This window comes from Nyctibius grandis, chromosome 7, assembly GCF_013368605.1.
Source record: "Nyctibius grandis isolate bNycGra1 chromosome 7, bNycGra1.pri, whole genome shotgun sequence".
Taxonomy (NCBI): domain Eukaryota; kingdom Metazoa; phylum Chordata; class Aves; order Nyctibiiformes; family Nyctibiidae; genus Nyctibius; species Nyctibius grandis.
Genome location: NC_090664.1, coordinates 8,611,125 through 8,742,270, shown reverse-complemented (window position 1 = coordinate 8,742,270; position 131,146 = coordinate 8,611,125). Strand labels below are relative to the sequence as shown.

Below are 131,146 nucleotides of genomic sequence, written 5' to 3'. Positions count from 1 at the left end.
CCTACACCAAAAATGGTATTTTCTTTGCTTTTTTACAAAAACAGTTTCAAAAGTCTAAACCAATTTGTGCTTCTGCTCAGGTGCCTGTAGGATTCACATTTTACTAATATCTTGCGGTTTTGGTTCGAGTAAGAGTAAGGATTCAATGAAGAAATAATTATGTGGTCATCCAGCTGTTTACTAATGCTTTTCACTTCAACTGTTAGAGATGGTTGGTTATTTAATAAGGATTAAAAAAGGGGTAAAGAAAACAGATTGTTTCCAGCAGGCGGTTTCTCTGAAATGCAAAGAATGAGAAAGAATTCCTAACGAATGCCTAGATTTTTTTTTCTATTTTTTCTCAGTCTGAATTTAACAGCCATGTTGAAATGATGGTGGGTACAGCTCTTGATTTCTAGTAGGACTTACATTTCAGTTGTCTAGCTGCCTTTGAAAGCCACCTCTTGAAATCAAGGGAAATAATAGGTCTCATTTTTAAGTGCTGTAGTTAGCATGCCCCGCGGTTTCTGTGCCTTTTAAAACTTGAGGGTCAGACATTCATGCAGAGGACTATGGGTATATGAATAAAGTCGCCTTTTATATACAAACATCTGGCTTGTCCAGGTGTGCAGTTGCGGAGGATGTTTGCAATTTTGCATGCAACACTAGACCTGACGACTTGAGAATTTCTCTCCAAATGTCTTATCGTGACTGTTTCTTGCCTAAGGATACACTGAGGTGCCATAAAACTTTTAGAGAGTGTTGCATGCAATAATGTTAAACATATAATAATGTCAAACACATAATAATGTCTAAAATGAAAATGTCTTTACTAGAAACCTTACTGTTTACATCAAAAAATAATGTGGGTTTCTTCCTGTGTTAACTCTGCTGGCATTGCAAACTGACTATTTATAGTGGGTGTATTAGCAGTGTATAGCATTATACTGCTTGGACTACTATAAGATTCAGTATAATGTCATATCTGACTCTGTTTTCTGTAGCATATAGCAAAATACGTGCCAGCTAAAAGTGCCTTTTAATTGTTTCACGTATTTTCCTGCTTAAGTTTATCACTTTTAATATAGAAATGTGTATTCCTAGATCTCTGGCTAGTGACTGGGATCACATATTTCAAAGTGGACTGGGTCATTTTAATGTCATTTGAGAACTTAAAAAGATTTCTGCAATGCTTATAACTATTTTTCTCAGGTAACTGAATTGTCACGATACATTTTTATCATAGTAGTCCAGTTGTGCATTTTTCTGGTCCATGTTTCTCACTTCTCTTTTATTAAAAAGGAATGAGAAGTCTGTAAGAGAAATTCAAGTCTGTCTCTAGCTCGGTTTCTGCAGTTGCTTAGATGAAATTTTTTAGTTCACGTTCTTTCTAACCAAGTGGAGAAAACGTAATAGAGGTCAGGCTTTTGTTCACAACCTCTTGATCTTTGAAAGAAGAATATGATGCTTGTTGACTGATTTGTTTTTCATTTGGTCTGTTTTAACTCAGCTTTTGGTATGGTGATATAAACCTTAGTTTACAGTTGTCTCCAGTCTAAGGTTGACTTTCACTATGCTTACTTTGGTATGTTTAGAGTTCAGGCACAAATTCCAGTTCACTTTTCATTAAGAGAAAGTTGTGACTTAATTTTTTAAAAAAATAAATATAACGATATTACCAGCTGGAGTAACTAGTGTATGTCTTTCTTGTGTGTGTAAACTCAGCCTTGAGTATTTTGATGTCTGACTGTTCGAAGCTACGCCATCGCCCTAGATGATAGAAATGGGTTTCTAGAGCACCTAGTTTGCTGACATAATATACTGCTGACTGTGCGTGTCCTTTTTCTCAAAAGCCAGTGATATGCTATTAATTGCTGGGTTTAAAGGCATGTGTTTAGATCATTGGGGAGAAGGGCTGTAAGATATTTGAAGCTTTCAGTATAAATATAAATGATTCAGCGGTTTCTTGGTAGGGACGTGATGCCTGTAATTTGTTCACGCCCAACTGACATATGCAATTGAATTCCAAATTAATTTCTTTTCAGGGATAATAGCGTAGAAGTACGTTTTATGAATAGTCCTTTAGCCCAGAAGAGATCCTTACAAAAATGTGTGAAACCCTTTTGTGTTCTAAATTAAAGTGCATGGAGTCAGTACATACTGACTGCTTTCTTGGTTTATTTTTTTATTTATTTTGAGGCAAGTTTAATGCACATAGAAAATGATATTTGAAATCCTCACTACTGAGGATCCCAGTAATTGCTGGGAATGGATCCTAGGCTGAATTAGTCAGATCTACTCTTGGCAGGCATAGGAAACTCAGCAAGGATTGGCCAGTTCCTAGGCCCTCTCCAAAATTGCCACTTAATATGAATGTAAATGAAAGTATTTATCATTTGGATCTTCACTGAGATTGTGCCATCCTGGAGTAGTCCCCGTACAGTGGTCTTTATCTAAAAATGAAAATTTCTAAGTCTGTTTAACCATTAATTGAAAGGTGGGGGTCCATAGGAGGACAGCAGTTCAGAAACTCCCAGCCAGAATGTAATTTGCTTTTGAAGAGCAAAGAGAAGTGTAGTTGCCCAAAGCAGCTAAGCTGAAAAGATATTTCTTGCTTCTTGGGCTTGAACCTGTGAGGTTTGGACCATCTCGATCTGTCAAAACACTCAGTAATTGCTTTATTCTAAGCATATATGTGAAGAGTGTAGCGCAATTTCCAGATAAATCAATAGCCAAGTTACTAGTCTTTGGATTAGAGCAAAAGTTGTAGAGCACCCGTAAGAAATGAAAAAGTAGTTTCACCAGACTAATATTGAGACTTCAACACCTTGACCCTAGGGAAAAAAAATCATGTTACTCTGAAGAAACTATTATGGGATACCTGTGAGTGTGACAGAGAATAAATTTAAGTATGTGAATGTTGTTAGAGGGCAGGGAGGAAGCAAAATGCTGAATAACCCTCATCCATGTGCACATCTTCACCAGTCAGTATTTAATTGCGGGCTGCAGTGTACACAAAGATAGAAGTAAATCTATCTCCCCAAAAACTTCGAAGCTAGGAACTAAAAAAAAATATTATAGGATCCTTTCCTTTAGTATAAATGGCTTTCTACATCCAGCTTAGTGATTGGTTTATTTTTGGTAAAGTATAGCTTCCCAGCAATTGATTAAGCATGGGTTACCTGATTTTCTTTGAAACTGAGGAATTCTGGTGTGGAAAACTGATCCAGCCTGGAGGAAGGTACAGTCCTTTTACAGGAACTTAGAAACTTCTGGCTTGTTGTTTCAGCAACATAAATGAAGCATGGGAAATTACTTCAATTAGCAACACTCCTAAAACATAAAAGGGGCTTTTTGTGGTTTGGGCCACATCCATCTCGTGTATTAAAGAATTGCTACACTGCTGCATACAAGTCAGGCTTTATGCTTCTGGGCAAGATGAATCTTCAAAAACTGAAGGAACTGCTTTGTTTCTTGCTACATTTGTGTGTGTGCATGTACTTTATATACAGATATGTGTTTTTATCCTGATACAACTGCTACAGTCACTCATAGCTGTAGAAGGAGTGCCATGATGCATCCTGCCAAAGATGCTCTAACAGAGCAATACGCTGTCAGCACACAGCACCTTTGTAGACATGAAACTACAAAAATGGCCTCACTTTCTGAAAGGTGTTTTCTCAGAAGAAAATGAGGGGAAAAGATCTGGTGATGTCCTGTCATCTTTACAACAAAACTATTTTTTTTTCCTAACTGGAAATTATTTGATTTCAGAAAGTACTATTTAGAAGAAATGCAATGTTCTGTCATTGGTAAAGTATGGTACTACCCTTTTTATTTTTTTTTTAATTTGATTGTCAGCATAAAGCTGAACTTTGATGTTGCTCACCAAGGAGAATGTCTGTCCTACACACACAGTTGCAAATCTGTGCTGAGGGGAATGGTGGTCTACTGGAGGGGTGCAGGAGAATGCCACATGCTTCTCCTCCCATCAGGGCAGAGAAACAGTGAAAGGGAGCGCAAGAGGGACAAACTTTGCTGTATGTGACTGATTTCAAGGGAGCTGAGCCCTAGCAAGCAAAAGGCATTTACAGGCCTCCTGGATGTATTTAATGTCTTCTGGAGGCTTTTTGTTCTGGGGTTTTTGGTGTGGGTTTTTTTTTTTTCTGCCAAGTGTAGGAAATGAGGGCAAGTTCGTGGAAGGTGCAAAAAGACCTTCAGGGTACATGAAGGTCTCTGCAACAACTTCAATCTACCTGTTGTTTTTCCCAGTGAGGGTTAAATGAGTTTTTACCACAGTACATGCACAGCCACAACCCCTCCATGAAAAAAGAAGCAAGCCATGCCTGGCTGAATTACACCTAGTTGCTTGACTTTGATTTATCCCTGAGGCATGCTGGGTGACACATCTCCATCAGCCAGCTAGAGCATCGCCTCCACTGTTGCATGTGACTTTTTCCTTCAGAAATGCAGAAGTTCTGAGTGGCCTTAAGGCCTCCTGGTAGCAGGGGGTGTTGCAGCTCTCCCAGAGGCTTTTTCTGCTCAGATTGACCTTTTCCCAAGTATTTATCAAAGGCCTTTGGAGCGATGGGTGCTCGTTTCTGAACATTACTTGAGACCATCACTGGTACCTGCTGAGGCCAGAAAGGCTGTGTCCTCCAGTGGGGTGGTTTGGGTAAATACTGGGAGAGGTGAGGGGATGTTTCCATTTCAGGGGGTACCTCCTCACATGAAACAGGGACAGGTTTGGGTGTTCCTCTTTCTCAGGAGCCCTGGGCATGGTTTTGCCTGAAGGTGTTGTTAGGATATCCTGAACCTTTGCCCCTTGCCACTGCAGTAAAAGTATCCCTGCCTTTGATATTTATTTTAAGGGGTGAAAAATGACAGACAGAGCCCACGCAGACAGCTTTCTCCCTACATGAGATTAGTCATGGCAAAGCATCTGTTAAGTACATGTGTATAAATCTAGTTTTCCACACAGAAGAACCTGGCCTTGGTCTCAGGATTCACCACTTGGTCTCAGAGGAGTATGAGCTGCAGGCTCCTAAGCCTAATTGTTTTAGCATCTGCTTCAAATTCATCATCACAAATGCTTTTTATTTAAAAGGGTTTTTCTAAATTAAAAGAGAAGCAAATTAATTGTGCGTTTCTCCTCTCAAAGTGCTACTTTTATTTAACTTCTGGATTCTGGAAAAAGTAACCTGGAAACAAATATGCATAAATGTTGTTTTGTAACATACAGTGAACTATGAAGCCAAATAATCATTTGTAACGAGGTAAAAATGACTGCTCTACAGTTTAAGCTGCTAAGCAGAGTTCTGTTCATACTAAACTGCATGTTTGCACTTGGGGGCATGAGTTCATGAGACTTCCAACTTGAGAGACCTGCACATCCACCAGTGCCTTCTCACGCTATAGAAACTGTCAGAATTATACTACTTAGAGAAGTAATGCAGCTTCTCATCTCTTCAAAAGAGAGGAATTTAAAGATAAATGTTGGGATGTTTTTTGTATAAGAATAATCTTCATAGTAAGATGCAAACCCAAAAGCTTGAATCTTTATAGATTTCACGTTTCCACAGTAAATTAAAACTGTTCTACTTTCTGCCAAATCAAATCTGGTTAGATGCTTGGTAATTACTTCCACAGCTTAATTCAAAAGCTTGAAAGGCTTCATATAATTTCCCTTCATTTGTTTCCTTAAGTTAATGAGAGCACGTTTGGCTTTTTATTTAGTAAGTGGTAAACCTAAAAAGTAAGCAAAGAAATAATGAAATCTTCTAGTGTGACTGCTCTGTGAACATTTTATAGCTTAGTCTTTCAGAGCAACTTAAAAAAAGAAAGGCAGCAAACCCTTACATCTTCCTCTCCGATATCTTTTCTTTGGGTTAACAGAGGCCAAGTTTCTAAATGTCTTAAATCGGCCTAGCAAAGCATATGGGTTCATACATATGTCTAATATCCTAGAAGACAATTTAATGTTTTTCCTTTCTAGTCAAACATCCAAGGAAAATGGGCAATTTACTCATGTACTCTGATAGTTGATTTTTGGCTGATCAGTTCTGCAGGTCAAACTCCTACATGTTCTCCTTAGGTTGTGGCCACCCATCTGGGTCAAAGGATGACATATAGCTTCAGCTGAAAGGAGATGCTGGATTTCTGTGACAATGCTTCCCGATACTACTCATGGGATGTGAGTCTTATAGAATCTGTGCCCAGGTTATAGCTGGAAATGTAGCACTGCTGGAAGTAAGGCAACTCAACCTGGAGAGGTTGAACCATGTGTCAATTAAGTTGCTCCAAGCACTGACTGAAAGGTGAACTTTTGTCATCACCCCCTTTTTCTTTTCCGACTGCTGTATTTTCACGTCTTTTCTTCCTCTCTCCCCACACTCCCAGTCAGCCAAAGTCAAGACAGAATTCTCCAGAAACCACTTTTTTTGGTGAATGTTCTCTATGACATTTACGCTAAGCATCCAGTGCTGGGGTGAAAAACTTTTAACCTCTGTCTACAACATATTTCTTACGCTAGCCACACCTGAACCGGCTTGGTTTACTTGAGTTAAAAATACCTCTGCTGTCTCGGCTTCCTTTCCCTCTGGCTGGAGAGGTTACAGCAAAGCTGCTGGGTGTAGTTTGCTACAGCAATGTCCCCACGTTTTGCTGTCACAAAGCTGATTCAGAGTTGAATGGAGTGGCAGTACTTGAAGTAATCGTTTACATCTCAGATAGCTGAAGAAGTACTTGGGAAAACATTAATAGAGGTAGGAAAAACTCAAATTATTCTGGAAACTCTTCTCTTAACATGAATGACCTCTCATATAAGCAATACCCAATTAGACACCAAAGTGTGCAGAATGATAAGACAGGTCCATGAATGGTGCAACGAATCATGTCTCTACCAGTAACCAAGATACACTTTACAAAATCTGTAGTTGCTTCACTAACATTTGACATAGTGAAAATGTCTCCACCAATTCACACTTTGCTTTAGGTGATGCAACAGTGGTGACTCTGTGGCTTTCTGTCACCAAGGAACAACACAGAGGAGCCGTTCCCCTTCCTGCTACCTCAAAGTAGAAAAAAATGATGGGAATAATGCATCCCTTTGCTTCAGAAGTAGTATGAATTGAGGCTCAGATACCAATTTGAACTTTAATAATTAAAGTGAAACTTATTCCTTATTCTGAGGGTGGATATTTTCCTGTATCCTACTGAGATTTAAGCCTTTTCTTGAGGGTCAGTGTGAGGCTAGGCTTTAGGCTTGTCCTCACCCTGGTCCCACCAAAGCCAGGGGAAAGAAAACCACCACCCATAAAGGGAGCCCCTCAGCTTCCTTTCCTAGATAGAGAGGCAGTTTTTAGTAGTTTATTTCCTTGATTTATTTCTAACAAATAGAAATAAAATTGGGTGTGAATGCCCATCAGGTGGATGCCATCTGACTAATGTGGGAGGAGGGAAAGGATTTCAGATTTAAAACTCCACATGGGATGGGGCAGGGGGATATTAAAAATTTGCTTCCCTGAAAGCCAAACTCATGGAAGGGCTGAATGACTGAACAGTTTGCACTGTGCCATCAGCAGTTTCTGATCAGGATGCTCGGATCACTGGGTTTCAAAGCGGTGCTGCAAAAACAAAAGGCGCATGGAGTCGAGTTATTGAATGTGGCAAGGGGTAGCTGCTAGTGAGTTTGGGGGATGCATTTGTTCTCCTGACACTTGTTAACAATGGCTTAGGTCAAATGCAGACTTTTGGAGTATTTCTTATTGTTGACAATTAATAATCTATGCCAAACTTTGCATTGTCTCATGGGATTGTTGTGAGGACAGGGATGCAAGAGGAGGATCCTGTTTGCTGTGGCAGGAGCTGTGCATGAAGCTTTCTCTGTTCCTGGAAAATCACAACCACCTTTCTTTCCTGCCAACGTCCTGGAGATGCAGCGGGCAGACAGGCTGTGCTGGGCTTTTGGGGATGACAAGGACCGAGTGTGCCAAGTCAGTGTCGCTTTTGATGGCGTTAGTTGAACTAAGTCTGTGCTCCTAGACATGATATTTAGTTAAATCACTTTCTGCACTAACCTTTGCCAGCAGAATATCTTTAGATAACTTTATACCACAGTAGGAACGTGAGATATTTCCTTTGTCAGCATTGATAGTGAACTGTAACTAGGGAACCTGGTCCATCCTTTGGGTTTTTGTCTAAGAAACTGGTCACATCTAGGTTGCAGCTGGGGAAACCGAGGGAGGGAGGAGGAGCTCTCCTGCACAGCTGGAGGGCGCGTTTCTGCCTGGGTGCTTAAATTTCATTCTCTTCCTCAAAGCTTCTGCTGTAATAGCATTTGATGTGGTTACTGCTGCTGTTACGCTTGCAGTAAATGTACTGACCCTGCTATGAAATTACTGGTACAGCTAATGCGTGACGATACAATGGAAGAAGGGTGTTGAATCAAGGTTTCCAGGAGACCTTAGTTTTCACATTTTACTGATTTTTTTTTTTAAGGACTGGGGCTTTACAGCTTTATTATCTCTTACTTTGTATGTGCATGCATTGTCTTTCATTGTGCGGGATTCAAACCTGAAGTCCCATAACTGCAATGTCCGTAATACTCAGGTACCCTCTGCATCACGATCACAGCCCTAAGGCAGACATCTCTGGGCCCACATGGTGCCTGGGTGCTGGGTGTCCAGGAGCCCTGCCTCATCCCAGCCTGTGCCTCTAAACTGGCTGCCCACAGTGATGCTGGCACAGCCTGGGCACCTTTCCAGATGAATAAAAAAGCATTAGTGTCTCTGGGATGTGACCATGGCAAAGGGCTGGAACATAGGTGTTATGACCTGGTAGTCTTTTAAAATTTCCCTCTCCTTTGACAAAGCTGGATTTTCTCTGCAGCTCTGTTAAGAGCATCTGGGGAGCAAGATGATGAGAACTTGTACATGAGACGGGCAGGAGGTGAGAGGGGCTGGCTGCTGTGGTCCCTGCCTGTTTTATCTGCCTGGGAAGGCTTGAATTTAACTGAGAACTGGATTCCTGGAGCAAGTATGACTTAAGATTCCAGGCATGTGTAATTTCTTGTTACTCCTGTTAGCTGAAGCCCCAGTGCTGCACTTGTGCACCGCAACACTACACTAAATATCCTGGCTTGCTCTGTGCCGTGGGGACACAGATGAGGAAGTGGTGGGATTGCTGCAAAACATGACACGTGCAGATAAACTCTGACATTCTGCACGCCCTGTGGATGGAGAGCTGATACACAGGCTGGGAAACTGTCAGATTATGTGTGGGGCTTTTTTTTCGTAGACAACTTTTATGCAACTTCAAGTCCCTGTGCCCGGAACAACCAACTCTAACCACCGAGGAGTGTGGATTCAGGGCATTGGGAAAGGGGAAGGAGAGCAGGAAAGGAGTGGTGTCCTTGGCCCTGTGGCTGGCAGACACTGCTTCTCCACAGGGAGAGGTGAGAGGATGGGTGATCACAAGGCAATATCTTGGCACCTTGAGCTCTGCCTCAGACCTTTGTATGAGCTAAAGCAACATAGCTGCCACCTCTGTGTCCTTTTCCCTCAAGCCCGAGGGAAGGAGGTGGGTTGGCTTCTCAGTTTTCCTGTGCCTAGGGGCAACCCATCTGCTCCAGGGATTTTGGCAATGGCCAGCTTGCTCCATCATCCAGCAGCTTATGGAGACCTCTCTTGTTCATCCCAAAGTAGGAGGGGAGCAAGAAAACTATCTTGCCCTGCTACAGCCAGTTCCTGAGACTCAAGACTGTGATTTTTCTATGGACCTCCAGGTGACTCAAAGGCTGAATCTCTGCTCACTGCAGTTTGGCCCCCAGAGCTGCCTGCTCTCTTTTTGATCACTTGATAACAGCCATGAGGTGGTTTTATACTTGGCTGTGGACACTACCTACATCTGCAGTTCCAGAAGGCTTAAAAATAGGCTACTTATACAGGCTGGCATAACAATTCCTGTGAATGTTTAACAGAAGGAAAAATTCTCAATAATGATTGGTTTTGTTTGTTTTCAAGCTTTCCATATTTATATGTAAGGTGTTATTTTTTTCCCCAGTACCATGCTTTCAGGTTTGTTTATCTTTCTCCAGCGATATGCAACAATTACTCACTGTGTTTGCATCCCTTTTGGGTGCATACATTTTAATTCGGGAATAAAAAGCACTGATTGCTGTTCCGCTTCATTTTTCAAAGCAAGTTCGGTTTCTAGGCTGTGTAGAAAACTGTCAGTCACTCACTGTAGGTACACAGCACCCCACCCACACAGCGCCTTCCAAGTCCTCGCTCTTCAATGGAGTCAATTGTTTAACCATGTTTATAACCAGTGCTATTTCTGGAGCACTTCCTACAAGTTGACTGGTTTAAGGTCTATGCTCTTGAGGGTTTGGCTTTCTGCTCTGATGTATTATAGAACAAAGTGCAAGAGCCAACATCCATGGATGTGTGTGCAGCACCTCTGTGCTGGTGCATGGGGAGGTGAGACCTGTGGCATCTCCCATCTCCCGGGGTTTGGATCTCCCACGTCAGTGTGGGTCGGTGCTCGGGGATATTGGATTTGTATCCAAGCCTTCTTGGTGATGGAGCAGTGTCCATGTTGCACATGAATCTGGATGAAATTCGAGATGCCTGTGGACCATCCTGCTCTAACAGTAAAGCAAATATGGTTGAGCTGATTCACAACTGCATCTATTCGCTCATGAATTGTGTGTTTGGACTGATCATTTAATATAAAAATACATCTCATTTGCTTTGAGGTGCTTTGGTGGAGTTTTTCAGTTTTCTCTGAATAGCTATATGAAGTTTCAGCTCTTGTCTTGGCAAGCACACTTGGCAGAGCAGCAAGGCCTATAATCTAGAGCTCTGGCAACATTACAGTGTAGAAATCACATCCCACAAGAGATTATTTTATCGGCTTTCTTGATAACCTTTCTCTGTAGGAAGGCTTTTACATGACAGCTCATCCATCAGGTGGCTGAGGTCATCAGTCACCCCTGAAATGCTCATTTCTCCCCTGTGACTGTAGAAGAGGACCCAGTTACGTAGGTAGGATCCCTTGCTCAGTCTCCATGTCTGCACAGACTACTTGAGGTTGGCAGGGACCTCTGGAAATCGCCTGGTCCCACCTCCTGCTCAGAGCAAGGTCTCCTGGCGCAGGTTGTGCAGGGCCATGTCCAGTCAGGATTTGAGTATCCCCAAGGATGGACACTCCGCATGTTCCTTGGGCAACCTGTGCCAGGGTCTGACCACTGTCAGAGAAAAAGGTTTCTCTTCTGTCTAAGCAGGATTTCCTGTATTTCAGTTTGTGCCCATGGCTCTGTCTTCTCTGCCCATCTTCATCAGGCATTTAAACATATGTATAAGACCTCTTGAGCCTTCTCTTCTCCAGGCTGAGCAGTCCCTGCTCTCACACAACAGCTGCCTGAATCCCTTCATCATCTTTGTGGCCCTTCACTGCTCTTGCTCCAGTAAGTCTATGTCCTCCCCTCTACTGGGGAGCCCCAAACTGGACCTGGCACTCCAAATGTGGCCTCACCGGTCCTGAGAAACACAGAAACGGGGTACAATATTGAATGCCAGAGACCTTGCTTTTGGGATCCCTGTTGGTGTATGTGATACAAATAAGAAGCATTCCTGTTGCTGCAGTGGGAAACGAAGCTGGCTCTGGGGCACTTCTGCTAAGCAGTAGATGGTGTAGGCTCTATTTCCCCTCTTGCATTTTCTTTTGTAAGATGTAGTGCTTCCCAAACAGTGTTTTCTAAACATAGCTTCTTGAGCTGTGTTCTTCATTGTTGTCCTGCAAAGTTCGCAAGCAGCTTGTGTGTTTTGTTCTCTCCAACAGGCTCAGGGTTAGCTTTCTAACAGGGCTGAAGCGAAAGCAAATATTTTCCATGATTAGCAGTTGGCCTCACCTCTTGGCAGCACAGTCATCTGTGGGGTTTTGTCTCCTCCCTGGGGCGAGGCTGGATGTTGCGGATATAGCGCTGGTTAGCAAGCACCCTGGCTGCAGGCGCTGGGTGCCTTACGGTCACCACCAGCACCAATGGCCCGAGCCTCGAGCACGAGCGTGCATGCGGGAGGTTGCAGGGAGGTGAGGCAGCCACCGACCTTTTCGCACAGAGCAGGACAGAGTGGTGAGGCTGCTGGGTGCGAGTCACGGCTAAGATGTTTGTAATGTTGTTTTTAGCTGTATTTACAACAGTCCCCAGCTATTACCTTTGGACTCCCTTTGAGTACTCCTATAACAGAGATAAAGGGGATAAAGCATTATTTTTTTCACTCTGTGCACCACAGTCTGATATTCTCTCACCCACTGCTTTATCTTCTACCCCCAAGGAGTTTATTTTTATGTTCTCCATCAGTGTAGTGACCCCCAACTGTTTTATATTTACTCTCCCAGCGGTCGTTTGGCTTACCTTTGTTTGCAGATCCTCACAGATCTGTGTTTCTTCCCCGCCTATGGTGGCTTCTGAGCTGGAGAAATGCAACTTTAATTTAGTTTATTTTATTTGCAAAAGGAGAGACTGAGAGGTCAGGTACTGAAGTGGGGTTCAGTGCTTATGGAGGAGCGGGAACAAACAGTAAATTCTATAGGAATAACAAGGCTCAGTGGTGCAGGGGTGGAGGTTCTCCTTCCATTTGAGGTGCATCCTACTGATGGTCTCATCCCACAGCCAGAGGTGGGAAGCACCTTCCTCTTGGGGCAGGCAGGAGCAGAAGTGTTTGGGAGCTGTTCCTTGCAAAAGATGATGGGGACAGACTACATCTGACAAGGTGAGAGACTACGGTCTGAGTAACCCCCAGGCCGAGCGGACAGGCGCAAGGAACAGAGGTGTGGGGTTAGGTTGCTTGTTCTGAGTGTGAAATTTCTCCCTCTCTCAGCTTGGGGTCCTTTTCCCATGTCACCAAACTCTCTTGATCTGAATTTACCCAGGACTGCTAAGGATCGAGTCCCACAAAAGTGTTCAAGGCTCAAAACAAGCTTTTGGCTTGTGATTCCCAAATTCTTACCCACCTTTGCCTACCTGCCCCTTTTACTAACTGAAGCCAAAAGCAAGCTGGCTGCTGGCTGGGGCACTGACGTGTGTTAATAGTTTGCTGTTCTGGCCCTTGCTCGGAGGGCTGCTTCAGAAAGGCATTAACCATTTTACGGTTAACCATTTGGTCCTTTGCCTGTACTTCAGGACTTTGGTGAAGTGGGATCAGGGCAATCAGATGGGTAGATTACTGTAGCTCTGCTGAAGTCAGCTGTGGGTGGCGTAGTGCTGGGGTAACTCTTTCTGTGGGCTCGCCCAGTAACTTTTCTTCTTTTGTTTACATAAATAAATGCGCATTTCATGTTTCATCCTTCCTCTGCTGTGTTACAGAGCCACAGGCAGCTGAATGGCACGATCCGTGGCATATGATCTTACACAACATCTCCTATTTTAATAACATGAGGTTCATCTGAGATTGCAGGAGTTGCAATACATTGGTTCAGAGGTGATCACTTCCACATTTCTTATTTTCAGTGAAGAGCTGAGGTTTCTTTCCATTAGTCTGCATGCCTTTGGGTGAGACTGCACTTTGTAGACAGCAGATGTTCCTCTCTGGCTTGAGTGCCAAAAAGATTTAACGGAAGATCAAAAAAGTGATGCTTGTCCCAGCCCCCAGCACATGGACCCCATCTGCTCTGGGCAGTTCCCATCGGGCCATGCTGGAGTGGAGGCAGACAGTGTCCGCCGTTCAACCCCTCCACTCCAGCATTCACTGTGAGCACGAAACATGGGGCTGGCCACAAACAAACAAAAAAACAGTGCTGTGGTAAGCAAGAATGAAGGCTCTTCCAGAATTGCTTTTCCTTTGGCTTTTAAAAGAAAATTTGTAGTTCATAATGTCCAGTAAGAAGAAACATGTAGAAAAATATTTAAGTCATAAATGCAACCCTGAAGTTGCAAGGTCAGTTTTGGCATCCTGGGTCCAACAAATAGGGCAGGAGCAAAGCCACCCCTTCACTGCACTCCTCCCAGCTTCAGAAGAGTAAAACATCTATGAAGAATGGTGTTGGCAGGAGTGTAGCTATGTGAAAATAGAGCGCGAGAGACATGAGCAAGAAATCTGCTGAGAGCAACTTGTTATTCTCTAGATTTTGACAGATTGACTCCTTAACATCCTCTCGGGGAATATGCTTTGGCATCGATCTCCACGTCTGTTTTCCAGATTTGCACTCCATGCAGAGAGATGGTCCAGGTGTGGCATCTGCATCTTCCCCAAAGCTCAGCATCGCCAGGGTCTGTGGCTTTCACAGTGCCCCTCTTTAGTTCCTGGCCTCCCGTGAAAGCCCTCTGTTTACTTCTCTGACCACACACTTGTGTTTTAAGACTTTGTGGTTTATGACCAGTCAGGATCAAACCCAGCAGCGCTGCTGGCTTTGCTGCTTTGCATTCATGTGTATCTCAAAACATGGAGGGATCGTCTGCCAAGGGAACTAGAGGGTTTATATTGAGACAAGCTGGCTTGTAGGGTGTAACCGTGACCTACAGCAAAGAAAGAGCCTTGGAAACATTCAGGATCGGGGCCCAGAGTCTGCGAAGGGCTGTCCTCTTGTGCAAAAGATACCTAATTTCACGTGCAGTTCTGCAGCAGCTGAAACCTCCCAGACTGGTGTGGAGCACTGGCTTCTTCACGTATGGTCTTCTCTCCTTTGTGGGATGCTGAGGAGGAGGATGAGGAGGGAGAAGTCATCACCACCTCAGTGAGGGAAGGAGAAGGATGCTTGGTGCTGCTGCAGCTCTGCTAGTTGCAGAGGAGGTGGGAGGCAGCCTGGGAAGAGCTGGCTTCACGCTGGGACCTGAGGTGTCACCTCCCCCGGCACCACTACCACTGCCAAATGGGGGTGAGGGAGAGACCTTTCTTTTGGGTTGGCTCATATTTTGGAGTGACATTTCCCAGCAGCCAGAGGAGGGAAGGAAGGAAACCTTATTTGCCTATAAAAGGATCCCCTGCCTGTATCCCGCATGTGGCATGTGACTGGGATGATAAGCTGGGGGTGGAAATCCTATAAACCATATCCCAGGGTGGGAGGCTCTCGCTTTCTGCTTTTTCCCTCTGCCTTTGATATTGCTGACCCTCTGACAGGTCCCTGGAGCTGCTCTGAAGAAAAATACAAGGATAAGAAAGCACTCCAATCACACTGACGCAACTCAATTCCTTCAGCAAGCTATATATATTTTTATTTTATAGTCATTTGAACAGTGGAGAGTTTGGCAATAGTGACGGCCTCGGAAGTGTGCACTCTGCATTCGTCTGTGTGTGTATGTTTCAATCCCTCCTGCTTGGGTCTCCCACTCCACGTCTTGGAAGACCCACCATCATGTTTTAAACAAAGCAGCAAATTGAAATACCTCTCCCGTGGGCTCCCCAAGGGCATCATGTCTTGACAACCCCAACCTGGCAGCGCAGGGGATGTGACCCAAACTGAAGCTCTGAACTGCAAAGCTCTGAACTGCAAAGCTCTGAACTGCAAAGAACCACTGATACCTTTCAGCCAACAGCTAGCAAAGCTTTGTTAAGCTGTGGGGGTGGCCTGCACTTCTTTCTCATCATTGCTGTTTATTTCAATATTTTTTTTCTTTAGCCCTTTTCTCAGCAAAAAATTACTGAGGCCAGACCTTCAGCTGGGCATGACTTTATTGGCATAAACAGTACTCGGAAGATTTATGTTTGCTGAGGACTGTGCCTGGGCCAACAAAGACTGGAGTATTTTTTCAGTTGGGTTTCCCTCACTTAAACAGGTTGTATGATTCCTAAAGCCACTAAAGTGAGTCTTTCTGGGGTTTGTTTTCATTACATTTCTGTTATTCACCTAATATTTTCATCTTCTATGTCCAAGAATACATTTGAGTGACTATTCTGAAAGTCATCACTATTCCCGTACGATACTGGAGCATAAATAAAGCTTCTGATGGGATATTTTTTTAAAACAAAAAAGATCTGGCAGTGGGTCTAGCTCTCCCACTGAAATCAGTGAAACTGGCTTCTGATTGATGAGAAAAGGACCAACAAAACAGAGAATGCTTCTGGAAAGGACACCCTATTCTCAGTAAGTCAACCCATGCCTGTTACTTACTAGTCCATTCATGCACATAGTTGGATGAGTTGGCCAATCCATTGAGCAGCTGGTGCTCAGCCAATAAGCTCAACTGTATCTCTCAACGAAAAGCCCGAGTAACTCCCTCTGCTCATCGAGACAGGACCTCGATCCCCGGGAGCCTGAATCGGGGCGCTGTGAGGGATGAGAAGTTCAGTCCCATGTACCTTGCTGTCAGAGCTTACGGGGAAGAAGAACAGTAGAAGAAAGCAGGAACTAGCTATGCTGGTGTCCCAGCGAAGCTCAGCAAGATGGGAAAGGACATTGCAGAGCGACAGCCCTGGGCAGCTGGGGTGGCTGTTTGCCAGGCTGGACTGCTGCACTGGTTCTTTGCTGAAACAACCGAGCCGTCCTAATAAAATTCCCTGTGTAAAAAAATATATCTATAAACCGTGCCTTAGTAAGAACGATGCAGCTGCTAATGGGGCTGGATGTGGCCGAACGAAATGCTCTAACGCTCTCTAATCCAATACCGAGCCGTGACGACTTCCTCTGGAAAGAGTGACCCTACTTGAACATGTGCGCGCGTGCGTGCATACGTACATGTACACATACACGTACCTATAGCTTTATAATCCTGCTGCCAAAGGGGGAGGGCCCGGGTGGCGGGTGAGCGGGGGGGGGGAGCCCCCGCCGCTACACGATCATGAACTGGCAGACGTAGGGCAGCTGGTCTCTGCACCTCTTGTCAAACCACTTGCCGATGGCTGCCCCGGACAAGGCCGCGCAGTTTTCCAGCTTGCCGCCGTCGGGCTGGGTGGTGATTTCAGTCTCCCAGTTCTTGTAGCGGATGGGGCCGCCCGTCATGTCGACCCACTTGCCCTCTGCCGCCATGTCGTTGAGGCCTAGCCAGATCTCCGCCTCAGAGCCGATGCTCTTGCGCATGTAGTCGTAGAGGGCATCGTTCTCCTCCCCATTCTGGGGGGTGCTGAGCGTGCCGCCCTGCGAGATGCAGTTTTCGCTGGCTTCGTGGTACGTCTTGGTCTCCGAAAATGCAAGAAAGCATTTTAGGTGAATTTTGGTGCCTTTCAGGCAAACTGAGAGGTTACCACAGGAACAGAACAAAGAGACAGAAAGGGAACTGGTTTTAAAAACAGCACCCAGGAAGAGGCAGCAGCAGCAAAAGCAGCGGCCAAACTACAAACTTCATTTCTTAGGCTGTGCAGCAACTCTCAGCAGCATGGGAGAACCAGGGGCCCTCTCTCTCTCCTATGCAGGGCATGGCTGCAGGGACATGCCCTCCCCGGCTGCAAACTGTTGGGAAAAATGGACCTCGAGGTGCCCCTGTCACCCTCCTGGGCTCTGCCGCTGCTGGAGCAGAGGCACAGCGTGGTCCTCCTGCCCCTTCCCCTGGCCTTGCTCTACCCCAGCTTCTGCTATGCTTTCTCTGATGAGTTTGTTGGAGTTTGGGTTTGTGATGGGCACTGCCGCGTGTTGGAGTGTTTTGGAAAAAAGCCTGCAAATTCAATTCAATCATCTTAATTATGCAAGCATGAGAAAAATGTCTTTTTTAATAAGCTTTGATCAGAAGTGTTGTGCTTGCATAGATTGAGGTCTTCAGATGAAATTTCTACTTGCCTCTGATTTGATTGTTAATGGTAATTTTTTTTTTTTAAGCTCTAAACCCTGAGAGTGCAGGCTCCTGCAGCCAAACAATAACTAATCAGAGCCATGCATTAATATCCAAACTAATGAATGTGAGCTTAGAACTAAAGCCTTGATTGCTTGCATTCCTTTTCTTTTAAGGAGAAAATTCTCCTTAACTTGTATTTTCATCTCATTTCTGTTTCGTGTTCTACAAATTGCTTTCCTATCAATGTCGGTAGAGCTTGCATAGAATAACCGTGGAGTGTGGCTGGAAGTGGACATTTTAGGACTGTCCTCTGTATGTGTTCAATGAAGCATGGTGGGACTGACCTCCATGATGTTCCCTGGGCAATACCATGGTATGTATAAGAGACTAGGCCACCATTTCACTGGGGTTCAGACAAAAGAGTAAGCTACATTTGACTGAAGGACAGAATAATCCATTACCCATCTCTGATTCATAAAGGGAAATGAACATCTGGCTTAATGTCATAGAAATATCCACAGCTTTACAAATGGGAAGCTCTAGCACGTAAAGAGGGGGGCCATACGCTCTGCAGCTCATGTCATTAACTGCTTGAGGAGCTTCATCTGCCTGGAGGAATTGCAGCGAGCCCATGCTTTGCTTTGACCCCCCAACCTCTCTCCCTGTGATGGACTCCTTGTTGCAGGGTGCTTGGGCATCTCTTGTTAAAGAGTGTGGAGCAATTGTAGTAGCTTTATAAGCAGCTCCTCTCAGAGCAAAAGCCATGCCTTCTTTAGGGAGTCCTTTACCTGTCTGGAGTGCTTGCTTTTCCTTCAGTAGAGCAACCTCCTGAGAGATGTTGTCAATCATGGCCTTCAGGTCTTCAATCATTTTGAGGCTCACACCATCTGTTGGAAAAAACAAGGGAGGAGCATAAACATCAGCTGCATCCCCTGGGGAGGCAGCCGAAGCTGTTCCTATCATCAAAACTCCCCCTTTCTCTGCCCTTAGAGAAAGACAGATGAAAGGGATCTGCAAAGTCAATGCCTGTTCCCTTGCACATCCATGAGAGTGAGTGTTTCGTTGCTAGCCTGGTTCCACCAGCAACCCATTTTTCCCAGGCTGGGTTTCGGGGCTTTGCACCCCATGGGGCTTCATGAGGTGGTGGTCTCCCCTCGGGCTGCTGCTGCATTGCTGGGGTGGGGGGTCGCACACATGAGCATCGCAAGGTGCAGGCTCGTCCCTGGAGCCCCTGTGTAGGGCACTTGCCTGCGGTGATGCTGCACTGGGGTCAAGGTCCCAAAATGCAGGAGGGCACCATATGATGCTGCCCTTCCTGAGCAGGAGTCTTGCTGCACATGAGTGTTTTGGGGAGGACTTAAAACTGCTGCTGAATAGGATTTATTTGTTTCTTAAACTCCTCAAAAACATGCTCTCTCTCTCTATTCACAGCACACACTCCTGGCTTTCCTTAAACACCCTAACTCATTATTTTCTCTGTATGCACTCATTGCTGTGCCCCTGCGTTAGTCTGCTCTCATGGGTGTGCTGGCAGGACAGCACGTTGCTCACCAGGCTGAAGCTCAGCAGGAAGGGGCTGGAAGGGCTGCAGTACCTCCACTAGATCTGCCCCTGCACCATCAGCCACCCCATCCCTCAGCCCACCAACCAGACATCCCTCAGGCCATCACAGCTGCCTCTGCCTTCAGCATCCCCAGTGTGGGTACCCAAAAACTGGCCAGAGCTGCTCTCCTGCCGCGAGAAGATGCCTTTTTGGCCGGAGAGTTGGTTGCAGACTGCTACTAAAGCCTACACCTTACTAGGTGTGTCGCCTCTGCAACAGCTCCAACCAACTATTAATCAGTACTTGGATTTCTTCTGTCTAGGAGCAAAAGGTCCGTTGTGCCTTGGAGGTGGTGGGAGATCGGACATTGAGGTGTTTGTATTCCTTACACTATCTCTGCTGCTCCTGTTGCTTTGCCTCACCTGGCGTAAGCATCTGGTAGCCCTCATGGCGTGAAAGGAAAGGGGACAATTTGCTCACAAACACAGTAGGATGGGCTTCCTTGAGGGACAAGGAGATGGGGAGCCAAGTCACCAAGCCTGGTAAGTGGGGAAGTAGCTTGGATGCTGACCTAAACCACCAGCCCAAAGATTACATGGTGCCATGAATATCAGAAGCCAGACACATCAGGAGGAGGGCATTAAGCTGCTTTACTCATTACTCATTTAACTTTAATGGGTTCACTTAACTCTGAAGCACTAGTTATTATTTTGGTGCCTTTGATGAAAACACTTTGTGGTGTTTTCACACCACACTAATAATAAACACAAATTAATGCCTTTTTTTTTTTTTCCCACACAAGCCTGTCTTGCAGCAGAACAAATGTCCCTTAGGTTTAAGTAACATCCAAGGGCCATGGCAGGACGCTGCCAACGAGTCTTGCTGGGGCAGCTCCTTATATTGTTCCAGCTGGGTTTGCTGATGGATTCCCATGTAGAGGATCCCCGTCACCTGAGGTGGACACGTCTCCTTTGAAACTACCTAAGCGCCCTGTCCCTTTTTACCACCTAGTTTCCAAGCCCTGGGCCACAAGATGTTCCTGCAGCAGTGTGTTCACCGGGACGTCACAGGGAGAACCGGGAGTGGTTAATTTGCACTTCAGCTACAAAGCAAGTACCTCAGCTATGTCAACAAACATGGGAGTTTTCTATTCTATTGCCAGAGGTTTTTGTCCCTGCGCTGTTATTCCTCAAGGCTCACCTCCTGAAGCCCATGACCAAGGCTATTACAGCTTGGGTTTGCTGCGACCAAAGCCAGCACAGGGGTTGCCAATGCTGCCCAATGGAGCTGGAGCAGGTCCTTGTGCGGCTAACCGTGAGCAGCAGGATTAAGCATGGGCAAAGGCAAGATGAAAAGGAGACTCACAGAATGATGTGGGTCACAATAGTCTGTTGGTTTGAAAGCCTGGCCAGTAATGTGTTTGATGCTGCAAATGGGAGCTCTTGTCTGTTTTCCTTTGTTCTAATTAGATGCTGAATAAGAACTGAATCCCTCTGTACTTCATTTTGATTATTTAACTATCCCTTATATGAAATTTGGATCTATATCTGGGTTGCTTAGCTTTGCCTGGGCACGCATCATCTGGTTTGTTCCTATCTGAATTGGTTTCTGTCCCCCAGTGGGGTGAGCATTGCTCTGGTTTGCCATGTCTGGCACCAAACCTCCATGGTCACTGGTATTTCTTCTGACAGCGGGCATTTCCCTGAATGTCTGTCCTGGTTTTGGCTGGGATAGAGCTAATTTTCTTCTTAGTAGCTAGACTAGCATTGTGGTGTGCAGCATCCCGGTGTGTAGGAAGACAAGCTGTCAGGGAAAAAGACCGGCCTGGTTAAACAGAGAACTTAGGCTAGAACTTAAGGAAAAAAAAGAGAGCCTATTTGCTCTGGAAGAAGGGTCGGGTAACTTGGGAGGTCTATAGGGATGTTGCCAGGTCATGTAGGGAGAAGATTAGAAGGGCCAAAGCTCAATTAGAGCTTGATTTGGCTGCTACGGTCAAAGATAGCAAAAAAAGTTTCTACAAATACATTAACAGCAAAAGGAGGGTCAAGGAGAGCCTCCACCACTTGCTGAATGAGGAGGGTAGTGTAGTGTCAGGGGATGAGGAAAAGGCAGAGGTGCTCAATGCCTTCTTTGCCTTGGTCTTTAATGTCAGGACCAGTTGTCCTCAGGAGACTCAGCCCCCAGAGCCTGAAATTAGGGACGGGGGGCTGTGTGAACCTCCCGTAATCCAGGAGGAGATGGTTAGTGACCTACTGTGCCAATTGGACACCCACAAGGCTATGGGCCCAGATGGGATTCACCCCAGAGTAATGAAGGAACTGGCAAATGAACTTGCCAAACCACTCTCTATTATCTACCAGCAGTCCTGGTTAACTGGAGAAGTTCCAGCTGACTGGAAATTAGCAAATGTAACGCCCATCTACAAGAAGGGCCAGAAGGATGATCCAGGGAACTATAGGCCTGTCAGCCTGACCTCGGTGCCAGGCAAGGTGATGGAACAGATCATCCTGAGTGCCATTGCATGGCACATGCAGGACAATCGGGGCATCGGGGCCAGCCAACACAGATTCGTGAAAGACAGGTCCTGCTTGACCAACCTGATCTCCTTCTATGACCAAGTGACCCGCTTAGTAGATGAGGGCAGGGCTGTGGATGTAGTCTATCTAGACTTCAGTAAGGCATTCGACACTGTCTCCCACAGCATCCTCCTAGACAAACTGGCTGCCCGGGGCCTGGATGGGTGGACTCTTTGATGGGTTAAAAACTGGCTGGATGGCCGAGCCCAGAGAGTGGTGGTGAATGGGGCAAAGTCCAACTGGCAGCCGGTCACTAGCGGTGTTCCCCAGGGCTCAGTTCTGGGGCCGGTGCTGTTCAATATCTTTACAGATGATCTAGATGTAGGGATTGAGTGCACCCTCAGTAAATTTGCAGATGACACCAAGCTGGGTGGGAGTGTTGATCTGCTGGAGGGTAGGAAGGCCCTACAGAGGGATCTGGACAGGTTAGATAGATGGGCCGAGACCAACGGCATGAGGTTCAACAAGAACAAGTGCCAGTTCTTACACTTCGGCCACAAGAACCCCATGCAGCGCTACAGGCTGGGGGAAGAGTGGTTAGAGAGCGGCTCGGTGGAAAGAGACCTGGGGGTGTTGATCGACAGCCGGCTAAACATGAGCCAGCAGTGTGTCCAGGTGGCCAAGGCGGCCATTGGCATCCTGGCCTCTGTTCAGAATAGTGTAGCCAGCCAGTCTAGGGAAGTGATCGTCCCTCTGTACTCGGCACTGGTGAGGCCGCACCTTGAGTACTGTGTCCAGTTCTGGGCCCCGCACTTCAAGAAAGATGTTGAGGTGTCGGAGCGAGTCCAGAGGAGGGCGACCAAGCTGGTGAAGGGTCTGGAGGGTCTGATCTACGAGGAACGGCTGAGGGAGCTGGGGTTGTTTAGCCTGGAGAAGAGGAGGCTCAGAGGTGACCTTATTGCAGTCTACAACTACCTGAAGGGAGGTTGTAGCTGAGTGGGAATCAGCCTCTTCTCCCAGGCAACTAGCGATAGGACAAGAGGACACAGCCTTAAGCTTCGCTAGGGGAGGTTCAGGTTGGACATTAGGAAGAATTTCTTCTCAGAAAGGGTCATTAGACATTGGAACGAGCTGCCCAGGGAGGTGGTAGAGTCACCATCTCTGGATGTGTTTAAGAAAAGACTGGACATGGCACTTAGTGCCATGGTCTAGTTGACATGGTGGTGTCAGGGCAATGGTTGGACTCGATGAACCCACAGGTCTCTTCCAACCTGATTGATTCTGTATGATTCTGTGTGATTCTGTGTTTGGATTTAATATGGGATTTAGTATGAGAAGAATGTTGATAATACACTGATGTTTTTAGTTGTTGCTAGGAAATCAAGGACTTTTCAACTCCCCATGCTTTGCTAGTGCACAGGTGCACAAGAAGCTGGGAGGGAGCACAGCCAGAGCAACGGGTCCAAACTGGCCAATGGGATATTCCATATCATGCAACATCATGCTCAGTATATAGATGAGGGTTGGCCAGGAAGTCGGGCTCTGTCTTCTGGGATTGCTGTTCCAGAGTTTCTCTCCTCCAGGATCGCTAGCCAGGGATGGGATGGGCATTGGTCAGCAGGTGGTGAGCAGTTGCACTGTGCATCACTTGTTTGTATATATTATTATTATTACTATTATTACTATTATTATTATTACTACCATTATTATCATATTTTATTTCAATCATCATTAAATTGTTTTTACCTCAACCCATGAGTCTCTTTACCTTTACTTTTCTGATTCTCTCCCCCATTCCCTGTGGGGTAGGGAGGGGGAGAGTGAGTGAGTGGCTGCATGGTATTTACCTACCTGCTGGGTCAAACCTCGACAATGTCCCAGCTGGAAAAGTTGGGTCCCGTATTGCAGGCTGTCCCTGGATCAGAGGAGGGAACTGAACACACCCGCACTTTGTTTCTGCCAGTGTTCACAGGCATTTTCTGGGAAGAGTCCCAGACTCCAAGATAACATGGGAATTTTGGGCAGCCTTGGGACTGGCACCCACATCAGCCCCCACAAACTCATTTAAGCATCTGGACTCCGATGGCTGGCTCCAATTACCTTAAAAATACACGTGACAGCTACTCAAAGATGCTCCCTCCTGTGCCCCCAGCACCCCACCGTGGCTGTGACCATGGGGAGCCCCTCCAGAGCTGGCGGGTCCCCAGCCTGGACCCCTGAGCCAGAGGATACCATCACCCCAGGGCAGGGGTACCATCGTCCCCTGGGCAGGGATGCCATCGCCCACCACAGCTCCTGCCTCCCCTGGGCACCCTTCTGGTGACCACCATGGCCACTGGAGGAAGGCAAATCCCATCTGCCCCCCAAGGCCTTGGGGTTTGGGGAGAGTGTGCTGAACCCTCGCATCTGGGAAAATCACTGGGGAGTAACTTGAGGGGGGAAAAAACCCGACAGCAGGCAAAGTGAATGTTCTATCTCAGCATTTTCTAAATGCTATGGTTTGGCTTTTTCATGTTGAAACAGCACCATTTTTGTTCTGAAGCAGACCCAAATGTAAGCAATAATTACAAAAAAAAAAAGAAGAAAAAACAAAACGAAAGAAATAACAAATAAAAGGGAAAAAAAAAGAGAAAAAGCTTGCCTCAAATCATCATTTTCTTTTCTAGCATTTGTGGTTTGGCTGGGCAGATCAAAAAAAATAAATCCAGCCAAACACCCCAACCCTCCGGTGGCTTCACCCTGCCTGACCCTCCCTGGTGAAGGGCAGGGGGTGAGCCAGGATGGGGGTGCTGGGGGCCTGGGATAGGGATGGGGAGGGAATGGGATGGGACGGGGCCATCCTGCCCTCAGTCAGGGCAGGAGTGGCTGAGCCCCAGCCTCTGCGGTGGGTAGGCAGGCAGGCTTGGACGTTAGGAGGGACTGGGGACGAAGACGAGCCTCACGGGGGATTTTTAGTGCTTTCCTCCCTCTTTCCCCACCCCCTGGTGTTGGTAAAAATCAGAAAAAAGTTAACCAAGAAATGCTGGAAGTTTCCAGTGAAGGCAGGGCAGCTGACCTGCCGCGGGGCTCGATGCAGCTGGCCAAAAAATGCCAAGTTTGGGGTTTTTTTTTCTTTTCTCCAAAGAAAACTTGACCTCTCCTTTGAAAAGAAACCCCAAAGCTCTCAGGAAAAATTGCCACCAGATGTTTCAGATGGCTGGATTTTCAGAAAAAAAAATGTTGCCTCCTCCCCTCTGAAAAATGTGTTTAAACCAGAGCCCAAATTTCCTGTCAAAAAGGTGATTTTTCTCCCACCACCTGACTTTTCTACCACCACCCGATTTTTCTCTCATCCACTTGTCACCAATGGGTTACAAATAGCAGTTCCAGTGACATGCAGAGAAAAATAAGGTTTCTCTAAGAAACTAATTTCTCTCTCCTGCGACATCCAGTAAGTGCAACGTACGTATGTACCCTATACCAGCCCAAGGAGGTATTTTTTGCTCTAGAAAACGGCCGCAGACATGGAACAAGCAGCTATGCAGGGATTTCATAGAAAGATCTAATGGGAGAAAAAGGAAAAATTTCTCAAGGATGGGATCAGACGAAAATAGTCACCGGGTGAGCATAGAGAGCAGCCTGGCCAAGCAAATTCCTGGGATGCTTCTTCCTTGCTCCTCGCTTCATTCCAAGCAGCCGAGCGCCTGCCAGCAGCGGTCCAAGCCCACGCGACTGCAGTCGGACACAGCAGGCGGGCAGGATCACACGGCGGCGGGATGCAATGCAAGCCGCTTCCTTACCTGCCTTCTCCTATAATTAATGTGCATTGAATCCAAGGGAGAAAGGATGGGACAGGAGCAAAAAAAGAAGAAAAGCGGAAAAAAAACAGACCCCACAGTAGGGAAAAGAAAACTGATTTGCACTTTGTGTGCATTGCCCTCTGGTAAGCCCGAGTAGTTGGAGCTCGTGTATGGTTTGACTCGGGGCATACACTCAAGGCAAGGATTTTAAAATGAAGATCCATGTTGATATTTAATGGATTTATATATTATTTGCCTACTTCTGTCTCCAAATCTACAGCAGCAGCCTGTCATCTGCCGCTTATTTGCTTCTGAAAAATTAATGAGGAGGGGCAGTGGTCATAGAAAGGGAGATTTTAGTAGAGGAAAAGTTTGGGGTGAACCTTAGAGATGACATGGAAAATATGTTGCCCTCTGAAGTTCAGACCAAGCTGTCCCATCAGATTCATTCAAGGTAGGAACCTGCCAAAAACATTTCAGTTTCCTTGCTATTTTATGCAATCACTTCCACAGGGAGGAAAAAAATAGATTTTATGATGTTTTTAGATGCTTTTTAAAAAGTTTCATTAAAGCACTGTTAAATGCCCAAATGACTGCGGTGATGGCATCCCCCCCCAAGCCCCAGCAGGTTCCCTCGCCGTGAAGGTGCCCCCGCTCCTTACCTTTCTTGGAAGCCGCCGGTTTCTGCCGGGCTTTGCCGTTCTGCTGGCCAGAGACCTGGGCAAGGGAGAGGAGGCAGAGGAGGAGGCAGGCTGCCCGGAGCGCCATGCCGCTGCCGTCCGTGCGGCGCCGAGCAGGGACGGGACGGCTTCGCTCTGCCCTCAGACAGCCGGCTGAACACCGGCTTGAAGGAGGAATGGCTGTCCCAGAAAGCCGCCCGCTGAGCCCCGGCCAACGGCAGCCTCCCGGCCCCGGGGGGGGGCTCAGGCAGCTCTGGCCAAGGCTGAAAACATCCCAGCGGGTATGCGTTCCTTAGCACGCTGCTTGTTTTTGTTTAGAAAAAAAATAAATAAGAAGGGAATGAATGTACTGAAAGTCTGCTAAGCTAAACATAAGGCAAGGCTGTGGAACGATTTCCTACGGATTTTAGCAAAATGCCACAGGTTTGATCTCGTGTGTCAGTGATAGCAACGATGATGTGAGGTGTGAAACAGAGTTTGGGTGGCTGAGGGAACAGAGGGGGGCCAGCCTGCCCAGGCACCCCTCTGTGGGGCTGCCCACCAGGGATGCTGTGAGCACCGGCAGCGGTGGAGGCAGCACGCGGGGGCCCTGAGCCCCCTGGCCCCCTCCATGGCGTGATGCAAGGCCCTGCACGGAGATTCCTGGTTTATCCCCCTGCAAGAGGCTGCTGCGATCCCCCAGCCCAGTGCGGCTGCAGCGGGGGCAGAAGGCTTTGTTTTTCTGGAGTAGTCCTGGCTCAAAGCGGAGGACAGCTCTTAACGCCTCAAAGAACCAGCTCTACCGTGGCCTTTGCGGGGTTGTCCTGCTGTCATTGCTTCTCCATGAGAGATGACACTGGCACATCATGCCCACCTCTTCCCAGCTCTGCACAGGGTCCCATCTGGAGGACGACCTTTGCTGCGGGGACACCCATTTCCCTGCTCCCTGCGGGGACGGGAGGCAGGTGCCGGGCAGCCCTGCCTACTGCGGACAGAGCGAACACACAGCCACCCCATGAGAGCCACACGCTTTCTCCTCTCTGCCCCAGTGGTGGTTTCTCATTTGCCCTTAGACAGCCACAGTTTGAGGGCAACTTCCAACATGATACGTTTGGATCTGTGTTCCCCACCCCCCAAAAGGTGGGTGCTGTGTACAGCAGCCCTGTGGTGCACGGGGCTGTTGCTCTCACCCAGCTCCCTAATGCAGGTTGCAGGATCAGACTTTGAGCCGTGCCCATGCAGGGCTGCTTGGTGGCAGCTCCCCCGGCTGTGGGACCTGCCTGAGGCTGGGAGGCAGCAGGTGCTGACCCAGCGTTTGCTGCTGCTTTTCCTTGCACTGATGGCTGGGGACAGAGAACGGCTCTCAGCCCTGGACTTGAATCACCAGTTCTGGGGTAGTTCCAGCACAGATCACTTTCCTCGTGGTGAGTCTTATCCTCGGGGGTGAGGACAGCGGTGTTGGCCTTACTGTCCCCTACCCCTAAAACAATTTTGCAAGGACAAGGATAGTCAGTACCATGGGGCTGCCCAGCAGCAGCATCATACCAAGACCTTGGAGGCACCAAGGGTTGCTCTGTCCAGGGGAGCGAGGCTCCTTCAGCAGCAAACATATCCCCACCACCAGACCATGCGGTAGCTTCACATGCTTTTTGTTTTTCAAAACTACTTTTAGTTCTTTAAGCTAGGAAACCACACATCTCCAGAGGTTTTAACCAAACGAAGGGCTGCTTGTTGTGTTACTCTTTAAGCCTTTCCACTGCCCTGGCTGGGAGCTGGAGGTGTTTCAGCTCTGCCTCACCCCACCGGGCAGCGGGAAGGGGAGATGTCAGCCTCTATGACTGCATCTTTGTCCTGAAAGTGATCTGAAAGTGGGCTGCGTTTCACCTGGCCTGGGCAAAAGCAGGGATGAAGAAAGCTGGAAAGATGTTCAATCTGCTGCTGCAGGTGTCCTGCTAAGAAGAAAGTTGCCCTGTATTGGCCTGGCACTGGACCACCTCCCTTCCTCCTCTGGCACCCTTGCGTGTCAAAATCTACAGGTGCTCTTTGCACTTCAGAAACCTGGCATGTGCCAGGGACAATAATCCAAAGTATCTCATGGCCTCTTCTGTCAAAGCACCTGAACACTTCATCAGGCACGGCAGCTCTGAAAAGCTGGTTGATGCTTCACACCCACCGCCCTGGAGTCAGGCTGAGTATGGGGGGGTCTGCCCCAGGGCCACCTGAGTGGTTAGGTGACCAAAAATGGTTTGAAATTTGGGTCTTCACTCAGTTTTGGGAATGTTCAGGCTTCTAAATACCCCAGAGCTGTAAAAGATGACCAGGATGAGCTGAACTTGGGATGGGGGGGAATGCATCCCACAGAAAGCCGTTTTTCCCTGGGTCTCCCTTGCAGGGTCCCAGTCTGACTTCAGCACAACCCAGCAGCCTTGCCGCCCAAACTGACACCACCGCCTCATTTTCTGGGTGCTGCGGTTGTTCAGCAGCTGCAGAACAAGCGGGCGAGTCTTTCCTGCAGGAGGAACAAGAACCTTTGAACAAGTGGAGGAAATTCATGTAGAGAGAGGATGGAGAGACATTTTGTAGAACAAAATGCTCTGGACATTAGCCATTAACCTTAAATCTTTTCTGAAAAATTAAGGCAAGATGCCACCCACCACAATGTGACCCACTGGAGTCGTAGGAGCATAAAAGGTCTGAGATAAACACGGGTGTGGCTGGAAAAGGAGCTGCCATTGATTTATTTTGGCCACAAATGTGTTATCCTGCCTTGTACTTTTGCTGAATAAGGAAAACCCCGCCCTTATATCCTACCTGAATAGAGCTCCCTTGCAGGCCAAGCTTTTGAAGCCAAGGAGGAATGGGTTTTATTTTCACTGCCCTTTACCACACATACTCAACCCCACTCAAATTTAAGCCAAAGAATATATATTTTGGGGATTTACCGTCCTCCCGCCTGGACTATCCCAAAATGGGATGGAGCCCAAGAGATGCCAGACACCTACATACACATACATGTTCCCTCCTCTTGACACTTGAGTAGCATTGACCTATCCAAAGTACTTTTGGTAACTGAGCACCTCCCAGTTTTCCTTGGCCCCAGACTTGCTTCGCCTGCCTTTGCTTTGATTCATGTCCTGCCACACTGGGGAAAAAACCCGAAATGCTCCCTTTGCTGCTGCACATAAACCAGACGGCTCTGATGTTCAGTCTGACGGTGATCCCTAACCACAGGTTTCTGGGTGGCTGGGACCTGCTGGAGCGTTGCATTTCTCCGATTCCCCAGCTGAAACGAGAAGGGCAGGGCGGCTTTTGGTTAGCCCCTCTCTGAGCATGAAGGTCCCCGTGCTGAAGGTCTGCAACCAAGGGGGCCTCTCCCTGCACCAGCCAGCAGGTCCTGTGTTGGATCCCACCATAATTTTTTCTGAAAAAGAGAAAAATGAAAAGAAGTAGACTTTAAAAGCTTGTCTCTAACACCTATTCACAGGGGGCTTTGCTGCATTTCTGCCTTACATAGGCTGAAAAAATAAATCCCTGACACTGTAGCTCATGAACCCACCCAACAGGAGCAAGCTGAAGGTTTGCTGCAACAGGTCCAGAACGGGGATGCTATGGGGAAGGGCCACGTAAAAGCTGGAGGTCCCTTGCCCATACCCAGCCCACTCCCTGCCTGGGCTCCTCCTGAAGCCTGAGGCTGCGGTTCCAGTTAAATAACGGGGCTATCAATGGCCCTTTGTAAGTGGGGTCTTTGGGCAGATATCATGCTTTTGAGATCCCAATGATTCACGCTTCTTATGTAAGGGAGGTGTGGGAGGTGAGTAGAGGTATTATTTATTAGATGAACTAATAAAACTGGAAGACAGCGGTGAGGTTTTGGCCACGCGAACCCATCTCCTTCAGAGCTGAAAGAGAAGCAGTGAACGTCAGAGCAGAGGAGCAGCATCTGGGAGGCACGTTAGGCACGTATAGACCATCGGAGAGCCAGGGAGCAGGCACTGAGGGAACGAGAGTGACACCAGATTCATGGAAGGGTTAATGAGGAGAAAGGTTATAATTATGCCAAGAAACAAAGTTTTTGTCCATGTTTTTTTAGATCTATACGATTATGGATATAACTGCCCAGTAAAAGCACTTTACTCCCTGGTTTCGAGCCCAGTCTCCTGGTCAGACAGACAGTAGCTCCTGTTAGCTGTAAGGAAACTGGTTCGAGATGAAGAAAAGAGGACAGAAAAACATATGCTTATGGAAACTGTCCCAGGGAAGCAGTCAGAAAAGTTTATGTGGCTTTGGGAAACCCAGTAAGCAGGCTGCAATGCTGAATTTGGAAGGCTTTCAGTTAGCAAAACAGCAGCTGGAACAAGCCCATGAAAGGAAGCTGGATGGTCCTGGCAATGATGCAGACCTGTGATTTCATGCCCAACTAGGCAAGGAAATGGGCAGCAAGATCAGAGGCTATTTTGATTCGGCTCCTAAAATGAGCAGGTATCGCCAAGAAATGAGGCAGTGCCGCCACACAATGTCTGGAAAGTGGAAGGGGGGACTGAATAACAGTATTCACACGGTTATTATCAAGATCAGCAATTACCAGACCTGGCTTTTCGAGGCTAAGTTACCAGTTCAAAAGCAGGCCACCACAATGTCGAATGATGCTTGCTCTTTGCCTGCAGCCCCTCTCCTCTGGGAAGGCTCCCATCTCCCCCGCCGGCGCTGACAGCAGGAGAGCAAAGGGGAGACCCGAAAGCGTCTTTATGTGTGGGGCTGTGCAGTCCGGTGGCTTGACCCACAACTAGGGCAGCTCACTGGGTTTCATACCTCTGCTGCCTTGACCAAATCCACTCTGCAGGTGGACGATCCGTGTCTCAGCAGCACCACAGCAACCTCAAAGAGGAATAGGAGAGAAACAGCGGTGGACAGTAAAAAACATGCTGCGAGGAAGTGGGGCTAACAGAAGAAAATCTCTGATATTAATTAGCCACTGCCCGAACTCGTGCTAGCATTGTTCCTGATTTCCACCAGCATAAACAACATCAGAACAGGTTAAAATGGAAAGAGCCGAATCTATGGATCATTGTTTTTGAGACCAATCGAGAAGAAACACGATAATACTTCAGGAAAGGGCGGTTTTTTGTAAGGACAATGATGGGGAAAACCAAGGAGTCAGCACTTTGCCAAAACCTTACCCCAGCACCAACTTTAGGAAATTGGCTCTGACCCTAAGGAGGGAGCCCTCCCATCACATCCCATGGCACATGCAGCTCACATCCCTACCCCATGTTCACCACGGGTCACAGGACAGAAGGATCTGTGCTAAAGGAGATCCTTGGGCCTTAAACCAGACCCAAATGTGAAGAACTTGAGTTCAAGTGCTACCAGCTGCTCAAAATCCTTCTGTTTTGAAAAGGAGCTGCACCAAAAGACTCACCCCCTCCACCCCCGCTTCTGCCTGGAGCACGCAGCTCCTGTGGGCTAGGGGTAAACCTGGCTGTCTGCGCTTGTCATCCATGTCCCAAAGTCTGACCAGCCAAAGGAAAACTGTAGTCAAGTGTCTAAATCTAACACCAAAACTCCAGAGAAGTTCCTAATTGTGTAGGTTCGCTGAGCAGGCTGCATGAAACTGCTTGTCTCAGCATCAGCTCAAGTGAAGTCACCCTTGAAATTACAGTCAGTATTTTAGGACTGGCAAGCAGATGGTGTTTCTGCCAGCTCATGACCTTCTTGCATGTCGTTCTCATCTTTGAGCGATTGTTTTGCTTTCATATGGCTGTGGATACTGAATTAGGGATTGCAAGAGAATTTCAGCATCAGCCTTATGAATTTCTTGATTTTTTTTTCAGTTTAGAGAAAAGGTTGCATGATCAGACAGCAGGAAGAAAGCAATCCATGTCCTTGAAAAGCCTCATCAGATTAAAGTTGGTCTCTCTCTGGGGGGAAAGGGGAGAAGTAGGACTGAAATAGTGACTTTTCAACCCATAGGTTTCCAACCCTGGAAATAACAAAACTTACCATTTGCCAAAACACAGCGAGAATGTGTAGTGAGAGTGCTCCTCTGGAAGAGAGGGCCTGCAGGCTGGTGGCTCCGTGTACCTCCAACGCCCATGCACAACTGGCTTGGCTGTGGTCCCCACCATGCCAGCTGGGTCGAGGAGGGCCTCTGTACATCTGAAAGCAGCTGAGATTTCATTTCCTTTTTCCCCTCCCAAGGTATTAGCCAAGGGGCTGGAGTAACTATGATCTTATTAGTCTAAGTCAGGGAGATCAAATCTGATCTACAAAGAGTGTGATGTGAAAACTCAGGGGCACCTGTGCTGCTGATCTTACCCTCATCTTGAGAACAGGGTAGCAACAGAGATGTTCATAGAGCTTGTAAGATAACCACAGCCTTATTAAAAAGTGTTCCAGTTGATGAAATTGAGGTTGAAACCATCACCAGGGAGTCATTAACAGCAGCACGTTTGAGATCCTAGCGTTGTTTTGCAGGAACAGCAAAAAGGTCTTTGGTACTAAATGCAGCTGATCCAAGGAAAAAACGAGGCACCGCAGCCTCTCTGTGGGGAGATGGGTACCCCAAGTGCCCCGCTGTGGTGAAGCACTATCACTGGGAGTCCGGGACTTCACCAAAGGAAAGGGAGCAAGGGACCAGGCATTTAAAGAGCCAGCCTGAAACCAGCTCCTGGCAGCTGCCTCCCTGACAGGCAGTGGCAGGCAGGTGGCACCTGCCTCTCCGAGGCACAGAGAACAGGAGCATCCACTTTTTGCCTGAGAGGGAACAGCTGCCTCACACCAGTGGGGACCGCTAACAGGCAGGAGAGTAGCCAGAGACAAGTGGCTGGGGAGCAAGGAGGAACAACAGCATGGAGGCTGATGGCTGAAGAGCTTCAGTCCCAGCTGCAGACCCGCTCTTGAACTTTGCTCAAGCATGTTAAAGGAAAGGAGGGAACAAGCTCTGGGGTAAGGACTGGAGTGCTCTCCTCTCAGGTCTTACCAAGTCATGCTGACTTCTTCCCCCTGCTCTGGGTCTCAGTGGCTGCTTACTATGTCCAAAGTAAACCAGTGCCACAGCAGGGCTGGAGAACATCCCGCTGTTGAGGAGGGCAGTGGCATCTGCTGAAGTTTAAAAGAAAAGCTGGAGGCAGTCCTAGCAGAAGGTGGTAAATTCTAGTTAATTCCTATTTACAGAGAAAATGCAGAAACTCCATGCAGAAACTACCTATGTTAAATCAAGGTGCTGAGTCCCTCAAAAAGAGGCTTGCACGCTCCAGTCTCACGGGAGCCATGAGTGAGCTCTGGCTCCCACTAGCTTGTCTTTACAACAGACCCTGCTGAACAAGTTTTCATAAAGCCCAACTGTGGGTGGCACGGCCCCTCTCCTCCCCATCACCTCAACCTCCCCCAGGGCAGAAAAAGTTCTCCTCTCCTTCCCAAACTACACAATTGCAATGCTGAACCGCTACTGTAGTTGCGAAACATTGGCTGATGTGATTCCTGGGCTTGGTAAATCTGCTGTGCATCACCCTGAGTGTAAACACAGATCTGGAGGAAAACGAGAAGCAAACCAGCCAGGTCCACTGACTTGTAGCGTAGCGCTCTCCTGCTCCAAGGTGACTGTCCCTGTCGAACAGACCTTTAGGCTGAGATACATGGGAGAAGTGAAAAAAAAAAAAAAAGCTGGGTGCTTTTTAGGCAACACAAGTAGAAGCCTAGCCTAGCAGGAGTTGCTAGAGTCCTCATCTCTAGTACACAGCTTTCAGCCTCTTGACACTCCCAGCAGAAGCAATTAATTTCTGGGACAAACAGAGAGCTATCCTGCTCCACAGATGTTTCCTCTTAGTTCTACTGGACTCGAGTCAATGAAAACGTGGCAATATCTGCACAGCAACACATGGAACTTTCCACCAGCCCAGATGGGAACAGGAGCAGTCTCAGTTGAAGTCTCTATTAAAAATCTAACTGCTATTTTTGTTTGGGATGGAAGGGAGGGGTTAAAGAGAGCTAAGAAAATAAAATTGGGCAGCATAGCCCTTAGCATGCCTGAGAACCTCAGTCTCAAAGATTTCTTGGCAGATGTATCAACCGGGAGAGCTGTAGGCCCCTTCACCCCCGTCAGAGCTTTGTTTATCCATTTGGGACATGAGTTGGTAGCAGCAAACCTCCAGGGACAGCTGAGACCAACTAGCAGCTGTGTAATACTTTTGGCCAGGCTCCTTATTTGTATCTCAGTGGTAGAAGCAGCCCCAGTTTGAACTGTGGTCACACTCCACCCCACTGCTTTCCATTGCCAAAAGATGGGAGGTAGTGAGTGTGGAAGGAATAGGACCCCTTGAAGATCCCCGATTTGTTCTGTGCCTGCTTACACAGATACAGATACCCCCAGGGGAAGGACATGCATGGTTAGAGGAGGCACTGCAGATACTTGCAGCACGTTAATTTACAGTGATGCTCTGAGGAAGTGCTTGGTACCAAGTATTTTGTGACTGGGGTAGCCATTTTTGTATACACAGCTGCTTCACAGGTTTCCCTGTACTGGCAGCAGACACAGATGCTCAGGTAGTGACAGTTTACTTTTTCAGTTGTACTGGGTTTGCGAGGCAAAGTTTTGGCTACAGGGGTGGCTTCTATGAGAAGCTGCTAGAAGCTTCCCCTGTATCTGATAGAGCCAATGCCAGCTGGCTCCAAGATGGACCCACCACTGGCTAAGACCGAGCCCAACAGCAAAAGGCCAAGCCCATCAGCAACAGTAGTAGCACCTGTGTGGTAACGGTTAAGAAGGGGGAAAAAATTGCTGCGCGACAGCAGCTGCAGCTAGAGAAGAGTGAGAATGTGAGAGCAACAACTCTGCAGGCACCAAGGTCAGTGAAGAACGAGGGGGAGGAGGTGCTCCAGGTGCCAGAGCAGAGATTCCCCTGCAGCCTGTGGTGAAGACCATGGTCAGGCAGGCTGTCCCCCTGCAGCCCATGGAGGAGCAGATATCCACCTGCAGCCCATGGACGACCCCACGCCAGAGCATGTGAATGCCCAAAGAAGGCTGTGACCCCATGAGAAGCCCATGCTGGAGCAGGCTCCTGGAAGGACCTGTGGCCCCATGAAGAGAGCGGCCCATGCTAGAGCAGGTTTGCTGGCAGGACTTGTAATACTGGAGCAGTCTGCCCCTGAAGGACTGCACCCCGTAGAAGGGACCCACGCTGGAGCAGTTAGTGAAGAACTGCAGCCCATGGGAAGGACCCACGTTGGAGAAGTTCGTGGAGGACCATCTCCCGTGGAAGGGAACCCATGCTGGAGCAGGGGAAGAGTGTGAGGAGCTCGCTCTCTGAGGAGGAAGGAGTGGCAGGACAATGTGTGATGAGCTGACCACAACCCCCATTCCCCGCTCCCCTGTGCTGCGCAGGGGGAGGTGTTTTACAATTTGGCTTTATTTCTCATTACCCTACTCTGATTTGATTGGAAATAAATTAAACTAATTTTCCCCAAGTCAAGTCTGTTTTGCCCGTGATGGTAACTGGTGAATGATCTCTCCCTGTCCTTATCTCAACCCACAAGCCTTTCGTTGTATTTTCTCTCCCCTGTCCAGCTGAGGAGGGGAGTCATAGAGCAGCTTTGGTGGGCACCTGGCATCCAGACAGGGTCAACCCACCACAGAGGTATCTTGAGCACATAGCCTAGATCTCACATGGGCTAAATATTTGCTATCCTTAGTAAGAAGTGTAGAGGGAATGCAAATATATTCACCTCCACAGAGGTGTCAGTTAACACTCCTGAAACACAGTGAGGTTTCTTCCCTGCTCTGGCCCCAGCTCTCATAAAAATCAATTTAAAATTAAAAGGATCTGGAGAGAGGACAAGAAGCATCTCAAATGATGTAATTTGCGAAATGCTTGGAGATCCTTCAGCTGGAAGGCGTTGTAGAAATACACTATTATTACCATGTTACAAAATTCGCCCTGGAAGTAACTCTGGGCAGCCTTTTAGTATCCAACCACAAATCTGTAATAAAACAGGCAGTTTACGACTTGCAATCCTCATTTAGATTAACCATTTTCTGAAACATTAAACAACACACCACCAAACAAAAACTGCCTGTGGTAAGTCTAAGGTACTGTAAATGGTTTTGCTCCCTTCAGTTTTCTTTCTTTCTACATCAGTACAAGTAGCTTTGTGTGGCAAGGAATGGATCACAGCTACTGTAAAGCTGATGTCAGGTTAGTCTTTGCTTCACATAGAATAACTCTACTGGAGAGATTAAAGATCATATATATAATCATTGTCACTTCTTGCCTGTATTACTACATAGCACTATCATAACATACCTAACCCATTACACTTAAAGTACTGAAAAAAATCACACTTCTTCAAAATAAGACATCTTGGGCAGATTTTGTGGGACAATTTCTTTTTTCTTTTAGCCTGCCTGCTCATTATAGTAGTGGGTACACATATCTGAAATACACAGTGGTATTGCAGTCACCTTGAATAATTATGTGAGTGAGCTCTAGGAAAAGGGCTGAAGAGATTTGGGGACCTTAAGTACACTATATATTTTAATGTGATCATGATTACTAATGTGAGCTGTAATACGTTTTGTCCTATATCTACAGCTCTCCTTCAGCAAAAACCTTCCCTTCTCCCCACCAAACACAGTCCAGAGAAGAGAACGTTCTTAAACTGAAATTAGGAAATTAAAACAGGAAATTCAGAAAACGCTGCTTCAGTAAGAGCTAAATAATTCCTGTATTATTGTAGTAACTTTTGCCGTAATGTTTGTTCAAAACGATCCTTATAACACTTGCAGCTGAAATACCAACTTCTTGAAAATCAACTTTTTCCTTCAACTTCTTCCATCTGTTGTCTCTTCCTACCCTGCCAAATAAACAGCTCTTACTCTTTGCTGGGCCAGCCAATTGATGTAGGGAGGGAATTCACTGCTTTGAAGACCTGGTGATACAACTCGATTGCATACCTTATCTGCCATCTTCTGTCTTTCCCTGTAACGGATCATTACTGACAGCCACTATGCTTTTCCAGCTGAATTATCAAACTCCTAAAAAATTAACTTATTTTCCCTTCTACCTCAGCCATGCCCCTTCTCCTTAGCCATCATGAGAGATTTTGGCTAGGTTACTATTGTACCTGCTGGCAAAAGGACAGGCAGAGCTCTAGTAAGCAAAGAAATCTTTGTTTAAAATATGAATTAGAAACTTTGGACTATGTTGTATTTATAGTAAAATCTAACCACATTTTATTCAAAGAAAAGTAAGATAATTTGAAGGAAGACTTCCACAAAGTGCTGTTCTCATCTAGCCGATGAACAAAAAAAAAAAATTCAAGAGGCCCAACACTTGGATTGTGCTGTACTGAGGACACCCTCATATACGCTCTAGAACACAGCAGCCACTCTGCAGAAGTGGAACATGGGCAAACAGAATTAAGTGGAACCTACACTGGTCCCTCTTGAAAACAGACTCAAGCACTTCTCAGGCAACAGCATCCATTGCTGCTGATGCGCTTCCTAGGTGCAGGCAGTTACCCATATGGAAAGCATCTCAAATTTGCTCATTCACATTTAACTGCAGCTTTCTTTATGCTTAGTAACATTTTAAAAGCCTCTTAGCCAGAAGGACAAAGGTACTGGAACAAAAAATATCCTTTTTCTATATACAAACTGACAAGATTGCACAATCAATTAAAAACAGTTTTGAACATTTAATAAAAACTCATCCTAGAAATCCAACTTTCTGCCGTGAGGTCCCCAAACTCTCCTCTTCATCCAAAATCTTCTGAAGGGCTATGTGCAGTGACTTGCCTACTCTTTTTCCTGTCTGCAATGCAAAGAAAGCAAAACAAATCTGAGACATATGCTTATTAACAGGAAGACAACTCTCACAGAACGCTTCCTTTTGACAAATGTTTTCTCTTTAATGATTAACATACACCAGCTGGCATAATAGAAACATTTTAATTAAGAAAAACAATGATAGTGGAAGTTTCATTTTAGTTTGATTAAGTTTTGGAAAAATGTACACATAAAGGCAGTGTTCCCATTCAGAGAAGCATTCCATGATCATTAATCCACCAGATCTGTGCACTGCTGGATCACATCACATCAATGCACACATTTGAATTAGCCAGCACATGCAATACGAAGCAATATGCTAGCTGCCAGAAGACAAGAGATACCTGACCAGCAAAGCAGCCTACCAATACAAAGTTCAGTAAACTCTTCTGAATGTGCTCGGAATCAACAGACTGAATTTAGACCAGCTCAACACCGTGTCATGTGGCCAGAGAAGCCCAAAATGCACACTGGCTGCATCACCAGATCAGTCTGTGGGCAGATCCTTCATTATGATATGCAATTCTGTACTGTTCAAGGACCTTAAAGGAGTTAACAGAAGGTTTTCTTTACAGAAATAAACTCCAGCAGTGGAAAACCACCAGGATTAGCTCCGATACCAGCCTCTACTCTTCCCACATGCACAGTTGTACTGTGGAAGCTGCAGGACAAGGAAACATCGGGTAATGCTGAAATAAAGATCTTAAGGCAGTGGTGCCTATTAGAGCTTTCCCAGGGTTTCTCTAAATGACCTGAAAAACTGGCTCCATACAGATATGAAGAGAGCCCACCTGTCCCTAAAGAGCCAAAGACAGATTATGTTAAACTGAGTTTATTAGCTCCTGATCTATGTAATGAAGCCTATGCCTGCCATACAGCTGACCACAAAGCTCTCTTTCACCTGCTGATGACTATGGCTGACACCATGGGCACACAAACCTTAAAATAAGGTACATTTCTAATCGAAGAACCAGGTGACCGAATACGGCCCATAGTACCAGAGGAAATTTGGGAAGAGCTTTGATGCAGCAGGGTAGCTGTCAATCCTAGACAGCATGAGTCATGCTAAATAAAGGGGGGCGCACGCAAGAATTGTTACAGCTCAGAACTAGGACAAAAATCATAGTGGCAGTCTGAAGGGTGATATACTTTGCGCATCCTTCTCCTCAAACGTAAGACAACATCGCTCATACCAGGTCAAAGTGAATGGGAACTGTGCACAGCTTTGGTATTCACGCAACACACAATGCTACTGCCATCTTATTCCTGCTTGCCTTCTTGTGGATCGGATCATAAGCTCAGTAAAAAAAAAAAAAGCCTAATGCTGGCACCTTCCCAAAACTTTTCCGTGAAGCTGCCTGCCTAAGAGATATGTCCTAGGAACATCTGTTCTCTACCAGGCAGGGAAAGCTGAACACTTTCTGACCTGCAGCCAAATCATTAGGGAAAGGAGGTGTCGAGCAAGGGTTATGCAGCTCCTCCACTGGACATTCCCAGGCCTTTTTGTTTTTCTTGGTATCCTAATTGGGCTGCAGAGTTTGAGGCAGGGCCAAACAGATAATCACTGACTTTCCAGAAAACATCTTGGTTTCTTCTGATCAGCTTTACCCCTCACTCCTTCAAACTGCTCACTACCCATGAGGGAAGACTTCTTCCAAAGCAAGTGAGAGACAACACAACTCACTGGGTGATCAGCTTAAGCTTTTAACTCCTTGCACCAAGTAGGGACAAGTTCACTAAAACTCTTAATCAGAGCAGGATGGTTTGAAGATTTCCCATGGTTACTTTCCATACGCATCTCTGATTAGCATTTAGACAAGCATTATGTAATCCCAAGCAAAGCCTTTCGGAGTAGGCTACACAACGGAACTGCAGAAGTTCATTTCCTATTTAGGGCTCAATGTAGAGTGAAATCGGTGATCAAAATAAAGGCTCCGATGAAAGCTCTGCGCAGATCATTTGCATGGAGGCCAGCTTCTACCACGAACCTGTATCTGACTTAAGCACCCATCCCTTTGTAGCAGCCCTAGATCCAAAACCTCACATCTTCTATGACATTTAGTTAGAATTGGACTCAAAATCCATCAAGTAAGACACACTAATGTCCGTAGAAAGTTTGGTTTCTTTAGGATGCCAGATCAGAGATAACATCCCTCTACCCAGATAAGGGGGATAAGTGACATCTCTGAACGCAAACAGAAAGCCCACTGGTGCCACCAAGATTAGCACTCTGGATTGACATCATGAAACAGTGAAGTGCCATATATACTCAGCATGTAATTTCTACTTGAGACCAACTGCTTTCAAGCTTGGCTCCAGTTTCTGCATTCCTCACTACAGGCATGCTGAAATTAGTTCTGCATCTCTAGGAAACAGAGCCAGTTTGAAGTATTTCATTTTCATTCTGACTCCACATTCAAAACCCATTTCTGTTTCATGCTCAAGGCCAAAGCCAGGCATGAGAATTTATACTGGAGGACAGATTCAAGAAGAGCCTGAAGAAAGGTTTAAAATGGGATTCTTATGTGGATGCGAACAACATCCAGACACCAGTATTTTCATGAACTAGGGGCAGATCAGAAACTCAATAAAGGAGCAAAGAAAAACAACAGTAAAATGAGAACAGTAAGCTTATCGCAAAACAAGTAAGTTGTGCTAGAAGAGAACACCATGTATTACCAATTCAAAGTACCATCTCTACTTCAATAGGGACTTCACCATATTAGAAGTTTTGCTCTTTTAGTTTTTAAGGCAAACAATGAGAAAGGGAACACGTTCTTTAAAAATACTCTCAAAGTTTATCAACATAAGCTTTAGTCTTTCAGCTGTGAAGTACGTGACTGAAACAAATGCAAGTACCATACATTTCAGGCATCTAAAAGTTTTAGGTAACACCCATTCATATTAGATTCTGTTTCAAAGGAACTGTCTGCGACCTTCAGCAAGTTCCTTGTGCACCTAATAAAAGCACCAAGATCTCTGCTCTTAAAGACTTTACTGCAGCTTTTCATATACCCAAGTTACAGTTCATCCAGTATCACCCAAGATAGTAACTGCTCAAAACTCCTTACCTCCATCATTTCAAAAATACTCTCAGGATCCAGGCTACCTCTCCCCATTTTCTTCATAGAAGTGAGGGCGCCTTTACTGGTCACAGAAATAAGCAGGCTGGCCAAAGAACAGGCTTCTTCCTGAGGGGTAGCGTCCACCACGTGCCTATATCCAATCTATAAGTTAGTAACAAAATGACACGTTAGTTTGCAGTTGTCTAAGCTCTTTATCAAGAAGTTAAACTGTGAGTGGTAGCTCTGTTAGTTATCTACAGCCTCCTATCCTAATATCATGTGACCTTTGGTAGTGGTCAGAGACTGACTTGACAGCACAGCATTTAAACAGCCTCCGACCCCAAACTGTGTGTATATACATAACGGAGGCGAGATAAGCACATCACTACTTCATACTGTTTTGCACTCTGATTATCCTTTCATCTATATGAAACTCCATATTCCCCTTTTGCCCCCAACTCCAAGTATGGACTTTCCTTCCCCCTTGGTGAAAATTACACCACCCGAGACTCAGGTGAGCCCTCACTTCCGTGATGGCCTTTCTACTAGTTATGCAACTTGCTTGAAAGAAATGTCAAACTTTCAGGTAACTAAGCAGATCACTAACTCTTCCATGGAAAATGCAGTATCCATCAAGTCAGCTGTGTTAGCAGTGTGCTATAGATGGAAGAGGAAAACAGAAACCTGTTTGAAAGGAAAGAACAGTACTGTACCCATGAAAACGGAGTTCTGTCCCCAACAACAAATACTTGTTGTGCAACTCCAGGCAGATCACACAACCTCTGTGCCTCACAACAATGACCATTTGTTTGAACATACTGAAGTATCTGCCTCTCTGGATGTTGAGCAAGGAGAAGAGGAAAAATAATAAACAACTCTTCTGCATCCAAAAAGATGCATTTTAAGAATGCACCAAGTAGAAACCTGCAAGTCAGAGGTGGGAAAAAACCCTTATTCAGTAGAAGTTCTTCTTAATTAGCCAAAGATGAACATAGTGGACATTGACCACTTCTGTAACACAAGTTTTATCTCCAGGGAAAAAATGAATGGCAGGTGAAGTTAACAGAAACTGAAGTCTCTAGGTAGAAGGTCAGAAATTTGTCAGGCTTACTTTGCTTAGTGTGACGATGCAGGGCACATCATCCACATTAAGTCGAATACAATCATAAGGGTCATCAGACAGCTCAATCTCTTTAGAGCCTTCTTCATCCTCCAGAACACGTACTTTGGGTATTCTGTGGAAACAAAATGTGCGAAATCATTGCCAGAACAGATAACGAATACAGTTGTTGTACAGTCTCAACTCCAGGAAGTGCCCTTTCCTCTAAATGAGGCTAAATGTTTAGAAACAAATCCAGAATGTTATCAAAGTATTAACAACTCACTGAGACTAGTAAGAAAACATTTTAAGTGGAAAGATATTTAGGATAAGATCATCATATTTGCAACATTCGAACCATTAGAATTTGAACTGGTTTTTACACTATTATATGGGGAGCGATTCTTTTGGAATTTGCACAAATCAGTTCTGAGCAACTCTTTGCACATCTGCCTGGATGTACAGGAGAGAAATTACCAAGACTGAATCCTTTTGTACTATGGTTCCCAACCTTGCAGACAATAGTAAAGTAGTCAGAATTACAGCAACTGTATTGCTTGGCAAAGCTGTGACATCAGTAGCAAATACAAGTAGTAAAGCTGTCAGGAAAGAATGACACTAACTAAGGAGACTTGGGGTAAAGGGAAAAGATGACATTAGTAAACTCCTTTCTCTTTAGCAAGATGGGAAGACTGGTAAGATATTCTCATTTTTTAAGAAGCCAGAAGACTCTACTGTTCTAAGGATGGATATACAAAAGCAACGCTCAGGGATAAAAACCCAGGCAGAAATCCAAGAAATGCTTTCTGCTCAATTGTGAGTGATGAGCTCTCTCACAAATGAGCTAGACAGGCTCCTTATCAGTGATACATATATTGTATTTGTTATAGTCATTTAATGGGAGCTTTACAGGATGATTTAATGCAGCATTTTTAGCACTATTAATAAAGTCATTTAAAACAATTCAGTAGAAGACAGTATCTCAAGAAGCCAAGAACCTCAATACTTATATATATCCTCATTTATCTAGGCGCCCACTAGGATGGAGTACTGCCTGAGAGACTTTGCTTTACTGGCCAATAAAACCCACACACAGCTAAACCATACTACTCTCACATTTACACATTTGCACTTGAAAACAAAATATTTCAAGATGACACTAGAAAGCTAACCTCAGTAACCATGTGGAACGTAACCACAATCTGTTTTTATGATAGTACTTTTACAGTAGCATTGTGTTTTATAACTAGACTCTAGAGGTTAAATTCTCTTACGCATTCTGTAACAAATCTCTTTTAAAAGAAGAAACTGATTTAGTGAATGCTTCCCCCACCAATGCAAAGTGATTTTTGTTGTTCCCTGGAAGAGTATTTTAGTTATTTGTGGCTAAGAGTCCTAGAGGCAAGTACTTCACAACAGCTAACCCTGCTTCAGTGAGAACAAATATCCTACAAGAACACTGGCCTGAGCCAAGCTAACACTAAAACTTTCAGTAAGCAGAACAACTGTGATGTTTACTTTTTCCTGAAATGAAGCTCGAAATGCTTTGCAACTCATTGGAAATGCATAAAAGCCTATCTTCAAGTTAAAAATATTCCATTAAAAATTGATGGAATAAAGTCACAAGGTGACTAACCCTCAGGCTTACAGGACAATGGACAACATGGACAACAGCCTAGACAAGAAGTGTATGTGCCAAAGCAATGTTTAAAAAAGGAAGATTTCAAGAAAATCCGTGAGATTAAGCAATTTTTAACTCCATGCTAAAACAGCTACGAAAGCAGAGCAATGTTTTGTCTGAAAGAAAAAGTTGCCAGAATTAACACCTGAAAAATGCCTGCAAGGAGCTGTTTTGGCCCAGAACAGATGAGAGAGAGGTACAAATTAGAACTACTGCAGAGGCAAAAAGATAGTCGATCAGATGCAAGCATCAGAGTTGCACAGAAAGTGGTTATATACTCACAAACACTAGGCAAAGAGAGTGTAGCACAAAGCATTTCCAGAAAACCGATCTCCTCTCCCAGCTTGTGAAGATTTATCTTAAGAACTAGCTGTACATGTTTACTTTGCAACTTTTATTTTTCTATTTTGATTCTTGCAACTAATCAGGGCAGAAATCTGTACAGCAGGACTTAGTCACGTAATGAACAATGCTCTTTTCTGCGTGCTGCAGACCCAGATTCCACAACTGCAAAACCACTGCTACCCTTGCAAGCAGGCATCAGTTCTGCCTCTACCATGCTGCCCAGCAAAAAACCATGACATCTGCAAGGCTATTGTGTTATGAACTCTGTAGCTTTTGTAACTTGGCTAGTTTCTGTTGCCTCGGTTGCAAGCAGGCACATTCCACAGGATCAAGTTTAATGCTAAGTCCTGACACAGTACCTACTTGCACATTTTGCAATATCTACTTCCATCACAGATAAAGCCAGCTCTAAGCACCCTGGAGACAGAGGGAAGAAGAAAGTTTGATATCTGCTATCTTTTGTACATGATCGTGATATAGTTTTTAGAACACAATGAGTAATACAAAACTCCAAGGAGTAAATGTTCCCCCTAAAACGGTCATATTGTCATTGTTTCATGCCTGAAGGGGATACGATGACTCAGGTCAGACACACAAAGGATTTAAATCCTGTAATTCTTGCGCAAAATTCCTTAAGTTACAATTGTGGATTTACTTAGCCCTGAAGAAAAATGTGTCCGCAACTATTCTAAAAATGGTTAGATGAGGATGGTTTGAGGATGAAGTTGAGTTTTTCAAATGCCTAGCTGAATATCTAAAAATTTGTATCTTCAAAAAAAAAAAAAGCAGCAGCTTGAGCTCCCTGCTCTTGGTTCCAAGGCTGCAGTTGTGGCTGACAAAGATCTGAAAACACTTATAACAAAACCTGTTTGTAAACAGATTACAAAAGGCAAGACTCAAAGAGACACACATGTCAAATGAAGTTCAGAACACTTAAACTGAAGTGATCTTCAAATTGATGTCTTGCTTGGACAATAATATTTTATAGAGAGCAGGCAGCTACTCTGAACAACTTTGTGTCAATCCAAAGAAAACTTAGTAGGTACCAAGGGAAAGGGAGAGGAATATTGAATGAGGACCACAGGTTTTCATGTTGAATTTCACTTTTTGACTTTCTGAGCTCATGAGATTAGATGTACTAGCATTCCCCGCTCAAATCAATAGACAGGGTTTTCGCAGGTCAAATATCAACAGGCTCTGCATTATGTCATACTGTACCACATTTTGATTCGATATCCAACTTCCACAAGACTGTAGATACTTGCCCACAGATTAAAGATTATATAAAGGGTACAGTTTTCAGAAGAATAAAAATAAAGCAGAACCATTAAAACAATGACACCCTCCATGTTGCCCATGTTCCAAAGCAACAGATTTTATTTAATTTATTTATTTAAATTACTTTTTATATGATCTTCTCTCTTTATTCAGAACTAGGATTCTGGTTGAAACAAGAAAAACAACCTAGTTATCTTGTAAATAAAGTATGTGCCTTCGATCTGCAAAACAACTCACATGGGAGCAACTGTTTTAACTATATGACTTCTGCATCCTGGCAGCTCACACACAGAGACAAAGGCATTTCTTCCCTTTAGCATACTGTCAACTCCTTTGTGAGCCATTACGTTTATGACAGTATTTCTTAATGCTACAAAAACAATCTACTGCTAAAGTTACTGTTGAGAACTTGATTAACATGGAAATTTCTCAGCAATATGTACAAGTTGTAGTCTCAGATGGATTCTCCTCTTACCCCCTTTTAAAGTGTTTATAACCTGATACACTGCCTGTCTTCAAAAGCATATTTTCCTCTTCTTCTTGCATGTACTTTTCCAGCTCTAGTACTCTGCGCTGATTCCCTAAGCCAGAACTATACCAGTGACTTTAGCAGATCTAATTTACAACTGAAGAACAATTTGAGATCCACTTTTAAAACATATAAACATTAAAACATGTAACAGCTTAACTTCTGCACCCCTTCCAGCTACTTTTGCTACATAAGTTTTTTAGCAAAGCCATTCACTAGTTTCTTTCTCAGGGGTGCTACAAAACTCTGTATTCCCTTTCATCTATAGATAAAGAAGACAGACATGTTCGAAAAAATATTATTGAGTGTTATCACTAAAACACACACAGAGCACTTGCATCATTCATTCTACCAGATTTTGTTCTTCCATTCTTTGAATTAAAATGCATGGGGCAAAGTTCTTTAAAAGACACAACATTTCCCTCTCCCCACAATCTCTCACCATCATTTCTCCCTCTTAGTTTTAAAAAGAACTCTAGACTAACAGTTAATGAGAAAGAACAATAGAAGTGGGAAAAGAGGGCTAGTTACAAATTGGTAGACACTGACAGAGGGCTTCTTATTCAGCAGCATTACGTATCAGTAAATACTTATTTTAAACCCATAAGGTATCAACACAAAGGCCTCCAACTACTTGCAATAAAACCAAGACAATTTTTTCTGGATCTGGCTACAAAACAAAAGTTATATTGCGAGCCTGATTGTGCATATAATGCAATATGACAGTTATTAGAAACTGAGTTAAAGTCATTAGTTCATGTTACTTGCATGCAAATAGACTGCCTTGTATCTGAATGCAAGTTGCCTTGGGTTTTTCTCACTTAAATAATTAAGCATTAGCTCAGCATATTAAGCATAATTAAGCATACGCTTAACTCACATAGAGTACTTCTCTTCCAATTCCCATACCACTTCCACTCACAGGAAATGAGATCTGTGCTTTACCTTGTGTTAAAGAGAGCTGCCTTCACTGCGATAGAGATTGCATCAAAGAGGTTCCCACCACATTCCAGTAACTGGGGAGGAAAAAAAGAATCTCTTTAAAGAAAATCAGGCTAGTGCCTTTAAATCGAGTCTTTCTTTTACTTAAACCTACTTGAAAAGGCACGAAAGTAAGAACCAGAACAAGTTTTTTTAAAAACAAAGTTGTCTTTAAAGCCTACCTACGAAAATAAACAACAGATATGAAATTAAGATTTCAGCTAACTGTATTATACATGGAAAATAGAAGAGTTAATGCACTTCATAATAAAGTTAATGATAATATTTAATAATAGAAGCTGAAATGAAACCACTGCTGTTATCCTCTTGTGCTAAGGCTCTGAACCAGACTACGACCAGAATACTTTTTATAAACTCACCACATTCATTGTTTAATGTTAAATCAAGCCAATCCATTTTCTATATTTTGAAGAGGAGTCTTTTTTGAATGTCAGCTGGATAAACTCGATTGGCAGAATTGTTTTCAAAGCAGCAACACAAATTGTCACCCAGAACAGGGCATGAAAAGGTGGTTATAAAAGGTACAGTTATGAAGGCACATTGTGATTTATTCTCTATTCTTTATGGAAAAGGACTCATCAGCAGGTTTGTCTTGTAGCTGAAAAAGATCTAAGGAAATCCTAATGTCAAAGTCTACTTGTTGATAACACTGTCATTTTAATTAAAGCATGTGGAGGGAGTCTAGCTTAGTTTCTTCCCCTGAAAATCAGAAAAACAGCCGAAGAGAAGAGCAGCACTGCATATTAGATAAAAAGGCAGGGCTCCTGTAACCACTAATACCTTCTGACAGACAACTCAAAAGATGCATTTGACCCTAGTCTAGTGTTAGTTCTCTGACAAGCTCCGCTCTCGGCTGCCAGTACTATTCTGTGAACACACACATCCCCAGCAAGCATTTGAAACTACTTCAGTGAGAACATATGGATGCTTCCTCATTACATCAATCCATGCTGTTATGATGAGAGCAAAACGAGTTTTGCAACACTGACTGCGTTGACTGCTCTTCAAAATCTATTTAAGAACGAGATAAACTCCCGCACTGGGAGCAAATCATAAATCAGATATTCTAGAAAAACAGTTTATTTTCATGAAGACAGACTGAATCATGTAAAAAGTGACAAAAAGTTGGGATAGAAAGTTAAATACAAAGGTGATCAAATTATTTCTTTGCAAACAGCTGCTGGATACAGAGAGGTTAACTTGCCACTTTCAGTCATTATTGGATTTCACTGGATAACACAATAAGCCCCACAATATCTTTGTTATTAAAACACAATAAAGGGATGTGCCTGTACTGTTGCTAGGCTTATGTTCAGGCTACTCTTCTAAAGCCTTATCTGTATTATAGTGGCGCCTATAGGCTAGGAACACAGACTATATCAAGCATGGTACAACAATTCCTCCAAAAAGAAATAGACACTCTCTTCTCAGCTGAAGCACTTTGTACTGAGATCCCCTCCATTATTTTTTTTTATTTTTACTGTTTTTTTTTAAGGACTAAGAGAGTCTGCACAACTGTGAGTTGTAGGAAGCAAAGGAGGCTTTAGAAAGGACTGCTTTTAATTTTCTGACATACAAATGAAAAAGTTATTACTCCTGTATGTAAACAAGATTTGAGATGTGCAGCCTCAAAAGAGAAAATAGTATATTTTGCATAGTTATACAGCTTATCAATTAAAAACATCTCTCAAATATTTTCTAGTGGTCAGTGTGCTTGGGAGGCGCTATAATTGTGTACGGACAGACTAGAAAGAAAAGCGCGCATGGCTAAATTACTTCGCAATGGAGTATCTCTAGGTTCGTAACGTTCCTTCTGGGTTTTTGTCTTTTGGAATGAGAGGCTTGAAAACAAGTACCTTCCCACCTGACCACAAGGTACCAGTAGTTTCAGACTTAAGATAGATTAAAGGCTTATTTTCCCTCCAACTTAACTATGCAACACAAACACTAATGTGAACAATTTCCAGGAATTCTGAAGGAAAACATCATCCAAAGGACTCTCAAGAAGCATTGCTATTATATTTAGAATCTGCCTCCCTCAAATAATGAATAATATGACTTGTAGTGCCTTGTATTAGCACGTGTCATACTTCTACGATGTACTATTAGAGCTCTATGGGAATGATTCAGCAAGAGCAGCTTCAGGAAAACCTGTAGGTATCAAGCACCTACATCAAGTATAAACTATCACATGTGATATACATCTCTTCTATTTAGAAGAGGAAATAGTACAAATACCTCAAAAAATGTGAAAATACAGAGGCCTGAGGTAGGAAAAAAAAAAAAAAAAGAACAGGGGGAACAGAAGAGACAAATGTTAACAGTATCTTGTTCTAATTATACCAGCAGCTCTTCAATGGCTCACACACAAAATCTCTGTAGAATATGACATTAAAAAGACACATCAAGTTTAGAGTCCTAGTTATGAATCTACAACAGATTCTTTACTGGCACTGTAAACAAAGCGAAATGTAAAATTCATCACATAGCACAGATCCTGATATTCATAATTCTGATACAACTAGTAGCATAAAAATACCAAGACTGGTTTTCTCTGCGGCTGTGGACAATCAATAAATTTGTCCAGGAAGAATCAAATAATGACCAGTTATACCTCATACAAAAGCTATACAGAACTACTTCTGCAGCAGTCAGCTTTATGAAAGTCTTTGTTTAGGCAGTGTTTATGCAACGTTAAGCAGTACATTGCTTAAATAAGCACAGCATTTAATATTCTGTACCTCTGCTTGTAATTACCTAGTAACTAGAGGCCACAGTGTGATTTCTCAGAACTCACACTTCATTCTCTAGTAAACTATGCCAAGCTCCAATAAGCTGGTGACTAGGACTGTTAAAGCACTCAGCAGTGGCACACATTTGGTCATTCTGTCTGTGGACTAAGTCACAGTATGTACCGTATCTACTATAATCAGGCTAATGCTACTGCTTTTTAAACACCTAATGGACTACTTTTCACTTTTATTTAGGTCTTAGTCTGAATGTTCCTGTTTTGTTTAATAAAACCCTGTATTTAATTTTTTTGGCAATACTGCTTAACATTTTGCAAATAATTTCATAGACATTAATGGATTCCCGTGAGTAAGATCCCTCAACGTATTTTCAGTTACAAATTTGACAAATGGAATCTCAATTCTGGACAAATAAGAACTGGAAATAATGCTCAGGAGAGTATGACTTGCAGACTTGTATTAAATTCCCATGACAGAGTGCTTTAAATACAGCAGTTTGGAAATTGAGCTGCTGCATGCACAAGATTTACATGCATAAAATTCAGTTTCCATTTTTTTTAATGGAAACAAATATTCGGTTTCTCTTCTACATTCGATATACATATACAGCTTTCATCAAAAAGTGCCTAGGCCAAACATAACTTTTGCCAGAAAAGTTTCTATTTTACTTTATCGAATTAGTACTGATAATAGTGCAAAGAGGTAGACAGGATGGACAGTTATGTTAGGGCTAACACACACCCACGCTAACTTACATACATTTGCTGTTATATCTAGCTTGGAACAAAGTTTAGCCTTCTTTAGTGGCAATTTCCTTGTCAGTGATTTTTATCTGAGACAGATTTGGAGTATTCAGTATTTTATTAGCTCTGCAGTGGAGCAAGGGCATTAAGAAGAGCAGAAAAAGAGCAAGCTGGAAGTAGTGATTAACTATTATAGGCAGATTCACAAGAAAATGGCCATCCATGCTGCAAAGCATTATGTCACATTATGAGAAACTTTTTTTATACGAAAATACACATAGTTATGCTAAGTCAGTCAGTGCCTTGAAAAACCTCCTTGAATCTTAGTTTTCATTTCCTTACTTACCAATACATCAACATAGAGAACCCAGCAGTGCTCTCTGGGATTAATACAAAGTGATTTCAAGTCTACACTGCTCTCACTGCTAAATACTCTGTAGAGTGTATTTGCTATCTCTGTGCCAAGCTCTTCTCCGCCACGGCCTTCAAATTCAGGAGTAGCATTTGCAGAACTAGATAAAGAAAGAAAAAATACTTTTACTTCTGAAGCAGACAATACCCAAAGAACATTTCTTAAATATAAAGCATTAGAAATATCTAAGAATTTATTTGTACAAGAATAAGCTTCCTATCTGTAAAGATTATTTCCATTTTGCATAAGAAAATGTCTTAATGCAGATAATATACCTACATTTTGTTACAAACTCTGATACTAATTAAATTCCACTACTATCTTCAGTTCCCAAGTTACACTATTAAAGTTGGTGAGGTCTCTCAGGGATTATTTCTTAAGCACTCTCATCTTCTATCACTTCAACCCTTCCAAAAACAAAAAAAGTAAAAGAAACCTGCACTAAGTTCAGAACAGCTAACAAGACAGCCTGTTAGAGTTGAATGTTAAATTGGTAAGATAATAGAGTGGCTAAGAAGAGAAAGATGTGACAACATGACAAGTAGAATATGCACTTTTATATATAGACATGACTACCTGATCTTAATTGGTAATTTCTTTACTGAGTGTACTCTCTGCTATCAAGACAGCGGCTCATTATTTTCAGCAACTGCAGCTTATGGAGAGCAGCAACTAAAGAACATTTTTCCAGAAGGCAACTGACAAAAGCGTGTGGTCTTCACTTCCCTGATTCCAACGCAACAAAATTTGTTTACGAGCAGTCATGCAAGAAAGTCCTTGGGCACTGGGGCCTTGTACACATCTAAGAACAAAACTCTAACAATAAAACAGGCCTACAAAAACAAAAAACAACCTACAAAAAAAAACCCAAACAAACCAAAACCCTACACCAAAAAAAAAAAACACCTCCAAGTTATAATGAAATAGAGCAGAAATGTCCAGAGATGCATATACAGCAAAACAACAAATATTCTAAACCCAGACTCTGGTTTATAGAGAGGGCAAGAGCATTCCCAAGCAGCTGAGCCACAGCACATATTGCAGATCTTGTTTTTAAATAAACTAGTCACACCTCCCCAAAATTAATTTCTCATTACAGAACACAGGAAAGGAGTTGGTTCCACAGAAGTTGTTCAATACGTTCAAAATCTATAATAGCAAAGCCTTGTGTTCTTCTGGCTGGGCACCTCCCAGTGCCAATTTCTCATGTATGTTTTGTGTTTATATGATGATACAAACTCTTAGCTCTTCCAACAGGAACACCACAGGAATGCAAACATACAGCAGAAAAAATCTTGGCATATAATCCCTTCACCTTTAAAAAAGCAACAACTAAAGATCCAGATTATCTAGGCATGACTTAAACCATCAATGAGCTGTATCAACAGGACTGCAGAGCCTATAAGGGAAATCCTTACCTCACAGTAGTTCTCCCAACTTGTTCTTTTGCAGAACTGATGAAAACTCAGAATACCAGGAAGAGCTACTAAATTTTATAGAAGTTATTTGCTGCTTCTATAACCAGACAGCACTATACATGCTTAAAAAAAAATAAATAAATTACTGCCAATCAAGCACTGACCTACACTTCCAAACCACATTTGCCACTTGAATTGCTGCAAGTGTGACACAGTATTATTTGCAGTTGCGTTAATATTAGACACCAATTTTATACAACAAGACCACATGTAAGTAGGACGTAATTCTGGAAACATGCCGAGTCAGGCCTTTAGGTCGTATTGAACAAGCACTCATCCATGGAAGCAGCTTTCACACAACTACATAATTCTGTTTAAAGTATGTTTATGCAAGCATCATGATACCTATGATAAGTTGAAAAGAATTATACAAACCTCAGCCTATACCTTGTTATTATTTCTAAACATGAATTTTTATCAAATATTGTAGTTTTTAATTATAAATGGCCACTGTCTTTGACAGAGAGTAAGAAGAACGTAAGACTCAACTGGAATATTATTGCAAGTTTCATTGCATCTTAATTATTTTAACACTTCAATTCCTTGCAATCAAAGTGAAATAAAAATATAATGTTAGCAGGATACTATTATAATAATGATATGGTAAATACTGCCACCCAACCCTCACAGACTATTGCAGTAATTTACACTGGGTAAAATGTGAAAAAGGGTTGTCTAGCACACTAATAAAAGAAAATGCTAAAAAGCTTGTTTTATGGGGCACAGAAAGAACTTAATAGCGGCCAAGTGGAGCACAGAACTTCTACTCCTGAACAGAATGTAATTTTAAAGACTTTCAAAACCTTTTCAGTGTCACATCGCGTAACAATCAAGACTCCTAAAGCATGAGGCTTCTAGCACAGATCTCTACTTTCAAAACACTTACTGTTACCAGTCAAAACCTTTCTCTCACAGTAGTTAAGTACTTCCCATCCGTTGCTCAAGGCCATTAATATGCTATAATTCTAACAGAGATAAAACAGTTAATTAAACAAAAGCTTACAGCTATTTTCCTGGTATACAAGGGCTTCATTATACAGAGCATATTCTTCACTTAAAGCTGTATTTACTTCAAGCAACCAATACCAGATTTCTATTCTTGCACCAAAACCAGCATACAATCATTTAAAACAAGAAGTCAGATTTGCTTCTTAGAATCAGCAGTGAATTAACCTCTTCACTAATACTCTACCCTTCCAGAAAGCAGCCAGAAGATACCACATTTATGACACATCTGTACTGCCAAGGCAGTCCCAGAAATAGATCTGAATTCAGGTCCAGGTGCTGTCTAACTGTGTTAATATGATTACGATTATATTCAAGCTCATGACCCTACAAAAAATCGGGCTAACAAGGGTTTGGATTTAGTCTAGTCAAACTCTACCAACATGGATTTACTGATTCAGGTCTTTGCCTGGTCAGACACTGTCACCATGCTTCCCATCTGAAAGGAACATCTGCTTATAGAGTTTGACACACTTTTTACTCAACCATCAGATAGTGTTTGTCTCCGAAAACCAAACTAAATCCACTACAGACCACCTTTAATGGAGGAAGTACCGTAAAAAATTGTAAAGACATTTCATTCCTTCAAAACCCATTAGTTTGCCTCTTGCCTCTGCAAAGAACAGTTGCCACGATAACAGGTTAACTGTAGGAGAAAGAAGGGGAAGAAAGGTTCCTCTCCTGCAGCCACCATTCAAGTGACATCTTCAGCAACTGCACTAAAATATGTTTTAAGTTAACATCTTCTCCATAAAACACAGTGGAACAACATCTGCAGATCACCTAAGAGCATGCTGATGTGGCTGTTCTGCAATACTGTCACCTCTTATGATTTGGAGAACCGCTTTCCATGCACAGTATTTAAAATCCTACCTGATCCAGACTCCCATGCAGGCACCACTGAAACAGGCCCACTCTTCCAGCTGGAACAAAACCATGTCTGGCCTTCAAAGCGGAAGAACAGATGGCCACACTTGGACAAATATATTCCTTGCTTCCTTAATTCCACAAACAAAACCTAATGCATTCTAGGAATTCAGATGTCTGCTTTTGTTTTTTTGTTATTTCTCACACTTCAAAAATGATAAATCTTTGCTTCAGTCAAAAATCAAAACCCCAAAAAACCCTCTAACAAGTCAGTATTAGAATAGCCCCAAAACTCAAACATGAGAAAAGCAGACACATCAGTCTTTCAGCATCAATGGCCAGGATGAGTGTCTTCTCCAGTGCTGATGGGCAGTATGCAGATCACATAGGACATGGACTTGTTCTATGATAATTCATTTCTAGTATCACAAATCACTGCCCCAAAAATACTCTCTTCTGGAGATAAGCATTAAAGTCTGTCTCAAAGTGAGACTAAACATGCTTCTCAGATTTTAGGTTAAGGACTCAGAGCAGAATGAAGAGAAATAGAAATGGAATTCTGAGGCAGAGAATTATATACATGATCCAGCAAGTGATTACTTTCAGCAGTACAGGAAACCATGAAAGTTTTGGGAAATAAGCATTTTAAGATAGCAAACACTGCAGTCTAAGTTTTTATTATCAGTTTCAACAATATAAAAGCCAACTAGAACACACAGGAACTTCACCAGAGATGCAGATGCAGTGTACCAAACTATGGCCAGTTACTACCACCCAGTGGCAGCCTGGAAAAGCATCAGAGTACTGACAGCATTTCATTTCACTTTACAGAGAACAAGCTGCTCCCACTTCACATTTTGTCTTTTGGATCTTTCTGGAGGCCAGAGGTCACCTTTCCCCAGCGGCACAAGCATGCAAGAAGTGACTACCCTTCTCTAAAATTTAGGCTTTTGGTCTGTTGTCACAGAAAGCAAGGATTACCTATTTCTAGAACTGACAAGATCCATCTTGCACAATATTGCTCTACATCTCCCTCCCATCTTCTTATGAAGCAGAGATTAACAGTTAGAAAATACAACCTAACATTAATCTAATGAGTTAAAGTTTTTCTAACATTATTTACATGTGAAAGAAGTATCACAGAATTGCAACATCCCCACAGACCGCTTGTTTTAGTAAGGAAATATCCCTGCTGTCATTGGACTTCCTTCATATAGAAGCCACCAGAACAAAGCAGGTACTATTCAGGATATTTCATATACGAGTTTTATAAAGCAGTCACGCTCAGATCCCCTCTAACAGCAGGACCACATTTGAGAGGATCACCTTCCCGTCTTATATTTTTTGAACAGTAACCATAGACAAACCATTAATTCATAGGTGAGTCCTTCCCTCTACAAATCATAAGTTTCCGCAGTTAACTAACACATCGTGATGTACAGAGGAAGTCTTAGATAAGGCTGCATAATGCGAGAGATACAAACGTTAAGAGAGATATAGCCAGTTAGGTCAGAAAGATTATCAGATATACACTTACTCGGTAGCTCTCGTACCTTAGCTTTACTAATGGTATATTGGTTTAATGTCAGAGCAGCACCATTTTTTGTTTTCAGTAAAAAAAAAACAAAGGTCAAATACAGAACAGCTAACTTGACAATGTCAAGGCTTTTATGAGAGGTTGCCAAAGCACATTATTTCATAAAGAACAGTTTTAGGAAGTCTGCAAGACATGGATACTGTAGTTTCAGACAGCAGACAGTCTGGAATAACATTGAGATGCCACTATGCTATGCCAGAGTAACCTGAAAACAAGAGCTCTCGGTTTTCTTCTAGATTCCTTCATAGTTCAAGCACTATGAAGACTGTAAGGATAAACAATAGTCCATTTGTAGCACAAAGCCAGAAATATGATTAAAAACAAATACCATTTTAGTTAATGAAATACTGATTCACCGATAAATGATAACGAAATTTTCTAATTAACTTTTGCATCTGAAGTTTAAAGTGAGGATTTTCTTTTTTTAAACGGTTTTGCACAGAACACACTTCAAACTTTTTCCACTGCTTTCAAAGACAAAGTAAGCAAAATCCTTTAAGTACAGTTAAAGTACAATCTGTATCAGTCAATTCTTGTCTTCTGGAATACTTAATTTTTGAAAGAGATTTTTTTCTATTCTGTCATTGTAAAAAAGACAACTGACATTGTAGTCATGAAGCCACGTTAAATGCACGTGTAACTGAACCATTACTCTTTTCCAGCTGCAATGATGCCATGCTATTTGGGATTTTTTTTTAACGTGCTTTCATTCTTTAACAGCTACTGTTTTCCTTATTTTGGGTCTGCAGAACCAGCAGAAAGTTTCTGAACACTCATCACTACCAAAACAGTAGAATAACTTGTTTCTATTACTCAGACCCTTAGGGGAAGTTAGTGAAATGAAGGTATAAACTTCAGAAGAATGGCAAAATCTGATTAGTCATTTATTCCAAAGATAGATCTATTTCCTTCTCTTTTAGTATACTAACCAGTCAACAAAGAATTCCAGGTAACCTTCATCTGGTTTCTCCAACTTTGGTGTCCCCATTTCAGCTTTTACACCTACCAAGATATCAGTGTGTCCCTGTTAAAACAAAAATATATCACAGAACTAGAATTATGTTCACAAAACCACTTGTTTAATTTAAATGTCAATGGTAAGTTGACATTGCTACCTTTCAGTTATCTGTACCCATCATTCTATCAGAGTGAACTTAAAATCACATTAGTTTTTTTAAAAAAAAGGAAAGGCTTTAGAAGAACAATGTTAAGCCTAAAAAGTTTCTTCAAATAATTACCATACATATTAGTTTTCTCTAGGTTAAAAAGACACTCTTCATATCCATGACTTTTTCTATCATTTTGGCTCTGGAAACAGCTATATCTGCAGAACCTTTATAATATTGCACAATTTATCTTCTTCACATGCAACACATGCCAGAAGTAGTACTGCTTCACTCTAAAGGAACAGGACTATTTTTTCCAGTGATTAGGCACAACAGCAATTTCATTTTTTCAAGATTAATTGGTAGATCAGTTCAGATTGAAGGCTTTTCAAGTACTTCACAGCAAATCTAGCTCAAGTAGGTTAAGCCAGCCTGAATGAATTATATATCCTGTCATTATTTCCTTAACCCATAGTTTCAGTTAGTGCTATATACACACACATTTTATTACACACACAAACCCCTCTACAAACAGCCTCGGCTTATCTTAAAACTAGTCACATAAACCAGAAGCCTCATCAGCAAAGTACGTGATCCCTAAGAAATTTACCAACCAGCTTTACTCTTGCAGATCCACTTGTGTTTGATACAACATCTGTTTCTACTTCTGCACTTCTGTAGTCTTCACAGCCACGACCATCTACACGAAGGTCCTCCTAAGAACAACGATCAATATATTGTGCTTAAGAGAATCAGTAATGAAAAGCAAAAAAAGAATCCCTGATTTTGAAGTTTCCCTCATGTCAAACACAGCAGTAAAATTAATGCAAAAGTGACAGCTCCCAGTTTCATCACTAACTTTCACTTAAGAGTACAACAGAACCAACTGTACTTTTCCAGTCACCTCTTGTTTATCTAGAGCTCGCAACAAGCCCCCTGCTGACACACCAGAACTCCTGCACTACTTCCATCCTGTTTCAACAGAAAGCTTCAGACTACAAAAGTGTAAAGGTCTTGGCTTTAAAAGGTACTTCACCTAACACAACACGGGTCTGTCTTGGGATACTCAAGTTCTGTACTTTTATATATGTATTTAGGACCCAGCAGACAAAAATAACCCACCAGCCTTCCAAATGCTTTCATCTGTTTGCATTTCAAAAACAGATATTATGCACCCTCTGATACTACACAGCTCATCTCCATAAAAGTAGTTTTCTTCGCAGCAAAACACAGCTTCTGCACTTTGCAGAAAGCACAGTCCTTTTATCTCTGGCGTTTCTCCCCACACGTCCTTCGGTCCACTCGCTGTTCCTTAGCTTAGTGACAGGCTAAGACTCTATGCAATGGTAAAAACTTGAGAAAGAGCAAGGGACGAGGGGGAAAGAGGAGGGCAAGAAATGAAAAAACAAATCCCGGTCCTGTTCGCAGCCTGCTTTCCGCTCTGATGCTCTGCTCAGTGTGCCCGGATGATTATTACCCCAGAGATTTCCCCCTAGACACCGGGTAACGGGAAGCTCCCTCCCTCCTCCCCAGCCAACACCGTAACTCGCTGCCGCCCCTCACCTGCTCAGAGGGAGCAAGCCCGGAGGGGCGGGGAAGGGCCCTGCCCGCGCCTCACAGGGCAACGCTACCACCGGCCGCAGGCACGGTGGGCCCGGCCCAAATACCTTCCCGCTCCCCGGGACGGAGACTGCCACCTCCATGCCGCCCCGGGTTAGCGGAACCTCCCGCAAGGCGCCCGCCGCCGCCGCCACTACCTGGACGCCATGCATGATGTAGACCTTCTCCGCCTCGCTGAGCACCACGGACGCCATGCCTCCCCCCGCCGGACGGCACCGCCCTGCCGCTTCCGGCGCCGGCGCGCCGCCGCCGCCGCCAGTGGCAACGGCCGCAGCTACGACGGGGAGGATGGGCGAGGGCGAGGGCGAGGGCGAGCGGGCCCGGTGCGGGGGCGGACCCTGCGCCTGCGCACTGCTCCGCGCCTGCGCCCTGCACCGCCCCCGCGCGCCCGAGGCGGGAAGGCGCCCCGGTCGCGCTGTTCCGCCCGCCGAGCGGGGAAGTGGGCTCGGGGTCTCCCCCTTCTTACGGGCAAAGTGGGGTGCGCAGCCCTTAAACTCCCCACAGAAGGCTTCCACGGGGAGCAGGCGCAGCGCTCTGGGCCTGGTGCCCACACAGCACCGCGCGTCCCCAAAAACGTCCCCTCCACGAAGCTGACGCTCATGGTAAACCAAAGGGGCAGCGCCCGCTCTCTGCCCGCCCTGTGCCAAGGTAAAAAGCTCCTGAAGGAAGCCGTGAAAATACCCCAGTGCTCGGGCAGGGCTCGCGTAGTGATAAACCCCACAAGAAAAATGAGGAAAAGCAGAGGTGTTTCCCACAGAGAAAGGTCCGAGCGAGGTGCAGGTTGGTACAGGAGCGGTGAAGAAACCAAATGCCCTCGTTAGGAGGGTGCTGTGGGTCCTGTGCCAGATATCCCTGGGAAAGTAGCGTGGGAAATGTAATTAAAATCTCATACTATATATTAAAACAATAAGAGGGTTTGTTTTTCTGACAGCCTTAGTGAAAGTTTCATAACGAGTGGTTAATGTTAAGTTTCACACTTTCCTGCACAGCTCTTGTGTATAATTTCCGTATTATTTTGAAAGTTGCTATCTGACTTCACGCTGATGCTTGGGTGAGAATGACCCATGGTTTACAAGGATTACACAGCACGCTGCTGGAGTTTATCCAGGTGTTTCTAGCTCTCCTCTTCCAAGACTCCTTGCTCAATCAAACATACAGGGCTGAAGAGCGGAGACGTTTTGGAGGCTGTACTTCGGGCTAGCGCTGGGCTGGTCCCACAAGTGGGCTGCACATGCGTTGGCAGGCAGAGTGGGGCGGATGCATTTCTGGGATGCATCCCGTGGCTTACCTGCATCCAAAAGGAGTGATGTTTCTGCACGCCAGGATTGTTGTGTGGGGATCGCTTACTGCTTCTCAGCAGGGAGAGCCAGCGGTGGAGCCTGACTGAGCTGGGAGCTGAGGCTTGGGTACCTTGCCCTCCTTGCTGGCCCTGAGGAGGTGAGCAGGGCCAGGCCTCCTTTCTGGGCCAGGGGGGTGCCAGGCAAAGTCAGTGCCCATGCAGAAAAGGGGCCTGGATTGTATGTTCTCCTTAAATAGCACCTGCCAATGCTGCAATCCAGCACAGACAAGACCCTTCATCTGACCCACAGTGCGGTTCTTGTGTCCTCACATTCCACGGTGTGAGCCACACAACAGTAAGGAGAAATTAGCAACTCCATTGTAAAAGTGAATTCCTGATCTGCAGCAAAGCGTTAATGCAGGTGCACCCTATGATTCCCACTGAGAGCTTGGCGAGATGCTATTCTGCCTCCCAGTCCTGCCTGTCTCACGGCTCGGCCCACAGCAGCTGACGATTTCAATTGCAAGGAAAGAGTGATTTTTTTTCTCTCCCCCACCCCCCGCCATCCCAGCCTGGAGTCTACCTAACATCAGTCAAATTCTTGCATGGTCCAGAGGCTCAGGGAGCAAATCTCACGTACATGCAGACAGCAGTTTTCCAAAGGCTGGAGAATCACAGAATGTTAGGGATTGGAAGGGACCTCGAAAGATCATCTAGTCCAATCCCCCTGCCGGAGCAGGATTGCCTAGACCATATCACACAGGAACGCATCCAGGCGGGTTTTGAATGTCTCCAGAGAAGGAGACTCCACAACCTCTCTGGGCAGCCTGTTCCAGTGTTCGGTCACCCTCACCGTAAAGAAGTTTTTCCTCATATTTATGTGGAACCTCCTGTGTTCCAGCTTGCACCCATTGCCCCTTGTCCTGTCAAGGGATGTCACTGAGAAGAGCCTGGCTCCATCCTCATGACACTTGCCCTTTACATATTTATAAGCATTAATGAGGTCACCCCTCAGTCTCCTCTTCTCTAAGCTAAAGAGACCCAGCTCCCTCAGCCTCTCCTCATAAGGGAGATGTTCCACCCCCTTAATCATCTTCGTGGCTCTGCGCTGGACTCTCTCTAGCAGTTCCCTGTCCTTCTTGAACTGAGGGGCCCAGAACTGGACACAATATTCCAGATGCGGCCTCACCAGGGCAGAGTAGAGGCGGAGGAGAACCTCTCTTGACCTGCTAACCACACCCCTTCTAATACACCCCAGGATGCCATTGGCCTTCTTGGCCACAAGGGCACACTGCTGGCTCATGGTCATCCTGCTGTCCACTAGGACCCCCAGGTCCCTTTCCCCTATTCATTAATGAATATATTGAATAGTACTGGTCCCAGTACCGACCCTTGAGGGACTCCGCTAGACACAGGCCTCCAACTGGACTCTGTCCCATTAACCACCACTCTCTGGCTTCTTTCCTTCAGCCAGTTCACAATCCACCTCACTACCCGATCATCCAGACCACACTTCCTCAGTTTAGCTGCGAGGATGCTGTGGGAGACCGTGTCAAACGCTTTACTGAAATCGAGATAGACCACATCCACAGCTTTACCATCATCTATCCACCAGGTTATGTCCTCATAAAAGGCTATCAAGTTGGTTAAGCATGACTTCCCCTTGGTGAAGCCATGTTGAGTGCCCCTAATGATCCCCCTATCCTTGATGTGCCTAGAGACAGCACCAAGAACAAGTTGTTCCATCACCTTTCCGGGGATGGAGGTGAGGCTGACCGGTCTATAGTTACCCGGGTCCTCCTTCTTGCCCTTTTTGAAGACTGGAGGGACATTCGCTTTCCTCCAGTCCTCAGGCACCTCTCCTGTTGCCCACGACTTAGCAAAGGTGATGGAGAGTGGCCTAGCAATGACTTCCGCCAGCTCCCTCAGCACCCGCGGGTGCATCCCATCAGGGCCCATGGATTTATAGATGTCCAGGTTGCTTAATTGGTCCCTGACCCAGCCCTCATCAACCAAGACAGATTCCTCCTCTATCCTGACTTCTTCTGGGGCCTCAGGGGTCCGGGGCTCCTCAGGACAGCCTCCAACAGTATAGACAGAGGCAAAGAAGGCATTCAGTAACTCCGCCTTCTTTTTATCCTCTGTCTCCAGGGCCCCCACCTCATTCATCAGTGGGCCTACATTGCCTCTAGTGTTGGCTTTACCTGCAATGTATTTGAAGAAGCCCTTTCTGTTGTCCTTGACCTCTCTTGCAAGGTTTAATTCCAAGGAGGCCTTAGCTTTCCTAGTTGCCTCCCTACATCCTCTGACAACAGACTTATATTCCTCCCAAGTGGCCAGCCCCTCCTTCCATGATCTGTTCACCCTCTTCTTCCACTTGAGTTTGCCCAGCAGTTCCCTGTTTAACCATGCAGGTCTCCTGGTACCCTTCCTTGACTTCCTACCTGCTGGGATGCTCTGATCTTGAGCTCGGAAGAAGCAGTCCTTGAATGCTAACCAACTATCTTGAAGCCCCAGTCTGGCTTGTTTTTCCTCGGGGGTGGCAGAAGGCATCCCCTTGCTCCGAAGAGCACTTCGTGCTGCATTCAAATTCCCGTCTCCAAGGCATGGCAATGGCAAAGGTTATCAGACAAAAAGGATGCCAGTTTGTTTTTTTTTTTTAAATGTGGGCAAAACAATGTCTTTTCCTCTAACCTCACTATGGTAAATGGCTGACATGCGTTGGGCTGAAATAAAGTCAGGGAACCACCTGAAACGGAAAAATTGGCGCCCGGTGATTAACGCCTGGCGAGGCTGCAAACACGGGGCAGTGCCCCGACACGGAGAGCTTCGAGCACTCTTCACCGTCGCTCTGCCTGCCAGCAGGCAGGTGCCTGGGTGCGATGACACCTGCAGCCGTACGCTCTCCTCTCCTGCACGCCACAGCAAACCAAGAACACCCCAACTGCTCCGGGGCTCCGGGGCGCGCCGGGAAGCCCACGTTTAAAAAAAAAAAAAAAAAGGTTATTTTTCCCTCACAACACCCACATTTCCCGCCCCCCGCACGCCCGAGACGTAAACGCGCACTGGGCACAGGCGGGGCCCTGTGGCACCCCGGCGGCTGGGCCGAGCCCCGCCGGGCGCAGCGCCGCTGCCCGCCCCTGGGCCCGGGAGCCCCCCGCGCCGCGCCCGGCGGCGGGGCGGGAAGGGCAGGGCAAGGCCGGGCAGGGGCTGCGCGCTGCCTCCCGCCGCCGCCGCCGCACACTTCCTGGTTCCTGCCGGCGGCCGCCCCACCTCCTCGCCGAGCCAGCGTAAGGGGCGGGCGGGGAGTGGGGGGCGGGGGGCGCCGTGCGGTGCCGCTGCCGCGCGCGGGCTCCCCGGCGCGGCGGGGCGGATGGGGCGCGCGGCGCCGCGCGGGGCAGCCTTGGCCGGCGGGGCGCGGCGCGGCGCTGCGTGGGGGCGGCGTGCGGTCGCGCGCGCGGCGTGGGGGCGGCGGGGCGCGCGCCGGACCCGCGGCGGCGGCGGCGGCCTGTGGGGTAGGTGGTGCGACTGACAGCCGGGACGGGGGGGCGGCCCGCCGCGCCGCGCCGCGCCCGCGCGGGCAGGTGTGCACCGGCGGAGGCGGGCGGGAGCGGCGGGAGTGGGCCGCCGTCGCCCGCCTGAGGGGAGCGGCGCGGCGCGGCCATCCCGTCGCCGGGGCTGAGGCGGGGGCCGCGCCCGCCGCCTGCGCTCCGGCCCTGCCCGGCGCGCCCGGGGTCCACTTCCTGCGTAGCCCGTTTGCGGTGCGGGTGTGGAGGGGAGGATGGCGCGGCCGGCCAAAGGCCGCTCGGTGCCCCGCGTGCCCTCCGCCGGGACCCCGGGCAGGGGCTGGGCGTGCAGGGCGGCGGGTCGCGTCCCGCAGCGGCGTCTTCTGGGGCTGTCGGCATCGGTCGGAAAAGGGGCGGTGGGCTCCCGCGCGCCTCCTGACCCGCCGCCTTCCAGCGCTGGCCTTTGAGCACTGCGAGGCTACGTGTATTAAATAATACTGGGCTAAATACGTGATTTAGGTCTGCTCCAGGGGCAGTTCGGAGCAGCGTCACGTCCCCTCGGCAGGAAATTTGAACTCGGAGCCTCCAGCAATTTCGTTGGGGTCCTGTGGTCTGTTACTGAATTGCAGTGATGAAGCGGGGTCCTGCAATCTCTTAATGAGCTGCAGTGATGAAACGTGTCCGTAGGCGAGCGGCGGGACAGTGGAGCGGACCCTCTCGCTTCAGAGGTGGCCGCGGTCACCCCGGCTGTCCAGCGGGGACCGTAGGGCAGTTGCAACTTCAGCGTGGGGAGTAATCTGTGTTGAAACCATGTCACTGTACTGTCCCGGGTTTAGTTGGAATGGATGGCGAGTTATGCGTTAATAGGAAGTAATCTTGGCTGGTTTTAAACAGCAGGTTCAAAGTATTACTGCGGTACTTCTGAAAAGTAATTTTTTGGAAGAAGCGAACACTCGCGATGGCTCATTAGAAAACAATCTTCAAGAAAACACAGGCACAGGGGAGGAGGCAGCGGTCCAGTCTCCAATGCGCTCTCCGGCAGCCTGCGTGCCAGTGAGGGATGCCGGGTGGACACCAGAGCTTGTTTAGATTTCTTTGCTTTGATCCTGATTCAGAAAAGATAAACTATATTTTTTGGCGTGTGAGAGGGAGATTGTGTGCCAGACTCCCGTCACGGCAAAGGTGCGCGATGTCAGATCTGTGGGAAAGGAGCCCAAATTCGGATGGTCGTTCTGATACAGTGGGATCACAGAGAAGGGGCTGGCGGGGTGCGGTGAGTGACTGCCTCTGATGCCTGGTGGTATAGGCAGCAAGACTTTAGTGAGTACCACGTTTTTCTTTGCTTAGTGAAAGCAACAAATAAGTCTTTTGTATAGCGTTATAGGCATTTCAGTGATAAGAGTCATTATAAGGGGAGCCACACGTTAATGTGTCTTTGAAAATGCAGCCCCATGTGCAATAAAGATCCGGTCCTTCCAACACTACGACTCTGTCAGCGTAGCTCTTGGTGCTGTCTCACTGACGCAATAGTATCTGTCATACCAATGGGAGCTGCTTGTGGTAGTAAGTTGTGTCTGACTGGATGCTCATTGAGATTTAGAAGGTGCAACCAAGAAGCTCTGTGCGGTTGTAGGTTAATAAAAAGGCAAATGTAAGGTCTGCCTGAAAGCTAAAATATTTGCTGCAACACTTAACACCTCCTGGGTGTTTTTGCATACATTTCTGCTTCTTTTTTAGTTTTCATTTTTAAGTATTTACAGACAGGGTGTGTATTTCTATTTGAAATTGCTTGTTTGGTAGTAGGCAAAAATGTCAAAATGTAATTGAATGCAGCTATTGGGAGCAGGTTGCGAGAAGATGAATGCTTAATTCTTACAGCAGATGCTGGTCTGCTGTGCCCAAGTAGTTATGTGTCTTTTCTGGGCAGTTTCTTTGTGTCAGCAAAGGGGAAAAACTGATAGTCTAACAGTACGTATGTAGCCTGTCAACTCAATGTTAACTCAGCTTTGGTGAATCTCTTTTTCTTATCTAATATGAATTTACTTATCTTGATGGGTGGGTTGCTGTGCCTCTCACACAGAATAGGCACTAGCAGTGTCGCATAGTCAATGCAGTTTAGACCCAGGTGTTGCATTATTTCAGGGAAACTTGCTCATGCAGCCATGAAGCTTGCTCGTGGAGACATTTCCCATACATCTATAATGGGATCTCTCTCCTGTAGAGGAGACCACAGGGTAGGTAATGGGCACCCACAGTGGTGTCAGTCTGAAAATGGCTTGGCTGTAGCTCAGCCAGTCTCTGCAGATGTTAATTGACTGAGCTTATGGTTTTCTCTGGGCCCTCTGCGGTGTGGATGTGACCTTTTTCATAGGGCGGTATTCTGGAATACAGTTTTTCTGCCTTCCCGAGAGAAGACAGCAGGTAATGTAAAATATGACAAGATAGAAAAGCTTGTTGTCAGTTTTTATTTTCCCTGTCCTGCGCTTAGCTGGCTGAAGCAAACGAGATGTGAATGATGGTACCCGGAAGATCGTATTTGACTTGTGCACGTAACTAATGTGAAACTTAAGGTTGCGTTAGAGAAAATGAGAAGTTAAAGCTTTCCTAGTTAGAGCTGCATATTTCCTGGGTTGTGCAGATAATAAAAAAAAAAAAAACCAGCCTGTAACTTGACTGGAACTGCAGTGCAGCAAGTCTGCCAGTAAGACTTTACACATCATCCTTTTGAGAGGGATTCCAGAAGAGCGAGCCAGCTTACCTCTGCAGGCTGTGGGTGCCAAAGGCCGCCTCGTACAGCAGGAGTTGCCAGCTAGTGAGGTGCAAGGTGTTACAGGCAAGGTGCAGCTGCGTGCTGGCTCTTACTCCACAGGAGCACTGGCATGTTAACTCCTTTCGCCTGCTTTTGGCTGTGCCCCTAGGGTGGGGGGTGCTTGGGAGCGCTTCTGGAGATGGGAGAGAGATTTATCTAGGTTTATAGCCCCATATCTCTTCACCCCACCGGGTTACAAGGTGACCTGTTACGTGCAAGGAGGAAAAAAAAAACTAGCAGAGGATAAGGATGGGAAAGTAAGGGAATGAGAAGGAAGGCTACAGCAGCAGGGTTCGGCTAGAAGGATGTTGGGAATTGCTGTTCCAGGAGCTGTAACAGCAAGTAAAACAAGGACACAGAAGACCCAGTGTTAATACCCTTGGACAAGAGAGGAATGTCGAATGGGAGGAAATGCAAGGCCCGTGATGTTTTTGCTGCTAGCTCGGTGGTGGATGGCGTGTTTGTGAAGTTCAGCTGTGAGTTTTGCAATAATGCAGAACTGACAGGGGCGACCGATCTTAAACACGGTGCAGCATGCAGGAGTTAAAACAGATGGGCTCAAGTGGAAATAGAGTGAATAGAGGTGGTGTGGAGTACTATGCTATTTTTTTAAAAAAAAAAAGATGATGAAACATTTACAGTCCTAGCAGGAAGGCAGTAGTACTGTACCATAGATACAGATATTGGAGGGCCATAGCAGGCGATAAAGGGAGATAGTAATGTGATATACATCTTTGTTCTTTGCAATGGCTGCTTGAATCACTGATGTTCGATGTAGCATAGAATAGATAAGCAATATACTATGTATTGCGGTTAGCCTGGTCTTCAACTCTCAGTATTTCAAAGGATAACAAAATTCATGTTTAGACACAGAAACCGTATTTTTTTATGGAGACAGGGATCATTTGTGCTTTGCTAATGCAACAGTGAGCAAAACAAGAAATACTTAGTTTGCCAGCTCCATTGTTCTTTACTACATTTCAAAAGCTTTAGCGTAGAGCAGCTTTGAACCTGCAGGGTTTTCCAGTCCTCTGAAGTAGCAGCATAGGTTTCTTCCAGGCTAGCTCTTAACATTGCAAAGGTGGATCATGACAATCATCCTTTTCACTTCAGGCCTTTTCAGGGTAGAGGTGGTAACTTTTTGGTCCCTGTTTTATTAACATGCTGTTTTAATTTATGTCCTATGTCTTTCTGTATTTGGTTTAGATACCTGCTTAGGTGTAGTATTTAGATCTAAAATCTAAATGGCTTACAGCCTTCATACCTATGTCTTCCCTACCCCTTTATGGTAGGAAAGAAGTGTAAAGTACAAGTAGGGGAATAAAATACAAAGAGACTGAGTGACTTGTTCATGCTCGTGAAGGGAGGGCTGTAGCAGAAGCAGGTGAGAGCCAAACCCTGGGTTAGGCCATCTGAGTGAAAAGGTGTGTCTGATAGTCAAGGTGCTCTCTCTGCCTTGAAAAATAATATTCAGAATATTTTTTTAGACTAGCATGGCTCTGCCAGCTTCTTATTATGATTAAAACGTTAAAGCTGCAACTCTTTTCTGCTTCTCTGAAAAATATGTTCCTTATGCCGTGAAAGCAGTGTAGTTTTTAAAATAGATGCTTAAAAATAATACCAGTTGCATAGACAAACCTTCCCCCTTTAATTTTTGTCTTTCCCTTTTTTTTAAAAAAAAAAAAAGTTGATACAAGGCAAATTGAGAATTTAAATTCCCTTAATCCAGTGGCTTGCTGTTTTAAGTCCTGAGTCAGCATCAAAATTGCAAAGCTGTCTAGAAGACCAGGACTGCTTCTCCTGTTCTGTCTCTCATAAGGCTATTCAGGATAACTGCAATGCTGTGGCAAAGCATGACACCCCCTTTTGTTGTTTTCTGTTTCCCAGCGCGTTCCCTTCTGCAGGATTGCTCTTTCTTTCCGATACTTACTGCAGATAGGCGGCAATGCCACAAAGCTGCTTTGTATTTATATGTTCAGGATTAATATTTCTCTTTTTACATAGGTTAAGTAGCTCGTGTGTATTTAGTCTATTGGGAAACTGTGAGACTGAAGTGACAGAATTTCTCTGTTGCCCTTGCAGTTCTGGTAACCATAAGTTATTTTGTAATGGTTTGTACTCAATGGCAGTTTTATGGAGCACCTTCCATCTCTGTGGCTTTTTGATCAAAAGCTTATTGAGATGACTAACCTTGTGATCAGACCAAGTCAGATCCAAGCCTGACCTTAGCCTCTGTTGCCTTTGTGACTTGTGTCCTGTTCTTAGACCTTACCCCAGTTTTGTCACTCATCCATAGTGGTCCAGTGTCTCTGTACCTTGGACAGTGTCTTTGTCTCCTCTCCTTTGCTTAGGCTGGCAGCTGACAAGCCTTGTAGGTGGGAGTGCAACACTTACCAGATAACTCGGACTCTTAGGTCAGTCTTTATTGCATTATAATTTATTTATACGATACATATCCATTAGTTAAACAGAAACGATATAGACATTAACCAGGAAGCTGTTACCATCTGTCCTGAGAGATTACGTACCACAAACAGTAGCATAGGAGAAAACCATGTTTTTAATTGAGAAAACGTGGCCTTACTTTCCTTATAGTGCTACTAATGGAATTCCTCCGGCACTGTTGAAGTTGCTTCTTGTTTGCACTGATGTAAATGAGAGGAGAACTGTGGGGTTTGTGTCTTATGTGGCTGCGTCTCTTTTGAGCCCGTCAGTCTTAGCCCGATCCAGGCCCTCAGGATGGAGTTTCTAGATCTGACAGATATCTTTGAGGTGATTTCCACCTCCCCTGATCTCCTAAGGGAGAAGTTCCCTCTGCGTATTCGTATTCCTGCTCAAATGTATTCTTCAGAAATGCACGTCTTCAATTAAATCTTCCCCTCTAGTAAGGTGCTTCTAATAAAAATAATAAAAATGTAATTTGAGTGTGATCCATTTTTACTAAGGTCTTGTTCATGCATGTCCTCTTCAAATTAATACATACATTAAAAATAAAAAATTAACTATTTTGATGAAGCATAATTTTTTAATGATGTAAACAGTTTTCTAAACTGTGACTATAAAGCAACATTGTAATATAGCCACTTACTCCCTTCATGTGTAGAAAAACGTTATAACTGGGTTACCATCTGGTTTTGTGTGCTCTTTCCCCCTTTCCAAGGCAGGTAATCCAAGCCTGTGCATTTAGCCTCAGAAAACACAAGTTTGTTTTAAGCTTTGTAATTTTTTAAGATTATTTTTAATGGATTTAATATAATTTACATTCTGATTTCTTTATGCCATTTTTCTTCAGTAGGGGAACTGAAACTGTTGAAATTGCTTGACTTCAGTGGCCAAAGGGTTTAGGGGAATCTGAGATTTTTGTGAGCCTCCTGCTAAAAGCAAACGCATAGCTGGTAATGTAGTACTTGGGCTGAAACTGTAGCGCTCAATATGGCCTGAATTTCCAGAAGAAAAATGAAAAATTATCTGCACTAGGCATAATCCTGTTACACGGCTCCTGGGGTGGCTGGAGTAGGGCTAGCAGTACTGACTTTGCCTTATGACATTTTGATCAGAGTCATCGGGTGTCCTGTCAGTGCAGTGTTAAGCCCCGTGCCTGATCCTTCCCTATTGCTTTTGCCATTTTAACCTGAGAGGAGTAGGTTTTGACCTGTTAGGGGGTTTGGATTGGGGTTGGGTTTGGTTTGGTTTTTGTTTTTTTTTGTGTTTGTTTTTTGTTTTTTTAACCATGTGTGGAGTTCTGAAAATATTCCAATGGAAGTACAGCTCTCTATAGCAAATGTAAACCTGCTAATAATAGGCTTGCATTTTTAGCTGCCTTTGACAGACCTGTTAGAAATGTCCCATTGACCCTCCAGGGTTTTGTAAACCAGGGGTTGGAAGCTGCCATGCTGATGGATATGTGGATGAATCTGCAGGAGACTGCCAAAAATTCTCAGCATAGCTGGGCTGTTTTGTTCCACTCCTGCTGATCAGATAAAGCTTTTTAGGCCTTGAAGAAGCCATGAGGAAAAAATATAAGAATAGTGATATTTCCTTATTATCCCTGCTAGAACTTGCTTTGGCAAGTTTGGACAGGTTTGTTGTTGGATTGGGGGTGTATGAAAGTGTGGCAGGAGAAACACAGGTAAATATCCTGTTAGTTAGAAAACACACTTTCTCTCATTTCTGTTGCAAAGGAAGATTAAATATGTAATGTTTTAATCAATGCAGTTCTATGTACAGAAAAACGAAATAAACTTCAAAATGAACTCTCTAGCAGTTTCTACCTATCTGTCTGTCTGGGGTTTGTGGGTTTTATTTAAAGGGACATCCTGTCCTGTGGGTCTAGATCACCTAGTTTAGCTGTCATTAATATAACATGACTGGTGATGTATGTTTGCATGTTTGCTTCCTTTTGATGACGATAAAAAGTTAACTTCAGTGTTGCTTGTCAGCTCTCTACATACTGTCAATGAACTCTGGTTCTAGGAGTGTCATAAAAGCTGTTCCAAAGTGTCTCTTTAGAGAGTATATAAAAAACCAAACGGAAAACCTCAAAAGATGTGCATGATCTGCCCTGGTTTCGTTCTTCCCGTCCCCCCCCCGCCCCCGAATTGTTTTCATGTAATTGGCAAAACTGAAATTCACTTGGTTCATATGACAAAATGTAACTTCTTGCCAAAGTTTAATGTTAATGGACTTCTAATAGAGGAAATGGTTGCAATGTACATAGTAATAGTGTAGTTTTACAAGTCATACCCATGTGCTTGACTTCACTAGCATGAGTAATGACATGGAAATCAGCTGGGTGATGATGATGATGGCATTAAGCTTGGTGTAAGTTTTAGAATATCAGAATCTCAGGAAGCTTTCAGGTACACATTGGGTGAAGGCCCACATCATTCATTAGTTCATTCTTAACACATTCTTTGACGGTCACAGGCCATTAAAAAATAGATTTTTAACATGGCTTATGGCAGGTCAAAAGACAGTTATTTAATTTATATAGGGTGTAATAGCATATTTTAAGTGTTCCTTGTAGCAGGAAGTGGATTTTAATTAGTTTTATTTACATTTCTAATGTGTATTATTACGTGGCTTTTTGATTATTCCTGTAATGCCAAATGCCTTCCAGATAAAAAAAGAAGAAAAGGTCTTTGCTCTGACATGTCCTTAAGCTAAATTGATGTGTGTGTTGTCATTGTGTCTCACACTTACCTAGTGGCCTCTCGTAGCCTGACACCGTGATTAAGTCCTTAAGCCCTTTGCCTTCATTGTTTGCGTATTGTTTGCTCGAGAGCAGGAGGGACTGACATATTCCATCTGTGTGTTATAAATTAAGTTCGTATGCAGCATGATTCAAGGGCAGACCAGTTACGGCAAGTCACTGCTTCCTGCCCTCTACAATTTTTTTTTTTTTTTTTAGTATTGTTTATATGAAAATACCAGGTTGGAAAACATAAACAAAAACAGATGTTTGTGTATGTAAGAACAAGGAATTAAAAAAAACCACCAAACTAACCAGGTCATGTAGAAGAGAAGCTGAGACTCTAAGCTCCTATAGCTTGACTCTTAAGATAATGTACGCTAAAACATATACGTATTTCTGAAATAATGAATGGCGTTTATGTACTGATTTTTCATTTTGTTGCCTGATGATGCCTCTAAAGCAAGCATTAAATAACAAAGTGCATTAAATAACAAATTTGTCCTCCAGCCAGAACTGGAGGCCTGAGCTGTGTCCTCTTAACCACTTCCTTACTGCACCGCAGAAATGAGTCCCCAGACTTCCAGACTGCGGTGCCTCAAGGCTCCTTCCAGTTTCTACTTAGTGCCACAGCAATAGTGCTTTTTTTTCCAGTTTAGCTCAGTAGTATTTCTGAGAGCGAGCTGCAGAACTCTTACTGAAGTGAAACTACTTCCTGCATTTGCAAGAGAGATGATTTTTTGACTGCTGAAGTGTGCTGTTTGGGATTAAACCTGCAATTTTATAATCACTATGTATTTGTCTCTACTAATACTGACCTTAAGGTGACTTGTCGAACTAATTCCTCTGTTAAATAGAGGAGTTTGCTTTTCCTGTGACCGTTTCATTCCTCTGCTTTGGGAAACAAAACCTCAGGGGAAAAAGAAGGCTCAGAGTCTAGGCAAAAAAACCAGAAAGTCTGTGTTCAGGATTATGCCGGTTTGTTACTGCACCTGATGGGTCAAGTCTAAAACTTCCATTTGAAAATTGAACACCTGAATTACTGTTTTCTTTGCTATTTTTTCATGCAATTTACTGTCGTCTAAACACTGTTGTGAGGCATTAGTCTTTAATTATGTCAGCTTTATTTTGAGCTGGCAAACCAGCATAACAATTTTAATAAAATTATTAAATAATGCAATGAAGGTTAACCTGTTTCCTTGGTGGAGGGCAGGGATTGAGTCTTTAAAATACTTGTCTGTGTGAATATATAAGCATCCTTACAGAATTTGTGAAAAACTGGGGGAAAGGTATGTATTTACTAGTAGGTATAGATTTATCTGAACTTAGACCACCGGATTGTTTGGGTAATCACTGTTTCTGAAAATTATATAGCTTGTCTCCCTAAGTATCAGGAGTCATGAAGCTAAATTATAGTTGTGGTTAAAATACAAATTACAATGTGGTATGTGCATTTGGTGAATGAGGAGAGGTTGGTTTGTTGTTTTTTTTTTCTCACCAAGGTAAATGAGATCTGCACATGCACATTTTTATCTTGATTCTTCTGTTCTGTGTGATGTATATGTAAATATAAAGCTGATGTGCTTTAACATTAATCCATGCGACTTTCTTCAGAGTCATAAAACATCTTAAACTCTCTCACTTGACAGCATACTAGATGCTTAAAGCACAAATACAAGAAGATACCTAACTCTCCTAGTTTATTTATACCAGTTATGTTAGAAAACAAATATTGAGAATGGTCTGGTTCATCTGCTTCTGTGCACTAGAAACTTCGTGCTCCTGGCTTTTGCTTCTCACTGTGGCCGTTCCAGTCACCTCTATTCCATGTCACTCGCACTAACGTGCACAAGCTCGTCACTTCTGTGCTTGGATTTAATTAATCATCCTGCTCATTAATAACCTTTGGGTGTGAGAGACTAATTGTCCTCTTATGAATTTGGTCCTCTTGAAATGACAAGTAGAAAGCAAGCTGCCGTCTCCTTTCCTGTCTAGATATGGGCAACAGCATCTCCGTTTAGATCAGTATTGTGCAAAATAGAGCTTTCGCCTTGTACTTGGCAGCACTTAGCCATAAAATCTTTAAAGTCCTAGATACTTTTGCAACCTTCTTATGTTTTCTATCAAATTTATCCATTTTGTCTAGGCAACAGTATCCCTTTTTTAACAGTTAAACACAAAAATAGCTTCAGTGTGAACTTTTTTGACAGAAAACATAATTAACGGTGAACATTGTCTCCCTTTCTCTGAACTAAAATGGAAAAATGCACTCTATTGTTTGCAAAGGAATGAGAATAATCCTGACGTGTTGAAATAGGAGGAGGCTGAATGCTTCTGTTCAGGTATATGCAATTCAGTGTGTTTAGTAGAAAAAATATTGTATCCGTTTTTGTAGAAGGTGTGTCTTTATGTATAGGCTGTGGTGGTTTTGAGCGTTTCGAGCATTGTGCAAATGCTCTGTTAAGTGTCTTTGGAAGAGGTTGCTGGGTGTATAAAGAGCCACTTTCAAAGCGTAGCATTCCAGGTGTGCTCTAACATTGCGTGGTGTATGTTCACAGCGCAGATTGATTGATCTTCTGCCAAAGTCTTATGAGCGCCTCTTTTGTTTTCTCAAATGCCTACATTTGGTGGGAGTTACACTGAAACTACAGTACGGGCCGTGCAGACCTGGAGTAGTAGTGTTTCTGGCTCCAAAACGGTCCTTACTCTCTGGATAGACAAGGCGCCTGCAGAGGCGGAGAGGACAGGGCAATGGCAGCAAATGTCACGTTAGTGCCCTTATTGCAGTGGAGTGGACTTTGCTAGGAATGCTAAAGGGGAGGTAAAATGAATGCCATCGAGGGATGGAGGAAAGGTGGTAGGAGAAGGATGGCAAAGCAGAAGACTTAATGGACATAAAACCAAAGGAGGTGGTGAGAGTGGAAGACAGCTGTTGTTTGGGAAGAGCATCCTCCAGGCAAGACTAGAAATTCCTATCAAGACCTTTGCCTGCTGCTTCAGCAGTTCCTGCCACTGTAGCTTCACAGTGGTATGTTTTTGCAGTTTTACCCCAAAACTGTGAGTCCATGGATAAGGAGAAATGAAAAGTCTTCCACTTTTTAAGCTTCCCAGAATCTGTAGGAGAGACCCTTCCCTTCCTCAGGTCTGATACAGCGAAAAGGGACCCTGCCAGCTGTGCCAGGTCTTTTTTCCCCACGTGACGGAGTCCGGTTCGTGCTTCAGTCTGTGCTGTGGCTGCTCCTGTTGGCACCTACCTGATCACTGTTCTCTTCATTAAAACACTTTTTGCCTTTCCTCTGAGGGAGTGAAGGTGGCACACCAGTGGATTTAATGTGTAATTAAGCAAGTCTTGAGAGCACTTAGAGAGTCTTCTGAGTAAGAAGTGTTCCGATAAGCACAAGAGTCTGGTTTCCAAACCCATTATTTTGTGCTTGGCTTATTTATCTTTTTTGCCTTTTCAACTCACTTTGTGCAATTTGGAATTTCCCATGTAATCCCCGTGCCGTTAATGCAGATGGACCTCTACATGTCTTGCAAAGCACTGAACACTGTTTCTGACTCTCTTTCAGATGCAAGTATGGACATAATAGCCTATGATGATTACTCCAGTCCACCACTTCAGAGATATTGAAAGGAAACCTGAATACCTCCAGCCAGAAAAGTGTGTTCCACCTCCTAGCCGCGCTTCCCTGGGAACAATGTGGTTTATTCGAGATGGCTGTGGTATTGCATGTGCTGTCGTTACCTGGATGCTGGTGTTCTATGCCGACTTTGTAGTCCTTCTTGTCATGCTAGTTCCATCAAGAGATTATGTTTATAGTGTCATCAATGGCACACTGTTCAACACCTTGGCTTTCCTCGCTTTGGCTTCACATTTTCGTGCTATGCTGACAGATCCAGTAAGTATCTCTCTCTGTATGTCTCGGAAAGAAACAGGCGGTGTTTTTCTTGTCTGCTAGATGTTGGGTAACTCAGTCGCTGAGTGAGTGGCAGATTTAAATAACTTTTGTGTGTCAGCCCACTGAGTGAGGCTGCTGATGTGGTATGCTAATTTCTCATCCCACTCAAGTCAGATGCAAAGTCAAGGACCCAGCTTTAGATTCCCATTGTGTGAGCAGCTCCTCTTCTTGCACTGGGAAGGAGAGCTTTTCTCTCTGACGCTATTTTCTTGCCAATGGCAAATCTCGCGTTTGTGGCTTGTTATGTCTTGACAAACAGGAAAGCTGGAAAAGCTGGTTTTGGTTGTCTGCCTTGGCAAGTAATTGCTTCAGCAGAATGGAGCAGAACGTGCATTGTTTTGAAAAACCATGTTACCATCTCTCATACTAGTGATTTAGTTGAGTTTATTGAACCATGCTGAAATAAATCTATGTCAGCATGCTTAGAGCTGACAGTTCTTACGCAGGCGGGAAGCGTTAGAGTTGTAAGACCCCCTTGTACGTCTCCATAGGACATTGCTTTATGAGAGATCTGGTCTGCTGCTTTCTTGTCTTTCAGCTACTGAGAAGATACAGTGTAGTACCATGATGCTTATTCTGAGTGGCCTGTGATGGTTTGTTTTGCTTATTAACCTCTGGACAGTAGATTCAGTTCAAAACCCCATCTCCACTAGTCAGTGGAAGGAAAAAGAAGCTTAGACTCCTCTTGGCCCCTTCCTCATGAGTGTTCTTGTTGCTGTTGGGCATGGCAGTGTGCCTCTGATACCCTAATTATTCCTTCCAAATGTCATTTCCTACTTGAAACCTTGTTAGGTGCCATTAAAACTTCAGTATAATCTTTGTTTCTTAGTTTCCAGCTCTCCCAGAAGCCCCAGCGCTGCAGAAATGGCTTGATTTAGGGTAATCTCACAGTTTGTGGTAAAAACTGATGCATTGCACGCTACTGCTGCTGGGCAGAACTGTATGCAGTAGTTGAGACTCTGAAACTTCTGGTCATTGAGCTCTGCAATAGAGGGTTGGGGCAATTTGTTATATAGTTTATATCCTAGGGGCTCTTGTTGTTGTTGTTAATTATTGTATGTGGTGTGACTTTAATGCCTAGGGACCTTTCGGTCCCTGGAATTATTTTGCAGGGTTAGCAGGAACTCTTCTGAAACAAAAGCTATATTCTGAAGCAGGCTGGGCAAGCACTGTTAGAGAAGCAGATACTATCTCTATGCAGAGTAATTGAGAAAAGATATGTTAACTCTTAGCGTGTTGTGGGATTTATGTGTGTGGATGGTGAGAGCCAGTGGGATTTTGTTTTATTTTTTTATGAAGAAATCAGCTAAACAAAATGGAGGAGGGAAGATAAAGTGAGGGGATGCAGGAACATCTGGCAGTGTGAGTCAGGGATAAAGGAAGCTGCTGGGACATGGAGAGCCAGGGGCACGTCTAGGATCGGAATGAAACAGCACTGCTGAGGCAAACATAGAATTCTTATTATAAATCAATGAACACCTGAATTCTTCAGAATTGATAGCGTGTTATGCTTTTCAGGAACTGCTTTCTGTGGGTTCTTGCTAAAAAGAATCCTAAGGTTTTGAGTCTTGTTGAGTACTAAAGAGAGAATGAGAGTTGTAGCATTTTGTGGAAATTGGTCTTGGTAATTTGTAAATTGGTCAGGCCTGTTGGGAGGCTTTTGTGGAAGCACCCAAAGACTGCTCAAGAAAGCCTTGTAGTACTGGTTTAATGTGCATTTCTCTCATTGATGTGTATTATTCCTGTTTATTGCTGTTGGGAGGTTGTATAGATGTGTTAAAAAAAGACTGTTCCATCAGAAATCTGTTAAAATATTCCATCCTTGTTTTTATTTCAATATAAAGGCCTTACATCCACAGAGGTGCATTTGTGCTAGTGTACCAGCACTGATTTCATACAGCACATTTCATGACTTCTTTTGGGGTGTGTTTTTTTTGAGCAAATTTATGGCCCTAGAAAGGCTGGAAACTTGAACTCAGGCTCCTGCAGCAGCTGTTTAAAGACATGTATTTTAAAGTGGAAATTGCACAGCTAAGAATGTTTTACCTAGTCTTATTCAGGTGAGAGGATTCTTAGTGTTCACTGTTGGAATGTTAAGCCCTAATTTAAATAACAAATACACAATGGAAGCATAGCTATAAATACATGAGGCGTTTACCAGCAACTCTTAATGTTACACAATGATACTTCAGACGTAGCTGCTTCTACTGGAATAAAACATCTGCAGTTTCCCGTTTGTGATATGAAACACTGGCATGATAAATTTGTTGATAGATGTGAAGAGACGCATGAGGATTCTTAGATATTTTAAGGTTACTATAGAATTACAGGAGACTAATTGCTTAAGTGAGGATTTACTGATGTTTAAAAAAACAAAAACCACCAAAATGATGTTTAAGTATGTAGTTCCATACATTAGGACCTCATTTTAATGACTTTTCTGAATCTTCTTGCTCTTCCTGAAACTGTTGATCTTAGGGAAGTTTTTGTTTCTTTCTCTTCCCTCCCCTCCCCTAGTTTTAAGTCATCCCATTGTTCTTAGTACTCGTAATGTTCACAAATTAATCTTTGGGTTTGTTTTTTTTTTCTGCAGGGTGCTGTACCCAAAGGTAATGCCACAAAGGAGTTCATTGAGAGTTTACAGCTAAAGCCAGGACAGGTGGTTTACAAGTGCCCAAAGTGTTGTAGCATCAAACCTGACAGAGCACATCACTGCAGGTAAAGTTTTTTCCGAGGACTGCTCTTTTATCAAGACCTCAAGAATTATCCAGGGTATCTTGATCTAAATTGTTACTGGAGTCTGAGATTGGAGTGGTTAAATTGAGAGACTGGCATCCAAATTCTGTTGCCAGTAGTGCCAGACACGTTCAAGCTTCTCTGAAAAAATCTCAGACCTTTTCTGACAAGTTTTGATCTATAGCAGGCTGAGGCCACTTCTTGCAAAGTGAGAAGCACTTAAAGTGAATGCTGACTTGACTCCAGACTTGTAACTGACATTCCATAAATGTTCATGTAAACGTGACTTAAAAAGAGACATTATATACCAGAATGCATAGAAATCCATAAAATATAATGCCTTTCAAGAGGTCAGTGTCCTTTCTACTTTTGTTTTTATTCACAGACCCATTTGTCTAACTGTAGATTCTATTTAGAAATGATAATTAAGTTAAAAATACAGTTACCTGAACCTTATATAGTTTTTAAGAGTTCAGACTTCCACGTTTTCTTTGAGTACTCTGACTTTGTTTTGCTCTTTGTGATAGATCAGTATGCCTACTGATCTGTCATGTCCTTTCTTTTTCTGGTGGGATAAATTTCCCTGAAGAAAGTAACTGGTAGTGAGCTTTTTAGTACTAAAGGCAGTGAGCAAAAAAATAACTACTTCCTAAAATTATCCGCTGCTTTTAAAGCAAGTGAACCTGCTTTTCAGTAAGTAGTTACTGAGTTTGCACTGGTGTGCCTTCCTTACCTGCTCAAAAACCAATACATACTGAGAGAGCTTGTATCACTGTTACTGCTGATTCATTCAGGGGTCTTGCGGGGAGGGGAATATGTGGTACTGAGCTGAACAAACTTGTTCTGCTGTTTGCATTTTTAATATTTATTTTCAGACTTTTAGTTTGCAAATGTTTTTCTTTTTTTGTTGTTTTTTTGTTTTAATCAAAATCAGGAGTTGGTTATTCAGCAGGAGCAATGTGATCATGCCTATCACTTATTAATGCTACTGTAGAAACCCCTCTGACACTTCTTCAATTATGAATGAACTTTCGCATCTAAAATGCTGTCTTGCTGATGACTCACAGTGTAGGTAAATGAAAAAGACTCTTTGGCTAAAAACAAAACCTCATCTCCATGGACCTTATTTCTATGCTTTAAGATGACTTTACAGACATCAAGATTTGAGAAACTGATACACTGAGCCCTGATGCTGTTGAGAATCTTCAAACATTTTTTTTGTGTGGTTGGGGGATTTATTGGACTTCCACGCACCAAGGCTGTGCATGTTCATCAGCAAGAGGTACTGCTAGCTGTATGCCTGAGGGACCAGGGTGTGTTTTGATTCATATGCTATTTTGTGAGTCCCCCATGCCCAGCAAACGACTCCTGCCAGCATTTGGAAGCTGGGTGGTTGAGTTGGGGGGAAGAGTGTCTGAGTATAGGCAATCTCTGCTGCCTAAAGTTTTCAGTCTTAGTTTCTGTGTTCCCTTTTCCACTAGCTGGTTTCACGTTCTGCCTCTCATCCAACTGCTTTTGGTTCGTATGCATGGAATAAACACTCTCCTCTTAGCCTTAGCTACCTCCTTCAGAGGTCGTCTTTGGCTTGGCTGCTTCAGGTTGTCCCTCTGGGGAGCTAGGACCTAGGAGCAATTGAAGAGGTTGCTTGGGTATTTACCTGTTTCAGAGCCCAAGGGAAGTGTGTGCGAGTCTTCACAAAGTAAATTAGACCACAGGGAGGCATCTTCCTGCTTTACACCACCTGCCCCACCTTCCCCCTCCCCCTTTTTTTTAATACCAGTAATTGGTACTTGTCATATGAAGTATGACGTTATCTGGCAGAGAAAGTGTTTTTACTGTGCCAGCTGATTTTAGTCCCCATGTAGCTCAAAAATCACTTCAAGCTGCTTATTCTAGCAAAGCGAGGCTTTTCCTGTTGTCCACTGCACCTGGGGCTGGCAGGTAATAGGGTGCCCGTGCCTGCCTCAGGAGAAGCAGCTCTTATGTGGCCTGGTGCTGAGACGCTGGGGCCTGCCTGACCAACCTTTCATTTAGGATCAATGCTGTAGCAACTCGTTTGTTTTTCAGGCATGGCATGTGTCCTTGGGGATTACCCCCTCCCACTGTGTAGAGTCAGCGCAAGGCTGTTCTGACAGAGAGGTTTTCTATTATTTATTCATACGTGCTCACAGGAACGTGTTTATGTTTTTGTTGGAGTTTCCCTTAAGTGTTTGGGTGTTGGAGTTTATTGTTTATATTAAGGTCAAAATATTTTTTGTTATAAGAAGAAAAATAAAATTAGCAGAGCCCTCAATCCTTTCTGTTTCAGTGCTGCCAGAATTGTTCATGAATGGCTGTTTCCTCTCTGAGTCTATTGTTTGTTTATTTTGAGGGTTTTGTGTTTTTTCATATTTGATTTCTGTGCTTGTTTGTGCAATGTGGTATCAGGAGACTGCCTTTTGTCTCCTACCATATGAGAGAGCGGCGGAGAAAAAGACTTCCTTTATTATGCGAGTAGAAGGAGTTACTGACTAAGCAAGAGAATGATGTTCAGATGAAGTAATAATCTTTTAATTATTTGACTTCTAGCCACAATGAGCGTGCTGGCAAGAATTTGAATTTTTATTTTATTAGTCTGGTTTTGTGAAGTGCTTTAACATCTAATTTTACCTTGAATGTATATTGTGGTACTGTCTTCCTGACGGCCACAGCTGTTTTATGCTAGTATGTGGCTTACCTTCATGTCAAGAATCTTTTCTAATGCTTTATTTTTCTTTTTTTTTGCAAGTTCCTGCTACCAGCTAATGTTAGTAAATAAACCTTAGTCTGTTATTGCTAACTCTGAAAAATACCTTTATTCATTACTGCTTTTCATATCTTTCTGGGTTTTGTTTGGTTTTAATCTGTGGACATTTTCTCAGACCAAATAGGTTAAAACTAAACTAAATCACAGGTTTTTTCCATCTGCCTGAATGTATTGTTCAAACCATATTTTGGCAGAACCCCTGATGTGAACATTACGCTAATGTGTCTTACTTGGCATTAATTTTTTGCAGTGGTGATTTGGTATTGTATTAATTTTAAACAGACATAGTCAAGTGAGCAAACCACAAATATAAATGTGGTGACTGGTAAATTTATTTAGGTTCAAATTTCACCTCTGATTCTTTCCTTTAATTTCTGTGTCCCCCAAACCCCTGTGAAATCTTGTGTTCCTGGAATGAAACATGCTGTAAATAAAGACCTGTATTCTTTCAGTGTTTGCAAGAGGTGTATCCGGAAAATGGACCATCACTGCCCGTGGGTCAATAACTGTGTAGGAGAGAATAACCAGAAGTACTTTGTACTGTTTACAGTAAGTATTTTGCAAGTGATGTTTGAGGTTGTCCAGTGGGCAGCACTCAAGTGTTGTGTGTGAAGGAGCTCCGAAGGCTGGCTTGCTTTTTTTTTTCTTGTTTCAGCAGAACTTTACAGGGAACAGTTGCTGACTGTTTTGCTAATTAGGGAACACAAACAACATGGCAACGGGGAGCGGGGGGAAAAGGCATCAGGGGAACTATTTGCCAGGGTTTTGTGAGGTTTGTGTTGACAGTTGTTCAGTACACAGTTTCGTAATGGGAGTAGTTTATTGTGGTGTTGAGCTCTTGAGGCGTGGGCCATCCTTTTACACCGTACTATGGCTGGTAAGGTCCCGGGCCATATGTAGGGTTCCTAAATGTTGTGGTTGTATGAGTACCTCTGTGGGAGCTGGTGCCACATCTTAAGCAAGGAGTGGGAAGTCTGCATCCCCTTTGGCAAGAATTATCCACCTTTTACTTGCAAGTGGTTTATTTTCCTACTTGAAAACCAAGGAGGTGTTTGACTATATCTGTGGCATCATGAGTAAGAAAACAGGAGTGCAAACTTTAATACTACATATTTATGGAAGGGTTGAAATCTGTTTCATAAAGCGAACTGCAAAATCCCGTGGGAGCAGTGTGAACATTACACGGCTGAGTTTCAGTGATGCTCTGTTTTATTAATAAATCTTCTGAGACATCTGTAGGTTTGAGGAAGAATGTTCTCATATTATCAAGTAAAAAGGGGGAGATTTTCAGTTAAATGGAAAGGCTCACTGTTCTATGGTGTGGTTTGTTAGTGTGTGGATTACAGAACAAACCAAATCACATTTCTTTCCCTTGAGCAAGGGTTTTTTCACCGTGAGGACTGAGCTAGGTGTTTTAATCCTATCAAAAGGATTTCTGTTTCTGTTAAAACTGATATCTACTTTGAAGCAGGCTGTCTTAAACACTTAATGTAGTTAAGAGAAACAAAGTAAGGGTTACTAGTTTTGTTCTTGGTTATTCTTTTTGAGACCTGAGGAGGTGAAAGAATGGCAGCGTGCTCAGCTTGCAAGGAAAACCAAAATAGTGTCCTATCACCTTTTACTGCTTCCACAGGGGTTTCTTGTAACAAAATCTCTCTCGCTTCTAGTATCTGCTGACCTTTGTCAGAGTCTGTAGGTTCAGGAGAGTAATTTTTTTAGCCCTGTCTTGGTGAATTGTAATGTATGTGTAGCATCGCATATAGTTTAAAGCTTTTTTGTTACAAAGCTAAGACATAATTTAAAACAAAAAGGATTAAGTACAAAGTATTAAAGCTTGAGAGAAACTTTCTATGCCAGTGTCTGCCTCAGGGAAAAATGCTTATTAAAAAAAAATATCATTTTTCTGAAACTCATGCTGGAAAACAGATAAAGTGCTTTTTGTGGTTAAAACAAATTAGCTGTTGTTTCTCTGGGAAACTATAGTGCTCTGAAGAACAAGGATGTAAGCTTTGACAACATGATACTTCGATGTCATAGAGTTGCTGTTCTCTGAAAGTTGCACTGTACTCAGTGGAGATAAGGACAGTAAGCTGTGTGGAAGGCGGCGCTGGGGCACAGGAGGTTGGGTTTGGTGTCCAGCTGGCTTTGAATTAAGTCTCCCTCCTGTGCACTCAGAGCTCTTAGTAAGGCCAGAATGAGTCTGTGTAGTCTTGGCATTTGCCAGCTTCAGGGTGCTTGTTTAGGGGGGATAGGAGGGCTTGGTGGTTTTTGGAGTGGTTTGTGGTTTGGGTTTTTTTTTTGAAGTCTTAATGCTTTGCTTTGTTTAAAGTGTTTGGAAGATTTAGCATTTTGGTCTTTAAACTTAACCCGATACCTATATTACATCCTTTATTTTTCAGATGTATATAGCACTGATTTCACTGCATGCTCTAATCATGGTGGGATTTCACTTCTTGTATTGCTTTGAAGAAGACTGGACAAGTGAGTACTAACAAAGGATCTCATTAAAATACCAGATTAGTTTACGAATAAGACCTTATAATGTAGTTTGTTTGTAAGGCAACCCCTTTTATGCTGGTTTCAGAAGAATGCTATCAGGGCTCTGCCATGCTATCTCTATTTTTTCTTTTGTGATCAGTCCTGGAACTTTGTAATTCTTTCTGACCAGCTGAGATCTCTGTCCTGAAAAGTCCTGTTTCAACTTAAGCATGATACTGCCTAGGGAGAAGCTGAGATGTAAAGACACCTAGATAGTATGTGTGCAATAATCTACTGTTGACATGACCACAGCACTAATTTCTTGAATGCCAACACAAGATAAGAAGAATGTGTATGCTTTATTTAAAAGGGTAGTGTGAATCATGCTTGCAAGTCTGCCAGGAAAACATGCTAACTCAGAACCAAAAATCCACTCTTACAAGAACAAACAATTCCTTTCAACAACAACAAAAAACCCACACAAACAAACAAAAAAACCCAGCCCTCACTCTGGAGCAGCCAGTGATTAAATTTTCACAAAGCCAGTTGAGATGTGTTTTTAAAAACACAAATGGATATAGGAAATCCTCTAGGTAATGCTGAGTCAAACAGCAAGCTGTCAGAGGATGTGTGTGCAGATGTATGTGCTGCTTGTGGATTTTTTTGCAAGAGCATTAGCTTCGTTTTCCTTGGAATTTTGGGTGTGTCATTCAATATAATGACCTGGTTTAGTTTATAATACTGCAGAGGATGGGTACATTTACACGTGTGAACTGAATTTGACAAGGTTGTTCTGCAGTTCAAAACTTTGTAAAACAGCTGCCGGCTGTCACTGAAAACGTCTGGATTTGACTACAGTGGCCAGGGCCATAGGGGAAGGATACATCAAAAGATAGAGTTTCCCTTGCCCGCTTTCTCAGAGCCTGTATCTGTGGGGGAAGCACTTTTCCATCTGTCCCAGGTTTAGGTAGCAGAACAGAGCAGTTACGAGAGATAGTTCTGTTGTTCCAGCTGCCTTGGATTTGTGCTGGTTGTGTTAGCCCCTGATTATGGTGTATCTGTTGAAGCTTAACATCTCATGAGAAAAATAGGGTTTTTTGGTGATACTCATTCTTGGATTTCAGAAAAATCTGGAGATGTTCTGGCATTTACAACACTCAACTCCACACTATGATTTTTGCCCTGTAACGTTTTCCTTCCTCATCCTTTCTTCTCTTTTATAGTCACATTCTCAGATTTTTTTCAGGTCTTGCCTGAGTTTGCGCTACAGAATATGAAGAAAAATAAGAATTTGGCTTAGTCTTCCCTTCTTTAGGTTGTGCCTTAGAGCAGTTATGAAAGGAAGCACACTCTGGTTTTATGTTGGTGCTACAGATATAATTATCCTTGTGTCCTGACCACCAGCTTGAGATTTCTAATGGGACTTTATCACTGTGGCAAATCAGTTAAGATTAAGGTTTAAGAGAGAAGCTACAGGTGAAATGGAGTAGAGCGGAGTCCTAGCCAGTGTGGTGGGGAAACACTGAAGTGAAAAAGAAAGTTGTGTTCTTGAAGTATTGCAGGATTTTTTTTTGCTTTTGCCTTTTTTTTTTTTAACTTGCAGGAATGGTCATTTCATTGTTCAATGTTCTCAAGAATGTCAGAGTTTCCCTGTGCACCTTTTTGAGAATGGTGATTGTATAATTTATTTTGACAGTTTGAGTATGGAAAACTTGTAGGTTAGCAGGTGTTTTGCAGCTGCTGCATTACCTGATCTCTCCCCTTCCAACTCCGTTGTTTTGTCTTCACAGAATGCAGCTCTTTCTCTCCGCCAACTACGGTGATTCTTCTCATCCTCTTGTGTTTCGAGGCTCTCCTATTTCTCATCTTCACCTCGGTTATGTTTGGGACCCAAGTACACTCCATCTGCACTGATGAAACGGTGGGTGTCTCACACACTCTCTCCTTTTCCCTGTCTCTCACCATTTGTATAAACAGTGAAGGGCTACAGGGGTTTACCTCATTGCACGGGAAGTTCATGTACATGTACCCTTTGAGGAATGACCCAATGTAATAAACTGAGCTAGCACAGAGCTGGATTGTACTCTCTGAAGGTTACTGTGAAAAGTAGCATACACCTATGTATTGGCTGGGATGCTGTGATGACAGTACCTCTGATAAGGTAGGCATTGGTAACTGGGATTGCTTTGTAGAGAGTATTTGTCCCTGTGGATTCAAGAACCTTTTTTCCTTTAATGAAGTTCTTTTACGCTGGTATTGTCTGAAATTCAGCTGTGTCCCCCCTGGTGTCACTGTTTACAGCTTTATGTGCTGGAAAGCCAAGATGAGTAGGTGGAGGAAAGATTTATATATATACACACACACATGCTTCTTTTAGTCTAGAAGATTTCCAGTTTTAGCTGCTTATTAAACAGTTCAAAAACTCTTGCCAGAGGGAAAAAGAGAAGGGAGTGGAGTAGGCTCATGGAAACCTGCTGGGTGCAGTCTGCTGCAAAGCCACCATGTCGTTCCCACTTCAAAGATGGCATAGTAGAGGTTATGTAGGTAGGGTTGCAGTCCATTGTATATCCCTGCATTTGCCTACTTCTGTAAAGATGGACCTGGTGACTCCTGGGGATGTTACCACCCTTGTGAATACTGCTGGCCTTCACCAAGCATGCTCAGATATCTGAATTAACTGGAGTGGTTGAAGAGAAGCCGTAGTCTTAAAAGAGTGACAACTCTTATTTCCTTCCCTGCCTCCTTTAGTTTTCTCTCCCCTTCACTTGTTTGCCCAAAGCTAGAATAGGTGTTTTTGCTGCCGTTGGAGAGCTGTGACTGGCATTATAGACTGTAAGAGCCCATCGCTCCTGAGTCTTTTTTGCAGTACTTTTTTTAATGCCTTGGCTTCTACAAGAGGCTGATGTTTACACTGTGGCTCTTCTGTGTTCAGAGGAGGACTTCAGCTGGTCTTTCTGCTGGGGGGAGCCCCAGGAAGAAGTACAGTGTCGTATAGAACAACAAGATCCTGCCGAGCTTTAGTTTATCAATAAGTGCATACATTAACAATGCTGCCTGTGAAATCATCATCTGAATTTCTCAATCTTTAAAACCTGTCAAGAATTTTTAGAAGCTGCTTCCTACAGCTGGGCACCCAAATAAGTCCCCAGATTTTCCCTTCCCCTCAAATTCTGGGAACTCATGGATGTTAAAGGAACAATGCCATAATCTGAAATAAAAAATGAAATATGGTCTCCCCCTGTGGGGTTGTGGGTTTTCACTTTTGTTTTCTTATGCCAGTAAGGATTTTGCTCCGTGGAGCATCTCGTTGATTTGCTAGCATTGAGCTAGCTGTGTCAGGCAAGCAATCTGTTTTGAGCAGAGGAATATTTCTAGGTAAAATTCTTCCTGGTGTAGTCTCTTGCAGTGTTTTACTTCCCATTTCAGAGACAGGGCTGTGTCTTGCCCTTTCTCACCTTCCTGTTCCAATTGCTGGGAGACCTAATTCTCCATCTTGTGTACGCTGTCCCACCAGGGTGGTTCCTTTCTGCCTCAAGGGACCCAGAGCCCTAGTATTTTGCTGTTGTCTCTAGAGGTGACATTTACCAGGGATTTGCAGCTGACCCATGTTGTGTTCTGCAGAGCTCCCAGAATCAGTAATTTGAGACACACAGATATATTACAGTGCATTAATGGGTAGCACGGGAGAGACATGTAGGTCAGGAGAAGCTTACCTTGCAAAAGATCCGGAGTTAAAGAACAGAGTGATCTGCCTGCTCCTGCTACCCGTGGAAGAGTAATGCTCTCCAGTGACTGCACTCGTTCCTTTTGCTTCTGTGGCAGCCAGGCATCGCTCTCCTGAAAGACCAAATTCACTTTCTGGGGTTTAGACACAATACAGATAATTTTTTCTTTAAATGATTGACTAGTGAATGTTTCAGCTGATTGCTTGATGGCTTATTTTTGTTCTCTCTCTAACATTTACTAAACAATGCCAATGATTTATCTCAAATTGGTATCTTTTTTAACCCTTTCTCCCTGCTGTCAACCCATGCATGTTTTAGCAGTAATTCTAATGAAACATGAAGAGGCACCAGGTAGACTCAGCTACACTGAGCCATGGTCACTTCCTGAACTTGCTTGGTGAATCTGGGAGCATTATAGAGATTATCTTTGGGTTTGTGGTTTGTTTTTTTTGTCTGCAAGCTTATAATGGTTTCCTCTAAAACTTTTCCATCTCGTTAGCACATAATGCTTTCAGCCATTAAAGCACATACATTTTGTTTGGGTTTAGGTGGTGGGGGTTTTTTAATTGACATCAGATGCAGTTGGAGGGCAGGTCTTAAAAGGTTTATGAAATATCTGGGCCTGAACAACATGAAAGTAATTTTATTTTCAAGGAATACTTTATATCCTTAACATTTTTTTTAGTATAAAACAATGAGAAGAAAAGGAAAGGCAGTATAGATGCATTTTTATTTGCTCACTCTGTCCTTTGGATGAGGGGTAACTGAGATTAGACCTTTCCCAAAGTCCAGAAGTACAAAATCTTGAGTGTTTGACTGAAAATGTGATATTTCTGTTTTCAGGGAATAGAACAGTTGAAAAAGGAAGAGAGAAGATGGGCTAAAAAAACAAAATGGATGAACATGAAAGCAGTATTTGGCCATCCGTTCTCTATAGCATGGCTTAGCCCATTCGCAACACCAGACCAAGGAAAAGCAGACCCATACCAGTATGTGGTCTGAGGAATTCTTGACCAGCATTTCCACTAAAACAGAAACATATTACAGCACTACTGTTACAAATTTTCCATGAATGTTTAAAACAAAAAGCAAAACAAACTTTTTTATGTCTATTAAATGGCTGATAATTGCAGAGAAAAAAAAGCCCTGTATTCCACAATTTTAGATAATTCTATATCTCTGGCTGAAACTGCTGCTGCTTTTCTTTTTTCTTTTTTTTTTTCCTTTCTTCTTTTTTTTACATTGTTAACTTTACTGGCCTTTGTTTCTCTTTGCTTTCTGTATGGCATAACTAATGTGAAGGGGATCCCCGTTCTCTGTTGTGATCCACCTCTTCTGAGTAGATTCTCATGCTGTCTCCTGACTGTGATGAGCTCTGTGGAAAACATATGAGTGCCAACAGTCCTACACAGACACCTTTGGGACTTCCTGAAGGAGCACATTGCTCTTTCCTAAGTGAACTTGAATGGGGAAGCAGACACTTCACTTACCAAGAGGTGCAAGGCACAGCGCAACACAGCAAGAAAGCCAGTTGACCTGGTGATCACGTACAGTTACAGTACTTAAAACAAATGTTGCCAACACCAATTCCCACCCCACTCTCCTTTTTCCTTCCAGCCACAGAACTGATTCCGTCTTTCTGGCATTATTTGTCTGTTCCCTCCCTTGTGCGCAGGAAGTTTGTTGCTCTCTTAGGGTAACTGTGACAGGTTTGGAAGACTATTTGGGTTATTAAATGCCTTACACTTGCAGGAAAGAAATGTAATTTTCAAGTGTTTAGAATAGCATAATCATCTTGTTTGTGTGTGTTTGTCTTGGTAAATGACTTATTAGAGCAATGCCTGCTAAACAGTGTTAATGTAAAAAACTGACGTGAATGCCCGGATTACTGTAAAGACTATATTGATGGGATGTGTAGGTGCGCCAGGATGATTGATTCTATATTCTTAGCATTGCCCTGGTTTAGAGCTTTGTAAATCTTTTCTCGTATTTATACATACGTGTGTATGTGTGTAAACACACACACATATATGTGTAAGTATTTTAAATTGGGGAATATTGATGGTAAGGAGCATGCATGCTATTATGGACTGTGTGGTGATGAAAGTGGGAGGGACAGAAGGCATTCCAAACACGAGTAGAGCTAAACCATTCATAACTACAACTGACATCTTGTGTTCAGGCAGGAATTTTATCATATTTTTGGATCATGACTCCCACGGTCTCATCAAGTGATAGCAAACAAAGGAAAAATGCAAATCAGCTGTGTCCGTGACTTCCAAGGAATCTTGTCTTTCCTTGGTTTAAAATAAAATGGTATTTTTTTGTGGAAAGTGACCTGTTTAGACTGCTTTAAAGCCATGGGGGAAGGGAGGGAAATCAGGGAAGGAAAAAATTAATGGATGTTTCATTTTGGAAGTAATGTGAATGCTGCATCTTTTCAATCTGTCAATGCTTCCATATGGAAAACAAATGCAATAAAACTTTTCCAAAAACTTGTTTGCTGTTCTTATTTTCTTTCTTCACTTTGGGAAAAACCTGTAATGGTTTTCTGAACTTTCATGTCAATACGCAAACAGACAGAAGCATATAAAGGTTAACTGAGTGTTCAACTTCTAAGTTTAGAAATGAGTTAATGTGTAATATACTGATCTGTTAATCAGTGGTGTGTTTGCATCACTTGGAAGAGGCTGTCAGTGACTGCTCTGCTGTGTAAACAGGCTGTTTCTGCAATCCGGTTTGCTCACGTTAGATCGTCAGGAGCATGTTGTGATCTCTGCTGCAGGGCTGTGCAGAGGGAGGATTCTGTGAAGGAAACACAGCTCTTGCAAACACATTTCCTTAATGAAGAACGGTTCAGGAAAAGTTTAGATTTTGGTTTTGTAGTGCTGATCCTGCAGATAGTGGAAAGCTATTGTAAATAAATATGTAGCTCTGATTTTAGCACGCAATAGTGTTTTTCAGAGAGTGCTCCCGGCTTAATAGTCAAGGGCTGGATCTTTGGGCAGGATCAGTTCAGCTGGTAAGACGTGTAGGTGGTAACTTGAACTGGTAGGGAATCTGTCCCTAAAACTGTCTTGATACAAAATCATATGTATTGGGGGGAGAGGCTTTAGTCACTGAGGCAATTCACAAATGAATGCATCTCTCTGTACAGTTCATTGCTTTAAAAAGTCTTTTGATTATGAATTCCACTGATGCACATTCCAGTTGTGGTTTATTTTAATTACTTTTATTCACTCTGCACTTTGGAGGAAGGTTGGTTACGTTGTTCTGGCATTTTGACCATTGTGAAAAAACATGTAATTACTCAGTTTTTCTTGTTTCAAACAAATGCAATTTGTTAAACAGCATTATGTAGTACTGATATTTTCAGTCAAAGTGTTTTAGTTTTAAATGAGGCATCATCACAGCTTGCAGAAATGTCCATTGGTACCTGTCATGTGCATGTCTCAGTAACCGGGGGGTTGCACTGTACGACTTGGTGGTGCAATTTGATGTAATTTGAATGATACTAAATGTGAGTCGGTATTAATATGAGAAAGGCAGACTTACCGATTTGCTCATGGAAAGTATCTTGTTGGGCAGGACTACCTGATTTCAGGCGCTAGTTCTGCTTTAGCATGGCCAAGAGAAATTGAAGGACAAACTCAATCAGAGGTGGGGAACTTCTTTTTGAAAAGCCAAGGGGTGCTCCAAGCAGAAATGAGTGCAAGGAGCTGCTGTAGGGAAAGTCTGCCTTAATCATGGTTCCTGATCGCAACGCTTCCTCTGTCCTCCCCTCACTGGACAAATTGTTACAATACTCGCCTCTTCTTTTCTCTCTTTCCGTTTGGATTTTAAAAGTCTGTTAAAAGAAGTTAATGCATCTCTTCTAACACGCCAGAGCTGTCCTGCAGATCGCTTCTGGGTCGGGCCACGCAGCCCAGCATCCATCCTCCTCTGGCTCTGTGCAGGAGCAGATACTGAGTGCGATAGTGGGAGAAACGGGGTGTATCCCACAGCATCGCAGTGGTAACAGGTCAACCTTGTCTCATTGTTCCCACGTTCACAGCATTGTACCTTGTACTGACGTGGGAGTGCCCAGTATTTTGTATTTCTCTATGTATGTGTTCTCTTTTCAGTATTTGTTCAAAATTACGTGATTTGGAATAGTGACAGGTGATGCTTTCTGAGCGCTTTTTTTTTTTTTTTTTTTAAAGTGGAATAGCTGCATGATGGGAAAGAGAACCAGCTGTTGGTTTAATTTGAAATACAAAATTCTCACTTTCTAAAATAATGGTGAGAGATTTGGGGTAAACATTAAAAAAAAAAAAGGTTTCATTAAACACTAATGACACGTCTTCAACAGTTGTGCATTCCTTCCTTACCCCTTGAATTTTTTTTTAAGGCAAAACCTCATGCCCTCCTGACTGGGAGGCAGGCAGCCAAAATTAGACCACGATACCATTTTTAATGCTTCTGCTCATTTCCAATACATGCCCCGAAGGGGCTGGTGAGGTCGGGCTGGAAGAGAGAAAGTATGCCCCTGCCTGCCCTGATTAACTGCTCCCTAATCTGGCATTAGTGCAACCTCAGCCTGACCTTGCTTATCGCCTTGGTTAGCAGATACGGTCCGGAGCAGGTGAACGATGGTGTTTTGGGGAGGGAAGAGAGGGGTCGCTGCCCAGAAGCGTTCAAGATCCTTATTCCCAATTTAGATGGGATCGAATCGGATTACACACGTGACTGGGGGCAGGGATAAAGCTTGTGCTGCCGGGGAAGGGTTTCAATGCTTGGTGTCTGTTCGTCCTCCTGCCCTGTATTACTTGTGTTCCTTCTGTCTGGGTACTCACGCAATAAATGCTGGTGACGGTTTGTTACTAACGCATTAGAAACCTCTGCAGTTTGCTCAGGAGCAGCCGACAACCAAAGGTCCTTCCTCTGCTTTAAGCTGCAGAAGCGCCTGCCTCCTGGTCGCGCGGCCGTAGGGCGCCGGAACGGGAGCATCCCGGAGGGAAGACGTGTGGTAGCGCTGAAACGCTTTGCCAAGGCTCTGCTCTGCCCGGCAGCACCGAGTGCCCCATCCCGTGGGGCCGCAGGCTGCAAGGGATTTTCCCTGGAACAGTCAAACCCGCGCGCTGGCAAGCTTGGGAGCAGAGCGAAGGGACGCGTGCTCGTGCTCAGCGTTGCAAGATGCGCGTTTGTGCTGCAGGGCTTGCACATTTCCCAAAATTGCAACCCTGAAGACTCACGTTTCAGTATCGGGCCATTTCTTTCTGCACATTTGCTGCTGGATTGATTTCTCCTAAGTCAGCGCGAGAAATGTGGCATAACTGAAGCTCACAAAAGCTTTGCACGCAATGCTTTGGTTTGTGGTGTGTTTCCTCCCAGGCCTGCTCACGCTGACTCAATGTTACTGCAGGGCCAAGCTGCTGCTGTGTTAAAATGTCGTGTTAGTTATAAGGGTTACTGCGAGTGCAGCTATGGTGCTGCTGAGCTGTTGCGTGTACTCATTCCCCCCCCGCAAAGCTTTGAAATGTTTTATGGGTCATTAGGGAAAATCTGCAGAATTAGAACGTGACAAGTGTATTTTTCATCCAGCTCTTCTAAAACTGCTCTTTTAAATGGTTTTAGCTGAATCTGCTCATTTTTCCTTTTCTTGAGTGTCTCAAAACTTGGATCCAGTATTCTTGCTTCTCTAAGAACAGACTTTCTACGTGATCACTTGTATGTCATTGTGAGCATATCATACGCAGCTGGACACCTGACTCTTGCGTGGTACAGAAGATGGGCATAAAAAATTGAGCCCTATTTCACATAGCAGTAGCCTTAAAAAAGAATAAAATAAAATTTCTTAGTTCCTTATTTTTACATGGAGAAGGCTACCAGAAAAAGATGTCGCTGCTCGAATTTGAAGGACCTGTTATTTAAATGCAATCAACATGTTTGCTTTACTAAAATTAATGTTCTTAGAGGGAGGATGAATCAGAATAATGACTGACCAAGGCACCAGTCACGCTTTGAGGTCTCTTCTTCCACCTGTACAGATTTTCTCATGTCCCAGCGGGCATCCAGCTTGCATTGTGATTTGTCTTTGACAATTTGTTAAACGGAAATTGTGTTCTTAATTATTTGCTCTTAATTGGCACAGAGTAAACTACTTCTTATGCCAGCTTCTAGCGACAAGCCTAGATACGGCTGTGGTAAATTCCTGATCACTGGAAAAAGTTGCGGTATTTTGCCTGTATCTGAACTATAGTAAAAATTCCCAAATAAGGTGAAATTTTACATTGTAATTGTATTTTGTTACTCCTTGGAGGGATTAAAAAAGCATCAGGAGAAGAAATCCAAGTTTCTAAAAGGGATGGCTTTTTAGAAGCCGTCTACCATAAAAATCAATAGCAACTCGTACTGAAGTAAGTCACTGAGATTCAGATTGTCCGTGAATTTGGTCTCGGTTTAGGGTTTCGTTGTGAAACCCTCAGTAACGCAGGCCGTCTGTCTTCGTTGGTAACTAAAATCTGAGCAATGCCCTGGCTGTAGATGGGCAGTTCTGCACGTGCTGTAGCGGTTATACCTGCTATAAACATGAGACGACCCAAAACTCTTCTCTTCTTGCAGGGTATTGAGCGCCTTAAAAATCAGAAGCCAACCTGGGAGAAGATCAGTGGCTGGGAAGGAATGAAGCTGGCGTTCGGTGGTGCCTTCTCCTTGGGTTGGTTCAATCCCTTTTCAAACCTGAACTGTGAGAGCCCAGCACCGGGCGAAGTGGTGGCAGCAGCTCCTGCGTCTGCAATAATGACCCAAGAAGAAATCGAGCAGTTTCTCGCTCAAGATGTTGCCGTCCAAGTGTTACATGAATAAGCATAACATTCTCCAAGATGTCAAGAGCAGCTTTCAGGTTTTTTTTTAAATAACAACTTTTGCTGGAGGTTTAAGGGGTTGTTTTTTAACATACTTTTGTGCATTAAAAAATTCAGGAGTGTTTATCTGGAAGCCAGGTACAGCACTAGCAGAAGCAATGCAAATCTCCAGAGAAAGCTTTATAAATGACGAGGTCCATAAGCTCCTTTTCGGACCTGCGACAACTGCTTTATTGAGCTTTTCTTACGTGGCCTTTAAGGAAAGTTTGTAATTGTCGGATAGATTGGTCCTAGCTCCCCTAAATGTGCAGTCCTGAGGAATCCGGTTAATCTTTTGTTCTTACAGCCTTTTGAAGGGCTGAATGATGAGCCCTGCGCCGTGCCAGATTAGCCCAGCTCTAAAGGTTTTCTTGAAAAACGCACCCTTTTTAGCTCATCCCATGGATGCTGCCTCTGGATTACGAAAGCTGCTGATGCTCAGGGCTTAGCAGAGGTGGGATACCAGGCTACAGACACAGCAGATGGGCGAGCTCAGCCACCTTTGGGCTCCGAAATATCTCCAGAGGTAAATTTTAACCCTCCGTGGTCATGGGGCTGCCCAAGACTGGTGGTGCTTGGCTGAGCGGTGCCGGGGCCAGCGGTAGTATTCGCCCACGGCCAGCACAGCTGAGAGCAGGCAAGTAGTGGCCAGGTTGTTGAGCTGCTGGGCGGGGGGGAGCTTTTGCCCAGGGGATGCGGTTAGCATGTAGGATGTGTGGAGCGGGAGCTGCCTGGGCAAACTGCAGCCCAGAAAGCAGGCAGCTGGTCTGGGCCAGGCACCAGGGATGTTTCTGCGGTCAAAGAGGAGAGGGAGGCGTGAGCACCATGCCGATGGAGGTACTGGCTCTCTCCATTTGACTTGTCTAATTTAGGTGTCTCTTTCTTTCTGTTTTTTGTTTGTTTTTCCTCAATAGCCAGAGTTAGTTGAGAATGAACATTGCTTCTTAATCTTACTGGGGTTTAACATATTGTTCTATCGGTGCTTGCCATAGTGCAGGGTTTCCTTACGCTGATTTTGCAGCCAGCTCCTGGTGAACACCATTGGTGAGCGCGTGGGAGGAACACGCGTGGCTCGAGGGCGGCGTTGCTGCTGGTGGCAATATCCGCAGCAAGGTCAGGCAGGGGCGACCGCTGCAGTCAGATGCTCTGTGAGCGCTTGGCGTGCTCTGGGCGTCAGGTAGTGCAGTTTTAATTCAGACTGTTTTTCAATTGTTTTGTTTTTTTCTTCTTGTCATCTTCCTTGGCTTAATTGTCAGTAAATTTTGCAGGATATTAGAGATGCTCCTGGTTTTCCCACACAGGACACGCTTGACCTTGTCTCCCCCTCCCCTGTAACGTGGACCAAAGATAACTGCTTCCTCTCCAAAGTAAGATAAAGGAGTTTTAGGGATGAAAGCATGGTATTGTGAAAGACCTAGATGTAGTTTTTGTTATTTATAGAAGCAATACCAAATGGAGTTTGTCCAAGTTTTTTTTCCCCCCAAAAAAAGCATCTTAATACATATTAATGGTGTGACATTCAGGGCTACTGTGGAGGGCTGAGATTCTCTCCCGGACTTGTCCTCTGCCACAGCAGTCCCTCTTTCTGTCAAAGGGTCTGGGAACAAACCGAGCGCCGTGACTGTTAGGAGCACAGCTTGGCTAAAACCCAGGGGGTATTCCCAAACTGTCATCCTGTCCCCTCTGGGTGCCTCCTCTTTTTCAATGGAAAATAGATGTAGAAAAAATCATTAGGACCTGTGTATTTATAAAAACCTTTTTGGTAAAGGGAAACACCCTGCATTTGGGGGTAACTGAGGTGTCATCTAGACATGAGGTCATCATTGCTCTGTGCAGCAGTGTGGTAGTGAGGGAAGAAGCTCTCCTCCTCCTGCACCAGCCTACGTTCCTCTCTATCAGCGTGCCACAGGAAAGGGACATCAGGGACATATGCAGATCTAGAAGGGATTTCCTATAGGGAGCAATAGGATGTTGAAGGAGGAAAAGTAAAAGTGCCCTTTTTAGCTCATGTTTTCTAATTTTGGCTTGCTGCTTGGTCTCTGCAGCCAGTTAACATCCCTGCCTCTAGTGCCATGTCTGCAGAGTGGGCGTGGTGCTATGGGGTCCTGAGGGGAGAAACTAGTTGATGGTTGAAAAGCACCTTGAGGCACATGTATGGGGATGTCAGCTTGGGCAAGAGCCCCCCCCCCCCTTGCCCTGTGTTTTGGTGATGCATCTCGGGACATGGATCCCAGTTATGTGGCTTCGGTAGAAGCAGACAGAGGCAGCATATTGCCTCCTCCACTCAAACCTGGTTCACCTCATCATGAGGACAGGTGTTCTTTGCTTCTATTTCCCACCTCTTGTGTTGTTCCTCAGGTGCTGGCATTTCTAGGCTTTTTTTTTTTAAACAGCTGAAATGGAAAAGCAGTGTGAAGAGGGTGTTGAGAGCCAGAACAGCCACCTCCCCTCCTCCCACAGTGCAGTTATGGTCCAAGTGAGAGGCTGGGACATGTCCCTGTGCCCTAAGTAGAGCCGTGGGCAGCCAGCCCAGCCTGGCCCTGGTGCTCCCTAAGGCCTGGTGAGGTGACTGCCTATGTCCAGTGAACTGGTTCCTCTGGTGTCTCTTGGCTGTCGGTCTCCCTTGTCCCCCTTTTCTTCCCCCTCAAAGTTCCAGTACCCCTTGTTGTGCCTCCTCTCTGTCTCGGTATAGTGTAGCAACTGTCAGAAATTGCAGAAGTCTTCACAAGTTGGAAAAATCTGTTTTATCCGCAGCTCTGGCATAAACTGCCTTCTTTAACGACTCCCTGGTAGCTTGAGACCAAATGTGATTTTTCATGAGACTGAAACCAAACCCACTGTTTTCCTTCCCTTCCCTCCATGCACTCCTCGCCCCTTGTCAAATAGTGCCTTCATCTTCAGACTGTGCTGCTATGGTCCTGGCCAACTCGCCAGGCCCTGATGAAGGTGCTCCTCGAGAGCACTCACTGTGCTGCAATCTGCTGGAGATCCCATCGCTGCTCCAGCGCGAGGAGTGAATACGTGAAGGACAAGGTCGTGGCGGACACAGAAAGCGTTCTTGTGCTTCTCATCTGGTGTCTTCTACAGCAGGTTTTCTATGCAAGTAAAGAATTTACATGTCTTGAAAATATATATATTTTGCTGTTTGTAACTCCTTTTTATGCCTCTGGTCACTATTGTACTTATTAAAGAACTAATACTTCATCTGCCAAAGACTGCCTGCTCCTCCCTTCCGTGCAGTCGCTGTGCGTGGGCCCGGGGAGAGGAGCTCCCGCTCCCGGCCCTGCCACCACCGGCGGTGGCCTTGCGGGGACCCAGCGCTCCCACGGGGCACCGGGATGCCATGGGCAGAGGGGTGGCAGGGGTCTGGGGGGAGCCTGACCGCCTTTTGTGGCCCAGCCACCACCTGGGCACTCCTCCAGGTGTTCCCTAAATGTTTGAAACTCAAGGGACTGGTCAAAACCTTTTTTTTTTTTTTTCGCCCCCTTTTTTCCTCCTCCCTTTTTATGGGCTGGCACATAATCAGGTGTAGTTGCCATTTCTTTTTTCCACTCTACAGCCCTGACTCTTGAGCATTTGCCTTTTAAATAAACAAATAAACCCCTATACTACTGTGTGGCCCTATTTCCCCTTTCCTTGTGGAAATGCTGGAAACCCCAGCGCCTGGCTGCTGCTGGCTATGTTGCGGTGATGCTGTAGAGCAGAGCTGTCCCTTGCCACCAGTGGGCTTGGGAGGTGCTGGGGTATGCAGCTCAGCAGCAGGGCCAGGTAGGCTCCAGCTGTGCACAGCTGTTGTCTCCTTGGATGTGACTACAGCTGGAAGAGCTCCAGCTGTACATCACCATCAAGGTCCAACTTGTAATCCAACAGCATTCAGGGTGGAAGGGGAAGGATAGTGGTTATACTTTCCAAGGAAGCATGGTAATGGTGCTGAAAAATCCCCAAAAGAAATTGGGTGGGAGAAAAGGAAGAAGTATGAAAAACAGTGTCTGGGGAGAATGCACCAGGTTTGCTCTTTTTGTTGTCTAGAGACAAAAAGGTGTATGCCCGTACATTCCCCAGCATGCTAGCTGTGAGGGAGAGGGAATTGCCCAGGAGGGATTTGTTTGAAACGTTTCTTGAGTTGCACAGCAGTCTGTGGTGCGGTGAGGTCTCTGGGTGGCCTCCCATGTGGGACCACAGCCCTGCCAGCCCGGACAGCCAAGCAGCTGCAAAACACCCCCTGGGCTCGCACCCACCCGTGGCCGAAGCTGGCACCTTTGTGAGCTCCGACCCCCGGCCTGAGGTGGGAATGTGCCCCCACAGGCTCAGAGCCATCCCAACCCAGCAATACCACACAACCCACTCACGCAGTCACTTTTAATAACCTTTATTGAATCACAATTAACTGCAATCAACTCAACTGTGCCCTTTAAGTCAGTTTAATTCCCTTAGCTTAATGGAGTTTTTGCTCGTTACTTCAAGAGTACTATCCAGCAATCAAGGAGGCAGGAAGTGCCTGAGACACGCAACAGTGCTACGCGTTTAGCGAGGCCACCGTTTACACCCTGCTGAGGCACCGATCCTACGGGATGATGGTGATGGCCTTCTCTGCAGAGATCCCTTTGACCTGGGTCGAGGTCAGCTTAGCTACCATTTTCTTCTCTCCTAGTCTCGTTGGAGTGCATATTATTTTAGACTTCAGGATCTTACCAGGCTCTACATCCCTAAGGAGAAAGGAAAAACAAACAGTCCCAGCATGAGTTATGGTCCTTATTTGCTGCTTTCAAATCGTTTCACTTAAAGAAATGGCTGCTGCCTATGTTTAGGGTGGGTGGTTCCCTTCTCCTGTGACCAACATGCAGCAAGCAGGGCTTGGCATGGTTGGCGCTGGCTGGTGGTCCCACTGATCCTGGGGACCTCTCCCAGACTTCCTCGTACTGCTGAAGTACTAAATTTGGCTCTGAAGGAAGCAGATACGTTCACACTGGCCAGGCAGTGCCTGGCATCACAGCAGGAGCGTGAGGAGAGCCCCTGTCGTGCCTGAATGCCCTGAGCACGCCAACCTCTGCATGGGTCTCCCTGCTGCATGGACAGTGCCCAAATGTGACGCGGTTTTGAACACAGCTTGCAAAGGGCCCTGTTACTCCAAATCCACTAACTGCTTCTTCAAAGGAAATGAAAAATAAAAGAAACAGAGTCCTGTCACACTGCTTTCATACTGGGGTCATCTCCTTACCCCTCATCAAACGCTGCCATCTTAAATATGCCCAAGCCCTCCACCAGCAGCTTGCAGTTGTCCAGGGACACATTCAGCTTATTCTTAAAGATGAAGTCACAGGTGAAGTCCTCGTTCAGTTTGGCTGTTTCTGGCATCTGGCAGAGGCAGAAAGAGAGAAACAAACCCAAATGCTGGGGATCAGAGAGGTAATAAAGATGATGGAGCTGCTGCCAGTTTGCTCCTCACCACCAGCGTGGTGGGGAACAACCCCCCATATCCTTTCCACTCTCCCATGCCACCGTGTGCTCTGCCCCACTGGCTGTTTTCCCAGCTCTTGTCTCTGGTTTCTCAACACTTTTTTCCTTCAGGAGGTAGAGATGTGGGGTCAGAGATGGGCCCTGTACAAACTGTCCTCTTCCATCCCCTTCCCTTCAGCAGCCCCTGGCTGCCCATTTTAGACGGGGCAGTAAAATCTTCATTTCACAGCTGCTTTCAACTTTCAAATAAAGGTTGAATAGCCAAATAAAACACTGAGGACTGAGTACTGCAGGAGGCAGCTGTTTGGGAGATCCCCCGGCAATGCTAACACCACCGTGGTATGACAGTGAGCAGGGCTTTAACACTTGTCCCCAAGGAGCCAGGCTGGCAGCTGCCTCACCTGGACGGTGATGGGGGGGTATGCGAAGCTCATCGTCGTCTCCTTGGTGAGTTTTTCTTTCGTCTCCTGGACCTCGGCAATAGCAGTGACGAGGATGAGCAGTTCATCTTCCGCTGAGGCCAGTACCTTCATGTATGTGTCGGCTGCGATTGTCAGAGGTACCTGCGTCTCTGTGGGAGAGAAAACACAACTCGGTGCTTCATCACATACCCACGAACTGGATGGCAGATTTGGCTCTGGTGGCTCGTGCCTCAGGGTGCAGGATGAGGCATATTTGCCGAGACCATCCTGCTTTTGGCCAGACCTGGGGGCTCTGCAGGGGTAAGCCCCAGCTCGGCGAGTGGTACCCGGCACACGCAGCCTGCGGGAAGGGTGGCTGAGCCCACACCATCTCCCTGTTGAACCAAATCCCAGCTCGGCCTCACATCCAGCATCTCGGCAGCCCTCGTCCGTCCCGGCTGCCCCGGCACTCAGGGGGAGGCAGAGGAGCGTGAGGTTGGGTACATTTAAGCCCGTGTCCACTGAGGTTTCCCTGAGGCACTACTTGGTATCAAATTAGCTGCTTTCCTTTCACTTCAGATTTTATCTTTAATTGCCTGGACAAACTTCCAGTGTCTTGGAAAAGCCCCAGAGTCAGCAGCACTTGAGCCTGAATGTTGCCTTAGCCACAAGGCTTCCTGGCTTCTGGGAATCAAAAAAAAAAAATTGCCTGTCCTTATCTCTAAATGTATGTAGCTACCCTCGTGTCCTACCCCACTGCGTTTTGACAGCCACAGTATATGCGTGAAAAATCTCAGCCATCACTAGCAGCAAAGATTTTTTTTGAGAGAGTGACTCATGCTTGGAATGAGCAAGTGCTGTTAATTATTCATCACTTGTTAGTCTCTTGTTTAGCAAATTTCTGTCACATTGCTGGGGATCAGAAAGGCAACCCAGGCTGCCCAAAGATACACAACGAACAGCAAATCCCAGGATCAGCCAGGCAGACAGCCATGAGGTTGAAATTTGCTTGGGCGAAGAATTCAGAAAATAACACTCACCAGCATCACCACCAGCTGATCAACATTAGAGTGGCAAGCACAAGAACAAAAAAAAGGCTGAAATTTCCAGCCATCTAAATCCTGTGAGGATCTGACCCATACGGACGCACCTGAAGCCTGTGGTGCCATCTTTGATGCCTACATGGTGAGGACATGAGCGAGACGCTCCAGCACACCTTGCTCGCACAGTGAAAACATCTGTCTGCCCACACTAACGTATTTCTAACGGTCTCACTGAAGCTGCAGCAGGACCAGGGCCTTCACATTTTGGTCCCTGCTATGGTGAGATGCCGGTCTATAATTAAGACCCCCAAACGCAGTAACAAGACAGGCAGGTAGCAGACAGGCAACTTCTGCTCTTCGTGCCATACGGAGCCAGGCACTGACCTATAGTGGAGCTGTTATGAACCGTCTCGAGTGAAACCCCAGACTAACACAATAAATAGCCCACAGAACACAGCAAGCTTTCTGTGCCTACCAGATGTGCCTTCAAGCTTGATGGTCTCCTTGACATATCCAAGGCTGGCCTCAACTTTCCCAGTATAGGACTGCAGCTGGCAGGAGCTAGTAAGATTGATGGTCCAGCTCCCAGGAGTAGAGGTCTTCACGGTGATGGCCAGTTCAAGGGGATTGCCAGGATACAAAGCTGCTTTATGGGTTATCTCAAGCTGGAGCCCAGTCTTGGGGACGGACTCACGCAGGTCCCCAGGCCTGGAGTCCACGTTATCCGTGGGCACAATTGAAGCGAAGTGTGCACGAGGTACCATTCCTGAAGGGCGTATGAAGGAGAGAGCTTTCTTCATGGATTCCCTTTCCTCTCTGGAGCCTGGATGAAGAAAAAGGATGGGTGACAGCTGTATCTCAGTCTCCTCACCCAGAGCCACCTTCCCTTCATTTACACTCCTGCTGAGCAGAGAGGATGTCAGGGCACCAATCGCCTCCAGTCTCAGCTCAGGAGACCCTCTTGGCTTATGCTACCACTGGATCTATCTGTAGCATTTCGGACTGGAAGAATTTCCTGAAGGAGACACTTTTAGAGGATGGATGCTCTTAAATTTTTCAGCCTAAGATTTTCCCTCTCCTCACTGGGAAGCGTTTAACAGTCTAGCACGACATGGCTGGATCTGAGACAGGGAGAACCTTGGGAAGGCAATGTGGGTTTTTTTGTTTCCAGTATGGTCTGGGGAATGGAAAGACAAAAAGAAGAAGAATGAAGAAATGAAGCAATGGTGAGTCAGACCACTAGGTTGGTCACTCAGCCCATTTCTTTCACTGCCTGCAAGCTTGCTTGCACCTGTCCCTAAAGAGCAGCCTATAGGTGTCACTGCGGGCATGAAGATGCTCAGGAGCAGCGCTACCTCCCCCAGGGCTCTAGGCCTTACATGGGGTTTGCCACTGCAGCTACCCCTGCGGTTTTCTCCTGGAGAAAACACGTGCTGGGGGGTGACCTACATGGCCAGAGGTCTCCTCTTTGTCACTACTTTAGAGGGTGGGGACAGTCACCTTCAGGGAACTTGTACAGCGTGGTGATGTCTTCCCGCTTGTCCTCCCCCACGGCTTTTGTGCTTATGTTCACACCAATGCCTTGGGTCTCCGTGCTAATCTTGATGAACTTTTCCTCGTTGTTCACGTTCTTGACGATCCAGTAGACTTTGTCAGCATTCACTTCTGCATACACAAACTTGCTGTCGAAGGGCAAATACACATCCCCATCTCGGACAGCCTTCAGGGGGCATGGACCACACTGGAAAACACCTAGAAAGCACATTCAACACCATTTGCTTTTCCAAACATGAGCAGAGCCTCCAATTTCCGTTCCATCCTCAGACCCACCCAAGCAGGAATCTGCGGCCATGGTAGCTGATTCTTAGTAGTAAATATTCCTCCCATTCAGTGATGAACTCCAAAAGCCTCCATTTATCCCATAGCTGTTTAGTCTTTTTTATAGATGACCAAGGTCTGGTAAGAACTTTTATGTGTTTCCCCTCACTTAAATAATTTTCAAGTTTGAAAGCCATGGCTCGGTGATGGAGTCAACCAAGTCCAGCCACCTGTGTTTGATCTCCTGGCAATACCTCACTTTCTGCACAGCCTTGAGTATTAATGTTTTCTTTCCTGCCTCCAAATTCCCTGCATCTGTTCAAGGAGGGTAGTCACCGATTTTCGCAGTCACTCCTCTCATTTACCAATAGACAGACTCATGACTTCCTCAGGAAAGCTCTACAGAAAGCATCTTTGCTGGGGAAAGCTGTGGCACCTCTTACTACAGACTGCTTTGAGTCCTCAACTTCACCAAAGAAATCAGAGGATGGTGGAAAGAGAAATTAGCTCTGATTTCCAGCTGTGTGCTACAACCTCTGAAATGACATTCATGTCCCCACAGTGTCCTACAAGGCTGGTTTTCTGCCTGCGAGAAATGCCATTCCTCCCATCCCAGGCCGAGACAGCAGGAGTGAGACCTCCAGCTTTAGGATGTCACTGCCCAAGTGCAGGAAGATGTGCATGGGGAGTACATGCTTTGCTGACTGGGGACCATAGTTTTCATACAAAATGTCCCTGCCTCCCTTGGGAGTTGCAGAAGAGCCTTTCTAGGCAAATCCTACCTTGACTTTGCTCCTGAGGGGTTGAATCGATTGCCTGCCAGCCATCAAACCCTGCCGGCAGGTCCTCCCGCTTCATCCAGACATCATTCCACACGTGGAAGTTCCTGTGTGCATTTGGGTTGGAAAGAAAAGGAGTGAGCTGTTACAGCCAGAAGAGTCACAATCTCCTCTCTTAATCCTTAAGTCAGGGCAGGTTTAATGGGGATTTGCTTGTAACCCTGTGAAACCCCAGGCTGTCTCTCTCTCCCAGGCAGTAAACATGAAGCAGTAGGGAAATTCTCAAAGGAAAGGCTGCTGGGGCTGGGAAACGCGGCGCTGTGGGGCGGCAGGGAGGGTAGGAAGCATTAGCCCCCTTTGGCAGTACCAGACGGAGTCGACGGACATCCAGTTCAGCTTTTCTCCACGCTCATTCAGGTAAACATCAACTCTCAGGTTCTCATCTGTATCGTGTGCCGAGTTGAAGTTACTGATGCAGCGGGACGGGATCCCCAAGCAGCGCATCACTGCAGCACAGACAGACAAAACACGGGGTCACAAAATCGCTGAGGTTGGTGGGTGCCTCTGGGGATTGTCTCGTCCAACCCCTCTGTCCACCCAGGGTCTTCTACAGCAGGTGCCCAAAACCGTGTCCAGACAGCTTTTGAATATTTCCAAGGAGGTATCTCCAAGGAGACTGCACAAACTCCCTGGGCAACCTGTGCCAGTGCTCAGTCACCCTCACAGTAAAAAACCCTTTTTTCCCATGTTCAGACAGAACCTCCCATGCTTCAGGTTGTGCTTGTCACCTCTGGTCCTGTCACTGGGCACCACTGAGAAAAGCCTCGCTCTATTTGCCCCACTCCCTCCCATCGGGTATTTATGCACATGGATAAGACCCCCTGAGCCTTCTCTTCTCCAGGCTGAGCAGTTCCAGATCTCCCAGCTTCTCCTTACACGACAGACCCTGCCACCCATGGTACTCAGAGGCACGGTAATTTGGCTTACTAGCACAGTAATTAAGATATCAGAGAAGGGAGACAGTTCACTATTTACCTGTAGTGAGGACTCCTGCGAAGACCCAACATTGACCAAAAGAGACTGGCTGCTTTGTTTTGTAATACTTCTGCAAAATTAAGACGCTCCCAATCCAATCCATAGGGGAAGTCCCGTTGCTGTAATTCCCTGACCAGTTCCCCAGTAGGACACCATTGTCATCATTGGCATTAACCTGTGGCCACACACACATGCAAAAGAGAAAAATACAGGGATGAGGCTGAATGAAGCTTAAACCCCAGGGTCTCTGTGCACCCTGTGGCTCCCCAGGTGCTCCACAGTCCCATGACACCCAGTGAGGCTGGGTGCCAGCTGGGGGCTACCCTGGTTGGAAACCCTCCACCTGGATATATAGAGGGAGGTGGCATCACTGCTTGGGGCAGCTGTAACGCACTCTGCATCTCATATCTTAAATCCCAGAGCTCCCAGAAGGGTCCCACCACAGAGCGCAGTTGTCCCCTGAAACACAACCCTTGTGCTGGCTCTGCCAATGCAGCTGCTGGGGAAGGACAACCACCAGGGCAGCTGCAAGCTTTGAAGATGGGGAGATGCTGTATTTCGCTTGCCTCTTCCCTCCACCCACAATACCTCTGGCTCTTTCCTTGCAGTTTCCCGATGGAACCCGTTTCAGATGCATCCTGAAATGGTGTTCAAGGCCCCGGGGAAAGAAGAGCAAGTAAGAAGGAGGAAGGAAAGGTGGAGAGGCAATGCACTTCTCCAAGAGCACCGTACCAAAGCAGACATGGCTCTGGACACAAGCACAGGATCCCTTCTACTGGTCAGCCTGAGATTGCTGTTGTCCAGCAGATACATGCAGGCGTCCAGGACGAATTCCTCAAACTGTTTTGGAAAGAAAGTGGAGATATTTTTACACACCGCTCTAAAATAGAATTTGCTCAATCACTACCAAGTCTAAGTACTTGGAGGAAACTATCTGACTAGTCCTAACTTCTAATCTTCCTTTATGATATTGAATTCTTCAGCCTACGGGGCTTCCCAAAGCTGTTCTCTCCAAAGAAGGGCTTAAATAAAAACCCATCTTGGAAGAAAAAAGCCTGTTTCATGTGTCTTGCAAAAACAGTTGGAACCTGACCCAGCAATCTTTACTCCTGTGAGAAATCCTAAGTCAGCTACGTCATCTCCCTGCAGCCCTGCAAATTACTCACAAGAGTAATGAAAATCTAAGAGCGCTACAGATATTCAGTCTATTGACATAGGTACTAAATAAACCTTGGGGAAAAAAAGGGTACATAAATGCAGATTATTACAGCAAAAAATTCCTAATTAGCAACTGCTGATAAAGCTCCCTTAGGTCCAATTCACAGAGGTGTCAAACATCCGATCCAACGAAGCTTGGCAGAATATGAATATCAATTCTCATCGCTTAATGGCAGAATAAATATTAGGATAGGAACAGCCCTATGGACAATGCCCTTTGGCCTCTTCATAGAAAAGGCATCAGCACGAGCACTTTTGCTGGGCTATCCATATCTTGCAGCTTGAAATCTGTCTTATAAAACAAAACAAAAAAGAAAACAAACAAAAACAAAAAACAAAACCAGATTCCAACATTCTTTGGTGGGGAAGTCTCTCTGGATAGGGTGTAGGATGCTCCATTTGGGTGCCCGTGTGCTTTCTACAGGGTGCAAATAAACCTGCTCTGGCATCCACCTCTTATCTCTAGCCTGAGCGAGTTTGTCGTTCCACTCCACTGGAGTTATCTCAGAGGCAGCGTGGAGGAACACCCTTCCTGAGAGGGTGGGTGACTGTCCTGCACCCAACAGTTCAGCTTGCAGTTGGTGAAGGCACCACTTGAATGATTACAACCTCTGCTGGTGCTTTCACCCTGCTTATTCCCGATCATGATGCAACAGGTAAATAATCAGATGTTTTTCCCCCCCTCTCCACGGCTCACAAGCTGGTTACCAACCGCTGCTGTGTTGCACGAGAGCGGGGAGGACTCCTTACGGGAATCTTTTCAAGCAGAAATGCTCTGTCCCCAGTTTCTGTGTCCTTTGCCAGGGGTCTCGTGATCTGACTATAAACATGCCATTAAACCCTGCTCTCAAGCTGTGGCTAGGGAAAACACTTAAGCACACAGATTACTCTAAGCAGGTGAGCCCTCCCAGTGAAGCTGGCAGGATTATTCAAGCACTTTGAGCTACTCATGGGCTTAAACTCTTTTTAGGTTTTATTCATTGAAATGAATGCCTAAGGGAGAAAGAGCAAATAAGGGCAATAACACCGACAAGACAGCTGTGTTTTACCTGCCCGAAATTCCAGGGTCTACTGTGTATGCTGTATGCAGACCCAACGTAGATGTAGCCTGTATCGTTGAGCACGTACTCCTTTCTCTGTGCCTCATCGTCCAGGAAGACGTCATCATCTGGAACAAAAAAGCCCTCAGATGTCAGGTGGTTTGCACACATGCTATACAAAGTTTTCCTTGGAAAGCTAAACTGGGGGGAGCTGGTGGTCTGTAACATTCACACCAAACGATGACCATGCAGCACTCACATTTTTTTTTCCTATCATGAAAGAATTTCCTATAAGACTACCCTTTATTTTACTCCTGTAGGTCTACTGCTATACAACTACTGTTTTATTTTAGCAAAATGGTTCTTTCCGAACGAACGCTTTAGTGGACTAGGTAGACAGCAGAGAGAACTGGGGGACTGATGCCAACCAAAAACACACGTATTTTGTTGGTTATTTTTTTAATCTGGATTTTAAGCCAGCCCAGTCCTCTCAGTTAACCTTTGCTCTGGCCCGGTGAAACAGAGAGGGGTGATGCAGAGGTGCAAACAGAGGTGACACAGAGATGCCCCTTAACCCAGCACTGGGGACTCCCCAGCGAGCAGTTGGCTCATTGCTATTGCCCAGCTTCCTGCTGGCTCCGTGACGATGCTGCTTGTGGTGTTATAGGGGGAAAAAGCACTTTATGTGGGAAAGAGAGGAGGAAAAAATGTGAGGAGAAGCTCTCCCAGAGGCAATCCCTGGCAGCAGCTATTATCACCCCCGATGTGGGACCGCTCACCTTCGCACCAAGGATTGAACAAAAGGTAGACAGCATCGTTTTCGGCCTTGTAAGTGTTAGTCCCAGTCTTCACGTTCAGGGTGTATTTTCCCACTGGGGCCCTGGGCGAGCTGGTGACGGACAGCAGGCACTGGCGAAGCGACAAGGAGAGGTGGCATGACGGACCTGCCACCACAGGCACAGCAGAAGTATGTGCACTGAAGGTGGTGGCCGCGGGGATGCGTGTGGGGGAAGAGGGAAGGGATGCATCCTGCATGCGTAGTGGGGGAGCAATGAATTAGACAGGACAAGGCCACTGCCCACCTACAATTACAGGGCTAAGGGCAAGCAGGACGGGGGTATGAGGCTTTGCTCTATTGCTCCCAACAGGCTTGGTGTTGCTGCCCTCCACCATTGCCCCGTGTAGGAGCACGGCCCACGGGCTCTACCTCTTTGCCGTCGTTCTTGATGATGGAGATCTGCCACCCGCCAAGGTCCTTCTCCCGTCTCGGGTTCAGCGAAAACAGGGTCCCCCTGATTTTCATTGGATTTTCGCCTAGAAACAAACCCAACACGAGATGCGGAAGGGTTGCACAGGTCTGCAACAACCGCGCAGTGCCGGGTGGAAGGAACCGGCAGCCAGAGGCTTCTGGGGCTCTCCCACTTTGCCCGATGGCCACAGTGGGGGGACTCGCTTACCGATGCCGAAACGCAGCGCCAGCTTGTCGGCAGCCTTCAGCTCCCTGCTGAGGGTGAGCTGGAGCCGAAAGGGCTGCCCACGCCGCACCACCAGGTTCTTGATGTTGTACGCATCCGTGTGGTGCAGGCGGCAGTTCTCGCTCTTGAGAAAGTCAATCCCAGTGACCTTCAGATCGGTCCCTGGAAAGCCTTTAGCAGAGAGGGAGAAAGAAAAAAGAAAAGGAGGTTGACTTTGCTCAGTAAAGGCAGTTTTCTTCTTCTTAATGGAGCCCTGTGGGTCATCAAGACATCAAAGTGTCCAATGGTGTAGCACAAGGAACCACACCAAGGATTGACAGAGCTAATGGATGGTACAAGAGTTTATATATATATATACATGACACTATACTAACTACACTATGTTATACATATAAAAATATAGTATTGTATAATATAATATAACATAACATATATAATGTAACGTAATATAATAGAATATATTATAATATTGTATTATAATATAATATAAAATAAATACTTAGCATATGTATATAGAGATATATAGAGTCACCTTCCTTTGGTACTTGGGTTGTAGGAGAAACCAAGTCCTTGAAAAAAAAAAAGAACTTGCAAAGATTCACATATACAGACTTCCGTAAGAAGCTCATGGAACTCTCCCAGGGCCGGATCCAGGGCAGGCTGAAATCAGTGGCACACTTCCCACTGTGACCTGCGCCCAGCAGCGACAGCAGCCTTGAGTAAACTGAACTGACTGCCCATGGATCCCCACCAGATTACTACCTCCATGTATTTCTTAGTAACTACATAAACCATATTTATCTTAAATACATAACAGTTATCAGTGGTACAGCAAATAGACTTAAAATTGACCATCACCTTTCGTTAACTGATTTCATTTTTGAGTGCTTTTTGTTTGCTTGCTGCCTGCCAGACGCCAGCCTCGGGCTGATGGTTTGTGCAACAGGGGGGTGAGGGGCGATGTGTGGGTGTGCGTCAAAAAATTTCATCTGCAATTGCTTAACCCTGTTAAGAAGGACGAAGGGGAAGTGTGTCTTCCTCAGCATTAACATATCTCCAGCCACCAAAGCTGCTTGACCTTGTTCCTTATGGAAACCCTGGTGCCGGGTGAGAAGCTACCAGAAAACAGCCCTGGCGATGGGAGAGGGCTTTGGGAAAGAGCTCTGGGGAATCTGTCCTTCCAGTATTTCCTAACTCAGGGACTGCATTTCCATCCCTTGTTTCTGGAAATCATCGGTGTTGAGGATGCACAGAGAAAAACTGCAGAGGACAGGTGCCTGGCAGTGCAGAGCGTGGTGCCAAAGACCTGTTCCCGTGCAGCGCTGCCAGTCAATCGCGCTGCACTCATTCCTGTGCAAACACACCCGTGATGCCCTGTGATCCAGCTGGCGTGGTGTCTGGTGCCAAGAAATGCCACGGAGGGAGCTGGCAGCATGCCCATCGCAGCATCCAAGGGAGCTCAGCCGCAGCCCACCCTCCCCGGGCAGCCCCCACCTGCTGCTTTCGGCTTGCTGCTCTGCCTCCTGCCCCAGGCATGGGGCTGGGCGCCTGCACACCCCGTGCCCAGCTGCCTGCAGGCACCCTGGTTTGCCAGCACAGGAATTAACGATTTATAGCAGAGCTGAGCACGCTGACAACACACCTGCTCATGGGACAGAGGCTCGAGCCGCAAGAGGCAGCCCTGGCTGCACTCGCTCCTGGGGCAGTCCAGAAGCAAACCCAAATTCTGCCAGATAACTTTTTCCTTTTTCTGGAAGAAATTTCAAGACAGTATTTTTATTTTTATCTCCTAGTTCCACGATTTATCCCTTCTAGAGCTCCTTCCTACGCTAACCTGCTGGCCCCATGGCATGCTACCTTCCTGGGAAGATGTTCAGAGCTTTGAGAGCAGAGCCATCACCCAGAACAAAAACGGGGACAGTAGGCTTTGTACTGGTAAGGATCTGGGGCCTTTTTTCCATGAGGATGATATGATGGGGTTTTAAAAAAAAATTAATATGGAGCAGAGCGTTTATAGCATGCCTGGCTTCAGTGGGAATAAGGGCTGCTCAGAAGGACAGGAGGGAAGTGTAATGGGAACTGTAGTTTTGTAAGAGAACAAAATCTGGACACCTGCATTTACTCCTCATCCTTGCCCAGCCTCCACCAAACACTCTCACATCCCAAAGATGCTGCTGAAGTTCCAAGACTTCCCGGAAAACTTCAGCTCATCCACACTCGAGTACAGAGGTGTGAAATGGAGGGGCTCGGAGTGCTGTCAGGACAACCTTCCCCTCCTGATGGCTGTGGAGACCTGCTCCCAGCTCCACTGCAGGCACCACCCAGCCCACACACACAGCTGCTCAGCTATGCCCCAAACCCCAGGGGTTTTGGGCATCCTGAGGTTGGGCTGGCCCCAGGAGCACAGCCAGCAGTGGTGGTTCAGCAGCTGCTGGAGGAGTGACTCAGGCACCTTTCTAGGTAGGTGCAGGATCTTCAGGCAATCGGGCAGGCAGAACAGCCATGGGACGGAGCTCAAGTTCAAATAAATCCCTTTTTCAGTTATTTTGAAACTTCTGTCAGATGGTATCAGCCATCATTAAAGAGCAATAATCTACACCATTAAGTATCCTGAAAGACAGAAATTCCTTCCACCTTGACACAGAACAAGTTTAGAAAAGCTGCGTTTCTTTCCTGTTATCACCGATAGACCCAGATGCCTACAGGCTGATGAAAAGTGGGCTGTGTTTTTCAGCTGGTTTACCAATCCATCAAAACCAGAATCTGCGCAGCCAGAGCAAACCTATCTCCTGTGAGCAGCGGTGGCACTGAAACACCTTTCCCCAAGGTATCACCCACGGCAGTCAGAGGGGTGAGAAGCCCTCCACCTCTGCGGGAGTTGCCATCCTCCTTGCAGGAGACCTGCCAAACTGCACATCTAACATAGGCTATCGTGTCGAGTGTTAAAAACTCACCAGCGTTATCGCTCATGGTTCTTGTCGGTGTTTCGACCCGAGGTGCCTCCAATGCCAGCAGCTTCCGAGCTCCTGAGTAGCCTCTGCCACTTGCTTCTGGGCATGGAGAAGGAAGCCAAGCTGCCCTTTTTATCAGTGTCTCGCTCTGAGGTGTCAGCAGGTCCACTGCCAAGGGGTGGTGTTTAGAGAAAGGAAGTTCCCGTGGAAAAAAAAAAAATGATTACAACTCCCTCTGCACATAGTCAGACCCTGAAAAACAGCGAAACTTAAATCCCGACTCACGTGGAAGGTGGATTTGCACAATCAGATGACAAGTGGACAGACCCTTCACTGACAAACAGTAAAATCATGGGCTAGATGAGTAACGAGAACGCACCTATGCCCTAATATCCAGGTTACCGGGACCGTAACTCGAGGGCTAACTTTACAAGGCAGCCCACAAACATTTAATCCTCAGGAAAACAGAGTTTCCCATTAGGACCAGTCTAACTTTCTTTGAAGTTAATGAGATTTTTGTCATCGCGTTTAGGACAGAAGCACTTGAAGCTGTGGGCTAAAATCCAGTGTTTACACATGTGGGTTGGAGAGCCCAAGGATACTGGTGCCAGCCCACTCCCCATGGGGTCAGGTGGATGCCAGGGGAGACAGCCCAGCAGGAGCACTTGGTGGGAATGAGGAGAAACAGGCCATGTCCAGGAGGAGCAAGAAACATGGGGGATCAGGAGCTGTTTGCTGGCTGCTCTTTGCTGACAGCTGCACCAAAGGTCTCTGCCCTGGAGGTGGCTGGACTCCACATGCCACCCTGGTCCTCAGGGTAACCAAAGATGGAGAGATGAGTCTACCCCATGGAGGGGGAGCTGGTAGCACAGGCCAACAGTGACATGGGTACAGTGGCCAGAAAGAGATACAAACATGTCCTTAAATACCCAAAAGTGAAGAGGCCACTCAGCTGTGGGAGCAGCCTCAGCCCCTCAATGCCTCCCTTCATGGCAGCAGCCCAGGGTCCAGCAAGGTAGGATTCAGTCTGCAAGGCTGGCACATCTAAATGTAGGATCTCCCTATGGAAGCCTTCAAAGGCTCTGACTTTTCACCATCAATTCAGGTAGCTAGGTATTTACTTTAGGAGGACTATTTAATTTGCTGCTGAAATGTTGGTGCAAGGTGGGTTTTGAGCTAGCAGATCCCACCCTTTGGGCATGTCACTGCTTGCTCGCAGGTGTACCTTGGGTGTCCTTACTTGAGAGCATGACCAGTGCATCCCAGGGCATCAAGGATTCAGGACACATCTATAATCTCGCAGGGCAGCTGTATGAACATCTGAACCGCCAATATTCTTAGTAGATGGAGCATCACTCACCATTCAGCACGAGACAATGTGCTGGCAAGCACATATTTCACTATTGAAAAAAAACCACTACAACCCCGATTTACCTTTCAGCATTGCTTTATCTCTGCATTCCTTTCCTCCTGGGAGGTGAAAGACATTTTTGTTTAGAACCAGCATGGGATGAAGTAAAGTATACGTGGAATGTCTGTACAATAACATAACAAATAATACATGTAATTTGAACATTTATAATATATATTACTGGTTTCCACTTAATTGCAGCAACAGAGTAATCCATTTCATCTGAAAGCACTGAGAGTAGCTTTCTAATCCAGTCTCAACCTGTTATGTATATATATCATTCCATGCTTGGTTGGAGGCAGCTTAAGTTGTGTTGACACAGTAGTCCTACAGCAAAAACTGCAGATTTTTGCAAACAGGAACAGGCTGATGTTGGGAATGCTTTGCTCCTGAAAAAATTTTATGTAGGTGCATGCTGGAGGGTCAGTGGTGGAGGCAGGGCATGTATTCACCAGGGACAGTCCCGTTTCCAGTCCTATAGAGTTTTGCAAAAGGCCGACTTCAACAGCACCCATGTTCTGACTCTCACTTTGAACCTCAGAGTTCAAAGAAAGAGTGTAGAAGTTAGATGGGTGTGGGTTCTGCTCTGCCATGAACCTACTTCATCTTGGAAACTGGCTGACCTTTTCACTGCCTACAGGAATTTTTGGTTTATGCCAATAGACAGCACCTAGCTTTCAGTTCTCCTTTCACTTTGTGCAGCTGCTGGACTTACCTGCTCCCATTTTTCTATGCACTGGTAGTATCTCAATTCGAGGGCACTAAACTTGGCATATGGTACAACGCTCCTACATGAGCTTCCTCCCCTGGCTCGTACAAGCTTGCCCTGCCAGGAAAGGCCATTGAACTGTAATACCCTCTGAGACAGTTGTTGGCAAGGTCTGAGAAATGGGATTTCAACTTTATCTGCAGGAACATTTTTCAAAGACATGGTTTCAGCTTCTTTCATGTTGTCAGCAGGTGATCTCTGTCCTTCCTACAGACAAATCTCTTCTTGTCTTTGCTGGTCAGAGTGGTCAGAGCAGCTGTGGTTCAGTAGTGTGGCTTTTTTTCCTCCTCCTTGGTGAAGCTATGAAAAATGCCAGCCCTTTTGAATTTTTTTTTCCCAAACACTTAATTGCCTCAATCTGTCTCATAAAAGTATACTCTCCTAATTAACAGAAGCAGACGATATCTTTTTCACAGGCAATCTCCAGCCTATTACCAGTAACTTCAGCAACTCACTTCCCAGTTTGCAAAATCAGACACCAGAGGCTATCAGCCGTATCTGCACCTGTCTTATGCAAGGTGTCACCTTATTAGCTGGCATAAGAAGGTATTAAAACACAAACAAATACAATCAGAATTCCCCAGTGGCTGCTCCCCTATTTACAAGCTTGCCCTTTGTCTCAGGCTTTGTTTATTTTGTCTATCAAAAATGACAAGAACAAGTCAAACTTCAGAGCATGACCACAGATATCGATGCCAAGTGGGAAGGACATGAAGTGCAACCCAATCCTTAGCTTTACAGTTTTATTCACTTGCGACCCCATGTCTAGTTATGGAGAAGTTGCCTTTTATAATAGTAATGTACTGACCTACATTTTTTATAACCATCTAAGGCTTCATGTTACTTCTGTTTTGTCTTTTTTTTTTTTTTTTTTTAATGTCCAGTCAGAGTAACACTCAAAACACAGATCAAAAGCACCACAGGTTTCCTTTTTGGCACTCTGGAAAGGTGAACTAATCTTTCTAGTTGCCCTGCAGAGTTTCCCCGAGGTGCAAAAGGGTGAGCGGTGCATCCGCCAAGGTACACATGCATACAGCCCATGTCTGGGTCCTGAGGGGCACCATGGCGAGAAGGTGCCTTCCACTGACCACAGCAGGACTGTTCCCACATGTACCGTCTAGTATGTGTTGAGTCCTTCCTGAATCACAGCCTAGGGAATGATAAGTAATGAGAAGTCTTGGGGGAACAAAAAGAAAAAAAACCCCCCACACAGAGAACAGCCAAAGGTCTGGTCCATCTCTTCTGAGCTGGACCTTATTTGAGGTGCTGCATTGGTCCTCACCTCACCATTTCATTATGCATGTATCTTGGTTATTAAGAGTTTCCTAGTAGTGAGACGCATCTCATCCACTTAATGGCCCTGACATGTTGTGCTGCTGTTACTCTGAAAGGAGGGTTGATCTGATCATTTCTCACTCATGTACACCAACCATGGGTCATGGCAGTGGCCTGTCAGCTATGCCCCGAGGGCATCCCGTGTTCTGAACACAGAGATTCTCTTCTAATCTTACATGAGCCAACTTGTGGCAGACAATTGGACGTCAGGGGTTGATGCAAGATGGCCAAGCCCAGATCTTAACTGATTCCAAGCCATCTGGCCCCAGCTACCTGGTAATGAGTTTCTCATGGGCAAATACCAGAGAGGTGATTGATGTCAATAAAATTATTACAGAAATTCCATGTTTCCTTCTCACTGAACCTTGAAAGAGGGGTTTTGGACCCAAAGTTAAGGATGTACATGACTAGGTTTGGGCATTTACCTCCAGAAGGAACAAAAACCATATTGCTCTGTGCCTGACCCAGCACCACCCAGGGAGTCTGCTCCTGAAGAAGGCAAAGACAAAGATAAAACAGAGACCACAACTACACATATACCAAATGTAGGCTTATGGCCTCGTGATCCCTGCTCAGGCAAAATGCTCTTGTGTAGTGTCTCCATTTAGCCCGCACCCAGGGCTAAACAATAACCAGTTGTTCCATCACCCCATCTCCCCCCCCCAACCGAGAAAGGGAATTGGGAAAAAGAGGGAGACTCCTGGGTTAAAATTTAAACAGATTTAATAAAATAAGAAAACCAATATCGATTCTAATACAAAAGACACAAAATTATACTTAGCTTGTAGACTGGTGGCAAGTCCCTCCAGGGATAGTAACCATTGAGAACAGATGAGAAGGAGAAAGAGTGAGAGGAGAGCAGAGCAAAGAGCCCCATCCCCCTCCAGCTTTCCCATTTATAGTGACCCTGACGTTAATGTTACAGAACACACCTGTGGGCCAGCCTGGGTCAGCTGCCCTGGCTTTCACTGCTAATGGCCTTGATCACCATACCACAGCTGGCCACAAACTGAAACAAAATGTAACAGAAAAGTGATTCTGTAATTTTATCCCAGCAAAACCAGGACAGCAGCACTTTCCCTGCCCTGAAAGAGAAGTCCTGTGGTCATCACAGGAAATTGAGGTTTTAGGCCAGGCCATCCTGGAAAAATACAGAGCTGCTTTAACAGCAAGCCAAAATGCTATAATGTTAAAATATCTTCTCTGGTTATTCTTCAAGATCCCTTTCTCCTTCCCCAGCTGAGATGCAAGAGGCAAAATTGCAAAATCAGTCTAGATATAGAGAGGAACTATGTGTAAAGATTGAACTTGGGACTTCAGTACTGTGACCGCTTGACCCTCAACTCTGGTACAACTGTTGCACAGGAAACACCGAAATAAGCACGCTCCAGTGCTGAGAAGATTACGTTATGTATTGGACTAAAATGACTCAGGATAAGGTACTTCTGGTTCTCAGCAAAACACTTCTTTAGAATTTTGTGCAAGAAATAACAAAAAAAAGATCTCCATTGTGTCACTTCTTCCAGATAACAGCTTTTTTTTTTTTTTTAATAAAATTGCTTCCTTTTTGAACCCGAGGAACCTGCCAGCGTCTGCTGCATCCCGCAGGCAGGAGTTCCTCAGGTGAATGACACACTGTAGGAGAAGGAAGCTCCTCTGGCTTTGAAGCTGCTGCTTGCTAGCTTCCCTTGTGGCCCCCATCCTTGTGGTAGAGGAGAGAGTCAACAGCTATGCCAGCTTACTTCTCCATGCAACTCACGGTCTTCTCAGGCCCATTACAAACCACCACCTTCTCTTTTCCACACTGAATGGTCATAGCCTGCTAACTCGCTCCTCACACCTTTGTCCCACCCCACCAAGAGACCCAAGATGGGGAGAAGGTTTCCCCCCCACCGCCGTGCAATCCGGCAGTCCGCAGTGTGTGCTTGGAAAGGGTCCAATGGGGTGGGTGCAGTTACTCCAGGGCTGTATCCACCCTACTGCCACTGACCCATGAACTGGCTTTGAGCGTGCATGTATGACCACACTGACTGATTGCAGTGTGGACACATATCCACAGACTACACCTAAAGCAAACAATATGAAAAGGTACGAGGAAAAATAAAGCAAAAGAGAGGTGCAAAAAATAAATGGTAAGGGCAAGGAAATCAATAGTGCAAATATTGAATCAGCGATAAAATAGTTTATCCATATATTAAAAACAGTTTCAGAGAACAAGGAAAATACTGACAGAAAACCTTCCCACCTACAGGATATGTGTTTGGTTGCACATGTCTAAGGGAGAAAACAGAAACTTGCATGCCAGTGTCTTCAAGCAACACTTCTTTCTGCAGGGGTGGTGCGACAGCTTCTCCCATCTGTCTGTGTGGGTGTGTGTGTCTATATACGTACAGATGTACACAGTCTACAGGTCAGACTACAGCCGCATCCCCACCAGCCAGCAGCGTGACTGAAATCGCTGCGTGGTGGGAAGGGAGAACCTTCCTAGACCAGTAGGATTCGCAGGAAGGAGCTGGTCCTGCCTGATGCTGGAGACCCGGCTCACGCACCACACGGGAGCAGACCCAAAGCATGGTGGGTGCAAAGGCTTTGGCCCAACCCTGGACATGTGGATGTCACATGCGGTAGCCTCGGTACAGTGGGATTTATGGGGGACAGGGATCTGCAGTTATTTGTCCTGAAAAGCAACCAACTCAGCACACTCCCACTCTTAAGAGTAATAGAATGGTTTGGCCTGGAAGGGGCCTTAAAGATCATCTAGTTCCAAACCCCCTGCCATGGGCAGGGACACCTTTCCTCTAGACCAGGTTGCTCAAAGCCTCATCCAACCTGGCCTTAAACACTGCCAGGGAGGGGGCATCTACAGCTTCCCTGGGCAACCTGTTCCAGTGTCTCACCACCCTCACAGGAAAGAATTTCTTCCTAAAATCTAATCTAAATCTTCACAGCATCCAGGCCATTGCCCTTCACAGCAGCAACGAGATGCTTTCACCTTGGCAGGCAGCTGGAGTAGCTCCATGCCCACAGGGTTTCTTAGGGAGCATTTTTGTGCAGCACTGGTTCCTGGCAGACCCATGCCTGTGAGTTGCCTAACTCAGGAGTGTCCTGAAGGGAACGAGTCATTCAAAATACCTCCTCTCTGATGAGGAAACAGTTGCTTGGTAGTGGCATTTGTGGCATTTGCAATGCCTCATCCTTCCCTAGGGCACTGCTCATTTCTCCCGAAGTGTTGCCTTAACTTACTAAAAGTAACCAGGTTCGAAGCCCTGGCTGATGTTCAGACCCTGCACATGCAGGTCACGGTGCCAAGCAGAGTTGTTCAACTCTTATCTCCTGCTGCAAAAACAAAGAGGCTCGTTTTTGACAGGGGAGAACACGAGCTGCTCACGTGGCCAAGCCCCAGCCCCAGCTCCCACAGGTGGGATGAAACTGCTGCCCACAGCAGCCTCTGAGCCAAGCAAAATTGAGCAATGGGTTCAAAATGTACGTGCCTCCAAAAAGCGGTGGTACCATCTGCCACACCCCAATTACTAGTGCTCTTTCCAGCCCTCCCCTCCTACTTGCTTCCATTTTCACAGTGGAGCCTCTGTGCCATGCAAGAGCTGTGCAGTGATGAGTGGGGTGTGCATCATCTCCCCCCAAGAAAATGGGAGCGGGAGGCCCAACCCAGGAGCTCCCCAGGCATTAACCGAGCACCAGCAGTCCCTTGGGACTTCAAGAGCATGCAGTAGCCCCGGCAGCTGCTTAGGAAGTCTTGGCAATTAGTACAGCCATTCACAGCCACTTTTCCTTAAACTGACAGGAAAAAAATCAAAACAACTAAGAGGGTTATTAAACAGTCAGAAACCAAAAAGTCTCCTTGGACAGTGAACAGAGCGGCAGGTTGGTTGCTCAGCAGGGCAAAAAGTGTTCTGTGTATGTCAAGTGCTGCTACAGGACATGGGTTACTGCGGTGTGGCATGCAACTACAGTTCATGCAACCTTACGGAGCACCGCAAGGTCCAGGCTTCCTGATGCTTTGGTCATCCCATGCTGGGCTGCTGCAGCCGGTCAGCGTTACCCTGCCCTGGGGGGCACCGCTAGCTTTCACACAGCGGGCTGTGTCCTCAACCAGCAAAGGTTCAAATGCACAAAGCACTTCATTATCAGCAGCTGAGTACAGGGTGGTCCTTCTCCTTGGATAACAGTGCATTTTGTTTTCAGGCTACGAATGCATACGCAAGTGTCTGTTATGGTTTCTGTGGTTTACCAACAAGCCTCTGGTGGCCTAGGTCTGTATGGTGTCTCAAGGAGGAACCTCTTTTCTGTGGCATAGCAGCATTTAATAGGAACTGCCAAACTTGGAGGCAAAAGGGCAAACCAGCTTCAGTTATAGATGGTGTTGCCCATTAAATCCATCCATTGGTCACAGGAAGTCCAACCTCCTGCCCAGATGTGATGGGCATCAATGCTACATTGGGTCAGTTGAGGTCTTGTCTAGCTGAGCCTCGAAAACCTGCATGGGTGGAGACCCTGCTGCTGCCCTGGGCAGCTAACCTCCTGGTGACATTTTCTTCCCTGATGGCCAGCTTGAAACTCCCAAGACATAACCTGTGCCTGTTGCCTCTTCTTGTTCTGGTCATTTCTACGGCACAGAGCTTGGCTCCGTTGCCTTTGTAACTCCTCTCCAAGCACATGTCAGCTGCTATCAGGTCAGCCTGACCCTCCCTCTCTCTCCCCCCTCAGTGTCTTCCTGTAGGCCCCTGCCATCTTGGTATCCTTCTGCCAGACCAGTTTCCCAACACCCCTCTTGAACTGTGGGGTCCAGCACTGGAAACAACACCCCAGGTACAGCCATTGACTGTGTCAGGGCCCCGAGGGCACCACCGGGACTGATTGCCCCTGCCTGACCCCTGTGGCCTCCCCCCATCCTGCCCATGACCCAGGACCCCATTTCAGATCTTACAGGCAAGTCACTGACCTTTTTCTTGGTGTTAAAGTACCTAGAAACAGACTTGCCTTAGAAAGGGCACTGACACCTAGCCCAACAACCATCTTCTGCCTGAAGCTAGAAGGTGTTGCTTTACAGTCTAAAACACTTTGTTTCTTCTTCAGGACCACATTTTCAGAAATGTCTTCTCACAATCCTTTCCTTTAAAAGGTGACATGGCGCAACACCCCGCATGCTTGAACTTTAGAGGCAAACTCCTGGCTCTCCTGGGAAGGATTTTACCATTGACTTGAGCTCACCCCAGATTTTTCTCCAAGACCAAGTGAGCTGCAGACACCACGTGGTTTGCCATGGACAAGTGCCCACCCTGTGCAACTCCCCTCCGCAGCTGTCTAACCCCCAAAACAAAGGCTTGCTGCTGCTCTTCTGCAAAAGCAGAGCAGAGCACCTGGCACCACGAACACGTCAGGATTAGTACCCATTTATCCATAACTTCACAGTTTTTCTGTGACAGCCAAGGTCAGAGCCATGGCACCATTCTTCTGGCATGTTGAGTCACCATGACTTCCTTCTTCAAAAACACCCCACCACTTGCAATATTTTTGGGGAATTAAGCGTGTATGTGACATCCTTTCAATGTGATCACTATTAAAGGTCTCTGAAGGGTCAACACAGGGCATTGAATCAAATTCCATGGAAATTTTAAATATACTAAACTCGGCAGAACAATCTACCAATCTTATTTATCACATCCACTTCTATTAATCACACAGGTAAACATACCATCCTTCAAGTTATTTTGATGTATGCTGTGACCGAGCTGTTGTACAAACCTTCCAAGTTTCAGTGGCTCCTTGTCAATGACAACAGGGACATTTCTCAGGTTTTATGTGTAGTTACTTATCTAATCAGTCAAACTACGCTTTAAGGTTCAACTGCAACTATAATTTCATTTGGCTTTGTTCCTTGTAAAGGTATACATGGTATTATTTACCTTAGAATATAATACTCTTGGACCTTGTTTACACAACAGATTTTTCAAAATGCTTCCCACCATTAATTCAAGAATACTTACTTCAATCTTCATGAGCAGCATCGTGAGCCTTGCTGTTAACCATGCACCTGCTTCTTCTGCTGTTTTAAAGCATGACATGGTTTTGCCCTGCTTGATGACAATCTGATGAATAAGATGCTGAAAAATTAGGGTTGTGTTTGAGAATGAGGGGAAGGTGCAGGAAGACTCATTGCAGTCAACGCCTGGGAGATGTGCAAACAAAAGTGTATTTCACTGGAATCTGAGTGGAAATGTGTGCCCGAGACTCTTCTCTAAAAATATATTAGCTCAAGTGTGCAAAAACTCCACGCAAGCACACTACTGTAGTTCCCACATAAGGATAATCCACCTTCTGCCCTGGTAAAACCAAGGTCTTATGGTTGGCCATGATCTTCACCCACCTTACAAGGTCTACCACATTTGAACCACTCACTCTTCAAACACAGCTTGCTCATTACTCTCACATCACTATTTTTTTTTGTGCATGTGGTCTAAAATATCTGTAAATATTAAGTTTCAGCCACTGAGCTTTGGACAGTGTTTTAATTTGGAAATGCTGGCAGCCCTTTTTGAGATCACCTCCAGTTACATTTGGGATGATCACCCATGAACCTTTTACCAGAAGCACGCTGCTTTGCAATATGGCGATTGCAGCCTTCCTTCCTGCCCTGGCCCCATGCTGACAGGCAATGCCAGCAGACATGGGCCAAATCCTGTGTACGCAGAGGAGAGGGATTCTGCCAAAAAATGCACCAGCTTGGCAATCTTTTCCTCCCTGCCTCTGTTTAGCCCACAGCCAGGGCTAAACAACAACCAGTTGTTCTATCACCCAGTGTCCCCTCCCCAACTGAGAAAGGGAATTGGGAAAAGGAGGGAGACTTGTGGGTTAGAATTTAAACAGATTTAATAAAATAAGAAAACCAATATCAATACTAATACAAAAGACACAAAATTATACTCAGCTTGTAGACTGGTGGCAAGTCCCTCCAGGGATAGTAACCATTGAGAACAAGGAGAAAGATGGATAGGAGAGCAGAGCAAAGACACCCTCCCATCCCCAGCAGCTTTCCCATTTATAGTGACCCTGACGTTAATGTTACAGAACACACCTGTGGGCCAGCCTGGGTCAGCTGCCCTGGCTTTCACTGCTAATGGCCTTGATCACCATACCACAGCTGGCCACAAAATGTAACAAAATGTAACAGAAAAGTGATTCTATAAATTTTATCCCTGCAAAACCAGGACACTCCCACAGGAACTGGAGGAAAACTTGTTTCTGTTCCCACCTTCAAGTATTTACCACAGCAAGTTTACAGCCATAGTTTATGTTCTTCCGCCTTAAAAGTGAGCATCACCAAGACACTGCCCACGCCTCCTGCACGTCCGCACACATCTACTAGACCTTGACCTTCAACGACTGCAATAAAGAAATGTCAATTTTGAGATAGTCCACATCAAAAAGCTTTCCAAAAGGTTTGTTAGGAGGAGGAGCAACAGCCAAATTAACCAGAGAGGAGAGAGTCTGGTCCTTCTCCTGCCGTTTGCGCAAAGGCAGCCATGGCTTACAGCTGGCTGAGAGTTAATAACAAGGGCAAACAAACCAGGCTTCCAGCCTTCATTATTTCTCCATCATGTACGAAGGTCTAAGGAGACTTGATGTACTTAGAAATGAATAATTCCTGGTTGTCATCTTTGCAGATCTATGAGGGATGCTGGGTCACTGTGTCAAGTCCCTGCTTCCCAGGCGGCCGGACGTGTCCCACTCTTTCTATCTCTGTCCAAAGAGTCCCCAAGTGCAAAGACCCATGTTGGTAAGGAAAAAAGGCACTTGGAGCACTCTGCCCTCTTTCCCACCACATACACAGCTCCTCTCTTCAGAGGGGAAGACTTAGGAGCACACCAATGGGAGAGGCAAAGGCTTTGCCCCTCTTGGGACATGGCTGCCAGATGTGATGAGCTAGGATGCTCTCCTGGAGCAGGGGACTTGGAGGAAACAGCTCCCGGCCTCTTCTAGGGGCACTGACTTTCCATCTTTCTGATACAAAAAGGAAAAGGCACGAATCCAACTCCATCCGCAAGTCTATTTTTACGCGTCTGCCTGACACGGCGCGGATCTGTCAGTCATGACAAACCTGACAGGTTCTGATACAGAGGCTCGCAGAAATGTGTCCTTAGGTTTCCTGCACATGCCACAACCGTGACTCACGTTCTGTGGTTACAAGAAGACAGAGACAACCTGGCAAGCCCAGAGCAAACAGGTGATATCATCAGCATGATGCATACATTTATAGGCATCATTCTATTTCTCGATTAGGATTGCAAGTAAAAAATTCCCAATTAAAACAAGATGTGTGGGCATGGGAAAGAAGTCCATACCTTAAAAATGACGATTCCTGACACACGGACCGTGCCGACAGGCATCTCATCCTGACCACAGAGTAATCACTGACTCAAAATTTATAACATGTGTGGATACCAGTGATGTGGCTGATCACATTGCACGAATGGGAATCAGCGTCATCCAGAGGTGGAAAAAACATGTTGCTTGAGAAACTCCATTTTACCCAACAATGCAATTGCCAACTTAAGTGGGGAGGGGAGCGATGTGTTGAACACGGACACTCTCAGTGAAAGCGGCTGCCTGTTCACATGCAGCCTGTTTTATTCTCCCAAAATTAGAGTTTGACCTACACAAAACAGGAATGGTGATCAAAAACCCAGCCTGGTCAAGAGTTTAAAGGAAACAGCAGCAACCTTACAGTGAGTAACATGTCAGGAACGGGTGAGTGAAAATTACAGGCCTCAGACAGAAATGGCAAGTTAAAGGGTGTATGTGACTGACAGGGGAAGCTGAAGGAATTAATGGAAGGCTCCAGAGCCCTACAGGCAGCAGGAGCTTAGGGCAGGCATGAGGCCATTTCAAGAGGCAGAGAGGAAAGTCAGGAACAGCAGAGCAGAAACATCAGCTGCCTCCAGCATCTACTTCTGATTGCTTTTCTGTTTCGGGATGGGTCCTCTTATGGAAAAGTACTGATGCACAAGCACCTTCCACAGCCACCGTGTTTACTTTCAGCCTTCCCTGAACTGGGAAAGCTCCACAGCTGCTGGGTGTGAAGAGGAGGAGCGGCTGATAAGCCTCTGGCCCTGATTTCCACAACACTGACTCAGAGCGGAGCAGTTCCCTCCGAGGCTGTCACTGCCACCACACCACCGCTGGCCTGCCAGGAAAGATGCGACCAGCATGACTTTGCAAGTTGGCAGATCAGAAGGTGAACAGGGGTCAGGAGGTCCACGGCCAGAGGTAGGCCAGCTCGGGGCGAGGGGTGGCACGGCACCGTGCCTCCTCCGGCAGCCATCACGCCTCCTTTTTCTCCACTGGGAGCCACGCCGGCCAGGGCGCAGCTGTGTGCAGCAGCATGAGGCCGCAGAGCGTCATGGCGAGGCCAACCCACCACAGAGATGTCCACGTCTCCCCGAAGAGAAGCTTGCCCAGGATGGCCTGAAAGAAAAGACAGAGACAAAGCTTTGCTGGGCTGAGCACCCCAAAGCCTCCTGTGCCACCACAGCTGCGGGGACTTCTGCTGGGAGAGCTGTCCCAGGAGAAAACCTGCTTGAGGCAACTCCTGCTGGGACCACCAAGAGAAACGGCTGCTACGGGTGATGCCGGAGATGACCTACTCTACCAACCAGCCTGGAAGCATAGCCATATTGCGGTCCCAAAGCAGGATTTTGGCAGACATGCATGTGCTTTGCTACTTTCCCAGCACCTCTTGGGAACTGAATCTCCAGCTGACTGGGCAACTCCAGTCGATAAAAAAGGAGCCCCACTGACTTGAGTTTTGGACACCACCATGAGCTGGCTGCGAGTTGTTGGAGCACAGAAACAACTCGCATTGGCTTGTCACAGATGAGAGGTTGCAAAGGAAAAGCAAAACAAAGCAAAGCTCCAGTGTGACCGTTCCCACATTGCTGTGCTCCTCCAGGCTTCAGCGCCTGGGGAAGGGATCTACTCACCGAAGAGATGAAGTTGGAGGCCGTCGTTGTCACAGAGGCAGCGGCCGAGGAGGAGGAGAGTCGCAGGGCTTTGGCAAAGACTGTCCACATGACCGCATTGCACGCAAACACCAAGCCGACACAGCCGATGCGAAGCAGCACAGGCAGCTGTAGGATGAAAGGCAAAACCCCGTTTATTTTCACTGACCACTCATTCACCCTCACTAATTCATGGGCATTTTGGGGCAAAACCCAACGGCGTGGGCTTGAAGCTGAATTACAGCTGGTATTAGATGAATATATTAAACCGCAGAAGTCAATAGAAGCGAGGAAACAGCCCTAGATGGAGCGTGAGCCTGGCACGCCCTGCCGTGAGTCCAGCATCAGACTACAAGCTGGGAAGTGCTGGAACAGCGTCCAACAACTGCCATGCCAGAAGCCAAACTCCAGAAAGCTCTCCAGCTCACGACGTCATGCACACGCAATGCAGTGAAATGCCCTTCACTTATCGCTAGATGTATAGAAAAGGGTCAAATTCAGCCCTGCCAGAGACAAACGCCAAAGGTGTATGTGCTGGTGCTGCACGTGGTCCAAGAACCGTCTGTTGTAAATTCAGGCTGAGATCAGTGTGGTCCCAAACTACTGGTCCTCACCACCTCCTGTGACCTGGCCTGCCTTACTGCTGCAGCAAGGGCAGAGCAGGGTCCCCTGGGAGGAATGTCAGAGCTGAGGGGCTTCGTGCCTTATTTTGCACGCTCGCTGGAGAGCAGGTTTACCGAGAGCTCTTTTGTCCAGCATTTAGCAGGAACAAAACCATCTCTGCATTCAAAGGCCTTCAAGGCCAACTAGGTTCTCAAGAAAGATCTCCCTCCTTAGACAACCTGACAAGACATTTAACAGCCTCAGTCTGGAAAAAGGGCAGAGTTTTGCCTAAAATGCCTTCACCGTTCGCAGTCTCCCCCCACACCTATAGTTTTAGTTGCTGCAGACATCTCCCTAGTCCCTGGGTGTCATGTACTTGTCGTGAAGACACCAAGGGAGGAAACCACAGGTAGATGGTTGACTCTTGCAAACACTCAAGGAGCACACGAGGGCAAGGGAAAGCAAGGCTTTTTCTACATCTTGAAGCAGAGAGAGATGTAGGTATGAAGCCACCAACAAGCACAGCTGAGAGGTGGCACCTGCCCCATGGGAACAGCAGCACTGCAGCCCTGCCAGCCACCCAAATCAATGAGGGCCACCAACCGTGCTCTGCTCCCACTCAGAAGAAGAAATTACTAACTGCACCCTAGGGGACGCCACAGTGATTTCTGAAGCAAGTGATGCAGCAAGCACAAAGCTAAAAGGGAAGGGCCGTAAAGCAAATCCCTGGTTGATGGCTGGTGCAAGGTCCGGGAGGCTAACCCCATCCCAGAGAGGGATGGTTCAGGTGTTCAGCCTCATTTTGCCCCACTTGTGGCAAAGGTCTCTGACTTTATCAGGGCAACAGTAAATGAGTCAAAACGATTCCCATCAGTGAAGCACTTTGCTTTCCCACCACCGCCACAGCAAACTCTGCAGAGAGGGATCAAGAGGGATACTCATACCCAGCTGCTACTGGCCTTCTAAAGAAGAAACCTGCTGCCCTGTTACGGCTCACTGCTGGATGGGGTTTGCCTCCTGCCTTCACCCTCAGCCTGTGTGGCCGGACAGTTTTACCCTGCCCGGGGCACTTGTGTATGTCCACATAAGCCTCTAGTGGGTAAGCAGACTTGGGTGCAAAGAAATGAGAGGGGAAAACAATTCTCTGTGTTTCACCTAAATTCAGTATATTATTTTCTGGATCAGAAAGAGCCTTCCAAGGTAAGCTGCTGGGAGAAAAAGCCTTAAGAAAAAGAGATCTTGTTACTGTCTTCAACCACCCACTAAAGGCTGTACAGAGGATGGAGCCCAAGCTCTTCTCCTAGGTGCACTGGGATATGACAAGAGGCAGCAAGTAAATGTTGGAACAAGTGAAGTTTTGATCAGATACAAGGAAAAACAAAGGTGATCAAACACTGGAACAGAGGTCATGGGCTCTCCAACCTTGGAGATACTCAAAACTTGACTGGTGAAAGTCATAAGCAACCTGTTGCAGAGCAGGGAGTGCAGTAGAGACCTCTGAAGGTCCTGTCTGACCTGAATTAGCCCACGAGTCTACCAGTGCTGGAGAAAAGCTGGTTCCTACCATCACAGCAGCTATGCTATCTTGAAAAGTGACCCTGAACCCATGGGTTCTTCTGATCTTCTTCTATTGCAGAGTCAGGGAAATCAGCTGTAGTGTGCTCTGCAGGTGACATGCCCAGAAGGAAGGTTTTCCAGAGAGAGGTCGAGTTCCTGGGCAGAGGAGCAGTCATCGCAATGGCACGCAGGCAGAGAGATAGGAACATCCCCAGGTGTTCACCACAAGGAAGGAGGGAGGTATAAATTCCTCCCCTGCCAAGGGCTCAGCCAAGCCAGCCCAGTGAGTCAAGGATTACTGTTCTGATTGCTTTTCTAAGAGGAGATTAATTTCAGTGTACATTTCAGATAATCCAGAATCACTCCTGAAGTGGCAGAAGTAATTTTAGACAAAGTTTGGCAGGGGAGAGTGGAAAGTAAAGGAAAACTTTTGTTCAAGTGAAATGACCCCTCCTGGTCAGGCTGCTCTCAGGCTGGACCATCACAACACATCCTTCTGGCCGGGAAATCCATCTCTGTGCTGTCGTCGAGTATCCTGCTACCCTACGTCATAACCTCTCAGAAGTGTCAATACACTTGTAACATTTGCTGCCACTTGTCATGCTGCACAAGTGATGGCTGCCCTCTTAGACTTATTTTCGTATTTCTGTAGTTCTTCCTCAAACACAAAACTCCTTGAATTTCTGTCACCTTGTGGCTGCTCTGCGGAAATGCCTTTGTAGCAAGAGTGCACGATTCAAATGGCGAGCCCTCTGGAACACTTAAGTGTCTATGGTCCTGCACAATTTAAGTTACTAGGAAGATTAGAGCATTTACGTAAAACTCAGTTAGTTTTACAGCTAAACTGATTAATTTAGTTCACAATTATCCCCTAGAATGGACCTGAAAGAAGTAACTGAAGGAACCAATTTGTCCAGAAAAAAGAAACACAATCACAGAATCACAGCATGGTTGAGGTTGGAAGGGACCTCTGGAGATCACCTGGTCCAACCCCCCTGCTCTTAGAGCAGGTTGCTGAGGTCTGTGTTCAGGCATCTTTTGAGTATCTCCAAGGATGGAGACTCCACAGCTTCCCTGGGCAACCTGTGCCAGTGCTCAGTCACCCTGACAGTGAAAAAGTGTTTCCTGATGTTCAGGGGGAACCTCCTGTGTTTCACCTGGTGCCCATCACCTCTGGTCCTGTCACTGGGCCCCACTGGAAAGAGCCTGTCTCTGTCTTCTGCTCCCTCCTTCTGATATTTATACACATTGATGAGATCCCCCTGAGCCTTCTCTTCTCCAGGCTGAACCATCCCAGCTCTCCCAGCCTCTCCTCATAGGAGGGATGCTCTGGTCCCTTCATCATCTTAGTGGCCCTTTGCTGGACTCTCTCCAGTAGCTCCGTCTTTTTTTTTTTTGTGTTGGGGAGCCCAGAACTGGGCACAGCACTCCAGGTGTGGGCTCACCAGTGCTCAGTAGAAGGGAACAATCACCTCCCTTGACCTGCTGGCAACACTCCACCTCAATGACACGACACTTTGTCATAGCAACTTCGAAAAATCCCCAACAAAGGGGCAATATTTCTATAAATTTCAAAGGAGCAAAATACTCAGAAAAGATGCTGTCAACATTTTCAGTAATTCCACGCTCTGCTTTTCTGTCAGAATCTTTTTTTGCGGGGTTGGGAAGGGTATTAGGATTTAAAATTTTTGATTCTTCTTCCTGTCACCCTTTCTGACATACTGGAAAGGATCACCAGGATTAGTGAGTATTGCGTTTTTGCTTTTTTAACCATCTCTAATAATCACACAAGTTGATTTTCTTTTGTCCTGATGCAAGGCTTTTTTTTTCAGATCTAATTTCTCTTGTGGGTTCTCCTTTGGATTTCAAGACCAAATGTACATTTGCCATATGAATAACAATCCCTGCTCTGTTCCTAACGTGTTTTTACGATACCTGTATGCTGTCTATCTCAGCGTCTCCCCATTCACGCTGCCTGTGCCAGAGTTCACCACTAGGCAAGGACACGGTATGCTTGATGCGAAAGGCCAGCAGTCCCATGCAACCTTAAGCACAACAAGGTTTGAGAAATAAAGATCATCCCTTACAAACATCCAAGGAGAGCTCACCAGATGACCACATCGGCTGAGCAGCATGATGGAAATCAACAGCTCCACCTCTCTGCTCTTGTCACAAGTGAACAGAAACAGAACAAGAGAGGGAGAAGGGCAACTTTATTAGCAAAGCAGAGGGCTGAGAACAATATCAAGTGTTTGATACTCAAGCATATGAACATCCTGCTTTTACAGGAAAACTGACATAAAACCACACAGAATCACAGAATGGTTGGGGTTGGAAGGCACCTCTGGAGATCATCTAGTCCAACCCCCTGCCAAAGCAGGTTCACCCAGAGCATGTTGCACAGGGTCGCATCCAGGCGGGTTTTGAATATCTCCAGAGGAGACTCCACAACCTCCCTGGGCAGCCTGTTCCAGTGCTCTGCCACCCTCAAAGTAACATATTCAGATGGAACTTCCCATGTTTCAGTTTGCGCCCGTTGCCCCTAGTCCTGTCACTGGGCACCACTGAGAAGAGTCTGGTCCCCTCCTCTCGACACCTGTCCCTGAGGTATTTGTAAGCGTTGATAAGCTCCCCCCCTCGCTACCACTGCCAAGGGGCTTTCAGAGCTGGGTTTGGTCTCGGGCATCCCCACACCACGCCTGGTTTCTCCGTCACACACCAGCAGCCCTCGCTTCACCCTGCTCGCTGCCTGTTCACACCACGCGGCAGTGGCCGATCCTCAGCAGCCACCAGGCCCGGCTCCCCCAGAGGCCAGTCCCGGCCCGGCTCCCCGAGACCGCCCGGGGCTTCCCAGCAGATCCCTCTGACGGCGAGTGCGGGGCACCCCCGGAAGGGCGCGAGGAAGAACCGCCGCGTTTCCTCCCCACGACGGACACGGTAAGGAGCGCGGCCCCGAGGGCTGAGCCGCGCCTGCGGGGGAGGCCCGCGCGGGACGCACCGGGCTCACGGAGGTCCGTCCCCTGCGCTGATCTCCGCCTTCCTTACCCAGCCTCCGGCCGCCTCTCCGCCCGGACCCAGCACCAGCTTCGCCGCGGCCGCCGCCGCCGCCCCCAGCAGCCCCGCGGCGACCGCCGCTGCCCCGCCGCCCGCCCGCATGCCGGGCCCGGCCTGACCCCCCCGCCCCGCCGCGGCACCGCCCCTGCGCAGGGACGGGCGGAAGTGCCGGGGCCGCGGGAGGCGAAGCGGAAGAGCTGCGTTGGCGAAGGGGAAGGATGGGGAAAGAAAAACGCACCTGTGCAATGTTAATTTATATACAAAGGCTTTATTTTTTTTAAAAAAATGGCTGGAGTATGAGAACAGTCCTGCTGTAGACATACAACACAGAGAGGCTCAGGAGTAAGCAGCATGCAGCAGGGATCGTGTCCCCCCACGCAGGGAGGGGCAGAAAACCCCACCTGCATGGAAATAGTCCAGAAACAGCCACACAAGACAGACAGGTGCTCCAGCGAACGCTTGTAAACCCGGAAGATGGCAGTAACAACAACAAAAAAAGAGGTCCACAGGAGACAACAGCATTGTGGTCCAAGACAAACCCTGGTCAGTCTCATCTCCAGGCTGCCAGTAATCATTGTGAGGTTACTTTGCCTAAGGAATAAAAAACCTCCTCAGTTTAAGATCAGTTTTTTTACTTGTATACTCCACATCAAAGTTCAAGTGGAAACAAAGCTGCAGGGTGAGGCAACTTCACAATTCATAGATAAGTAGGCGGAAAGTCTTCCTTCCCTCAGCCAAATACTGAAGCAAGGCACTAGAGATCCTGCCCTTTACCTGACACACCTGGCAAAGGTGGTATTGTACAAAGTAGCCAAAAATAGAATGATGGTATTACTGACAGTTAAAAAAAAAACCTAAACACAGAAGTGTTTGATACTGGTATATAAACCAATGTTTTGTGTTCCACTAATAAAAGTTTGTTATTTGCATTTAAACAAACTTATGCTATACTCCTAAAATATTCTGCATGTTTTCAGATCTTGTTACTTAACATTTCTAACTTTTGTTTGACAAGAAAATGGTTGCAAAATACTTTGAAAGTATTTCCTACAATGCTAATATAGAAGTCTGCTGTAAGTTTACACTGGAGAAAAAAAATGTTTAAAAAGGATTTAATTTCAGTGAGAAAGAAAAGAATACAAAGCCAAAAGATACTTATAGTACTATTTACAAGTCTATTACTAAATTCACATTTGAGCTTTACTGAACAAACTTCAATATGAAAATTATTTTTAAGCAACCCATAAGTATTAA

The 131,146-nt window shown here is 45.4% G+C and overlaps 5 protein-coding genes across 9 annotated transcripts; 1 reads left to right on the top strand and 4 right to left on the bottom strand.

Annotated features, from left to right (window-relative positions):
- Positions 1-15,171: 15,171 nt before the first annotated feature.
- On the bottom strand, positions 15,172-26,414 carry CLEC3B (C-type lectin domain family 3 member B). Its single transcript, XM_068405032.1, has 3 exons — positions 26,184-26,414; positions 18,472-18,570; positions 15,172-17,147 (listed from the first exon to the last, which is right to left on the bottom strand). Exons 1-3 carry the CDS (start codon positions 26,287-26,289, stop codon positions 16,747-16,749), a joined length of 606 nt encoding a protein of 201 aa, XP_068261133.1. The 5' UTR covers positions 26,290-26,414; the 3' UTR covers positions 15,172-16,746.
- Positions 26,415-28,936: 2,522 nt separating this feature from the next.
- EXOSC7 (exosome component 7) lies at positions 28,937-58,899 on the bottom strand. 2 transcript variants are annotated; one of them, XM_068404900.1, is made up of 8 exons: positions 58,716-58,899; positions 57,573-57,674; positions 56,782-56,876; positions 50,840-51,005; positions 46,944-47,014; positions 42,178-42,301; positions 41,073-41,228; positions 28,937-29,601 (listed from the first exon to the last, which is right to left on the bottom strand). In XM_068404900.1, exons 1-8 carry the CDS (start codon positions 58,770-58,772, stop codon positions 29,494-29,496), a joined length of 879 nt encoding a protein of 292 aa, XP_068261001.1. In that variant the 5' UTR covers positions 58,773-58,899; the 3' UTR covers positions 28,937-29,493. The 2 variants fall into 2 exon arrangements, with proteins under 2 accessions (XP_068261001.1, XP_068261002.1); XM_068404901.1 differs by lacking the exon at positions 28,937-29,601 and adding an exon at positions 37,852-37,987.
- A 4,132-nt stretch (positions 58,900-63,031) lies between these two features.
- Positions 63,032-97,143, top strand: ZDHHC3 (zinc finger DHHC-type palmitoyltransferase 3). Of its 3 annotated transcripts, none has more exons than XM_068405152.1 (7): positions 63,032-63,147; positions 74,933-75,262; positions 77,916-78,040; positions 81,296-81,392; positions 83,243-83,324; positions 85,112-85,242; positions 93,650-97,143. In XM_068405152.1, exons 2-7 carry the CDS (start codon positions 74,957-74,959, stop codon positions 93,890-93,892), a joined length of 984 nt encoding a protein of 327 aa, XP_068261253.1. In that variant the 5' UTR covers positions 63,032-63,147; positions 74,933-74,956; the 3' UTR covers positions 93,893-97,143. The 3 variants fall into 3 exon arrangements, with proteins under 3 accessions (XP_068261253.1, XP_068261255.1, XP_068261254.1); XM_068405154.1 differs by lacking the exon at positions 93,650-97,143 and adding an exon at positions 87,890-89,545; XM_068405153.1 differs by lacking the exon at positions 63,032-63,147 and adding an exon at positions 63,321-63,372.
- A 1,351-nt stretch (positions 97,144-98,494) lies between these two features.
- TGM4 (transglutaminase 4) lies at positions 98,495-111,166 on the bottom strand. Its single transcript, XM_068405147.1, has 14 exons — positions 111,151-111,166; positions 108,179-108,367; positions 107,929-108,035; positions 107,501-107,630; positions 106,731-106,849; positions 105,196-105,303; positions 104,464-104,638; positions 103,796-103,934; positions 103,432-103,535; positions 102,332-102,583; positions 101,307-101,654; positions 99,789-99,958; positions 99,149-99,285; positions 98,495-98,636 (listed from the first exon to the last, which is right to left on the bottom strand). The coding sequence occupies exons 1-14, from the start codon at positions 111,164-111,166 to the stop codon at positions 98,495-98,497; spliced, it is 2,136 nt and encodes a 711-aa protein (XP_068261248.1).
- Positions 111,167-123,274: 12,108 nt separating this feature from the next.
- TMEM42 (transmembrane protein 42) lies at positions 123,275-129,994 on the bottom strand. 2 transcript variants are annotated; one of them, XM_068405084.1, is made up of 4 exons: positions 129,837-129,853; positions 128,926-128,998; positions 124,661-124,807; positions 123,275-124,145 (listed from the first exon to the last, which is right to left on the bottom strand). In XM_068405084.1, the coding sequence occupies exons 2-4, from the start codon at positions 128,971-128,973 to the stop codon at positions 124,002-124,004; spliced, it is 339 nt and encodes a 112-aa protein (XP_068261185.1). In that variant the 5' UTR covers positions 128,974-128,998; positions 129,837-129,853; the 3' UTR covers positions 123,275-124,001. The 2 variants fall into 2 exon arrangements, with proteins under 2 accessions (XP_068261185.1, XP_068261183.1); XM_068405082.1 differs by lacking the exons at positions 128,926-128,998; positions 129,837-129,853 and adding an exon at positions 129,884-129,994.
- Between the last annotated feature and the right edge of the window lie 1,152 nt (positions 129,995-131,146).

Bases quoted from the DNA above. Each gene is read 5' to 3' on its own strand.
- TGM4 (XM_068405147.1), bottom strand. The intron at 106,850-107,500 runs GTGAGCGGTCCC...TTTTTGTTCCAG, and splicing joins GTTCAATCCTTGGTGCGAAG to ATGATGACGTCTTCCTGGAC. The intron at 102,584-103,431 runs GTAGGATTTGCC...TGTGCTTTCTAG, and splicing joins CCCTCAGGAGCAAAGTCAAG to GTGTTTTCCAGTGTGGTCCA.
- CLEC3B (XM_068405032.1), bottom strand. From the start codon at position 26,289: ATGGCGCTCCGGGCAGCCTGCCTCCTCCTCTGCCTCCTCTCCCTTGCC. The intron at 18,571-26,183 runs GTAAGGAGCGGG...TTTTTCCAACAG, and splicing joins ACCGGCGGCTTCCAAGAAAG to ATGGTGTGAGCCTCAAAATG. The intron at 17,148-18,471 runs GTAAAGGACTCC...GTAACCTCTCAG, and splicing joins AAAGCAAGCACTCCAGACAG to TTTGCCTGAAAGGCACCAAA.
- ZDHHC3 (XM_068405152.1), top strand. From the start codon at position 74,957: ATGATGATTACTCCAGTCCACCACTTCAGAGATATTGAAAGGAAACCT. The intron at 75,263-77,915 runs GTAAGTATCTCT...TTTTTTCTGCAG, and splicing joins GTGCTATGCTGACAGATCCA to GGTGCTGTACCCAAAGGTAA. The intron at 78,041-81,295 runs GTAAAGTTTTTT...GTATTCTTTCAG, and splicing joins GACAGAGCACATCACTGCAG to TGTTTGCAAGAGGTGTATCC.
- EXOSC7 (XM_068404900.1), bottom strand. From the start codon at position 58,772: ATGGCGTCCGTGGTGCTCAGCGAGGCGGAGAAGGTCTACATCATGCAT. The intron at 57,675-58,715 runs GTAGTGGCGGCG...CGTTGTTCTTAG, and splicing joins ACATCATGCATGGCGTCCAG to GAGGACCTTCGTGTAGATGG. The intron at 41,229-42,177 runs GTAAGCCTGACA...ACTAACTTATAG, and splicing joins GCATCGTCACACTAAGCAAA to ATTGGATATAGGCACGTGGT.
- TMEM42 (XM_068405082.1), bottom strand. From the start codon at position 129,994: ATGCGGGCGGGCGGCGGGGCAGCGGCGGTCGCCGCGGGGCTGCTGGGG. The intron at 124,808-129,883 runs GTAAGGAAGGCG...TTCATCCTACAG, and splicing joins GAGAGGCGGCCGGAGGCTGG to CTGCCTGTGCTGCTTCGCAT. The intron at 124,146-124,660 runs GTGAGTAGATCC...CTTTTCTTTCAG, and splicing joins CCTCCAACTTCATCTCTTCG to GCCATCCTGGGCAAGCTTCT.